Below are 144,179 nucleotides of genomic sequence, written 5' to 3'. Positions count from 1 at the left end.
CAAGCAGCAGCATCATCATCAGCAGAAGCACTCAGCAAATTTGATCCTCATCCTGACACCATACCTCTTGCCCTATCTGCATCACCTGCATCAGGAAGCACTGCATCAGTGGCAGGTACAGTGGTACCCATCAGTAGCAGTATAAGTGGAGGTGACACATTTGCCAACTATTGGAAGATGGCAGATATTGTGGGGGATATAACTAACAGATAGTTACATGCCTGCCTAGTTTATATGGAGAGCGTGCTCTGGTGACACATTGAGTGACAAACCTCCCAGCACTGGCTCCATCTTCTGACCTGGGACCCAGTGGTCAATGTTCCCAGGGTGATGATTAATCTCACACTGTCTACAAGCAGCCAGACTGCATCTGCAAATACCCAATCCTATCACCTTATCTGGTGGCCTTATCCATTTTGATTACATACCACCCCTCTTGGTTTAGCAATCTACCCCTATGCATTGTCTCCCTTCTCTTTTTCTGATGTCTCCTTTAATGCTGTGTTTCCCCCTCCCTCAATGTGTTACCTCACACCCTGTTAGTGTTGTCTGTCTTTCCCTGCTACCTAACCTACTCCTCTTCCTTTCCTCTTAATTCTCTTACTTCCTTCTCCAAGTGTCCCTTCCCTTAAAAATGGGTACCAGTCCCACAAAAAAGTTTTTTCCTACTACCCCACCTCATCCTGCTCATTCTTTACTTACGCATCTTCTGTTCTACTCTCTGCTTTCTTTCAGTCTGTCTGTGTGTAAGATTCTCCTGATATGTGTTTCCCTGACACTTCTAACTTGAATCCTGCAATGGCTTACCTAATTAACACTGTGTTTAAGGACTATTACTGAATCAAGTCCGCAGCTTAATTCCCTTGAACACTGACTTTTGATTACCACTTCCAGTCTGTTGTTGTGTAACATCCACCAATATGTTTCCCTGACCTCCTTCAGTATAACTCTAGCAATAACTCTAGCAATAGTTCACCTAGCTAATGCTGTGTTTAAAAGATTATTACTGAAGGGATTCCTGGGTTCATTTTGCTTCATACCTACCTTTTGATTATTGATTCCTGTCTGTTGTTTTGTAACATTTCCTGTCTGTTGTTGTTTAACATTTCCTCTCCATTGTTGTATAACATTCTCCTGACATCTGTTTTACTGACCCTTTAGGTAGAGTTCCTGCAATAACTCCCATAGCAAATACTGTGTATATGAGAATATGCGTGAGCATGGTAATAGGCTCAAATCCCCTTAGGGCATATCTTGACTTACATTATAATACAGACACAATGATAAAGTAGAAATGTGATGTTACCAGGTGTGGCATAGGTCAGTACATTATGTTTCTTTATTGCACCCTTTCTGTTTTAGTTGAGTTTTACAATGCCTAATTTCAGGTGTTTCAGATGGATATCCATGGGTATATGTCATACCCTCTTTTCCACTGAGGCCTGCATCATTGCTATATTCACTAGCTCTCTTTGCAATCTCCTGTGGTTCTCTGTTATTATTGTCATGCTATCACCTCTGCACTCAGCCTTTAAAATCATAGCCTTATTTTGGTCGGTAAAACATTTCCTGCATATTTTTTACCTTGAGTAACAACAATACAACTCATCAGTATTACCATCTGTGCATTACATTTCATTATGGCTACACTAGATGCTCATGCACGGGCAGTGTTTACAACTACCAGTATATTACTCTGGCCATGGATTGGTCTAACATGACCTTGACACAGGGCCATACCGCAGGAATGGCAAGAAGCTTCTGGTCATGCAAACTGGCCTGACTGCATGTATTTGTAATCAGCCTTGGGGAAAACAGAGTTGACTTGGCCATGATCACAGACACAGTGTTTCTGAATCCCCTGTCATGTTCTTGTTTTGGCTTCTGCTAGTGTGGCTTGGACCCATCCTGCTATTTTTTACTCATAAACTTAAAGTCATTTCATCAATTCAATCCCATCCTTTTCTTTCTCTCTCTCTCTCTCTCTCTCTGTCTGTCTTGGACTTCAGTTGTATTGTGTTAATTTTCTTGGAGACTGGTAAACATAAATTAGTTAAATTTATAATTTATTTCAGCTCGGTATCATCATTAAACCAACTTAACATTATGCATTCTTTTCTCAGGTGCCATCCTCTGTTTAAAACATTTGCAACCATACAATGAAACTCTTCCTTAAACTGACAACTTTGGGTAGGACCATAAATATGCTCCCAGTCTTCATTCTGATTTTCTCCACATCCCCATTATGCTAAGCTAACACTGGAAAACAGTGTAGTTGCTCCCATTGGTGCTAGGCAAATATCCATCTGATCTTTTTTTTCTGATACAATTTTTCTGTTGTCCAGCAATTGCTTACAGGCCTTACTTTTACATTTCTTCTTATTAGCATTGTTTATTTTGCTTCTATCAACAGTTTTGTTAGCTTTGGAATTTCTACCACCTTCATATCTAATTCTGATCTATGCTGTTTCATTACAGAAGTTAAAGACAGATTTAACAGATAGTCTAATTCACAAAATACTAGTTGATCTTTTTCACCAGAATAATGCAATTCATTAAACTGACCCATATCTGTATCTGGTCCTGGTAGATAGGTTCTTCATTTTTCTTATGCCACATCCTGAAGATCGAGTTACCTCATTATTCTTGTCCTACTGGATACATTTCTGTCCTCCAAAAATTACATCTCCACATCCCAATATTTTTGTCTAATTCTTTGTGTTTATTATTCTAGGTATGTTCTGTTCTCTTAATGCCAGTGCTAGATGCCGTATAGTAAGTTTTCCATTTGCTTCACTAATACCTACCTATCTGAACATCATCTGTTTCTACCTAATACATGTATGCATAGCTTAATTTGTAAAGATCATTCTGGATTTATTTTAAAAAGCAAGCTCAAGACATTAAAACAGTTATGACTATTTAGGATCACACATACTATAAACATTTACTGAAAATTAGTTTAGCGACTGAAAAGCATGCAGTTCACTTATCTGGTCATTTATTTTTAAACTGCTAGAAACATCCAGTTCCCACTTGGAATGTATTATGGCATATTAAAACAAGTATATTTTAATATAAGAATGTATGTGAAAGCCAGCTTATATCTTCTTTTTTGCAGAACAAAAGGCGGGTCTATATTAGATCAGCGAATGCTTAAAAAAGCGAACGCTGATTGATCGAACTTATGTAAGTGAAAGCTTACAATCTTGAAATGTCAGAACAGCGATTTTTTTCCTAGGGAAAAAAATCTCTGATCCAAAACACATACACACAACACAAGCACACCAAACAAACAGCAATCCACACACATACACCTAAAATCTGACACCTAACCCTACACTAAACTATCCACACACCACTAACTATCCACTTACCTTAACCCAAACCCTGACCCTAAGGTCCATCACTATCGCACACTCACCTCACCTGCTCCCTAACCCTAACTCACCTAACCTGCCCTAACCCTCACATCCACACAATTGCACACATACCTAACCCATGCCCTAACCCTAACTCACCTAACCCGCCCTAAAACTCACATCCACACACTTACACACTTACCTGAACCTGACCCGTAACTTTCCACCACAGCACCAAAAATACTGAAGCAACAGAAACAGACAACCGAATTTGCTTACATAAGTTTGATCAATTAGCGTTCACTTTTTTAAGCGTTCGCTGATCTAATATAGACCCCAAAAGATAAGAGGTACAGAACAAGGCTGTTTTATTTATTTATTTATGTTATTCTTTGTTTTAGACAAAAAGACTATTGCAAATTCAGTTAGAAACAAATAAAATAATAAGAAAATATTTAAATACTAATTTTGAAAAATAACTATTTGCTGATGATATTATATTCCGTATAACAAATATCAATGAATCTATTAATATCATTAATTCTTTCACACTCATTTTGGAAGCTTAAGCAAATTAAAATTTAGTAGCACTAAGCCAAAATCATGCTAAATAAGAAATCATCAATGAAGTAGTTTGAAGTAATTCAAGTATAATTTCAATTGTAAGGAATTAAACCACTTTGTTTTTATTTCTCCTTATTTACGTTGTATTGTAAATTAAATTATGATTGTGTTTTAATAACTTTAAAGAAATTATTCTTAACTTGTCATTTATTTTCACTTTTCAAAACAAATTATACTGATATTGTTTTACATGATCTGATCTGTTACATATAATAGTAAGTACTTCTTTACTGCTGAATAAGAATTATATTAATCAATTAAACTATTATTACATTTCATATAATTGCCCACTAAGAGTGAAATTGCATTGAAAATCACATTAGAAGCTGAGGTATTTATTTAACAGAAGTGATGAAGTTCACATTGCTGAATGAAAGTGCTAAACTGAAGGTTATTAAACTTTATTTTTATGTATCTCTTGGATTTTGTGGCTTGTTTTTAGTTTGGTGAATACATTTGTATCAAGACTCAGGGTGAAATGGGTATTCTGATGTATTTTTATTTTTTATTTGGTTCTTCTAAGGAGGAGGCTATTTTTTCTGGGAATTATTCTCATTATGGCTTATGTAATTCAAAATCATCACAATGGCTCTGTTAAAATTTTGGATTGCATCCATAAATAAGCACAATTAAAACAGATCTAAGCAAAGAAGATTTAATTAAGCAAATGAACAGATATAAAATAATACATTTATAAGAATAAATACAAGTCACAATAAATGAGTGTCCAGGCCTAAATTGACTAATTCCATGATTACCACACATTTCTCCAATACGTAGAACAGATTTTGGAATTTTTTTTCCAACAATTTTTTTATTTTCAAATATAATTCAATAAATTCCATAATATTTATAAATATCACCTAAATTAACTATTTACACTATTTACATTAGCCTGACACTATAACAAATCTAATAAGTACAATTATTGTATAAGTATGTCCAATCCGTTATCAGAGTATCTAATCAGTCATTGTATGGTGTCAATCAGAGATAAAACTTTTCCCCAAGGGTTATTGATAAATGGCTTTGGATACAATCTTAGTTCTTTAATTTTAGTTTCCAGTAATGCTGTGGTCTTCAGTAGGCTGTAGAAGTCTTCCAAGGTTGGCATTGCATTTGTATTCCATCTTCTTGTGATACACTTCTTTGAGCAAATAGTATTGTGACGTGGGACATTCTTGTTTAGTGCCTTTTGCTATATGTATAGATTCAGAGGTAAAAGGACCTAACTTGACATATGCTAAATTATTTGTATATATATTATTTAGGAGATGACTAAAGGATGCCGGAAATTCAAATAACTTTACATAGTCTTAATTTAGGGAATCAAAGGCTTTCTCTATATCTAAGCCAATTATGAGTGTTTCTTTGTTTTCTTTGTTAACATAATCTATAAGAAAAATTATCCTTTTAATATTGCTGTGTGTGTCTATGATATATAAATCCAGTCTGATCATTATTTATTGTTTTGGATAGTGGTATTTTCATTCTGTTAGTTAAGACTATCATACATATAAATATAAAGATAAAAATATAAAGATAAAAAAGACCACTGTGAAGAACTTCTCAAAAGCCGACTTCACACTTCTAAAGACTGGTGTGGTCTCTTTCAAGGCCCCCGAACTAGCGGATACCATTACTCAAACCGCTGAATCACTTACAAATGCCTTCTACCAGCACCTCCAGGACTGCATGGATCAGGCAATCCCAAACAAAACAAAGACACTTTGTACCAAAGGCAAGCGTCCAGTCTGGTGGACCCCAGCCATAAACAAGCTCTACAACAAAAGGAAGAAGCTACTACAAGATAGAGCAAAATCCATAAAAGGGAAGACACCCTTGATCATTATAAGTAAAAAACTGAGATCTCTCATAAAAGTATCCAAGGCAAATTTTGAGAGAAAAATCAGTAAGGACTCAAAAGACAATCATAAGGCCTTTTTTAGCTATGTTAGAAACCTGGGTGGAAACTCCCAGATATGCTCAGAATTAGTTCAAAATGATGTAAAAATCACTGAACCTACAGACATTGCCAACATACTGGCTGACAGGTTCAGTGCAAATTTCTCCCCCCCTCCCCCCCAAAAGGAGACATATCTATACCAGAGGATTGTAGTCCCCCAAACATCTCAAATGCTCAGGTGAGATCTGCTCTCTCCAAGGCGAAAAACACAGCATCCATGGGACCAGATGGTGTCCCCAGTTGTGTGCTCCACGAACTCAATGAGGAATTAAACTCGCAGTTAGGGCAGCTGTTTAATCTTAGCCTCACCTCAGGATACGTACCCAAGGAGTGGCGTACGGCAACGGTGGTCCCACTTCACAAAGGAGGTGCTTCCACCGACCCCGGAAACTACCGTCCCATCAGCTTGACAAGCCTGGTCTGCAAAGCTATGGAGAGGATCATAATGGAACTCATAAATAAAGACATAGGGGACTTGCAGACTTTGGATCCAACCCAGTTTGGCTTTGTCAAGGGCAGATCATGCCTTTTAAACTTAGTTGACTTTTTCAAAACAGTCACCAAGGCCATTGATGAGGTCAAGGCAGTCCACACAGCCTACCTTGACCTGGCAAAGGCTTTCGACACAATACCCCACTCGGGTATCATTGAAAAACTCACCAGCTTAAATGTAAACCCATACGTCACAAGATGGGTTGCAAACTGGCTAAGTGACAGAACCCACAGGGTCAGAGTTGCTGGTGCCATGTCAGACTCCAAGCCTGTCACAAGTGGTGTCCCACAGGGCTCAGTCCTGGGCCCACTTTTGTTCGGCATCTACTTTTCAGAAGTACAAGCAAACACAGGAGGATTATGATTGACAAAGTTTGCAGATGACTGCAAACTTGGCACCATAGTTGAAAACCCATCTGACACAGACATCCTTCAGAAGGGTCTCATAGAAACGGATAACTGGTGCCAGAGCCATGGCCTAAAGTTAAACGCCAAAAAATGCATAGTCATACCCTTCGGGAAAAACAAGGTTACCCCTAGTTACCATATAGGTGGCAATCCACTAAGCACAGAAGAGGTAATCAGGGATCTGGGGACCCAGGTTGACAGTAACCTTTCGTTTGACACTCATGTTGCCAAAATAGTTAGGAAGACCTTCTACATTGCCCACCTGATCATGAAGGGATTCACATCTAGATCAAGGGAGGTCATCGTTCCCCTGTACTCATCACTCATCAGACCAATGATTGAGTACAATGCCCCATTCGGAATGTATCTGACCCAACACCTGCAGCAATTGGAAAGGCCCCAAAAGTTCCTCACCAAAAGGATAAAGGGTCTCAAAAATATGTCTTATGCTGCTCGACTGAAGGAACTCCAGCTCTACTCAGTCGCTTACCGTCTACTCAGAGGTGACCTGTGCCTGACATACAAGGCCATGTCCAACCCGGAATTAATGAACATGCTTCACCTCAAAAAATCTAAATCCATCAGAGATACAAGGGCAAGAGACTTAAACCTCAACACAGCTATTAATAGGACGTGCTGGAGGGACAGATTCATCACCCAGAGATTCCCTGTGCTGTGGAACAAAATCCCGGTACATGTGAGGCAGAGCACCTCGCTGGCCTTGTTCAAGAGAAATCTTGACCAATGGATGGGAGATCACAGGTATACCCCAGGGATAACCTCAGTGTCACTGCTTGACAGAGGCACAGCAAAATAATGGGCATAGTATCCTTCAAACTAAAGGGGTGGCGAAAGCCACAAAACTCTGGGCTAAAGGGGTGGCGAAAGCCACAAAACTCTGGGATAGGCTTATAAATGCCCTAGGGCAGATAGCCTAGTATGAACCTATGAACCTATGAACCTATATCTTATAATCATTATTTAATAATGATAAAGGTTTATATGAAGTACAGAGGTTTGGGGATTTGTTTTTCTTTAGAATTGGTGTGATTAAGGAATATCTCCAAGAGGGTGGAATTAAAGCTTGTGACTGAATTTCTAATAGAGTTTTATGGAAGAGGGATAGTATCTTTGAAGGAAAATGTTTATATATTTCCATAATTATGCCATCTATACCTGGAGCTTTATTATTTTTACCCTCTTTTTTTGTATCTGTAATATCTTTTGTAGGATATGGGTGCTTAGAGATTTAGTTTTAAATTTTCTGGTATTTTTTATATTGGAGCATTTTTCATCTAGGTTTAATTGATCAGTATGTATATTTTCTTTTTGGAAATGTTCCATATACTGATTTCTCTAGGCATCAAGAATGTCACCTATATCCAAGACATTTTCCCCTTTCTTTTCATGAAAGATACTTTTAATGTATTAGCTTTTGATTGTGTTTTGATTCTTGTAGATACATTATGTAGATATTTGGGAGAACTGGCCAAGGTATTAAATTTTAGTTTTTCTAGAGCTAAACTAGTTTTATGTGTTATAATTTCATTGTATTTATTGTTTAATACTTCTACTTTCTTTTTCATCTCCAAATTGTCTTGATTTTTTCAGCTTTTGCTGACAAACATTTGGATTGTAGATCTAATAATTCAGAATCCCATTCTCTGATTTTTTTATACCATGTTAGGGTTTTGCTATAGATATATATATATATATATATATATATATATATATATATATATATATATATATATATATGTATAAGCTTTTAATTAGTCCCATATCATTATTTTATTTATCTCTGTGGTATAGTTAATATCTAAGAAGAACTCTAATTCAGATAATAGCCAGGGTTTGAACTCTTTAATTTTAGTTATATATGCTGGAATTCTGGAGTTAAGGATTAATGGTTTGTACCCATTTTGAAGTTTTAGTATCAGTGAATTGTGGTCTGAAAAGGGGCAGGGAGTGATTGAGAAATTAATGATTTTAGAGTGTAAGTCACAAGCAGTAAATATTTTATCTATTCTACTTTGGGTACCAAATCTGTGATCTTGATGGGAAAACAACAAATATTTATCTTCTTTAAATGTGAAAGTATCTTCAAGATGAAATGATTCTACCCACTTGTTTAAAGCTTTTGATACAGTAGATGTACGCAGTGGTCTTTTATATGAAGTTTCAAAAGTATCAACTATACAAATAAAATTTTCTCCTAATATTAAGTTGCCTTTATAGTTATTGGAAATGAAATCCAAGTGCTTTTTAACATTTCCTGATCCAATACCTGGGAACCAATATAGATTGGCTAGGGTCCATAATCTGTTATTATATTTAAGAATTACAAATGCCATAATGCCTTCTTTGTCTTCATACTTATAAATGATTTCTGGGTTAATCACATTTGTTTCCATAAAGTTTTTACCCCTTTTGACTTTGTTTTATAAGTGGACTGCACTGATATTATATATTCCTTGGGATTCCATTTGTAGTTGTCATTTGTTTTGAAATTAGTTTCTTGAATGAAGACAATTTGTGCTTTGTTCAATTTTAAATATTTCAGTAGATTTGATCTTTTGCTAGAATTGTTTAAGCCATTGGTATTTAAAAACAATAAAGTTAAATCCATCTTAGGTTATTTGAACTATGTATTATTTGTTTTAATGTGACTAGTAAACATTTTCCTCTGATAACTATAAAGTATATGTTTGAACTTTTAAAGGAAATTATCAGTATTATAATTTGAAGGTTTACCAATAAAGTAATGTTTTGGTCAGGCATATTAAAAATGTTTTTGTAAAATAACAAATTTAAATTAATAAATGCTAATAAAATTAAGATCCGCACTAGCCATGGAATGAAAATCATTCCTAATCTGATGGATGAACCTAAGTCCATCAGATTATCACTCATACCTTGACAAATCAGAACATCTGAGCTCCATCAGTTGAATTATCATATGGAGAATATTTATAATAAGAATAAGCAACATTTATGTTATTTTGAATAGATATAGTACTATTCTAGATTAGACAGAATTCTAATACAATATAATGTCTACTTGTTATATAAGCAATTAATATTTACATGAAAGATAAATAACAAGGAATTCAAACAAAGTAAAGAAGGATGTATCATATATAAAACCTCAGTAAAGGATTATAGCGCACAATTATTTAACATAGTCACCCTTATTGATGAAGTCTTTCAAAACGTATTACTTAATCTAAATAGATGATAATAATATTTATACCTAATGTTTATAATACAATGTATTTTACTAGATATGTCAGAAGTTAAATTTCATTGTCAGCATTTAAGTAATCACTTTGTATAATTGGGAAAGGGTAAACTGAGTGATTGTTGTCAATTTAATACTACTTGTTCAGAATGTGTTTGTTACATGCTGTGACATTCCTAGTTCAGGCTTCTATTGTTTACCTTGAACAACTTTGTCAGTTTGATGCCATTTATTTATTTTATTTATTTTTATTTACATTTGTTGACCGGGAGTGTCCGACTGGACATAGGTCCATTTTCAGTGGAGGTCCGGGGAGAAAAGCTCCACAGTTAAAATAAACAGACAGTAGTTACATTGGATTACATAGCGATTAACAATTTGATTAACATAGCAATTAATTACAAACATATTTACAGATGAAGAACATAGTTCATCAGTAGACAACTAGAATCTTTATCTGTGAAGTACATAACAGACATTAACAAATGTTACAATAAGAAGTTCCTGCTGTATAATAAGTACTAGGGTTATGAGCATCTGAGCTTGCTATATTCAAGGTTGTTAGTGGGGTGGAAAGAAAGGTAGTGGTTGGATACGGTGGGTGATATTAGAGTGGGAGTTGCAAGGGCATAGCCAGCATGTTTTTGGTGTGCTTTTAGTAAAGTTTTGAAGTGGGTGCATGATGGTACTGAGATAATTGTGGGTGGGAGGGAGTCCCATAATTTGGCTATGGCGCAAGAGAATAGTGCTTCACCAGCAGAGTTATTGACTTTAGTGATCTGCAAGTGATTTTTGTTGCTGGATCTTAGTGGTCTGGTGGTGTTATAGGGTTGGAGTAGATTCTGGAGGGATGGGACATTTAGTGGATGGTTTATTAGTTTGTAGGCGAGAGAGAGTTGATACCATTGAAGGAGGTGAGGGAGTTCAAGCCAACCCAGTTCAGCAAGTGAGATTGTTGGTGGTCAGACAGGTAACTCTGAAACCAGTTGGTGACTGATTGAGAGAAGGATAGGTTATTGAGGACAGAGATGAGTTGTTTGTGTGGGACCATGTCAAATGCTTTAGATAGGTCTAGGAAAGTAGTAGAGGAGAGATAGCCATTGTTTTTATGCTGAAGAATAGTGTTAGTAAAGGAGAGTAAGGCAGTGGTGGTGCTATGGTTTGGTCGGAAACCATGCTGAGTACTGGAAAGGATTGTTAGTAAGGAGGTAGTCTGAGACCTGAGAGTATATGCATCTCTCTAGTATTTTGGAGAGTGGAGAGATAATAGCTATGGGGCGATAATTGGTTAGTTCTGTGGAGGGGCCGCCTTTGTGGAGGGGAATTACATGTGATACTTTCCACAGTGTGGGAACGTAACTTTCTGACATAGATCGGTTAATCAAGATGGATACTGGGTAGGCCAGAGCATCAGCTGTGAATTGTAGGTATTCACTTGGGAGGTTGTCTGCTGCTAATTTGGTGGGCTTAAGTTTAGTTAAGAGTTTTTTTTATGTTGGAGGTAGGTACAGGAGAAAAAGAGAAGGCAGTGAGGAGATTACTAGTTGAAGGTATGGGGTGGAGGGTAGGGGGGTTGTGTTGTTTAGCTAGTGATAGTATGGTTTGTGTGAAGTGTGTGTTGAATGAGGTAGCAATATTTTCAGAGGAGTGAGGGATGTTAGGAGGAGGGGTACTGACTTTACCTAGGTGGAGGATGTAGTTTATGGAGGACCAGAATTGTTTGGAGCTGTGATGGGAGGAGTCTAGGGCAGACTAGTAGTATTGGAATTTGTCCTGTTTTATTAGCTTTTTGAGTCTATTGCGTAGTTCTAGGAATTTCTGTCAAGCTGAGGGGGTCTTGGTTTTGCGCCAGTGCTCCCAGGCTTTATCTCTGTTTTTCATTTCTGACTTAGTGCTTTTCTGTAGCCATGGGGAGGATTGTGTAAATATATATATATATATATATATATATATATATATGTCATATATAAAACATTAGTTACCTATGTAACAGTTTAATTATCATGTATGGTCAGGATGGGTTACAAAAACTACAATTCAAGTTAAATCAATTACATGACTTGTTATACATATTTACTTATAAAAGAAAATCATCAGGCTTCCCCTTGATGTTCAACACAGTGTATGCCAATTATGACAAGTTAAAACAACAGTGGTATTATACTCAAGCCCATGTTATTAAACTGAGTGGTTATTCTCAATTTAATACTATTTGTTCAGAATATGATTGTTACATTATGTGACATTTCTAGTTCAGGCTTCCACTATCTCTCTTGAATAACCCCGTCAATTTGATGTCGTACAAAATACTAGTTGTCTTGGTAATCGCTTAAGTATTACACATGGGCAAGATGGGCTACAAAAACTACAATTCAAGTTAAAACAATTACGTGACTTGTTATACATATTTAATTATATGAGAAAATCATCATGCTTCCCATTGATGTTCAGTGTAGTGTATGTCACCTATGACAAACCAAGACAGCAGTGTTACTATACAAAAAAAAAGTTACTGAGTCCAGATTTTAATATCTAAATTCAGCAGACTGGTTCATCTATGTGACGATTATATAACTTGTGTCCAGATTACTAAAATCAAACACTACGTTGTTTATCATGCATGTGTTTTTTTTTCTTTTTCTTCCCTGCTGTAGCTTAGTTATTTGACACAAGCTGTTAAGCATTATCGTTGCTGTGTTCCCATTACCATAGCAACCTGGGAGAGTCTGTGCACCAGCAGTGTGTTTGTGAACCACTCACCAGAGGCTCGCAATGCACCCGAAGCAAAGCCTCACCTCACCAGCAACCCCAAGCCCAAACTCCCTCCCTCCCAGTCTGGCAACAGCCAGGAAAGGAACAGGAAGCAAACAGGTCAGCAAAAACAGCTAATAAGCAACTACATTACCCGCCACACACACATTCACCTATACAGGAAAACCACCATGCTTCCCCCCGACATTCAGTACAATGTATGCCATTCATGACAAGCCAAAATGGCAATGTTATTAAACTCAAGCCCATGTCATTAAACTGAATGTCTATTGTGAATTTAATACTAGTTGCTCAGAATATGATTATTACAATCTGTCACATTTCAAGTTCTGGCTTCTACTGTCTCTCTAACCCGGTCAGTTTGATGCCATGTACAAAAACACTGGTTATCTTGTTAACCGTACTACCCATGGTCAAGATGGGCTACAAAAACTGCAATTCAAGTTAATACAAATAAATAACTTCTTATAATGTAGTGACCACAAGCTGTTAAACTTTATTGTCGCGCTGTTACTGTTACCATAACAACCTGGGAGCATCTGATAGTGTTAATGAGTCTGTGAACTATTTACCAAAGGCAAGTGATGCACCTGAAGCAAAGCTTCACTTCACTAGCAACCACAAGCCTGAATTCCCTCCCTCCCAACCCGGCAACAGCTGGGAAAGAGCTGAAAGTGAATGAGTCAGCAAAAACAACGAACAACAAAAAGAAAAAAACAAGGAAACGATAACCATAATGACATCTACACCAACCACCAGACACGGCTGCATCCATGCACACCACATCAGGATCGACCAAGCAGCACACAAAGCCAAGGTACCCACCACAAATGCCATCAACCATATCCATACAGAATAATAATGACATTTGTACTAGCCGCCAAACACAGCTGTATCCACTCACAACATTTCAGGATTGATTAAACCACACTCATAACCATAATACCCACCATAATTAACACTAACCATAGTTAATCAGAATAATGATGACATTTGTAGTAAGAGCTGCTATTATTAACCAGGATGTACATGCCATTTCTAAATCATGCTTTAATTGAAGAAGGCATTAGTCTCCATAACAGCATTTTTTTTAAAAAACACTCTACTGTTACTGGTATTATATGTTGCTTTGTTTGGCTAATATATAATATAAATAGTAACCCTTCTTGACCTACCTTTGTATTTGAAGAATTATTGGAATTTTGAACATTCTGAATAAATCATTGCTGTTTTTCAGTTGTTTAAAAAACCTTCCTTTTTAAAATAAAAACAGATAAGTGATGTACCATATCAGTTGATACTTTGAGATTTCTGGTAGATGGCAAATGTGATTGATGCAGTGGCTGCCGTACCATCGACCACTGGCTCAGGGTCCTTAAAGGAGACCACAGTACTGCAGTATTGTGTAGTCTGCCTCTGAGCAAGCAATGTGTATGGTAACTGGCAACACTCACAGCAACGGATGCCAAAAGCAGAAGCCAATGTCCAAATAACATAGATCAACTTCTGCATGACAATATGTGTTATCATACATGTATTGACATGTGTCTGCCAATTACAATTGGAAATGGCCTAAGACTGGCCTAAAGTTCCCATGATGTACACAGTCTGGGGTGTTGTTCCGATAATAAAGTGGCAATACCTCCCAATCGTGACCTCTGGGTATGGTATGAAAGTGGTTGTTAACCTGCAACATTGGATGTATAGCATTGGTTTCTGGTGTCGGAAGACATGGTTCCTGTAGCACAACACAGTATGGGTAGTCAAGCACACATACGATTGCTGAACACACAGCATCAGTGAAACCCACTGCTCACAAGGACACAGTCCGACAAGCTCTACACTTTACATATGCACAGTGGTGTCCATTGTAGGACCCAAGAATTGTGGAAAGAATCGAATTATGTCTTATTTCAATGCGTACCTGAAATCATTGTCGTCACAGGTACACATATGCACCGCATAGCGTGTTTAATGTTGCTGATAGCTGTCCATGTAATGCAGCACAGATGCACAGAAATACCCAGGGTACGGGTCCATAGAACTGCGTCCACATCACAGTCCGCACATGATGGATGTGTAATGGGTACTGTCAATTGTTGCAGTCAAGGGATTCTGGGTATGTAGACTGTGCTCGGTGTTGTTCGCAGCAATCCTTCTCCCGCCCGTGGGAGGGATGTGTCGTAGCACCTGCCTTACTCTCCGCTAATAATGCAAACCATACTCCGGAGAATGCTAAATGTAGGTGTGTGAATGTGTACAGCCCTATACTAGTGTCCAGTAGGCAATTGTCATGGATGGACAACCAGGATGGCACCCACAACTGCAAACCCGGGTAAATGACATAGCCGGTAAGGCATAACACATAGGGACTACAGTTGACATTCCACATACAAAGCGGACCCTCGTGCCAACACCGGTACACAGCACTCAATCTGCCAGCAACAGACTGAGGAGCACCGCTACCGTACAGCGGAACAGATGTGCGACCTGTGGAACACATGGCACACACACAAGCGTCAAGTAGGATATGTAAACTATGGCATTCCCACCTATGAAGACAACATGGTTAAATGAATGCATAGGTAATCAACATGTTCTGGTGGTGTTATATTGGAAATACAGTGATGGATATGTCCCATTGGGATGTCTGCGGTTTATATGAAGCAGTTGCTAACCAGCATCTTTGGATGTATGTCATTTGTCCACAGTACTAAATCACCTGGTTATGTAGCACCATGTGGAATGGGTAGTCAAACAGACATCCGCGATTGCTGAACACACAGTATCAGTGAAACCCACTGCTCACAAGGACACAGTCCGACAAGCTCTACACTTTACATATGCACAGTGGTGTCCATTGTAGGACCCAAAATTTGTCTAAAGACAGGAATGCGCCTTCTTTCAACTTAAGTGAACTCATTGTCGTCACATATGCACCGCAAGCGTCTTTATTGTTGCTGATTGCTGTCCATGTATTGCAGCTCTGATGCTCAGAAATACCCAGGGTCCATAGCGTCCACATCACAGTCCGCACATGACGGATGTGTAATGGGTACTGTCAATTGTTGCAGTCAAGGGATTCTGGGTATGTAGACTCTGAGCTGGGTGTTGTTTCGCAGGCAATCCTTTCTCCGCCCGTGGGAGGGATGTGCGCGTAGCACCTGCCTTACTCTCCGCTAATAATGCAAACCATACTCCGGAGAATGCTAAATGTAGGTGTGGAATGTGTACAGCCCTATACTAGTGTCCAGTAGGCAATTGTCATGGATGGACACCCGTGTACCAGGATGGCACCCACAACTGCAAACCGGTAAATGACATAGCCGTGTAAGGCATAACACAGGAAATACACATAGGGACTACAGTTGACATTCCACATACAAAGCGGACCCACGTGCCAACACCGCGTCACAGCACTCAGTCTGCCAGCAACAGACTGAGGAGCACCACTACCGTGCAGCGGAACAGATGCGACCTGTGGAACACATACTAATGGCACACACACAGCGTCAAGTAGGATATGTAAACTATGGCATTCCCACCTAGACAACATGGTTAAATGAATACATAGGTAATCAACATGTTCGGTGGTGTTATATTGGAAATACAGTGGCGGATATGTCCCATTGGGAGTCTGCGGTTTATATGGAGCATTTGCTAACCAGCATCTTTGGATGTATGTCATTAAGTCCTCAGTACTAAGTCACCTGGTTATGTAGCACCATGTGGAATGCGTAGTCCAACTGACATCAGGGATGCCTGCTCACACAGTAGCAGTGAAACCCACTGCTCACAAGGACACAGTCCGACATGCTCTACACTTTACATATGCACAGTGGTGTCCATTGTAGGACGCAAAAATTTGTCTAAAGAATGCGAATAATTTCTTATTTAATGTGCTGAACTCATTGTCGTCACAGGTACACATATGCACCATAAGCGTGTTTAATGTGGCTGATAGCTGTCGAGGTAATGCAGCACAGATGCACAGAGAAACCCAGGGTACGGGTCCATAGAACTGCATCATCACACATGACGGATGTGTAATGGGTACTGTCAATTGTTGCAGTCAAGGGATTCTGGGTATGTAGACTGGCTCGGTGTTGTTTCGCAGGCAATCCTTCTCCGCCCTGTGGGAGGGATGTGTCGCGTAGCACCTTACTCTCCGCTAATAATGCAAACCATACTCCGGAGAATGCTAAATGTAGGTGTGGAATGTGTACAGCCCTATACTAGTGTCCAGTAGGCAATTGTCATGGATGGACACCGTATGGCCAGGATGGCACCCACAACTGCAAACCGGGTAAATGACATAGCGCGGTAAGGCATAACACAGGAAATACACATAGGGACTACAGTTGACATTCCACATACAAAGCGGACTGTCGTGCCAACACCGGCACACAGCACTCAGTCTGCCAGCAACAGACTGAGGAGCACCGCTACCGTGCAAGCGGAACAGATGCGGAACACATACTAATGGCACACACACAACGTCCGTAGGATATGTAAACTATGGCATTCCCACCTAGAGACAACATGGTTAAATGAATGCATAGCAGCAACATGTTCCGGTGGTGTTATATTGGAAATATAAGTGGATATGTCCCATTGGGGTGACTGAGGTTTATATGAAGCAGTTGGTAACCAGCATCTTTGGATGTATGTCATTTGTTCACAGTACTAAATCAGCTCGTTATGTAGCACCATGTGGAATGGGTAGTCAAACAGACATCGCGATTGGGAACATACACCAGCAGTGAAAAGCACTGGGCAGGTGGACACAGTCCAGCAACATCTAACTTGACATATGCACATCGGTGTCCATTGTAGGACCCAAAATTCTGTTCAGAGAATGCCTGCTAGCTTCCTGCATTACTCATGTGACCTAATTGTTGTCACCACGTCACAGGTACATAGGCATAGCGTGTTCAATGTTGATGATAGCTGTCCATGAACTGCAGCACACATGCACAGAAATACCCAGTATTCAGCTGACATCACACTCAGCACACATGAAGGTGTAATGGGTACTGTCCACTGTTGCAGTCAAGGGAGTCTGGGTATGTAGAATCTGGCCTCGGTTGCAGGCAATCCTTTGTCCCCCGTGGGAGGGGCGTGTTCATCATCGCCTCTCCACCATACTCGGGGAATGCAGAATGCAGGTGTGAAATGTGTACAGCCCTATACCAGTGTATAGTAGGCAATTCACATGGATGGACAAGCGTATGACTAAGATGGCACCCATAACTGCAAACCTGGTGGAATTACACTGCCGTAGTAGGCATTACACAAGTCATACACAGGGACTACAGTTGACATTCCCCATACAACAAACACAGACAACCAGCCGATGAAGTCCAAAGCAAAGACGAGGTACTGTAGGGACCGTCAGTGACCAACCAGAGCACACCAAGAATTAAAGGCAGTCACCATAGTCTATTGGAGCCCGCTTCGTCTGCTTCATAAGCAGACTTATTCAGACTACATACAATGCAGTCCAACCTACTACATTTACAAGCATTAATTGGTCACATTAGATGTGCTGGGTACTAATTACATGCCTTAAAGGCAGACAAGCGAACAAACCTTACTTGGGTTACATCCCACACAGTGAGGACATCAGACATTGCTTGTGTCTTCATCGGAAAATAGAAATATATGTACATATATGAAACATGAACCAACATAAAATGTTTTCCAAATGTCTGACTACATATATATTCCTACAGTTGTGCCAATATATTAACAGAAGCAGACACCTAGTAATATAAATGAACCATATATACACATAAACCGTATGATTATGACTACCTGTAGCAGTAAAGATTCACAATGTGCTAATGTAAATTCATTTAGAAGGTTACCAAATAAATCAATTCAGACATCCATGTAAATACTAACACAAGGCCAGCGAGGGCTTGCCCTCACATGTACTGGGATGTGTTCCACAGCATAGTGAGTGTCTGGGTGATGAATCCGTCCCAACAACACGTTGATTAATGACAGTGTCAAGGTGTCGTCAGCTGCCCTTGTGGTTCTGAGGATCTAACTTATTTACGTGAAGCATAGTCATCAGATCTGGGTTCGACTTAGCCGTGTAGGCGGGTCACCTCTGGGCAAGTGGTATGCAACTGTATACAGCTGGAATTCTTTCAGTCGGTCAGTATAACATATACCTGAGACCCTGCATCCGTTTGTAAAGAACTGTTGGTGCCTTTCCAGCTGCTGCAGGTGTTGGGTCAGATACATTCTGAGCGGGGCATTGTACCCAATCATAGGTCTATTGGTGATGTAGTACAAGGGGACAATGACCTCCTCTGATCTAGTTCTGAATCCCTTCATCATGATGTGGGCAATGTGGAAGGTCTACCCTATGTTAGCAACATGTGTGTCTACGAGCGGTTAACAACACGTGTCCCCAGATCACTGGTAACCCCTCCGTGCTCAGTGGATTTACCTATATGGTAGCTCGGGCTAACCTTGTTCTTCGAAGGGTATGCCTATGCATTTCCCGGCAGTTTGCTGTAGGACATGACTCTGGTACCACTTATCCACATCTGTGAGGCACTCCTGAAGGCTATCTGTGCGACATGTGTGTCTGAGTTTGGATCCCAGTCATCTGCAAACATTGTCACCCCCCCCTGTGTATGCGTCATTGGAAGCGTAGATGCTGGAAATAGTGGACCCAGGACTGAGCCCATGGGACACCACCTGTGACTGGCTGTGAGTATGACATGGCGCCAGCAACTATCGCCAGGTGTGTTGTGTGACTTAGCACGTTGGCACCCCCTATGGCGCTGTATGGATTTACATTCAAGATCGGGTTTATCAAGTATACCCGAGGGGTATTCGAAGGCCTCTGCGGGTTGAGGTAGGCTGTATGGACTGCTTTACCCTATGGCCTTGGTGACTGATTCTACAAAGTGAAACACGTGTAAAGGGCATGATCTGACTATATAAACTGGGTTGTATCCAAAGTATGGGTCCCCTATGTCTATCTATTCCATTATGATCCAACTCCATGGCATTGCAGATAAGGCCTGTCAAACTAATGGTATGGTAATTATCAGGGTCAGTGGAGGCACCATCTATGTGGAGTGTGACTACAGTGCTGCTACTACTCAGTGCGTATCCTGAGGTGAGGCTAGGATTGTCCAAGTGTGGGTTAAATTCCCCATAGAGTTCCTGGAGTACAGCTGGGACACCATGTGGACCCATGGATGCTGTGTTGACTGCCTTGGGGCTGGATGTGGGTAATGCTGGACATAACGGCAGGCATGCGTTCAGTCCGATGCCCAAGGGACCACACATAGCGCCTTAGGCATAGGCCAAGTAGGTAGCCGTCTAGGGTGTTGCTCTACTGCACCTTTCCAGACTCTATTTGGTGTAGGTAGACCAGGAGTGGCGGGTGATGTATCGGTGGCAACTTCTGCCTAGGTCACCACTTACCTAAGGCCACTCTTCCCGTGGGTAATACAGCAGTACCCACACCCAGGTCATCGCTAGGGTCATTGCTAGTATGGCACATCATCTATGTAAGGAAACCATATATCCCCAGACATAATGGCACAGCATAATGTTCCGCCAAAGGCAGACATCGTCACCAGCGGTCGGTGCTGTAGATGTCCGTTAACAATGCCGACAATGTGTGCTTTGTGAAACAAACTCCACAGAGACATTCAATAGACAACGACGGACAACCCGATGTCTCGTGTCTGAGCTGTTCAACCTGTTCGCCATGTTAAATGTGTTCAGCATGCAGAACCGGGCCAAACAAACACGGACATGTCTGTGAAAGTCGTCACGTGTTAAACCCTTGTAATATTGCGACACCCATACATACGGAGGGTTAGTAATGGAAATTGGTTAGTTCGATCAGACCGTGTGCAATTAGTATACGAGATCTACAACGGGCAATGCGAGTTACTAATTGGGGGCGTGACATGGTACCATGGACACGGACAGCGTCCCATGTGACATCTAACATTACAGGGTCAGAGTCCCGTACAGTGGGCGGAAGACCAAACCAGCACAGCAACACCCTGACAATGAAGGCCTGTATTATGGGATATAAGCAGCTGTCATCTGAACAGCCCTGCGGTGGCGACATATGCATCCTGGGCCATGAAGGGGAATTAGAATGTTCAACATGCAGTACGCGCTTCCCAGCAGGAGAATGGATGCCTGTGGCGTCGTGTGTGCGTGATATGTAAATGTACATAGGTACCAGGGTATGCATATTAATGACACAACAGCTAATGCACTGGTCACAGTAGTCAAGCGTGACTGCAGTCACGGGAATTGACTATAGAACATATAGATGTGCGTGTCGTAAAGCGTCCATGCTGCAAAGACTGTTACATATATAAAGCTGTAAGTGCTTTCTGCACCGTCCGTCAACGGATCAGACATATGTTACCGGAATAGTCACAAGTAGCATAAAACCGTAACCACACACTGTAAACATATATAAATGGACTACGGATATGCATGCGCGTGCGTAACCCCACAATCCGGACATGCGAGTGTATGTGCGTGTGATCCAGTGGAACCAGGGAAGGTTACGGATGTCTCCTCCACGCGTTTACATTCATAATTGTCAAATATATGCTTAAATATTATTGATTCCATGCTTTGTTATCGTAATGCTACTATTATACATGCTGATCAACTACATTCTAAGGTGCACTCTCAGCAATTATCAACTATGTGTCCGGATACTGATTGTATTTAACAGTATTGTATATATATTAACACATTGTTGCCGTATTGTTTCCATGAAGTAAGGCATGCAATACTGATATCGATATGTCGCGTTATAATCAAGACTTGGAGCAGTGTCCACCTAACTATGAGCAGGTTTATTGATTATGGCGCTTTAAACCGACTCTGAGGGAAGTGTATAAGGGGCGGCTATGTGCATATCACGGTGCCCCATGTTAGTAGGTGAGAGAGCTCAGTATCCTTTCACTGTGGAGTCTATCGATTTGACAGTGTCTGTTTTGCCGATATATGTTCCATAATATGGTTATGAAGATGGGCAGGGCCTGGTTTGCTGTATTTCGCATACTGCACGTGGATATAGATAGGCCATGTCAAGCGATGGGTAGTCAAGCAGACATCCACTGGGGAACATACAGCGGCAGTCAATACCACTGGCCAGATGGGGACAGTCAAACCGTTCTACACTTTACAAATGCGCCATTGTAGGACTCCAAAAATTACTGCTCCGTTATCCATGGGATCAGCCAATCAGAGTACTAACCGTGACTACGGCACAGCTAGACATATGCACCACCAGCGTGTTTAAGGTTGATGATACCTGCCCCATGCAGGACATAAGAACAGAGGTCCCCAGACTCCCGTGCCCATACATGTCGTCCATATCCCAGTTCCGCACATGAAGGATGTGTCATGCATACCGTGGGGGGTTGCAGCCATGGTATCCTGGGTATGCAAAATGGGGCTCGGTGTTGTTTGGCAGATAATCCGTTGTCCCGCCCCGTGGGAGGGCTGCGGGTACAGGACGTGCCTTAGTCCCCAGTAAGGATGCAAAGCATCCATAGGGTAATGCTAAAGGCATGTGTGAAATGTGTTCAGCCCTACATCAGTGTCCAGTAGGCATTTCCCAAGGATGGACAAACGTACGGACAAGATGGCACCCATAATAGCAAACCTGGTGGAATCACACAGCCGTAGTAGGGCATGACACAGGACATAAAGATGGAAACAGCAGTAGATACACCCCGTAGACATCCATCCTGCCATGCGAATCCCAGCGTACACAGCAGCGAAGGTGCTATCAAGTATGTGGGGATCACCCGCTTATACCTGCGACCTGTGGAACACATATTAATGGCACACCAACAACGTCAACTAGGAAGGTCATACTATCTAAAATATGGCGTTCACACACACGACATACTGTCATGAATAAATAGGTTCTACATGTACCGGCTGTGTTATACTGACAATACAGTGGCGGATAGTTCACAATGGTACCTGTGAGGATTATCTAAAGCAGTTGCCAACCTGCAGGACTACAGTAACACCCTATGGGTAAATTGTGGAAGGACACGGGTTACGTAGCACTACATAATATGGGTAGGCGGACAGACATCCGGGAATGGGAAACATACGGCGGCAGTCAAACCCACTGGCCGAATGGACACAGTCCAACATGTTCTAAACTTTACATATGCACATCGGTGTCCATTGCAGGACCCAAAATTACTCCTTAAGTGAGTGTAGGCAACATAGTGTGAACCGGAAGAGGTGACAGCCGTGACTACGGCACAGGTAGATATATGCACCACAAGCGTCTTCAAGGGTGATGACAGCCGTCCATGAAATGCAGGACATATGAATAGGACTCCCCAGGCTGCTGCATCCATACACGTACGTTCACATCCCATTTCCGCACACATGAAGGGTGTGCAAGGGTACTGTCGAGGGTTGCAGACATGGGATCGTGGGTATGCAAATAGTGTCGGTGTGGATTGGCAGATGATTCATCGTCCGCCCGTGTGCGGACGTGGCCATGGCATATCGTTACTCCGCCAATACTAATACCGATCATCCACGGAAATGGAGAATGCAGCTGTGAAATGTTGACAGCCCGATACTAGTGTCCAGTAGGCAGTTCCATGGATGGACAAGCGTCGCCAAGATGGCACCCATAGCTGCAAACCTGGGGAATCCACAGCTGTTGCAAGGCATAACCCAGGGAATACAGATCACAGTACACACACTCCCCATTCAAAGAAAGACCGCTGGGCAGATACCGCACACAACCTCATGTGCCAGCACATCTATGGGGATCTGCTTCCATACAGTGGAACAGATGGGTCACCTGTGTAAAGATACCAATGGCACAATCTCCACGTCTGCTGGGAATGACATAGGATGGTCAAACTATGGCGTTGACACCAAAGAAAGACATCCTTGCCTGAATTAATAGGATTGATGTCAATACACCATGGCAAACACCCAATGAACAGGGAAGACTTGCTGGCACCCTATGGCCACAAACCATGTCACACATAGGTAGATGGAACAGTCAACATAAACCAACAGGTGCATATGGTATCCAAAGGTACTTCATAGACATGTATGCTATCACCCGTTGGCCCGTGAGACTTACATAACATGGAAGTATCCAGGCTTTAAATGTCCACTTTACTCCATTAGTCACTTCTATGCGAGCAATGGAGATGTAGCCACAGCATAGGAAAGCAGAGACGATTGCTAACGAAACACACACATGTCAACATCACAGAAAGCATACTATGAAATACACGTATCGACATATGGATATTGTACTATGAAACACAAACAAACCGGCAACCTGCAGCAAGAATAGTCAACCAGAATTCTTCATTAATAAATACAAGTTCGTAACATTTGAACAGTTCATTAAAACATGTGTAAACGTTAAGAGCTGTTTCCACAAGTGTGTGCAGGAAATATGCTATAGTTCCAGAATCGTTCACAATCAACAATGTGAGTCTTAACATGATTTTAAATATCACACTGTTGATTGTGAACACTTTAACAATTTGCTTATTCAGTTGTATTGTCGAAAAGCAACGGAAACACACACACACAATAACGGAAGGGACGGGAGATGAACTCTTACGCCTATTTCATACGCGAAACCTGTAGTACAGTATTGAAATCATTATTTACCATAACAACGCGCTACCGAAAGTTAATCTGACGTGAGCGCTGTCAGAGGCATACATACATGGTTGCTGACGCCCACCAAGACAAATAGTTGGCAATAGCCAAGGCATGTGTTGCGGAGTCGCTCAAAAGCATAATCAGTCGCAGAGGCAGCTTGGAAACACACACACACACAGAGACACACACACACGCCTAGGGAAGGGACGGGGACTAACCTACGAATTATCTACATGATACACACTACTGTGGTTGAAGCATTTACAGAACGCGCCATTTGAAAGTTTGAAGTAAACAGAGCGCTGTCACAGGCATACTTAGTAGGTTGAAGTTGACGTCACTCAAGCAAGACAATAGTTGGCAATAGCCTAAGGCATGTATGTAAGCGTGTAGAGCCGCCTAAAAGTGAGCAATCAGTCGCAGAGGCAGCTGGAAACACACACACACACAGAGACACACAATATTAATGAAGTGGACGGGGGACGAACTCTGTACGATCATCTACATATGAACACACTACTGTGGTGAGTGCATTTACAGAACGCTGGGCCACCGAAGCTTCATACAACAGAGCGCTGTCACAGGCATACTTGTAGGCCGCTGACGTCACCAAGAAGACAATAGTTGGCAATAGCCAAGGTACATGTGCTGCGGAGCCGTCAAAAGCATAACTTCAGTCGCAGAGGCAGCTGGAACACACACACACACACAGACATGCCACACACAATGTGAAGGGACGGGGATGAACCTACGACTATCTACATGAACACACTACTGTGCTGAAGCATTTACAGAACGCTGCTACCGAGTTTACAGCCATAAACAGAGCGCTGTCACACAGCATACTTGTAGGCTGCTGACGCCACCAAGAAGATAATAGTTGGCAATAGTTAAGGCATGTGTTGGGCGGAGCGCCTAAAAGCATAATCAGTCGCAGAGGCAGCTGGAAACACACACACACACAGAGACACACACACACGGAAGGGACGGGGGGGACGAACCCACGACTATCTACGCGATGAACACACACTACTGTATAGAAGTATTTACAGAACGCTGCCACCAATGAAGTTTGCTAAACAGAGCGCCTGTCACAGGCATACTTGTAGGCTGCTGACGCCAGTCAAGAAGACAATAGTTGGTGCAATAGCCAAGGCATGTGTTATGGAGCTGCCAGTCTAAAAGCATAATCAGTCGCAGAGGCAGCCGCTTGGAAACACACACACACACAGAGACACACACACATTAACGGAAGGGACGGGAAGGACCTAACAATCATTTACTCATCTACACATACATGAACACACCATCAGTATGAAGCATTTATGGGTAACTGGCCACCTTCAGTTTGCTAAACAGAGCCTGTCACAGGCATACTTGTAGGCTGGCTGATTTTTCCACCCCGCAGAAGAGAAGAGTTGGCAACAGCGAAGCTGCATGTGTTATGGAGCTGCCTAAAGCATAATCAGTCGCAGAGGCAGCTGGAAACACACACACACAGAGACACACACACACACACACACACACACACACACACGGAAGGGACGGGGGACGAACCTGTACACGCCTCATATCTACTACTTTTGAACACCACTACAGTATGAAGCATTTACAGAACGCTACGCCACCGAAGCTTTACTGAGCAGAGCGCTGTCAGGGAGACATACCCCCACGTGAGTGGGTAGTATCACGCAGCAGAGGCACGCGCTCGGGACCGGGCGTTCGGACAGAGTGCAAGCGCAGTCACGCAGTCTGTTACCATCCCATGCGGTCGCCGCCAGACACCAACACACGTTAGTGCTGCAGTCGAGAATAACAAGTAACTCACTGATCAGTACATCACTGCATACTGGGCATGCTCAGACACTTAGGACTCGCACAGGGCAGACATGCATACACATGTTAAGCGACGGGTATGTATGGCGAATGTGGGACCGTCAGGTGTGTCCAGCCACGGTCAACAGAAATCCCTGGCCATGCCACAGACGCGGTCAAGCAGGATACACAGGCATGCACCGGGTATAACTGCACGTGTCACGGTGTGCACTGGTAATTGGAAGCTGTGTGTCTATCTACACAGCTGCCTACTGGGCTTGCTCAGACACTCTAGAGTCGCACAGACTCAGACATGCATACACATGGTGCGACGGGCATGGGTGGCGGAATGCGTGACCATCCTGTGTGTCCGGCCACACAACAGCAAATTCGTCATGCCACAGACGTTGTTGTTGCTGCGGGAATATCTAGGTGCAATTAACCATGTGTAGGGACTGGCCTCACAGTTTGTTGCATGCTACAGACAACCCCTCCCAAACACAGGATACCTTCACAGATGTCCTGAGGACACTGGTGAGTGGGCATGCTCACAACAGCACCGTGATTGCAGACATGAACCACCCATACATAGCCTGGGGAACATTACCCATGGCACACAACACAGTACACGCCAGCAGTCCGGCAGGTGTTCACACATCCCGGCCACTGTTAAACAGCCATGCACCATACATACTAGGGGATGTCTGACAGTTCTGCCCATCACGCATGCAGAGTGATATGCCCCACACAGGACGCATAGCCCCTCAATGGTGATGGCAAGACCGTATAGTGGGATCCACTGGTCATCCACCACCGTAACCAACACCAGCATGGGGACCAGTGATGACCTCCATTGCAAAACCACACACATCATACGACCGGTGTGGCACCAAGTCCTCCATGCCAATGTTGAACAGAGGCCAGATCAAACGCCAACGTAATGCCTTCCCGACCACCCACATGCATGTCTGCAACAGGCAAACATGATGACATCAGACCTTGTCCACCACAGGTAGGTATTACATGGTGTGGGTGAACGAAGCCACTGACTACCTGTACATCAACAGTTGAGCACACATGGCGGCAGGGCAATGACAGTACCAGGGAAACCATCACCATTCATAACGGCTGCCACCATACGGCCCCCACATACCATCATCCAGGTCCGGCCATGGGAGGTACTGCAGAGGGCACATGGAGACAACCACAGGGCCTTCCCTAACTGTGGTGGTAGTGACATGGTTGGGGTTATCACAGACTTGCCTGGAAATGGTCCAGAATGGTACAACAGTCACTGCACCCACATACATTGTCTGCATACCACAGGACATGTTCCATGCGCATACACATCCCCCCCCAACAACAGGGAAACATATCCAATCCAATCCAGAGTGCCCTCCCCAAACATGTCATATGGCCTGGAGTGATCCCCATATCTGCTATGGCGCTTGACACCGCCAGCAGTCGGGCACCAGATGGTGTCCCTGGCTGTGTGCTACCCATCCTTTGAGGTGTCCCCTCGGCCCACACATGCCACTGTGTCATGTTAGCCTTACTATGCGGGCTATGTCCCCAATGGATGCCATATGGCATCTGTGTCCCACTCATGCCAGGGTAGTGCTCCTATGACTGGTCAACAGCCACACTCTATACGCTTGACAAGGTTAGTCTGCAAAGCTGTGTGAGTAAGTCCATAGCAGGTGGTCATGCAAGTTACAGAGATAGTGGTGTACAGGTCAACACCGAACATACCCACAACTACATAGTCATAGGGCTGGATCCCGCCTCCCTGAACCTGCTCGTTCAGTCTGGAGTGGTCACCAAGGCCATTGATGGGGATACACGTGGGTTTGCACACAGTACCATGACCTGTGGGAGCCGCCCAGAGCACACTCACACATGGGACCCATGGTGGAAAGGCTCTCGTGCCAGCATACATGTGGGGACATAGTGTCACCTGATGCTTCTCAGACAGGCTGAGGTCACACCACACAGTGGTTGGTGCCTCACAGGTGCCGTGTCAGCACTCATATCTGGATCCCAGTGGGAGGCCCACAGGGCTTCACTCCTGTGCCCCCCCGCCATATGGCATCCGACCTTCCAATGTGCATGCAATCATAGTGGGGTATTTGTAGCAGACAAGGTATGCAGATGACTACCCACCGGCCAACATACCCAATAACACCCCATGTTACACCTAACATCCACCTTTAGGGCGCCATAGACATGGATGACTGGTGCCAGAGCCATGGCCTGGGTTACTAAATGCCAGAGAAGGTGCAGCCCTTACTCCAGTGAAGGACATGTTCGGTCTTAATGTCACATGTGGGTGAAGCACCATTAAAGTGATGGTTGTGACATGTTCTAGGAAATGGCTACCACACCTGTCGGCAACCCCTGTCAACACAATAATAAATGGCAATGTGGTGTGAAGACATTCCATTGTGGCCTCCTGGTCTGATGGAATGGCAACCATCAGGGGTGTTCATTGTACTCTGTACAAGGCCTCACACACCACTGCAATGACTCAAGGCATACAATGGCAATATGTGGCCTGTAGCCAAATCTGACGCCCCTGCAGCACTCTCGGAAGGACCGCAAACGCTCCAGCACAAGACGTGGGATGACGGTGCAGGGACATGTGTCACAAGCTGCATGGCCAAGGGGACACCGGGTTGTGCCAGATCTTCACAGCACAGCTAGTTTGTGGTGATCTGTGCCTGACATACACGGGCCATGTCACCTGACCTGGGTGACATGGGCAATATCTCCACCTCCCAGGCCCCATGCAAACACGCGCACAGAAGTTTACTGTCAGACACCCCCAACCTCAAAGATGAGGAATGTGCTGGGGAACAGGGTAACGGCCAGACACCCCTACAACACGGGGAGTGAGTGCCAGTCGCGTGAAGCGAAAAGCGCCTCTGACTGCCTTTCGGTCCAGGACTGCTAATGACGTGGTGGAGCGTGAATGGACGCATAGTTGGCGCGCCAGTCAACCTCTGTGTGTCACTGCTAGACCAGGACTGGGGACTGATGGATATGGCATCCCCATCCTGAGGGGTGTTAGATGCCACACACAGTCATGCGTTAGGTCCACACATGTTGTAGGGCATTACATCATCCTGTTACGTTCATGTGCGCCTTTATGTACCTATGTAGGGTCCCACACCGATGTGGGTAATCTGTGCTATGCTTGATTTTGGCAGACATACGTTTCAGGGTACCTACCCACGACCACACGCGGGGAACCAATTACAGTGCTCCCAGTAAAGTCCACTTTCAGCACACCATCAGTATCACGTGGTTAACTGCACCGCCAGTTATGCTGCTACACATGTAACCACCACACATACTGTGTGGCCACACATATCGGGGTCAATGAATGCTGCAATCCTGTCCTGCATGGTATGTCTGCTGGGCTGATGTCCGTGGCACAAATTCCCACATCACATACACACCTGTCACCAGCCATACAGTTGGCTACACCTCACAACATACACAGCACCAGCATTATGCGGTGGACACAGGTGGTCACATACACCTCTCACTATCTGCATGTCCAATTCTGTGCATCATAGCTATTAGCTTAACTGGCAATTGATGGTGTGGCCTCACAGTTACGCGGCAGAGACTTAATCATATGCACAGGGTAGATATAAAAGCTACAGGCATGGGCTGTACCAATGGATGACATCATGTGTGTGTGTAAGGGCCAGTGCATAATGAGTGGGCATGACTATGTAGATTGCATGTGGGTGTGGTGGAGCCCTACAGTTGTGTCTGCTGTGTGTGGTGTGTGTGTACACAGTTCAGTCATCTGTGATGCTCTACACGGGTGGTATGCGCTTTGGCAGCCCCTGACTGTACAGTGCAGGAAAAGTTACGGCTCACACGGTGTCTGCCGCGCGGCGGCGACCACGCTGCCGCCTGGGGTCGCACGGGCACGTACCGGTGGAGGTACAGACTGTCCACTTCTCCATGTCACTTCATGTCCGCTGGAACGCGGGTTTGCTCATGACGGGTCCGCCCAGGGCCACGTCCACGCGGCCTGCTCTGTCCTGCGTGATGGATGGTGAGCGGCAGCTGCAGTGCCACTGCTACCATCACTGTCTGTGTGGCATGGGAGGTGGCACGTGACACGCTGACCTGCAGGCAGGTGGTGTTGCTGGCACACGCCACGCAGCTCCCGCATGCCTCACCCCTACCTGGTGCGTTCCTGCAACGGATCATGACGCCGCAAGCGATGGCCAAGCCTCGGCCGTCGAGGAGACCAGCCATGTCGCCCAATCTCCCCATCCAGAACATCGGCAAGATGCTGTTGTGCATTCGCCAATGCCTGGGATGCTGTCATTTAGGGCACGGATTGGGCGTGGACCTCTGCAGCCTCTGCCCTTCCTGGAACTTCTGCTGTTCGGGCTCGCAATGCCTGCGCCCGCCATTACAGCCCTGGAACATGCCTGGTTATACTAGCTGCTGCACCCTTGCACGTGGCAGGTGTATGTCTCAGCGGTGCTCCCTCACGGGCAGCAGCACTCGCCACATGCCTGCACATGGGCACTGCACCAGTCCTGGCACTGGCAACATCGTGTGTACCCACACCTTCTGCAGCCACCACACATTCCTGCTCGGGACAATAGACGCTGACTGGACCGTCATCTATGGGCAACGTGTGTTGGGGTATGTGTCGGCATCTGAACCGTAAAGGGATGGCGCGGGATGTATGTGTGATGTTCTCCAGTGGCACAGACTCTGCTCAGACGACTCCTGCTTTGTGCCTCATGCACATGCTCATCACCACTAGTATCTGTGGGGACACTAGCATCAGATTGACCGCAGGAGGGAAACGACCCATCACAGCAATTCCTGTCAATCAAAGACATACCATCAAGGTTACACACAGACACACACACACACACACACACACACACACACACACACACACACACACACACACACACACACACACACACACACACACACACACACACACACAGCATGCATGTGATAATGCAGGGTGGGTATGCAGCATTCACACAACACAGACCAGTGAATGCAGACCAGACATTCATAGTGGCAGTATGTACACTTGCCCTGGTGGGGAGCAGTACAACAGGCAGGTGTCATTTAGTAGGCACGCAGTACACACATTCATGGTAGGTTTGCATGCATCAGCCGTGATACACCGCGGTGGCCACAAGGGCAAGTTGAGAGTACACATGGCTGCCGTACACTTATGTAATGTACACCGCAAAACAGGAAGGTGTATCATGTGGACATGTGAAGATGAAACTTGTCCACCGCATGCACCACGACTTCACAATGGCTGTCGCAAGTGCAGTGCAGTGTTATGTGTACAGTGTACAGATACAATGTATGTGTAACAGTGGGAAAGTACCAGCAGGCACGCTTTGCTGTGAGCTGTGCATAGCTGTAAATGGGTGTGTGGGAAAGCGGGCTCTGTGCCACTGCACAGTAGCAGGACACAGCTATGTGTCTGAAAGCGATGGCTGCGTGACCTGGACCCCATTACATTGCCATGTCTGTAAGTCAGTTCAGCCAAGCTCAGCAGCACATATATGGTGGGACATTGAGGCACCTGTAGTAGCTGTGGAGAGGAATTTCATGTCACTGGTGTACTACATCAGATGTCCAGGGGTCCACTTAAGCATTGATGAACCCACTATGTGTGTACAGTGGTGCAAATGGTGAGTACCCACTGTGGATGTGCTGTGGCAACATGCCTGTAGGTATCAACCATGGCCTTGTCTGTCTGACCTGCCATTGACAATTGTGTGTGGTGTAGACATCGCGTGCCACGCCCCTGTAGGCCCATGTGACATACACCCATACTAGTGCGTGACGTGGTTTACATTCTCTACGGATATGCTGACAGTGATGCATGTCTCTGCTTATGTTGTGCATAGGTCATATCATGGTGTGTCAATGCTGCAGCCAGACATCCACGCAGCATGAGAGACATGGCATGCAACATGTCACCAACGCAGTGCACCCGGATGGTGGGCATGGGTCACATTGGTAACATTCTGTGCCTGGCCAGATCACAGCTCACTCTGTGGTACTGTGTCCATAGCTTCGCACTGGCATACCAATGCATACTACACATGCAGCCATTGTGTAACACTCTGGCACACCATTGTATGCATAGCTGAACGCACATCGCAACACACCAATCACAAAAATGTGTGGTGTCATACCACCTCACGGTAACGGGGTGTATCTACTGTACATGGGTGGTGTGTATGTCGGTGGTGTAGCTGTATACCGTGGACGGGGCACACACAGGTGAGCATGTCATGCCTAGACACATGGGGAAATATCAATACAGCAGAACATGCGCTTGACTAGGGCAACAGACTTACTCCTGCAACAAACCCTTGTCCTCATGACACGCCCAGGACGCATCTGTAAAGGCATTACACAAAGGTATACACATTGAAGCCATTACTATCTCCACGGTCAGCACTGTGCAGCATGACACATCATGCATGTAGTGTGGTCAGCATGTGCTATGCACATGTCTGCTAACACAACATAGCATACAATGGTTTTGCATCAGGCCATATACCTGGCAGCATGTATTGCTATCATGTGTTGTACCACATGACACCCACACCCACCGCCGCCTATCATACAAACATGCAACACTGGACTCTACCATGCGGCTCCAGGCTCTCATAAGTTTTCAGAGACACCCACCTCCACCGATGGATCACCCAAGTGGTTCTGCCATGTGGTTGTTCCGTGGGTGTCCCCAGACTGGCCAGGGAGCTCCTCCGTAGCTGTGGGAGTGGGGGCTGTGTTGGTGTGCCCAACCACCTGTCCCACGTTGTTGCCTGGCGATTGCAGCGGCACGCCAGTCTTGCATGCCGGATCAGGTCTGTGCAGTGCCCGCGGATTTGCTACAGTAGCTGCGGTTGTCTCCGCCCATGCTGTTGACCCTCCTGCACATCTCCTCCCGCATCTCCTGCCGCTCTTGTGCCTGCTGTGGCACACATGGCTAAACAGGGCGTTAAGTAGTTACTCTGGAGGCGGTATGATGACCTCTCCCTCCTGTCGGCTAAATGGTGGAAGCCGGAACGCGGGCATTATCTGGAAGACATAATGATGGGCGTGGCAGGTCACAATCACACTGCTGTGCCAAAGTTGGCATACTGTTGGAAAATACATTGCTATGACATGTGCACGACATCTGCACAGTGATCTGTGAAGCGGCATCGTGGCGGTGACACAGCCGATGTTGTGGCTTCAATAAATTATTTGGAGCACTGGGTGTCACATCATATCTGTGTGCCACCCCATCACACTGTGCACGTTAATTCATGTAGATGTTAGCCTGCCATGGACATGCACCTGGCTGCACCCCATGTCCATATCAAGTTGGCATATGTCCCCGCTGTGGACGCCTGCCGTGCTACTGTTCACCTGGGTATCAGCTGTGTATATGTCAGCACATCATCGCCTGTAAAGTCCATTGTGAACGCCAGCAGCGGGCACTGTACACATACACATACGGACACCTGCACATGCATGTGTTGTGCCATGTACTTCCAATAACAGCACTGTGCACGGGTGCTGGGACAACTTGCCCCAGCTCACCTGCAGGTGTTACGTGATGTGATAGACATGGAGCGTCGTGTAACAAATCATGACACATTAGCAGGTGAAAGGCCATGCATAGCATGTAAGCACACACACATTACTGTGCAGAGCATCGTTGCCAGCACCTGTAACATGACAGGTGCATCACCACCACATTACTACTGTGTATGGTTGATAGTGAGAGTGCCTTTTGTCCATTGCACCATGTGGACTGTGATAGCCTTTGCGCAGCCTTTGCTGGTCATCTCTGCATGATATGGCAGGGTATGCCACATACATTGGCAATGGGTGTGACCCACCCAGGGGCTGACGGGTATTGCGCGTGGGTGGCTGTCCATTGCTTTTGTCATAGCTGTGTGAATATGGACATTCAACATGTTTATCACCATGGTGTGGACACTGATCCTCCAGCGAGGTATGCTGTACGCCGCTTGTTGGAGGGGTGTGTGGTGCATGCAGGTATCACACATTAACCATGCATAGCACCGGTAGCCCTGGCAGGTGCTATGCTGGGATGTTGATCGGTCATTGGTGCTGGCGTTGTATGTGTATTAATACATAACGCTATCCCATGCAATACGAGGCTGCCTGAACTGGGATGTGGGTAACACATATGTGTACATACATTGCCCGCTGCCACCCACATGTCTGTTGCTGCACTACACAATCGCCTATCCTCCCTGTGGTGAATGTGGTGTTGGCCTCAGCAGAGGTATCCATGTATGGGGACATGGCTGGGTGCTACATAGCAGGCCCAATTGATGGTATCGGCCGATCTGACCATACACATACAAGGATGCACCCCTCACACATACAACCCATTCATATTGTTGTTCACAATGGTGACATGGCTATATTTGCTATGCCGGAGCCATTCAATAGACATACATACACAGAGGCATGCACGCCCATTCTGTGTCATTGCCTCGACTATTGGTGTGGTTTAAGCACCCAACGTGTTTGACTGGCAGGTAGGTATGCAGACCTGACCGTGCACATGTCTGCTGGTAGGCCTGTTCCCACGGTAGGGGTATCTGTGATGTGCTGTGCAAGATCTCATATCTGCAATACATTTGGTTGTTGGGTCCATCGGTCCACAGGCCAGTGGTGGGACATACAGGGATGTTGCTTTGAACATATGTACATGCTGACCAGCCAGCTGTGACGCTTAGCCTCTCAGATGCTCATGTGTCGTGGACGTGAACACTGCACACACATGTGGTTGTGGGCTGCCGTCCATACCCATCTCCACCTGTGGGTTGCATATCATCCCACACACACCCTTGTACTGTATGTTCAGGCTATGCAGCTATGTGGGGCTTGTGTACAAGTACAATACGATACTATGTGCCTTGCATTCCATCACAGACATATTGTCACACACAGGTAATAACCGCAGCCATACACATCGCGAGATTGTTGCTTCACGTGCATGTCACATGTGTGGTACATGGCCATCCTAACACACATCTCCTCAAGTGGACACATGGTAATCTGTATGGGCGTAATGTCCAGTAGTGACATACCACAGCTACCCCTACATGATCTGCAAGTTATGCAGGACATGTCTGTGTAATATCTACTGTGACATATACACAAGCAATGCCCTACCCACCTAGCATCAATACATGGTACTTACCTCTGTGGAGTATGTGTGTGCCATGCATCCATGCTATGGGCCATATAGATGACAATTGTACATCTATATGTGCTAAAATATACCTCAGTGGGGTTACATGAGCATTATGTTCCATGTCAATGCATTGTGTTTGTGTCTGTTGCTGCAGTCATTGTTGTGTGCATGGCTTGGTATGGCTGACATAGTGTACTGTAATCTGATTCCAGGTACTTCTATTGGGCTACCAGCATTGTACATTTCTACAGCACATATCCAGCCATCATGTAGCTGCCAGCTTAGATGACAGTGGGAGGTGTTCCGCACATGTGCACATATGTCATGACGGTACAAGGGTGACTGGACACACATTGTCAGGACTGGGTTCTGACTGCTGTGGATGTGTGTACCGGTGTTGACAACCATGACTCCGCACCAGATGGTGTCTTCTGGATGTGTGACATTCACAAATAAACACTCCACATTCACATAGCAGCACACATCGTCCACGACATACTGACATTCCTGCCTGAACACTGTGTGCACGGTGTATGTTTGTATGACCATCTGCATATAGTCACTGGTGGCCACTCAGCATGGCTGCCGCTCACAAACAGCAGTGTGTATCCTGTGCAAACATGGGTTACACTTGTCCCTCCTCACCTCTGCCAGCTGGCCCTGTACTTGGTGACAGTGCTGTTCCATTCATCATGTAACTGTGTACATCATGCACCAGTATGTTGCAGACATGTGAATGGTCTGTGCTAGTCAACATATGCACACATGACACATCACCTGGTACACCGTGTCTGCCTTGCCACCTGCTATTGTGACCACCCTGTGATGACATTGTGTACGCCCCACATTATGGACGTGGATATGTGATGGCTCAATGGTGGCAATTAACCGCCCAGGTGTGGTAAGTCTAGCTAGGTGTCCAGTAGCCAGTGGTCTGGTATGCAGGGATAAAGTCTGTTACATTGGCCTACTCTGTCACTGAGACTGTTGACTATGGTCATACTGTTGTTATGCAGGCATGTGCTGTTTGTCCAGTCCCTGATAAAGGTCGTGTGTTCAACCACACTCACCGTGGCACACATGACGCGTTGGGACATCTGGCTAAGGTGTAGCCCACATGTACATCTTCACATGCTATGCGCCGCCTGTGCAGCGTGTCATTATGTCTGTCTCTGGCAGGGCTGTCACAGGTAGGCACAGCATGCAGTGATGTGTGACAATGCTTACACCCTCCACTGTGCTGTACAGTAGCACTGCACACACAGTACAGCACACACAAAGTCATTTATCTACAGTGCCTGGGACCTGCCTCCATGCCCCACACGCGCACAATCTGCCAGTCCACAGATTGTACACAGATCATACCTCCCAGGCAATATACCTGATCTGAACACACACGGTGTGGGTGGTTCCCCACACCACAATCGTGATTTACACACATACTGTATTTATGACACATTGTAATCCTAGGGTAGTAGTCCATGTTCAGATACCCATGGTGGCCATCACGAGCTACATTGTGACACGTGACAGTGAAAGACACTGTACACCAGGACAGGTTACATGCCAGTTCGAGCCAGGCGGCGTACATTGCACCTAGGACAGTTGCTACTGCTATGTATCAGGCCAGCAACACGCTTTCTTCCCTAGTATGTGGACCCCACGCACTCCACACATGCTTGGCCACAGTGCAGCATGCATAGCTGGGTGACACATTACACACACATACCATACCTACACTACCCCTCAGCATGCACCAAACCTCCATAGTGTCTGTATGCTAGGCCTACACACCTCTCTGTTTGCTGAACATCCATGCTTTTACCATCCCTGCTAGCCACACCTAATTGTAACACACAACCATAGCAGCATGCGTATGGCACACACTCACAGCCGGTGGCTACTGACATCCACTGACAGAGGTAGTTGAGGGCATGGCACCCCGTCCGGGATGGACAGTCTATGTGCCTATGCCAACAGTGATCACAGTGCACTTCTTGCTACATTTACACACTGGTAGGGACCATGCTATTCCCACACTGAGACATGGTGGTGCTGGCATTTTCACAGACGCCTACAGTGGTATTCCTGTTCCATGCACACATGCTGCATGGGCACATGTGCAGGCTGTTGCACGGGTAGTTTTGTTCACCCGTGTGTTGTGTGTCACTTGACAGTCATGGTGTGTCCTGCTGGTGCATGACATACTCTACAGCTAGCTACCTACACATGACTGCCAGACATTGCAGTGTGGGCCCTCACGCAGTGTGGTGGTATGTCTCTGCTGTTTGACTACATCCACATTCAATGCAGCATACCACGTCATGCAGGCATTGACACAGATGTTGCTGGCATCCTGCCTGCCAATGGGGTACCTACCAACAATATACACTCTCACTCACTACAGGGTTCCAATCCTTGGCTGGACATTGTATTAACCCTGTGGACACATACATAGTACTGGCATGCACATGTTATGTCTGGGAACACAGTCCCATTGTCACCTCCAACCGTGAGTTGTTGTATCCCGCCAACCTGGCTGTTACATGTCTCTGCAGCAGCACACGCCAGTGACTGCTAGCCCATTCATGTACGTTGCACCCTGACCACCACACTACCACATCTTATCACACTACACATGGATGGTACTGCATTGCACGATGGGCTGCATCTCACACCCATGACTGGGCCATTCAGTATGGCACTGGGCCACATCTTGACATACATGCTTCACACACTCATTGACTACCTGCATGCCTTTCCTGGCACCCTTGTTGGGCTTCTGTGCGCCACAGCACACCACATCCCATGCTGGCCACCTGTCATATTATTGCATGGGTGGTTGGGGTGGTACAGAGGGTATCACATCAGACATGATCCGCTTTTTGCCCTTCAGCACCATTCCACTTTATGCTATTGAGAGTGTACACATCCAGCATCACATCGCACTTATGTATCAGCATGTTACCATGTGCCTTCTTGTACAGTTCACACAGTGGTGCAGGCATATCATGCTAACTACAACATTTCAGGGACGGTGGCATTGCACAGCCTCAGACATGTGGCCCCTCATGCTCAGTATTTGCATACGTACACTACCTGCTGTCACACAGTACTGTACATGCCTACATATACCACTTCTACATACCTGGCAGCATTCTAGCTCATCCTATTCATGTTGCTGACACCCATACAGGTGTCAGTGGCAGATATATCATGTAGATATCATTGCATCAGTTACATCACACATAGTGCATACACATCACCTTTGCATACTGACAGTCATGTGGTGTGTATCACATGGATACTGTCCCTATACAGGCATATCACGATGTACATGGTTAATGTACACACACTTGGCCACATGGTGCTGTGGGTTGCCATATTACACCATGGCATGGGTACACATGTGCAGGACTACACATTTCTGGACCGTATGTCTAGCTGATACCTTGGGTGCCCTTGTACCAGTGCCATACACACATGTATACGCAGGTCGCAGTTACAATAACACATGTGTGGTGTACCTTACACAATGGATACAACGTTACATGTCTCAGTATAGTCATGCTGTGCTCTCTACCCGCTCAGACAGTTTACATATGCAAATGACAGTCATGTAACACATCTGTGCTCACCTGCATGCCACTAACACAGGGGTGTAATGTACTCTGCCAGCGGGCCATGTTCTCCACAGTACTGATGCATGTAGTACTCCTACATGGCTTGCAGTGGGCAGGGGAGGAGCAGTCCTGCATGTGTGCACACATGCCACATTGCTCAGCCCGGGTCTGTGGGTGACTTCCACAGTCTGGTCCCGCACCATGCTGTGGGACATAGGTCCTGTGGACATCCCACAGGCACACTGTGTCACTAGTCATGTGATAGCTGCCTTGCTGGTAGGGTGATTACAGACCCATGGTACCACCACAGCGGACGTACTCGTATAGACATGACAGCTGACATCCAGTTCTGCCGCTCAGTGGACACTACCATGGGGGGGGGTGTCAGTACTGTGTACATTGCACATGTGTTTACACACGGCCCTGCTGGACATCATTGTGGCACACATTGCACCTGCTATGGAACGCTTTGGACATGGTCACTTGCTGTTACCTCCATTTCGCGTACCTATTCTGCTACTACATTGTCCCATATGTGCAGGCCATACATATCTTGTGTATGTGTATAACATTAGCCTATCGCTCCATCATGCATGCTATGCCTGTGATACTGTCTATGATTTGTGAACATATCCATCATGCCAGCTTTGCATTACACATAATTGACATAGTCGCCCCTACTGCGTGATAGGTGCACGCCGTGCGACATTCCGTATGACATCGACGGTATATGCCCATGCACATGTGTGCTGTGACACTATACATAAATGTCCTATCCCCTGCTGTGGCACTTCATTGTTGGATATCCACTGCCAGCATCGGGCGTGGGTGGTGGCATTGTTCTGTGTTTGCAACCCTATGGCAGACCTGGGGTAGGGTTACCACCTGTGCCACTTTTGCAAGGGACAGTCCCTCCTTGGGCAGTTGTGTCCTGACAAATGTATCACAAATGGCAAATGTCCTGAGATTGTGGGACATCACTATATCCCATTCTTATGTAAGTGTTGCATAACATACTTATTTATGTATGTACATTCCTAACTGTTACAAGACACAATAATAAGCCACTGAACTGATACAAGACTACACTTTGCTTTATGCAAAAGAGTAAAGTACTAACCTTTGTACTGACCATGGGTATGTGTCCACCTGTAACAACTGAAGTGTGTCCCGACGCTTTCCCACTTTGGCCTTTTGAAAGGGTGGCGTCGGACCTGGGGTTATCCCGGTGTTTACATGTTGTCCCACTGCTGTGCACACGCTTGTCCACAGTCGCTGGTATGCTGCGCGCTTTAGCATTACATATCCAACCTTCGCCTCTCTCTGCCTGATGGACAGGTATCTTTACCTACACACACCGCTCACATACTGTACAGATTCACATACGACGTGGCGTTATACACCAGTACATGTCGTGGGTTCGATATACCTTTCCGGCCTTTTTGTTCTGAGTTCGCCTCTATTCCCTTGTTTCTCTTGTTTCTCTTTCTATTTGTATTAGTTCGGTATGAACATACGGGTTTGAATATCCAGGAGTCTTCCTTATATTCGCCGTCCTAGCCTGAGGCATGTGGGTAAATCAGGCCAATAGCTGTTCCTAGGTGTGTACTTATGCGATATCAGCGGTGATCCCCTTCCTTTCGTTCGCTACGCGCCGGCACTAGGCCATGGTTCTTTCCTCGTGTGGCCGCTGGTTATTTGCAATACCTTCGTGAGGATGTTATGTATTGTATCATGTTTGTGTGACTGCATCCGCTATGTGTGGTGTCGGGTACATTTCGCTGTGGTGTTAGCCGTGGATTGTGTGTGTTGGTATGGTATTGTGTTCTATATGTGGGTCCCCGTGTCCTGGCGGCGCCTGTCGATGGCGTTGTGCATTCAGATGTGTTACATGGCTGTTATTTTCCTGTACATAGCGAATGCATGGATGCATCAGCCGCTGCTAGTGTTTCCCAGGAGCTTGTTGTGGTATGCCGCTGTCATTCACTGCCTGTATGTGTTTGCCACGCTTTTAGCTGTTATCCCTTTGATATGTGCAATGGGGTATATCTGCGGATGTGGGTGACGGTACGGGTGTGAGTCTTGCATTTATACATACCAGATATGCTTGTGTGTGTGCTCCATCCCTGCTTGGGAGCCGCGGTTACCTGTCTGTTGTTCCGGAATGTTTGTTTTGTTGATGTCGCCTGCTGTCGGTATCGCCTGCATGTGTGCTTCCTGCACGATTCCTCCTTCACATCGGTTATATATCTGCGGATGTTCGTCCGCGCCTACTATCCATTGGCATTTTGTCGCTGATAGTTACAGTGATTGTGGTCCCATATTTGGGGCGGACTGTATGCTACCGGTAGCCTCCTATTCGTGTGCCGCTTGCTTACGCCACGGTCGTGGAACACACCGCGGTATTTACCGACCGTAGTGTTCACGATCGGTGCCGGATAGCACATTCGTATTTTCGCCGACATGCCTGATGCTGTGTAACGCTGTCGATGGACCGTGTGGAGTCTACGTTATGGCCGCCATACCTACGGTCATGGTTTGTACATGCGCCCTTTGCATCTCCTGTTTGCTATGGCCCTGTGGTACACTTTGGGACATTTGGCGCTTTGCATCATTTTACGCCGCCACGTGCATAGCCACTGAGGAGATGTCAGTACTACTTTGTGGGTACTACTGTACATACGCCTATGGTTCCTGTACTGTATGCCTACGCCTGTGATTACACTACGCCTGTGACATGTCATCTACATACACAGTTTACACTGGCACACACATTACACACACACAGCGGAACACACGACAACCTCACCTCACACATACACATATTGCCGCCATGGCTGTCAACCTTCTATTTCCAGAGTGGGGAACACACACAGTAGTAATGTGAAACAAATGGGCATAATGTGGAACACATAGTAATGGCATAGTGACAACTTCAGCTAAGTAGGTCATAGGTTGATTATGATATGCTGATTTACTTACAGTGAAGAACCTTTACTGACTTACTATGAGTACATTCTATTTACCAGGATGTCATTTATATACATTCCTAACAATGGATGTTTGAGAGACATTTTCAATGTGGAACTTGGAGGAACTGCGAGGAACATGAACTGTTTTACACCCCAAATGAGGTACGCTCCTCATAATGTCGCACACTTCACTGGTATGCTTTCCGCTCGCAGACTGACGGTTGAACACAATACCTCGTTATCGCACGCCGGTGGCGGCGTGTATCTCCGCACTCATATCCTATGGATATGACACTTATATGTAGGGTTGCCACCTTTCAAATGGCCAAAGTGGGACATTTTTAGTAGAAACGCCAGATTTTGCATGCCAACACATACCCACGGCCAGTACAAAGGACAGCGATTCACTTTTTTGACGGAATACAAAGCTGTAGCATTACAGTTGCTTATTCTGTTTATTATCATATTTAGATGTTTCTTCTACAAAATAACTGTTTTCTGCAACTAATAAAGTAATTATGGGAAATGGTTTTGTCCTACAATCTCAGGACATTTGCCATTTTGTCAATGTTTTTGCAGGACACAACTGCCCAAAGGTGGACTGTCCCTCACAACGTGGGACAGGTGGTGACCTTACACATATCCCGTTACTGTACCGTGGACTGGTGACCATCCCGACACGCGGATATGTATTGATGCAGGTTAACATTTCCATGGCTGGCGTTACCTGCCCTGCCCACCCTCCAGGATGATCGGGTTGTCGGTCACTATGTTTAATATGTGGTGATTTCGCCTTACTTATCTGTGAACTTGCATCCCTGGGTTCCATATTACCCTGTTGTACTTTCTATCTGTGTATGCGCATATATTTCTACATGTGTACTGATATGTATTTCCGTATCTGTGTATGCACATGCGCATATGTGTGGTCGATTTGCGGCGATAGTGGCAGCATATGGCTACGCCGTGTGCTGTTGAACCGGCGTGCGTTGAGGTGTTATGCTCCATGCTCTGCTGGCTATTGGGTGTGCAGTGTTTGGCCGGTGCCTTTGTTGAGTCACACATACGTCCGCATACGGTACACATTACGGGCGGACATGTTTGTGTGGCGCCCATTTTACTGTGTGTGCAGGTCAGGAGGTGTCAGTCCATGGGCCTACACTGTCAAAGTATGTGCTATGCGTTCCCTCTTGCCAGGGCGTAGGCATATTGGGCACGCCTCTGTCTACCTACGGGGGCTGGCTCAGTGTGTCCGGGGGGCCGCACGGCCGGTGCCTGTGCGTGCCGTGGCAGTGCTGGCGGGCTTGGTGGCGCTCCGCATTATGTCCCTGCAGCAGCTGTTTCTGCAGAATCATATTGTGTAGCATACAACATACTATGAATATGTGGGCACTTGTGCCTGGAGAGTACTGCAAGGCTCCACTGGATGTATCCAAGCACCGGAACCGTGATTTCAACATCCCGAACACACGCTCTATGATTATTCTCGTTTGTGCGTGTGCCTCATTATGGCGTCCTTGCATGTGTGTGTGCATTTCTGATGGGTGTCATCAACCACGGCTCCAGTGCGTAGCCAGCATCCCCCACAAGGTGACCTTGTGTGATGTCCCCACTGGCGAATACCTGATACAGCTGTGAGGCATGCCAGATATGGGAGTCGTGGTAGCTTCCAGGGCTGCCAGCAGACACATCCATGATAATGCCCCGCGCATTGCACACCCACCTGGCAATTGATGGAGGGGTATACCTTGTGGTTTATGTAGCGCCTACCCTGCTCCCCAGGTGGTGACTTGATTCCTATGTGCGTACAGTCTATCGCACCCAGGACCTCCGCGTATTGCGCCAGACGGTCGAAGCGGCGATATTGCTAGCCAACTCTTCCTGACATGTGGCGGACTTTATGTGCTCATGGGCATGTCCCAACATGGCATCCAGGAACTGGGGTAGGACCCTGGATGCTGATGCCTGTGAGAAGCCCATTATGTCCCCGGTGGGCCTTTGAAGGGTACCTGTAGCCAGTAGTCGCAAGCTCACACATACCTTTGTGTCCACTGGGATGGGCTCCCCTCTGTTGTCTCTTCTTCTCAGGCCCCCGCGCCACTGCTCCACTATTTCCCGTAACGTGTGCCTGTCCACCCTGTAGCGCCTACTATCTCCAGGTCTCGCAGCCCCTGGTAGGTCACCCTTGGTCTGAACACTCTCCTTCTCCTGTGAGGCGTACGGTAGTTGTCGGGACCACCCTGCGCAACTCCGCCTGTCTCTGCCACATACCTATGCATCACGCCACGGCGGCACCCAGCCTATACATGTTAAAGGTTCCCCGCCTGTTTACACCCTATGGTGCGCGTTTGGGAAATCACGCTGTGTGTTGTGCATTCACATTTATTACTGTTGTGCTGTATACCCGGTGAGGTCATTGGGTGTCTGTGCGGCCGTATCCATGGATTATTTCCGTGGTTTTACGCTTGCAGCTGCAACGGTACTGCCTGTAGTGTTACATTACAGTTGCCTGCATTGCCTTCGCCTGGCATCTTACATTACTGCATCCTGCAGGCACATGGCATATGATGCATTTTATCTGCAGCCGCAGTTATGCTACCTCTGTACTTGGCTGTGCTATTTCGGTTCTTTGCTCTTTGCATTTCTACTACATCCCTACTATCTTTGCTCTCATGTCCCTCCCCCTTCCCCTTCTGCAGGAGTCTGCATGCAGACTTATCAGTTGCCGGCCTTCCCCCTTCCTACATTGATTGCTGTTAATTGCTCGTTACGGATCCATTTACACTGCTTCCGATTTCCTCGTATTCTCCGCATTACCTTCCTATATCCCTGGTTGTTGCCGGTGAGGCCGTCACATGACTGGTTTAGGGAACGTAGTCATCCTCGTGCACATGCATTTGTACGCCGCATTCTGTACTCTCAGCGCATCTATTTCCTAACACGCCAGTCCTGATGCTGTGATGTGCATTGTACAGCCCAGATTTGCTGTCCTCCAATATCCTTCCTCCTACAGTGGCACACCCTCTGTGGTTGACATGTATCTCGTAGATCACTCCTCGGTGTAGTACCGCTTACCGCTTGCTCCATCCTTACGCTGGCCGTTTTGCGATTCACTATTATCTGCCTCATTTCCATGGAATTGACTTCTAATACCTGGTTACGGCGTCCGACACCGCCACCACTCCTTGACAACCATTGCGCTGGGGTTGCAGCTTTACATACATACTATGGTGTGTGGTGGCTGTGCAGCTGATTTGTGTTCTACTGCTCTTCGGACATTGTCATATTATTTCATTGCTTTACAACTTCTGTGCACATATCCCGGGGTCTGCTGTTCTTTCTACGACGCGCCATTTATGTCATTTTTACATTTTGTGCATATTTTCTTTGGACATTCTCGGTGCCTTTCCACATTGGCATATTGCACCTATATGATACCTGACTTTGACAGCCTTCCGTTACTCCTCCGGTATGTTTGGGTAAATGTAAACCGCTTTTTGGTTTACATTGCCGCGTCTCTTACGCTTACGCCTACTTCGTGGATCGCTATTTGCCCTCATTTGCATGGTGCAATACCGACACAGTGTGTTTTGCATACCTACGCCGGGGCGGGACGGTCCGGCGCACGCCGGTAGTGCACGTGGAATTCATTCATACCTGAATCGCTAAGCAGCCATATTTGGCGTTATAACGCCGATGCTATGCTGGCGCCTGGCGCAAGGTTCATGAATCCCGGGGAATGTCTTCACCTTCAGTGTTTTCAGGCAGACCAAAGATCCTTATGTTGTTTCTCCTTTCCCTGTTTTCTGTCATCTATTTTGTTAAGCAGCCAAGTATTCTGTTTAAGCAGAATTTTTTTAGGGATTCTTCCACTTTGAGTCTCCCTTCAATGTCATTTAGAGAAGTTTCTATAGTTGTTATTTTTGTCTGGTGTTGCTGTAATAGTTCCTTAAGAGAGTCAGTCTGTTTTTGATAATTTAATTTGAGGTTTTCTAAGTCATTTGTAAAGCAATTCATCTTCAAAGGTAGTTCCTGTAAGGTAGTTGTTATCAGTTGCAGTTCTTTTTTCAAAGCAGTATCTGGGTGAGAATTCCTTGAGTTGTTCATTTTCAGTGATTCAATATATCTCCAAGTTACTTGACAGGAAAATTGTTGTATATCTCTACCAAAATTGATATTTATGTACTTTAGTAGTTTATCTATAGATTTCTGATGTTTTAAAACTTGAAAATAATAAAGTTTTCCTATATTATTATATTAGTTTATGGAGCTCTGAAAATTCACTGCTCTCATTTGGGTATCTGGGCTCCTCCCCAGATTTTGGAATTTAATAGTAATTTTGCCAGATGAATAGAAAAAGTTCTTGGTAAGTATTTCAGACAGTTTTGCACATTTTAGTACCTTGGGCCTGAGGTTCTGTGAATGCACCCAGTCTATTTCATGTACAAATAAAACTCATTCTGTGTTGTTGTTTTTCATATTTGCTGGCTGGTTGGATAATGAATCTTCAGAAGAGGTAGCGGTTTGCTCTCACTCCTAACAGGAGATTGATAACATCTGATTTAATAGCTAAACCTGTAGCTGTGTCATCTTTACAGTGAAACAGGAGTAATCTTTCTAAGGGCACACTAGTCGTGCAATGTCATTGGCATTACTTACTATGGTAGTTGTGGTATTACACCATGCTCTATCTTATAATTCCACAAATACACTCTGAAGGACATATTCAGTATAATACAAAGTAGACCAAGAGATCTTTCAGTGCCAATAGTGATTTTTTTTTCTTGTTATCCTTTATGTAACCATTGTAAGGTATACTGAATGGAATAAATGGGGTCTTATATCCTTACCAAAGACACACTGGGCATGTGTCTCTGCAGCATAGTGTGGAAGACACACCCCACCTTGTTTTTTTTGTGACAAAACGACTCGTATCTTTAACATGCTATGGCAAAAATATGGTCTTCCTCAATATAGCTTTTACATTTTTTGTTACTTCTTTAAGTAGCCCCCTCCTAGGAAAAGAATGACTGTGATCTAAATGTACTAATCGCAACACATCAGCTGTAGGATTTGTTTACTTTTCCTTGAATTTTCTGCAAGGGTGTTAAATAATTTTTTATGTAATCTGTAAATTAAAAATAAACGATGAGTTTATTTTTGTTTCTAAAACTTAAATATACACATGGTACAAATATATACATTTATGATGCAGGATTTTGCTGCTGCATTTTATTTCTTCCGCTCTGCCAGTCTGCTTCAAGATGAAAATGATTATTTCTTTAAATCATTCTGAGATTATTAAATAGTTTTGCTTTCAAGTTACTTGTTAAAAGTTCTACTCCCTCTCAAGTTAAAGAAGCAACTGGGACAAACTTAAAAATGCAAAAAATTATTGCCCATCATATTCCCCTTCTTTTTCTCTCAAACTCTGTAACTTGCTTTTGTCATTTCTTGTCTTTTTGTGGTTCCACATCAATTCATCTTTCCTTACTTTTTTCTTCATCATTATTTTTTCATTCTTTTGTGCAGTTTTCATTTGTTGTCACACACTCCTAGTACTTTAAAATAAAAGTGGTACATTAATAACCAGACAAATACTAAGTGTGTAACTGTGCAGCTATAAAATAATGTAACAAAAAAACCCACCAGGGAATAAAAACACCAGTGTCAGCCATTCCAATTCCAAAGGAGAAATCAAGTTAGGTTGTGGAACATGCATAAATCCATGAAGCAATGAAGATAGTTAAGAAAAGATGAAAAAAATGTTTAAAGGTCCAATTGTTAAGCTTCTTTGCCCTTTTTCAGTTAATGGACTTCATCAGAACCAGATTGCCCTCATCCAATTCATTTAAAAGCAGCTGCTGTTGTGAATTAAGTCAGTCAATAACTAATTGAGAAAATATTCTTAAAATAACATTATTCAGAAAACATTGTAAAGAATCTTTCTTATGAAAACAACCTCAGCTCAAACTTAAAACCATGTAGAACATTTAAACCCATTTATACATTCTTTGAATATTTGTTGTTCTGATTGTATATTAAAAACAGTATTACTTGTCATCAAAACTATATTAAAAGTATTTAGACCCAATCTATTCAATGGAAAATATCTATTCATTTAATTGGAACTAAACCAATATAAAAGCATTAAAAAGAAAAACATAATATGTTCATAAAAAAGTTATTGCTATTATAACATGTCTGCCTTAATTTTCAATACTGGGGAGAATGAGATCTGTTCATTGAGACCAGGAAAGTTAGAAGCATCTAGTCTTAGTTGCCAGATCATCCCTCTGTACTCCAAAAATGTTTCCCAAGACCCTCCTCTTTCATTATCTGGTGCAATTTCCAGTATAGCAAATATATATATATGTGTGTATATATATATATATATATATATATATATGTGTGTGTGTGTGTGTGTGTGTGTGTGTGTGTGTATATACATACATATATATATATATATATATATTTATATATTTTTTTAATCACTGCACTCTTTTGTGTTTATATAGGGGAGTGTTTAAGTTTTCTTTTATTATATCATATTTATGTTCATAAATACATTTAGGCAATTGCCTCTCTGTTTTGCCTACATAAAAAAATCATTGCATGTGGAACATACAACAATAAATATAACTTCATTAGTTGCACAGTTGAATTTTACTAGATTTATTACTATATTGTTGATGCACATCTTTTCATCTTGTACAATAAAACTACATGGATTACAAGCTCCACAGGTTTGTCTGCCTTTGAAAGTTGTTAGTTTCTGTATGTGTTGTTTCCTCTGCTAATGTTTTCAATTTTTTTTCCATCTTAAATGTAAATAAGGGTGATTCTCCTATCACTTCCAACCAGTTAATGTCAATTTGGAATATGTTTCAGTTGTTTTTTATGATATATTTCACCTCATTGGCTATGTTACCATATTTAACTATTGAAGAATTAGTGTAACCTTCTACACTTTTAACCTTATTAACAGGGTCAGATCTGTTTACCAGGTCACCCCCCAAAACCCAAAAGTGGGCAAAACTTTGTATCCCACCAGTTGTGTACCTCCCTTGCTATCTTACTGAGAAAATCTTGAGGGTATCCTGTCTCCAGAAACATGGGTAATCTTATCCATTTCCATTTTGAATGAACAAATGTTAGAGCATATTCTTGTAGCTCTTATTATTTGCCCTTTAAATGCATTCTTTTCATGTGCAAGGGGTGACAGCTATTGTATGTAGGTAAGTGTTACAAAAAAGTATCCTTTCTGAAAACAGTCAATTCAAAACAGCTCTGAACAGTGTTTTAAGTAGAGAAATATCTAAATAACTTTGTGTATAGTGAAGTGATGAGTGAATGTTAGGAATTCTGCAGTATTGCTAATATGATAGAGAAATCCACTTGCTTTCTTGATGTCCACAGAATGAATATAGCATCTAAATATTTAAAATATGCTTTCCACAATACTTTACATTTGGATTTTATTATGAATTACTAACTTAGCATATATGAGACCACAAACATCTCCCATAGTATATCTTTTCTCTTTCATGAAGTATTCAACTTTGAAAAAACAAAGTCTGTTAGAAATATTATGGTTTCATTTTCCAGCTGAGTTCTAGTAAAGCTAAAACAAATATATCAAGACATGTCCTGTGTGATTTTAAGTTTGAGCTGAGTTTGTTTTCATAAGAAAGCTTGTTGTCAATATTTTCTGAAGATTGTTACTTTAAAAATGTTTTTTCAATTAATTATTTACAGATTTAATGGACAACAGCAGCACTATTTAAATGAATTGGATGATGGGAACATGGTTCTGATGAAGTCTATTAACTGAACAAGGACAAACGTGCTTAACCACTGGACTTTTAAACATTTTTTTCTTAACTTTTCTTAACTATCTTCATTGCTTTGTGGATTTAGACATGTTCCACAACCTACCAGGGTTTGTTTTCATTTTCACCCCTGAAACTGATGTTGTACAGAAGCGACTGGACTGGTTAAATATACATTTTAACTCCTTTGGATAAACTTTTTATAAGTGAAAAGAGGTACATAATTTTTTCAGCAGATGTTGAGACCTCTTATATTGTCATTCTCATCAATTCATGTATTATGTTTCCCCGTAACTGAATCTTCTTCTGGTCTTGCTCTTTTACCTGCTGTTCAGTGTTATCTAGTAAGAAATATCGCAAAAGAAATTAGACAACACCTCTCCATAAACAGCAATCAAGATACTGAGTTTGGCAGAAATTTACTCTCTGTACCAAATATACATTGTTCTACATTCCTCCGTCTGTATTTCCACACTGACATTTGTTAACATGATATGGATGCAAACAACAAACTTCAGTGCCTTTGCCAATATCATGATTTGTGTAAAATAGTGTGTGGACAGCATGATAATCCTGTTAGTTTCTGTTAATTTATATATTATGTTACCTTGAAGTATGAATATTTTATAGGTACACAGGCATTTGTACTTTTCTGTGGAATAACATTTTTAAGGCAAAAAAGAACTTTGCAGGTGAAGGTTAAGAAAATAAGAACTAAGCCCTCAAGCAGAGCTTTAATGGTTATTTTAAGACTTATATATTGCCAGTTTATAACACTAATGAATACATGCAACAGATATAAATAAATTGAAATAAAGTATATAACAATTCAATTAGTTTTATTTCAGTCTGTCACATTCACATCATTTCTTCATGGATTTTTCAGAACCATCCACTGTTATAGATTATGAATTAACAATATGAAGATTAGTATAATGTTCGGTACTTGCGTATTATCGTAACCAGATTTTCACAGTTGCAAAATGCGCATATGTCTACAGATCTGAGTGCATGAAAATTTTTAAAATGTTATTCTAATTCCTTACAACTGGCTAGAAATTATACTTTATTTTTAGGGACAGGAACAATTTGGGAAAGCCTATCCCTGTCTTGCGTGCATTGCTTCTCTTGCATCAGGAGCCATCATCTCTAAGAACTCTTCCATAGCTATATGCTTCTTACTTTATATAGTAACATACAACTACTTTGTTTGTATTAGCTAAAACATTTCAGATGTTTATAACAGAAGTTGTAAAGATGGTCTTAGGTTAGTCTGACTAATTTCCCATTTCTAAAGCTACAAGCTAAATGAATCTATTAACAGAGTCCTTTCATTGGGAAGATGTTCAGCAGTTTTTCTTAAATATAAATATATTTCTATTTGAGGACGGAGATACAGAAAGAAAATCACAAAGAAAGACAGACAGGCAGACAGAGAGCAGTAGGGGGTTTTACAGCTAAAGATGAAACCAAGGGGGAATTCAGTAAAGACTACATGGATTAATTGTTCATGTAGGCATAGTGGCACAGAGCTTACACAGAAGTAGGTAGCAGTCCCATCCAGTAAACAGAGCTGAGGGGTGCACATGAGCATGCCAACACAGAAGTGGCCATGGCATGCAAATCACCTCATAATCAGGTGAATTGCATGCAAATGAGGGTGTAGAGTGATCTAGGAAGCAGATAGGCAGACGTGCAGTACCCATGGTGGTGTCCAACATGTACACTGCAAAATTCCATGTACATGAAATTAAAAAGTGAACAAGGGCTGTAAAAGCCCAGTTAGAAGGTCTAAAATAGCAAAGCAGACACACATATGTACAAACTATGCCATGTGTGTCCAAAATGTGATGGAAAACAATTTAAACTATTTTTTTAATACCAATATTATGTTTCCTTGGCATGCAGTAGTGTGCAAACATGCCATTATGCAAAAAAAAAAAATTAAAAGTGTAAAAATGAATAAAATAAAATATGTGACAATAATGTCAGTATTATATGGGCCTTGCATGGAGTATGTACAATGGTAGATGTCTGTGGTTGCTAAGGAGGCAGGTCCTGGAACAGTGTAGTATCCAGGTTGTGTGCATGGCTCTGTATGCAAATGAGCTGGGGCTACTGAGTAGCAAAAGTGGGTATCTGTATCCACAGATCAAACCTGTGTAGCCCCAGAATTTTGTTTCTATCCACAGAAGAGGTAGCTAATAACAAAAGGGGGTATGTCTCTATTCTTTTAAGCAAACTGGAGTTCACTGGCACCTGTTTGAGTGCCACGCCACTGAGCTAAGTGAGGGGGGGGGGGGTTTCCAGTGCTGCTTAGCTTTGCTTAGCTTCGGGGCATATGTTTAAGCTGGTCTGAGTGTGTTTTCATGCTGCACCACTGTGCTGAGCATGCCTGTTCATGAGGGTGTGTCTACTGACTGCTGAGCATTGTGCTGTGCCACAGTGCTTAGCAAGGAAAGCTGTCAAAAAAAGAAAGAAATTGGCAGAGAAAGCCAATCGTATATAAATTACTGATGACCCCTAAACTAAACTGGGTCATTCCATCCCTTCAGTGATGTACTTGGCAGGTGAAATGCATCACAGTTAGCCAATCACACAGGCTGTATCTGCAGCAGAGCACTATAAAGTATGCATACACCCTACAATCTGATTTTCCCCCATACTCTGCACCACTGGAATACAGACTTGGGAATTTTAACTGAGAGAATGCTAGGGGCTGCTGCAGCTCTGCTACATCTGTAGGTATGTGCTAGATGCTGAGGTATGTGCTAAATGCTGAGGTCAGTGCTGATGCTGCTGCTGACAATAGGCCTAGGCTGAGAAGAGCAAGAATATTCAGGCTCAGGGTAACCTTCCAGTTGCTACATGAGGTGGAGATTGTGGAGCACTACAGGGTGGACAGGGCATACTACAAGAACTCACCAAGCTCTGCTGCTCTCAACTCAGACTCAGAGCCAATAGAGGAGAACTCATCCCAGTGGAAACAAAGGTATGTGTAGCCCTTAGGATACTAGCTACAAGTAATTTTTAAAGACCAACTGGGGAAATGATGGGGGACTCACAGGTATCAGTATCCAGGGTACAACACCAGTTCCTGGATGCCATGCACACACATGCCAGTGAGCACATTGATTTACCCCACCTGAGGAGACAGCCAGCAGTATGCATCTCTTCTACCTTGTAGTTCACTACCCTGAGGTACTGGGTGCCATAGACTTCACTCATGTCCACATCAAACCCTGCCCAGTGAGGAAGGTAGAGTCTACGTCAAGCACAAGGGGTTTCATTCCATCAACTGCCAGGTCATGTGCAGTGCTCAGGGGATTATCACAAATGTGTGTGCTGGCAGCCCTGGCAGTTATCATGACTCCCATATCTGTCACACATCACAGCTGTACCAGATGTTTGCCAAGAGGGACATCCCGTATGGCCATCAACTGGAGTATGCTGTCTATACACTGGAACCGTGGAGGATGACACCCATCAGAAATGCACACACACCTACTGAAGAATGCCATAATGAGGCACATGCACAAACTAGGAACATCATAGTGCATGTGTTTGGGCTGTTCAAGTTACAGTTCTGCTGCCTCTATATATCTGGTAGAGCCTTGCAGCACTCTCCAGCCACATGTGCACAGATGTTCACAGTATGTGCCATGCTACACAATATGATACTGCAGAAATAGCTGCAGCAGAATCATTAGTGGAAAGGGACACCAGTGCCTAGGTCTCTACAAACACCCCCGCAGGGGGACTTGGAGGAGGAACCCTCTGACGCTGTCCCTGTAGGCAGATGTAGGCATGACCAGTATGCCCTGGCCTTGGCCAAGAGGTAATGCATAGCACATGCACTGACAACCTAGTGCTCTAGGGACTGACACCTCACTCTGACTCACATACATATATTAAAAGTGATGCCAGACAAACCACACAACCTGTACCTAACCATGTATTAGCTGTTCATCAGACAGACTCAACCCTGAAACACAGGTCTCTCAACCACTACATTTGCAAGGTAGGTCACTCTCCTATACAATAAATGTACAGGGTACTAGACTATGCTCGCATATGTCAGGACCTGCTGGATATATGCAAGGGAATAGATTGGGCTACTGGGCAACCTGCAGAGATCTAACAGCCACTTGGGAGAACAAGTACTCTGTCCAATACTGAGTGCGCCATAATATTCGTTAGGCCACATGGCTGGAAATCCCACTGCATTTTGCAAGGGAAATGCCAAACAGTGGGGTCATAGGACAGATGCACAGCTGCCAATGCTAGAGCCCCCTGCCCCCAACACACCTGTGTCCCCGTACAACTGCAGTAACAGAGTATATTTTCAAGGATATATCAGCAGACCACACATTTCCAGGGCTGTGACGTACAAATGGCAGAGGTCAGTGTATGTCTGTATGCTGTTGATAGTGTGGGGAATTAAACCTCTCTATCTGCTGGCTGGTTTGGCTCACTGGGCTAAGGACATTAGAATGGGTGATGGTGTTGATGGTTCAAAGCTGGCAGCATCTACAACTTTTGCATGTGAGTTACTCGTATGGTAGGAGTCCCACAGACTGTCATAATGCTGCAATCTGTTACTGCAAGATAGCTGGAAAAAGCCAGAGGAAATGGGGGGGGGGGCAGAGGGCCAAACCTACAGATAGACATTATACATGGTCTGAGTAACCTAGAAGGTGGCTAGTATAACAGCAGGTTGGAACAGCTTAGATTAGCTGCAAGATTTAAAGGCCAGCACTTAAATGTCTCAGTAGTTATATTTCAGTGCCTGCATTTTACAGTAAAGTACCAGGAAAAACACAACTGTATGAGGAACAGAGCAGACATATGGGGCAATAGGTCGGACATTCTGCAAAAACATGTACAGGGAGAGGTGTGCAAACAGTCACATTGTATGTGGTGTTATAGCATGTACCCCAGTCATATCAAACCTCTTACAGCAACAAATTTGGCCAGAGCCAAGAATATAAATGGGACAAAGGCCCCAAAATAGAGACAAGTGTTAAATATTGCACTTACAAATATAAAGAATTTATAAAATCACAGGTCTTGCATTATCATGAGTCTCCTGAAATGTCTGCAATCTGAATCTCAAATGTTTGTCATTATTTCCTAACATCACTCTTTAATGATTTGCCACTAATGTGCCAGAAAACCACAATGTTATTTAACATGGGCCAAAGATATGAAGCAGATATTTGGACATTCTGTGTAAATCTGTACAGTTGATAGGTATGAGTCACATATTACATTCAGAAAACAGCCGGGAAATACCTTGAACAAAATAATAGGGAGGTGCTGGAGTGTGGAAACAGGTGCAGCAGCCAATGGTCTACAGCACACAAAATCCTGCACTGGAGTACAGGTAGGTATTGCCTGGAGTCACCTTTAAGTACTGACAGTCACACAGGGCATGCTCCTACACTTAGCTAACTTGAGCCCATGTCTCTTGCCTCTTCTACACAAAGAAATGCTATGTGAAAATATGTCTGTGCATACAGACAGCTATGTATGTCTCCCCCTAACCCCCTCATACATGATTACCCTAGCTAGCAGTATGTCGGTATGTGGCACATATGTATATATATATATATATATATATATATATATATATATATATGTGAGTGTGTGTGTGTGTGTGTGTGTGTGTGTGTGTGTGTGTTAAGATATGTGTGTGTGTGTATATATATATATATATATATATATATATATATATATATATATATATTATAGCTAAATAATGCGTGGACAGATATCGACTCTCCACACATATCTACATAACACGTTTGCATAATGTACACACACAGCAAGAGTTACAATGACATCTCTGTTTTATACACACACACACACACACACACACACACACATATATATATATATATATATATATATATATATATATATATATATATATATACATACTAAATGTGTGTGTGGGGATGTACGACTTTCCCCACTTACATGCAGAATGCTGGGGTTATCTGCACCTATGCAACACAACAGCTGCATGTGACACTGATGTTTGAGGGTGTGCATGTAGACAGTCAAGCCCAGTGCTAGCTCTACACGTGTATATGTTGGACAACTGTGGACCATACATGGCAGAGTGGACAGATCACCATCTCTAGCCACAAACATGGGAACTTCCTCTGTCAGGAGTGGCACTGGCAACACCATGCCCAAGGTCAGATATGGTGGCAGTACCTGAGGGTGACTACTGTCTGCTGGGCCCATGTCCCCCATGGGACCACCCAGGACAAAGTGCCTATGACCTGCCATGTCATGGTGTGGACAGCACATTTTCTTCTGTGTGCTGGAGGTGCTGCCACTTCATGGATGTGAGTGTGTATGGCCACGTCAACTACAAGCAGATGGTGTTGCCGGCCTATGTCTATGTGTCCAGTGCCCAACCCCAACCACATGTTGCAGCACAGACAATGTACACTCAAAGACAGACATTGTCTGAATCCACCATCTGTCCACTACATCAGTGAACCTTTCCATGGCCTCACCAATGTGGTGGAGGCAGTTATGGATGTCAGGCTGTGCCACATCCACAACCCTAAGCATCCAACTGGTGCTGCATTCAGCTCATGCCTGTGCCTCCATGACAGCCCAAAACATGTGGTGAGAGACCTGCGATGTGACACCTGCAACAGGAAGTGGATGGGCAGCAGTCCTCCTTCAAGCACCCCTGTCAATCTGCCTTTGTGGGACCTTGCCAGCTGTCTGTCTATGGCCAGTGTCCACACTCACTGATGCCATAGTTCTCACACTGTCCTGTATTATGTCACCACCCTCTGACTGTCCAATATCTGTGGCCTCTGGTGACTGGGTATATGTGGGCATGCTGACTGTGTGCAGGACAATATGGGCAGAAGAGGGATGTCAATGTCTGGAACAGATTCAGCCACTGTAAACCTCACCTGTGCCTCACTATGGCCACCATCATCATCAGAGTCCAATGAGACACTGACACCAGTTGTGAGGGAGACAGACTCCAAACCCATGATCATCTGTGAGAAGCAAGACAAAGCAGTATGTTACCACCTGCACTATTATGTATGGTAATCCACAGACTCATACAGATGGGGAACCACAACTGCATTATGTGCCCCACATCTTCTCATCTCTGATCCCATGCACAACACACACACACCTACAACAACATACACATATGACACAGGCCCTGTATAACATGCACATCAGCTACATCCAGGTAATGTTGCCAGTTCAATGCATCTGTGAGGCATGCAATATGGCAGTGTATGAGACAAAATTACACATAAAACCCAGTACACCTATCTTGACAATGATATGCCAGGTGCAGTACACTGCCTCTGGTATGTACCTTCTCCCTATTGTGTCTGAATGGGCATCTTGCAGTAATTGCCTTATGTATAGCAGGCTGCATTGTTGCTCATAAACATAAGTGTAAGCATGTTCATGTTTGTACAAATACACATCTGTCATTCCCTAGGCTATGCACTGTAGTTAACTGCTCTGAAATGGAACATACAATTATTCTACTCTAGTTAAGCAGAACACTTGTGGAAAAGGTAATATGACAGCCCTTAACATTGACAGGGTATATCTGATCAGGAAAACAACAGTAGGACACCTACCAGGTACAGGACCACAAACACTGGCCACACCTGACATACCTGTGAGAAGGTGAGGGAGAGGTATTGTCAGCAACATCAAATATTGCAGTGTTACAAGGTAATATGTATTTATAACCACATGTACAGTAGCCAATGTGATACTGGATATATTGCTGACATTCTAAGTATGTGTACACAACTGTGGCAAAAAGGCAACTCCCCCATGCAGATAAACATGACACCCGTGCACTGGTCTGCAGAGCCTGCCACAATGACTGCAAATGTATCATACTGGTGAACACAGCCAGCTTACCTGGATGCTCCCCTGATGTGGACACTCTGGCACCCACCTTCAGGATGTATGGCATGATGGTTGTTGGGAGCTGTGGGTTGTTTGACAAAGGGAAATACTGACAGCTGAGCTAGCTGGAATTTTCCAAATAACTCTTTGTCATTTGTGGATATTAATATGATTTATATAGAACTGCAACAGAAGGAGATACTGCCAGCCCAACTATCTGGAATTTTGTATGTGGTTATGTGTCATCTGTGAATGCCAACATGCTTCATGTGTGATGCTTGTGCTACATCTGTGTTAGAACTGTATGTTATGTATTGAGGTAAAATGTAACCACAGAATGCCCTGCTAGCTTAGAACATAAATGTGTATAAACTATTGTACGTATATATTTTTAATAGTGGAAACTAGAACATAGATGAATAACTTGCAAAACTTCAAGAAAATTGTTGAAATTATTTTTTTTTTATAATTGCTGGGCCATAAACAAGAGATGTTATCTTTCAGTTTCATTCAACAGGTGACAGGATGTCTGTATTAGGGGACTCTCTGTGTTGCCTTGGAAGAGAGATAATTACTAGGCTTGAGATGCATAAGTGTTTTATTGTTTTATGATTTTCAGGATCTGCAAAGATCTGAGAGATATGTATTTTCCCAGGGTGATGCTAAAATTCTCTTAGCTTCTGATAATGGGGCTTTAGCTTGGGAACTAAATTCAGGTGACAAAAAGTGATGTCATCCAAGCTAACTCAGCATTAATATGTGATATTAATTTAAGAACTATCTGAGAGAGAAAGAGAGAGCATTTTGTATCTGTCTTTTGACCTGACAATAATATCAGCTAGAAGATTCATTCACCACACTTGCCTTGCTGTAAGTAAGTTTTTAGGGCATAATAATTCTTTTAGATTCAGATGGGAATATACTAAAGTATAGCTTAGATGATTTCTTTATTTATTTGAGACTGTCCTGCAATATTGTTTTAAATATTACCTGGGATTTTGAACTCTGATGTAACTGGTTACTTACTGAGTATTGTCTTGTTCTTTTATTATTTATTATTAAATATATTTAAACCTTTCCATCGTGGGTGGTCTGTTAAGAGATATCTAAGCTCTTAAAGTACTTGCATATCTATTTGGTGATAATGTACAGGCCACTCCTAATAGACTGGCTTGGTCAAACTACCATTTGGATTAATAGTAACATTACACAGTAAGACTGGACAACATTTGTTAAGGGCCTTAAAGTAGCTGTTAAAGAATGGCTGGTGGCAGTCAGAACTACCTTATAATCTGGCCAGAAGGGGGCACAGCTAATACACCTGTGCCAGCCTTTCACAGGAGTGTGTGTGTGTGTGTGTGTGTGTGTGTGTGTGTGTGTGTGTGTGTGTGTGTGTGTGTGTGTGTACAAATCAAATCTGAAAGAGTATGTGTCAGCTACTTGGGCAGGGACACTAAGCACTGGTTGGACAGAGAGGTTACTGAAGATTTTGGTTTGGGCACTCAGCTGAGAGCTCAACCCTATAGCTATGCCAGTGGAGAGTCTTATTGGGGATCTGGAGAAAGAGTGATAAACCAGCCCCAGACTGACTGTGATCTCTGTGTGCTCTTAAGGGAAATTGTACTTTACTGTGTGTGTACTTGTCATCCTCCCAGTGTATACATCCCGCACTATTTCCAATGATGAGGACTAAGGCTCCTTGATTACTGGACCAGTACAGGGGAATCACATATTAATTGGCTGGCAGTGGTGGGATAGCCACATCACATATTAATTATCTTGTAGTGGTGTGGATATTGAATTCCTGTAGCCTGTGATCAGTGGTCACTGAAGGTTTTTGTACTCTCAATCAGTGACACAGTGAACATTCAGAAATTCATATCACAATTGTTTTATTTTTTGTTAGCTTAGATGGTCAGGGAGAGAAGATAAACATGTCAGCAGAAGAGTATGGCAAGCTGACAAGGAGCCATTTGGCTGAGATGTGACAGGCTAAAGGACTGGTGATTGCCAATCTGACTAAGGTAGAAATGATTGTAGACTTGGGCTCAGCTGCATCACAGACCAGCAATCAGGAGGACAATCAGGCTAGCCTTGGAGAAGTACAACTCTCAGAAAATGGACATTTCAACCTTTCCATAGAGGACTTAAAAATCCATCTGGAGTTAAAGAGACTTGAACTGCCAAACAGTTGGAAATAGAATCAGCAGAGAGACTGTGGCAGGCAAAACAAGTGGAATTAGAAGGAGCAGAGAGACTGAGTCATCTGGAAGCTGAAGAGAAAGAGAGGTGGAAGCAACATGAAAAGGAGATGCTGACTCTTTGCCAGGATCATTCAGGTAATGGAGAAGGGAGTTACCAAACCCCAGAAGCAACAAAGGCCATAACATTTCTTCCACAATTTACAGAGGGGGCTAATTTTGATAGTTTCATTTATATGTTTGAAAGGGTATGGAAACAGTATAATATTGACCAAGGGGGCTGGGTACGGTTCCTGACCCCCTTACTCCATGGTAAAGCTGTAACTGTTATTTTTAAATTGTCTGATACAGATTGCTTAAATTATAATAGAGTTAAAAATTGTTTGTTAGAATGTTTTAAATTAACACCTAAAGCTTATAGAAAAAAGTTTTGTGAATGTAGATGCAAGGCAGATGAAAGTGTGTGTGTGAATATATTGCTGAACTAAGCACTTATGTTCATAGGTGGGTGAGTGGATGTCAGATCATCACTTTTTTGAAGGACTGGCATACTTTTGGTGAGGGAACAAACCCTTAGTACTTTGCCTGAAGGCATGAGAATCTGGTTAGTGGATAGCTGATGCAATGCTGCAGATGAGTTGGGGAAGAAGGGAGACCTATACCTAGCAAGCAGGTAATCACTGCATAGGAAAGGGATACCCAGTGCTGCTCATGAGTCTAAGGAAACCCATGGTGGGCAGTCCAGACTGCCCCAACAGAGTCTGCCAGTAGCAGGGGAAGCCACTAGTCCAGGTACATGTCCAGGACCCAGTTAAATGTTTTAAATGCAAACAGTGGGTCCATGCAGCATATAGATGTCCATGGAGGCAAGGTGGGGAACAAAAGGTGGGAGAGCCAGTAAGTAGAAATGACAAAATGACAGCAGTAAGTTGTCTTGAGACAACAAGGGTACCAAACTTCCACAAGAGGTCATATCTTATCTTAGTAAATGGGTAACAGGCCACTGCTAAGAGAGACACAGCCTCTGGCCAAACCATTGTGAAGCCTGCAATGGTTAAAGAAGAGCACTACTTGCTTGGCCAGTCTACTCCAGCCAGAGCTTTAGGATGGACCCCATTCTAAATACCTTTGGCTAGGGTTCACCTTGACTGGGAGGGTGGAACAAGAAGTCAGCAGGTGTGTTTGAGGATATCCCTGCAGATGTCCTGATGGTGAATGATTCTGATAATGCAGCACCTTGTGTGTATGCAGTTACATGCACTCAGGCTTGGAGACAAGCATGTCGGTCTGGTACCTTGGGGAGACCCAGACAGACTGCACACTTGCAGCCAGAACTGCTGAGGTGGTTACTTCAGGGAGGGAGCTACCCTGTAACAGTGAGACTGAATGTGAGCCACAGCTGCTTGTGGGTACTGATGTTCCCTTGGGCAGAGTGACTACAAGGGCAGAGGTGAGTAGTAGTACTCAGGCTGACAGTGAGGCACTGCTGTCACAGAATTCCAGACTTCCTGTGGAAGGGGAGCTGGAAAGGGTTACAAAGAAAGAGATGAGATAGGTTTAGCTCTCAGACCCTACATTACAAGGCCTGAGAGAAGTAGCTAGTGAGGCACCTGATTTTTAAAGGAAGAGGGAATCTATATACTGGGAAATAGGGTTACTGTTTAGAGAGTGGACCCCTGAGGGAGGGCTAGAGGGTGAGAGAACACAGCAGTTGGTAGTGCCCAGAGTATACCATCTAGCACTTCTAGCCATAGCCCATGATATTCCCTTTGCAGGTCATATGGGCATAAAACATACAAAGTGATGTATTATGCAGAATATTTACTGGCCTGGGATTTCTAGAGATGTAACAGGGTACTGCAGGACCTGTAAGCAATGCCAAAAGGTAGGCAAGGCAGGAGACAAGGTGAAAGCCCTTTGATGCCTTTGCCTGTAATTGAGGAGCCATTTTAGAGGGTAGCTATGGATATTGTGGGGCCTTTGAGTACCCCAAGTTCCACAAAGAAGAAGGATATTCTAGTGGTAGTAGATTATGCTACCAGATACCCTGAGGCAGTGACACTAACCTCAATTGAGGCAGAAAAGGTGGCAAATGCTTTGTTAGAGATTTTCAGCAGGTAGGTTTCCCAAAAGAAATACTGACTAACAGAGGTGTCAATTTCATGTCAGACCTGCTGGCTTATCTTTGGAAATACATTGGGGTGAAACACCTAAAGACCCCCCTCACCATCCCCAGACTAATGGTCTCATTGAGAGATTAAGCTCTACACTCAAGATTATGTTACGGTCATTTACAGACCAGTTCAAGAGGGAGTGGGACAAATATTTGCCCCATCTATTGTTCGCTTGAAGAGAGGTGTCCCAGGTTTGTCACCCATTAAGTTGCTGTATGGGCATAGGGTGAGGAGACATTTAGATTTTATTTGTGATGAGTGGGAGGATGAGTGTGAATCCCACGAGGAGTCTGTTGTGGCATATGTAGTAACTCTCAGGATAAGAACCAGGGAGCTCATAGTCTTGGCCCAGAAGAACCTGGCAGAAGCCCAACAGCAGAAAAAGGTCTCGTATGACAGGAATGCTCGAGCTAGAGATTATGCTGTGTAGCAGCAGGTAATGTTTCTCATTCCTGTCAGACACAACAATTTATTTATTTATTTATTTATTTAAATTTGTTGACCGGGAGTGTCCGACTGGACGTGGGTCCATTTTCAGCGGAGGCCCAGGGAGAAAAGCTCCACAGTAAAATAAACAGACAGTAGTTACATTGGATTATATAGCAATTAACAATTTAACATAGAAATTACTTACAACATATTTACAGATGAAGAACATAGTACATCAGTAGACAACTAGAATCTTTATCTGTGAAGTACATAACAGGCATTAACAAATGTAACAATGAGAAGTTCCTGCTGTATAATAAGTACTAGGCTTATGAGCATCTGAGCTTGCTATCATCTAGGTAGTTAGTGGAGGTGAAAGAAAGGTAGTAGTTGGATGGGGTGGATGATATTAGAGTGGGAGTTGCAAGGGCATAGCCAGCATGTTTTTAGGTGCGCTTTTAATAAAGTTTTGAAGTTGGTGCATGATGGTACGGAGGTAATTGTGGGTGGGAGTGAGTTCCATAATTTGCCTATGGCGAAGAGAATAGTGCTTCACCAGCAGAGTTATTGGCTTTAGTGATCTGCAAGTGATTTTTGTTGCTGGATCTTAGTGGTCTGGTGGTGCGATAGGGTTGGAGTAGATTCTGGAGGGATGGGACATTTAGTGGATGGTTTACTAGTGTGTGGGAAGTGAGAGTTGATACCACTGAAGGAGGTGAGGGAGTTCAAGCCAGCCCAGTTCAGCAAGTGAGAGACAGTGGTGACTACGGTAGGATGCCCTGTGGCTTAATTTGGCGATTTTGTTGTAGCAGGTCTCTAGCTTGTTTAGATCACATTGCCTTAGGTTGGTATATACTGGAGAGGCATAAAGTGGGGTGGAAATAAGGTGGGAATTTGCTATTGAAATCTTTGCTGCTTTGGTGAGAAATTGTTTATTTCTGTATAATGCTCCTAGTATATTGTGTACTTTTTTTATGGTCATGGATATGTGAATGTCAAATTTTAGTTTATTGTCTATTTCCACTCCTAGCAATTTGGTGTGTTCAGTTGGGTATATAGTGGTGTTGTCTTTTGCTGTGATGTTAAAGTGAGAGTTGTTTTGAGTATGTTTGGTGGGTTGGAAGATGAGTAGTTTAGTTTTGTTTGGGTTGAGTATTAATTGGGCATCGGATATGGTTTCAACAGAGGAAAAGGCTTCCTGTGTGACTTTTTGCAGTTTGGGTAGGGACTGGGCTGAGCAGATGATGGTTGAGTCATCTGCGTATTGGATGAGTGTGCCATGTTTGGTGGCAGAGGCTAGATTATTGGTGTAAACAGAGAAAAGTAGGGGTCCAAGGATGGATCCTTGGGGAACCCCTATGGAGACAGGTAGTTGGGGAGATATGTCATTCTGCCATACAACGGATTGTTGGCGGTCAGACAGGTAACTCTGAAACCAGTTGGTGACCGATTGTGAGAAGGATAGGTTATTGAGGACAGAGATAAGTTGTTTGTGTGGGACCATGTCAAATGCTTTAGATAGGTCTAGGAAAGTAGCAGAGGAGAGATAGCCATTGTTTTTATGCTGAAGGATAGTGTTAGTAAAGGAGAGTAAGGCAGTGGTGGTGCTATGGTTTGGTCAGAAACCATGCTGAGTACTGGAAAGGAGGTTGTTAGTAAGGAGGTAGTGTGAGACCTGAGAGTGTATGCATCTCTCTAGTATTTTGGAGAGTGGAGAGAGAATAGCTATGGGGTGGTAATTGGTTAGTTCTGCAGACCCTTTGTGGAGGGGAATTATATGTGAGACTTTCCACAATGTGGGAACGTAACTTTCTGACAGAGATTGGTTAATCAAAATGGATACTGGGTAGGCCAGAGCATCAGCTGCGATTTGTAGGTATTCACTTGGGAGGTTGTCTGCTGCTAATTTGGTGGGTTTAAGTTTAGTTAAGAGTTTTTTTATGTTGGAGGTAGGTACAGGAGAAAAAGAGAAGGCAGTGGGGAGATTACTAGTTGAAGGTGTGGGTTGGAGGGGAGGGGGTTGTGTTGTTTAGCTAGTGATAGTATGGTTTGGGTGAAGTGTGTGTTGAATGAGGTAGCAATATTTTCTGAGGAGTGAGGGATGTTAGGAGGAGGGGTACTGACTTTACCTGGGTGGAGGATGGAGTTCATGGAGGACCAGAATTGTTTGGGGCTGTGTTGTGAGGAGTCTAGGGCAGACTGGTAGTATTGGAATTTGTCCCATTTTATTAGCTTTTTGACTCTATTGCGTAGTTCTAGGAATGTTTGTCTAGCTGCAGGGGTTTTGGTTTTGCGCCAGTGCTCCCAGGCTTTATCCCTGTTTTTCATTTCTGACCTAGTGGTTTTCTGTAGCCATGGGGAGGGTTGTGCTTTGGTTCTGGAAAATCTTATGGAGGCATGGTAATTAAGAATGTTCAGGAAGGTAGTATTAAAAAATTCAACTGCGTCATCCAGAATGAGGTACTTTAGAGCATAAGCTGCAGACAGCTTGGGAGTGACCCTTTGAATTGGTAAGGAAGGTCAGTGATGTTAACTACATGGTAGAACTGATAGGTAGGAGGCAGGGGCACAAATTGTACTATGTTAACATGATGAAACCTTACCATGATAGGGAGGGCCTGGTGCTGTTTGCAGTACAAGGTAGGAGGAGTGTAAGGGGGATCTATGGCTACAGGGAGCCAGCCAGCCAAATCCCAACTTGCTATGGTGAAGCCTACACTTGCAGGCATTTGATGGGACAGTACAGCACTGTACTGTGGTCAGCAATGCCAAGGCAGGTGGAATCAAGACAGGGAATGGGGTAAGGTATTTCCAGATAGGCTCACCCTCTCAAGCAGTGTTTCTCAAGGATCACATGAAAAAATAGCTTCAGTTTTTTTTTTTGGGGGGGGGGGTTGTGACAAAGGGACATATTGCCAGCCCAGCTAACTAGAATTTTGTAAATAACTCTGTGTCATTTATGAATATTAATATGATTTGTACAGAAGTGTGACAGAAGAAGATACTGCCAGGCCAGCTATCTGGAATTTTGTAAGTGGTTATGTGTCATTTGCGAATGCCAACATGCTTTATGTACAATGCTTGTGCTGCAGCTGTGTTAGAGCTGTATGTTATGTATGGAAGTAAAATGTAACCACAGAATTCCCTGCTGGCGTAGAACAGAAATGTATATAAGCTATTGTAATTGTGTGAATGTATATATTTTTAACAGTGGAAACTAGAACATAGAGGGTTAACTTGCAAAATTGTTGAAATTAATTTTTTTTTATAATTGCTGGGCTGTAAATAAGAGATGTTATCTTTCAGTTTCAGTCAACAGGAGACAGGATGTCTAAACTAGGAGACTCCTTGTGTTGCCTTGAAAGAGAGATACTTACTAGGCTTGAGATGCAGACGTGTTTTATTGTTTCATGACTTTCAGGATCTACAAAGATCTGAGAGATATGTATTTTTCACAGGGAGATGATAATTCTTTTAGCTTCTGACAATGAGGCTATAGCTTGGGGACTAAAGTCAGGTGACAAAAAGTGATGCCATCCAAGCTAACCCAGCAGTAATATTTGATATTAATTTAAGAACTCTCTGAGAGAGAGAGAGAGAGAGAGAGAGAGAGAGAGAGCATTTTGAATCTGTCTTTTGACCTGACAACATCAGCTAGAAGATTAATCACCACACTTGCCTTGCTGTACGTTTTTAGGGCATAGTAATCCTTTTAGCTTCAGATGAGAATATAGTAATGTATATCTTACATTTTTTTATTCATTTGACACTGTCCTGCAATGTTGCTTTAAATATTTCCTGTGATTTTGAATTCTGATGTAACCAATTACTTACTAGGTATTGTCTTGCTCTTTTGTTATTTATTATTAAATATATTTAAACCTATCAATTGTGGCTGGTCTGTTTAGAGATTTTTAAGCTCTAAGAGTACTTGCATATCTATTTGGTGACACTGTACAGGCCACTCCTAACAGCCTGATTTGGTCAAACTACCATTTGGATTAATAGTAACTTTACACAGTAAGATTGGACATCCTTTGTTAAGGGCCTTAAAGTAGCTGATAGAGTGGCTGGTGCCAGTTGGAACTGCCTTATAGTCTCGGCAAATGGGGGAATAGCTAGAAAACTTGTGTCAGCCTTTCCCAGGAGAGTGTGTGTGTGTGTGTGTGTGTGTGTGTGTGTGTGTGTGTGTGTGTGTGTGTGTGTGTGTGTGTGTGTGTGTGCGTGTGTGTGTGTGTGTGTGTGTGTGTGTATGTGTGTGTGTGTGTGTTTGTATGTAAATCAAATCTCAAAGTGTGTGTGTGTGTCAGCAACTTAGACGGGGACTCAAAGCACTGGCTAGACAGAGAGGGTACTGGAGATCTTGGTTTGGCCACTCAGCTGAGATTTTAACCCTATAGCTGTGCCAGTGGGGAGTCTTATTGGGGATCTGGATAAAGAGGGAGAAACCAGTCCCAGACTGACTGTGATCTCTGTGTGCTTTTAAGGGAAATTGCACTTTACTGTGTGCGTACTTGTCATTCTCCCAGTGTGTACATCCCCCACTGTTGCCAGTGTTGAGGACTGAGGCTTTTTGATTACTGAGCCAGTGCAGGGGCATCACAGGTTGATCCAAGATTTGCCAGAAATTCCTCTATGACTGACAGTGGTTGTTTTGTTGCAGGTCCGCCACCGGTGGTAGCATGATCCCTGGCATCAGCAACTGCCCTCTGATGTGCAGTATTGAACCTCTGCAAACTGCTTACAAAACCATTGTCTGTCTGAGTAAAGCAACATGCAAACCTGTTCCCCATATGCAGGTGATTGCCTTTTGCAGGTAATGTTCATTAACAGGTGATTGCCTGTACGCCAGGCGATGACTCAGACTTGCTAACTGCATCCAATACAGCTGGGTTGAACTTTCATCAGCCAATGGCATGGCACCACAGTGCCAAATTTAAGGGCCTGATGTAGGCTTTGGCACCTTTCATAGTCTTTGAGATGGACACTAGTGAGGTGTGGAGACTACAGCATCATATGTGGTAGGTACACATACTGCCCACTGCTGAGATATATGAGGTATATCCACAGTTTTGCATGATATGTTTGGCCATTATTCCATGACATTGTGATTATCTGGCAGTTCAGTGTTAAACATTGTGGGTTGAAGATAGTAAGTTGAGAGAGACATGTAAGTGACAGACATCATACCCATCAGAATATGCATGCTAATGCAGTTGTTGCTCTTCTTTTGGCTCACTATCTTTGCAGGGACAAACTGTAGAACATGTCCCTATCGCTGAACCTTCCCCCCTTTATGTGTGCTTTTGTCTGGATCCCTTGTTCTTGGGTGTTGTGAGGAATGGTAGGTCTGTAGCAAATAGCTTAACATGCACCCATGTATGTTCCAGGCTGCAGCTGCTGCGACCTTGGACACATGGTGGTATGTATGTACACTTTGCAGGACAGCAAGCTGCATGTGTAACTGTGGAAGCAGTGTCAGCCCTGTGATTACAGCAAAGCCAGGATGAGGGTACCATTTCCAGTCCAATGTAGACATGTGTTGAAGGTACATCTGTTATGTACCAATGCCAGTAATAGAGTAGTAGGTGACATATAGTTAGACTATACAAATATGTGCAGTGTGTCCCTGCCTGCAGGTCTTTGAGTTGCATACATGGTATGGTTAATTCAGTAGCAGCAACCTGTGTGTGTTAAAATTGCATGACACAGTCATTATTTGTTGTGTTCACAAGAATGTAATTGAAGTGCACCACACTGGATTCAAACCCAGGACTTTGGGTGGCAAAATGTACTGCATGCCAAAGTGAGTAACAGACTGAGCTACTGAGTCAGGGCTGAAACAGGTGGATTTTCAAGACAAATGTGCATACATACAATTTGTGATACGTTGTCTGCATCCATCAGTCTATGCATGGATTACAAAGGCAGTTATTCTCCAGCAGGTAACCAATTGTACACATGTACTTTAACATTGCTGCCTTATTATATTTAAATATTATATTTAAAGATGTTTCTGATAAAAGGGAATATTTACTTTCTATCCCAGGCCTCACGTATATCCATTATTATTTATGTTGCTGCGTACTGCTGTACTTTTGCATCACAGTCCCAGGTACACTCCTATTTTCCCACTAGATGTACTTGCAGTCTATCAGTGGCAATCAGTATATTTTGCTGTAAACACCTGTATTAATAAAGGTCTGAGTGACCTAGTGGGCTAATGCACTATGCTTTAGTTGACAGGGGCCTAGGTTCGAGATATGGTAGGGTGGTTGTTTTGCTGATGTGCCTAACACTGTGAAAAAAAACACAAGATCATTAAGGCGCTTTACAGCACATTTAAGCTGGTTTGAGTGAGTTTGTACAGTGAGCTGCTTAGCTCCACACAAACCCGTGCTAAAAATGTAAGAAGAAAAGAAAAAGGGGGTGATAGGACAGTGGTGAAATGGGGCAAGCAGGGGGAAAAACAATGTGAAAGGTAGGTAGGGATGTGCAGGAAGGATGTAGGGCAGTACCATAGCTTTACATTTCTTGTTCAACAACAGCTATACATTTTGACAGATTTTGAGGATGAATTTGGGTACTCAAACCCCAGAGGGAAGGGTGTGGACAACATATATGTGTTGTCAGGCCAGTTGGACCAAATTTGTTGTGTCCAGTGGACACATGTGCAGAATGGAGAGCTATATATGAGGTGATTTTTTTTTTAAGGAGAGAGAATGGATTGTTGGGGAATGGATATAGGTACATGTGGGGAGATAAGTTGGGTAGGAGTAGATGCAATTGCAGACAGCAAGACAGACAAGACAGCATACAGGGTGAGTGTGTAATACATGAGGGGGTAAACACCTTGGATCGAGAGGGTATTGTGGAATCTGAGGTGCATGTGCTTCCAGATGGCAGCAGTATGACTGAGGTTCACACCCAATGGCAGCCCACACTGCTCCTTCACTACTCCGAAGGTGACTGTGCGGAGGCTGGGCACCAGGGCCAGCAGGTTCCACCAGGTTGTCGAATCTACCCTCGCACCAGTGCAGGCATCATTCAGAACTCCTATGAAGAATCCTGAGCACCATGGCCGGTAGTTGATTCTGAGTGACCACCACCCATCTGCTACTGCTCTCAGGGGAGACGGGCCCCATCCCCTGAGGTGGTTTCACCAGAAGGTGGTGCAGGGCCAGCAGAGGGGCACCACCAGTGTGGGTCCTAGATGTGCTGGTACCAGATGCTACAGCCGGCTGAGGTAGGGTAGGCGGATCAGTAGGAACTGGCCTATCCTGTCAGGCTGTGTTGATGGAGGTATAGCAATATGTATAGGTTAGTTATGAACAACAAAATTTGTTAGTAGTAACAGCATGTCAGAACATTGGAAATAACCCATTCACATTGCAATGCATATTATATGGAACACAACAATAAATAACATAACAGTCAGTACATTAACAGCATACCAGTAACAGTTATGGCATAAGGCCAACAACATAGGTATGTAACAAGATATGTTAATATGCAACCATTATAATGCATAACAGTAATAGAACACATGCCCCAAAATAAAGTGTAATGTAACAACATATGTTAATAGTTAACCATAACCAATGGATAACAATAATAAATAAATGAGGCTAAGGGGTGGGGAGAGAGAGAAATAAACAGTTCTTTAATACCATTATAGTCTATTTCATAAAAACAGTACTGTTATCTACTCTACAAGTCTGTCCTTTCTTTATGTTTACAAGTGGACTATAGCTGCTGTAGCACGTACATACCTCTCAAGCTATCTGCATGGGACAGTATGGGCCAAGCCATAATAACTGCGGGTAGTAAACCACACAGAGCACTTGCACATGAGGTGGACCTATATAACTACCAAGATTTACTGTGGGCTAATGTAGTGATACATTCCTGGTTGGATACTCATGTCGATGTTAAATGTATGACAGAGGAATTATGCACTACTAATTACATTCCATGACAGTGTGACACTTGAGAGACATGTATGTGTACAGTACATAAACTATACTACTATCATGCCTTGCTTGGCAGGCATTGGGATAGAACTCAATAGCAGTGACTGCAGAGGACATCTGTATCAAATGTATTATTTGACTACAGCAACCTTTAACAGACAATCCAGGTATACAGCTATACCAATGATTGCACATTTTATTTATTTTATTTTATTTTATTAGCATTTTTATTTCCTTTACCTTAAGCTGTATATTTACATACCTGGTAATGAATTTAACAGCATGTGATATCTAAGCACACAATTATTTACCCACACTATGGCCTAACACACCCATTTCCTGTATTTCCTGTGGAGAGAAAATCTGCTATCATTTCATGAGTGCTACTGTAATATATAGTGCTATAGAGCACTGGATTTAAACCCTGGTCTGTATGTGGCTAAATGTACTTCGAACAGACCATTTATCAAACTGAACTACTGTGTAACTGCTGCTAATTGACTGATTTCTGCCCTGAGCTCACCTGGAAACAGTATATGACTTGGTATTAGTAGTACAGTTTAATAGAGGACTTAACACAGGCATGAAGTTCATGCATGACAGAGATGCTAGGTAACCTATACATTACTACTTAGAATGTAGGTGTACACAATATATTGTTGGTGGTTTGAGATATCTGTAGTGTACAGACCATATTAGATTATTGGGTTGACTAGCTCCCCCATATACATTTGCAGACAGTATATTCACAGTCTGCAGCTATTATGCTGTTATATTTTGCTTTCTGCACCATACCTCAGAGTGTGAATGTATATAGCTGAAATGCAATGGTTAAAACAAGACAATCCAGATATACACAACATACCTTGGGTGTTATTTTTATTAATTCATAGTGGTTTTGCAGTATAGGTGTCATAATTAATTTCTTGTAAGACAGCTCTGCATCTACACTTACTGCACAGCACTCTGTATTAGATATACCTTGGGGCATACACTGGTATTGTTTAGTGTTTTTATTGCAGAACAGTTGTCATAATCAATTTAATGCAGAACAGCTTTAATTCCATGCATGTTGCACTACACAACTTTATTTGACTTACCTACATACAGTTAATGGTACACTTTCACATTTTTATTGCACAGCAGTTGTTGTAATGCATCTGTTGCAGTACAGCTGCAATCCCACAGTTATTGCAGTAGAAACTTTATTTCATTTAATTTAGCAATGTTAATAGTTTACTCTTCCCTGCTTATTGCATTTCAGTTAGCAGTAGTCACTTATTGAAGTACAAATCTACATCCATATTCATTGCACTAGTATTTTTACTGTATATACCTACTGGCAAGTAATGCTTTACTCTTTCTTGCTTATCTGACTATAGATTGTAAAATGCAACTATACTCACCACACTCACGGTGCAACCTGGCCAAGTGCACGGCATGTGCCTCAATGTTGCAAGCCATCTCCTCTGCAGCTATGGAGAGAGAAGAACACCATTATACATACCAGTTTAGCAGACATTCTAGTTTAGATATTGGTGAAACACAGGTAATGGTACTTATATACGTGTGGGACATTCCCAGCCTGGAATTCTTGGACCCAAGTGTACAAGACACTCCCCTTCTGTCTTTCAGGTTGTCATGGTGGTGATGACACTGCTTACCTGTGTGATGGACACCAGTTACACTGGTGAGATCCTTTGCCAGTTGGCAGCAGGCCTCCATCTTGCACTCTGAGCCCTGGTAACCTCCCTGCATCAGCCGGCCTCCATGTTTTTTTACAAGGAGTCACCTATGACCCTGGACTCCTGAATGCCCCAACACTGTGCCCAAAAGTGCAAACCCTCTCCAATGCCAGCCATAATGTATGCCTAAGAAAAAGCACTCCAATGAATTAAGCTGTATTCCTGCCTGTTGAGCTTAATATAGCCTGTTTTTTTTTTCCTTTACATGCTATTGGGCAATTTTTAAAAATGTGTTACTTTGCTTGGCACATTGCAAACCAGCACAGTTGAGCTGAGCATTACTTAAACTGCCAACTCTTAGCAGTGCTTAGCGGTGCTTAGCAGTGCACAATCCTGGTAAGCACAACCAAGCAATGCCAAGCACCAGCAAGCAGTGCCTAAACAGAGGTTGTTTAAGCAGTGCTTAGTGGGTCTTAGCAGGTCATAGAAGAGCGTAGCTGAACGCAGCAGATCAGAACTGAAAAATAATCACAATCATTTACCTTTAGAAAATAAATGCTTACTTCCCCTTCCCCTTTGGGAAAAAAACATGTACCAGGGAATTACCACATAGGTGGCAGTACACTAAATACCAAAAGTGTGATAAGATACTAAGGGACACAGGTGGACAGTGGTCTCACTTTCGATAACCACATTGCCACAACAGTCAGGAAATCCTTCTATGTGGCACACCTCATCACTAAGGGCTTTTCATCCAGAAAAATGGAGGTCATTGTCCCACTGTACTCATCCTTCATTAGACCCATTATAGAATACAATGCCCCATTTGGTATGTACCTCTCAAGACATCTGCAACAACTGGAAAGGCCACAGAAATAACTCACTAAAAGAATCACAGGCCTAAAGCAGATGCCCTATGCTGACTGCCTTAAAAAACTCCAGCTATACTCTGTCACATATCATCTACTCAGAGGGGATCTCTGCTTAACATACAAGGCCATGTCAAACCCAGAGCTGTTGGACATGCTACACTTAAAAAAAATTCCAATCCCTCAGAGCCATATGCTCCAGGGATCTAAACCATGTCATCACAATAAACAAAACATGCTGGAGGGATAGGTTCCTGACCCAGAGACTCCCCAGACTCTGGAATAGACTGCCCATACATGTCAAGCAGAGCACTTCTTTGACCCTCTTCAAAAGGAACCTTGATGATTGGATGGGAGAAAGGAAATTCACCCCGGGGATCAAGTCATTTTCCCTGCCAGCCAGGATTCCAGGGAAGTAAATAGTGTGGGAAGAAATATCCAGGGAATTGTTGTGGCTAGGCTTGTATAGACCCTAGGGCCAATAGCCTAGTACCAACCTATGAACTTATGAATATTCGGGGAAAAAGATACATATCAGAAGCCTAACACTTGAAGAAATGATAGCAAATACCTCCACAGCAACTGTGTACTTATCTGACATTCCCAGTTTAGCTGGTATAAATAATAGTCAAATTCTTATAAAAATAATCAATCTGAATGTGATATATTTAGCCTATTTAAATCTATCAGGTAGATTCCTGACCAAAAAGGCAACTATGAAGCTCACGCCGGCTAAAACCCCCAGATATCCCAGCATACAGTCGAACATAATTACTAAGCCTTCATTGCACTGCACTGTGAACTTCTCTGGTATGTTATGATCTTCTCAGGTATGTTTTATTGTAGACTATGAATGGTCAAAGTATGTGTTCAAGGAAATTGAGTATGTGAAGATCTGTATGCATTGTAATGAACTTTGTGCTGGGAACTCTGAGTAAACTGTGAATAGTGAAAAAGTACTGAAAAACAGGATCCTGCTTGAAAGCAGGAAATGTGCCTTATATGGAAGTGTATCTGATTTTCTTTCTCTGCCTAGAGATGTAGTAATGTGAACTGCTTTAAGCCTATAGGTAAACCACTGATTGGTTAATTGTCGTTTGTACTAATTTAATTGGTCTAGTTTATATTTTTGTACTGTCACCAGTATTACCAGCATATACGTTTATGCATTCCTTTGTTCGGGGAGTCTCTCTGGTACTTTCCATGAGGCTCCCACATGTGTGTAATAAATACCACTGAAAGAGAGGAAGAAGTGCCTTGTCTTCATGTAAGGTAAAATGTTAAATGCAACAACTGGTGCCATTTACTCGGATCTGAATTGACAACAGCTTCGGCAGTTGGAGATTGAACAAAATACTGCTAGTAAAAGGGCCCATGACATAATTTTCTGCTCTGGTAGTATTTCTTTCACTTCCTGTACTTGCCTGCTTTAAAAATTTGGTATTGATAATTTTATAGAAATGTAATAATTCCTCTCATTCAGTTATTTTGAGGTAAGTGGCATGCATTTTTTTTCTGCTATTGATTGTGCAGTATGAGAGTGGGTTAAAATGAAAAACTGGTGACATAAGAGTGAAAGGAGATACGAGAGAGGGGAAACCGATGTTTACAAAATGTCACAGCTACATCTATAAAATACAGAATAGCTTATTGTGTGAAAATGGGAGCGAGTGTGGGAACCATAAAAGAGCCAGAAAGAGGTACACCAGCTGGTTATATGTATTTTCATGTATCCCGGGACTCTTGTATGTTTATAAGTCAGTGGGTCACCCTCACTGAGGGTGATGGTAAACTCGCCTTTCCAGAAAATGGAAGTTTTAATAAAAATATTTTGCTTAATCTCCAAGGAAAATTAAAGAGAAAAGGGAAAAGAATACCAGGGTTGTGCTGGGCCGCATTTAATCATTGGATGACAGAGGCGAAAGAAAGAGAAAAGGATTTGGTTATTAGTAGTCTAAAAGATAATCAGCAGAAATTAAAAGAGCAATTGAGGGAATTACAAGAAACTGCTAGTAATTTCAATATAGTAAATGGTAAATGCTTGATGCACCCACCCTTTAAAGGGCTTTATCCTGTGAAGGAATCAGCTAAATTGCAGATAACTGAATTGTCAGAAGATGATAATGCCTGGCTCCCCCCACCATCGACTGCACCACTGATTGCACCCCCGCAGTATCAGCCCCCCCCTCGCTCAACAAGGAGTGGAAACACAGCAGCCAGATTCCATCACTAAAGATTCCACCCCTAGAGAAAGAGAACAAGCTATGGACAGTCACTCTAGTGAATCTGATCCAGACACAAGCGATAGAAAAAGGGGACCAAAAACTTGTAGTAAGACTCATAAAGAAGCAAAAGCTGCAATGTATTTTAAAGTTAAACCCTATTATAAAGGTAAAGGAAAGTGACATTTACACCAACAAAGGCATTTTGGCCAGTTCCCTGCTATAATTGACAGTGGGGATGGGTATTTTGGGCCAGATTGATTTAATCCATATTCAGGATCGGAGTCGTCAGACGATGACAGTTTGTTACCTTTGAGGGAGGTACCTAGCCCAGCCCATGCTAGAAGTGCACAGGAACCACCGACCTTTGTAGTAACTAGGACATGGTCGGCGGTTGATTTTCAAGCCATTTCCAAATTGTTACCGCCTATTCGTACTAACCCAGCTAAGTTCCAGCGTGTGCTGGCGGTACATATTTGTTTACAAAATCCTACAATAGAAGAAGTCAGGTCAGTTCTTCAGTACGCCATACCGGCTGATCTACTGAAATGGATTTGGGACCATGCTAATGTCCCTACTCCGATTCCAAAAGATGATGGACATGGAGATAATGGGTTCAAAGCGGTCAGACAGCATATAGTAGATGCTATTACAGTAATAGTTCCACCCACACCCAACTGGTCCAAAATCAAGGCAGTTCTTCAAAAAGAAGACAAACCTGTGGACAAGTTTTTAAATCATCTCACTGAAGCCTTTGAGGCTTAGTCTGGTTACCCAGAACCCACCGAAGGGCCGGCACAGAGCGGATTGTCGGCTGCTTTCATAGATGGGTTATCCCAGATGTATGGGATAAGCTAAAGAAAATGTGTTTAAACTGGCTTAGTCTTGGATTGCATGAATTAGTTATACAAGTGCAATACCTCTCCGACCACTTAGCACAGGAAAAAAAGTATTTACAGGAAAAATTGGTTAAAACGCAGATTCAGATGTGTACTGCCTTCGGGCAGCATGGACAGGAAGGATGAGGACAGGGAAGCGAAAGAGGTAGACGCCAAGGTGCTGGAAACCAAAATAGACAAAACTGGCAGGAAAATCAGTCAGCCCCACCCCAAAGCTATAATAATCAGATGGAGTGTTTCAACTGTGGCCAAGTAGGACATTGGAGAAATGAATGTCCGTATCTGGCTGAGCAACATGCCCCACCCACTGATACGTCACCTCAGTGGAATTCTAACTGGACTCCATCCAATCAGCAGCCATCACAATGAAGGTTCTCTGAACAAAGACAACAGCAGTTGTGCCCTTTCATCCCTGTGGATCAAGATGGACCACATATTATGTTACTTGTCGAAAATAAACCGTACCCCTTTTTGATTGACACTGGAGCATCCAAATCTATGTTAGCTGGTGAAGCAGCAATAAATGTCCCCCTCTCCAATAACATAACTAGTGGGGAAGGTGTCTCTGCCATTCCTATTGAATATTCTGAAACCATCCAAGCCCCAGTAACTTTAGGACCTTTACAAGACCATCATGCATTTTTAGTAGGACCCTCAGCACCTTTAAATTTATTGGGAAGAGATTTGCTCTGTAAGATGGGAGCAACCATCTTCTGCACTGCTGAAGGAGTATATTTGCAAGTACCTTCAGATAAACAAGATAGTATTTTGGCTACTTTAGATGAAAACGTCACTCTGCAAACACTGTGCATGCAGTCTGACCTCAATAAGAATAAGCATCTAAATTCATTACCCTCTTATCTATGGACCACTCATGATAATGGTGTTGGGTTTTTAATTTCAGCCACTCCTGTAAAAATAACCTTAAAACCCGGAGCAAAGATACCTCGAGTACCACAGTACCGTCATTTCTGCCTTGGTACAACAAGGAATTATATTACCTACAACAAGTCCATGTAATACTCCAATTCTAGTGGTAAAGAAACCTGGTAAGCACATGATATGATATACGATCTGAAGAAGGCATCTGCCGAAAGTGCTTATCATTTGGACAATTCATCAGCTTTTTACACTCCAGTGAAGTATATGTTTTTGTCAGCTTTGCTTACAAAGCATCTATTAACTGTGCTTTACCAACTTGAAGCCTGAAGTTGTGGATGCTAATTATGGCTAATTATTTCAGCATTTCAGTGAAGCTTGCATTTTGTCAGCTTCACTTTTTACGTTTTCAATAAATTGAGTTTTAACAGCCTGAAGTTTGAAGCTGTGGATGACAACTGCTTGGATACTTAACTTTTTTAGTTCATCACATTCTAGTGAAGTTTACATCCTGTCAGCTTCACTTTTTAAGCAATTAATAAATTGTGTCTTAACAGTCTGAAGCCTGAAGCTGTGGACGACACCTAAAGTCTTATATAGAGGACTAACTTCTAGTTTTAAGGTTTTTAGCCAAACAAGGTTTTAAGGTAAATAAATCTAAACTGCAGTTTTGTCAAGAAAAAGTACACTACTTGGGACACATCCTTTCTATGGATTCACGTCAAATACTTCCAAGTAGAATTACCTCCATTCAGACTGCCCCCCACCCTGTAACTCAGAGACAACTCAGGGGATTCCTCGGCCTAGCAGGTTATTGTAGACAGTGGGTGCCCAAGTTTTCCGAAATTTTGGCCCCTCTGTTACAGCTTCTAAAAAAGGTGGTCACAGATCCTCTGCCTTGGTCCCCTGAACATGAAAACACCTTTCAGGCTATTAAAACGGCGTCGATAAACCTACCTGCCCTAGGACTCCCATATTATTCTAAACCTTTTGTTTTCTTCTGTTGTGAAAGAAATAAAACTGCCCTGGGCGCACATGGGAGGCTATCGACCCATAGCATATTACAGCACTCACTTAGACCCTGTTGCTTCTGGCTATCCACGCTGTTTATGAGCAGTGGCAGCTGCTGCTGTTTTGATTGATGTGGCAACACTATTGACATTAGGACATGACACTATACTAGCAGTACCTCATGCGGTGCAAGCATTACTTTTAAAAACAAAAACACAATATCTTTCTAATGCTTGCCTCACTAAATATGAGTTAAATTTATTAAGTAATCCCGCTGTTCAAATTACATGTTGCCCACCACTAAACCCTGCTTCATTGATTCCAACTAGTGACAAGGAAGAACCACGACTGTGTGCTTGTAGTTAACACTGTTCTTTCTCCTAGATTAGATTTGCAAGATGTTCCTTTGCTTAATCCCGATTTAGTTCTTTTTGTAGATGAGTCCTGTTTATGAAATAATCTTGGTGAACTCCAGGCTGCATGGTCAGTCTGCTCACCATCTGAGGTTTTAAAAACTGGACAATTACCACCTGGCACTTCCGCACAAGCCACAGAATTAGTGGCACTATTGCATGCATGTAAAATGGCCAAAGACAGATCTGTTACTACTTACACTGATTCACATTATGCCCATGGTGTTGTTCATGATTTTGGTACCCTATGGAAGGAAAGGGGGGTTTTGTCATCCTCTGGGACACCAATTAAAAATTACCTGTATATTGATCACCTCTTACAGGATTTATTATTACCTTCCAAAATTGCTGTTGTCAAGTGTGCAGCTCATCAGTCTAACCACTCCCTAGTAGCTAAGGGAAATAATTTGGCTGACTGGGCTGCCAAGCAGGCTGCTCTTTCACATACTGTTCAGGGACAATTTCTGCAGCCTATCTTACACATGGTTACTTTTGACACTACTGTTTTGAAAGCTTTACAAAGTGAAGCATCAGAATCAGAAAGAAAATCATGGCTGGCCCACAGTTGTTTCCAACACTCTGATTCAATTTGGCAGCATCCTGATGGCAGATTAATTTGCCCTGTATCCATGTTAAATTCTCTCATAAAAGCATACCATTTGCCAGCTCATGTAGGGGTACAAGCATTAATCAAACAAATCCAGAATGATCGGTTTGCCCCAGGACTTTCTGCTTCTGTGCAACATTTTTTGAGCATGTGCTCCATTTGTTTACAGCATAACATTTCAAAGGGCACTCTGGCTCCCGCTCAACCTTTGCCAAAACTAATGGGACCTTTTGTGCTTTACAGTGGGACTTTATTGAGCTCCCACCTTGTGCTCAGTTTAAATATGTTTTGACTATTGTTTATATTTTTTCGGGGTGGTTGGAAGCCTACTCATGTGCTAAAAATGATGCTATTTCAGTTGCAAAAAAAATTGTTTTATGAATTGATACCTCGTTTTGGTGTTCCTTGTCAAATATACTCAGATCGTGGAACGCATTTTACTACTAAGTTAGTTGAATCATTGTGTACAATGCTAGACATTACTATGAAATTTCATTGTCCATATAAATCACAGACATCAGGTATTATTGAACGCATGAATCAAACATTAAAAACTAGACTTGCTAAAGTTACTTCAGAAACAGGCTTAACTTGGGTGCAAGCCTTACCACTAGCCTTACTTTCTATGCGGTCACAACCACATCCTACTAAGGATCTTTCCCCACATGAAATTCTCATGGATTGCCCTTTGCGTATGCCCATGACACCACCACCACCACCTTTTTCTGAATATGATACATTTGATAGTGATATTCTTTTGTACTGCAAATCTCGTCTCTTTCCTACAGTTTCACCACCGACAAGTAGCAGCTGCTCAACACCTTCCAGATCCCTTCCTGTCATCTGCCCTACAACCAGGGGAATGGGTTTATGTTAAGTCCTTCTCTAGAAAAACAGCACTCCCACCGTGCTGGAAAGGACCCTTCCTGGTTCTTCTGACAACATCATCTGCTGTGTGACTGCAAGGATCTCCAACTTGGATCCACATTTCACATGTCAAAAAAGTTGTGCCTTCTGAAGATCAACAGCCTTTACCTTTTTCAACTCCAGATTCTCCTCCCATTGCTACTCGTACTTGCAGTAGAACTGTTCCAGTACCTGACGATGCCTAACATTTACCCTTTTGGAAAACTCCAAACTCCTGACACTATGCAGACTCAGCCACCATTTCCACAAAAATATTGGACAGTCATTTTGGTGGTCATTCTTGTTGTACTGTTATTTTTGATGTGGCCATTTTTATTTCCTGCTCCATGGATGCATCACACCAAGCGAGCTATTTGGCACCCACCTTTCAACATCTATCAAGCCATCAAATATGTTTATGCTTCTACATTCAACATCTCTAATTGTTGGATCTGCACTGCCATTCCCTCCGTACATGGAGGATTGTCATTGGCTGCGGCTCCACTAAGTATCACTGATACATGGACTAGCTTACTCAACAACACTGCTATCATTATATTTAGTAAATCTATTGCATTACAACTTTCTCTCCCTCGCAATGGCACTCTGTGTTTCCGACGGAATTACGCAAGTCAACATCATTGGACTTGAAAAATGCGACAAAGTATCTGCAACATGACAATCAAATACCAGTGCAATTATACAGAAAGAAAACGCATAGCCTCGGGCTGTCAAGTTTCATTTGATACCATTCAGCCAACATTGAGAAATGCTTCATTACTTGGTTCTCATAATATCGTATTTCTTGCCATATTCCATGGCATAACTACGGGCAGTGATCATTTTTCAAATGTTACCACCCTGGTGCAGGACTATTTTATATGTGGAAGAAAGGCCTAAAAATGGCTACTGGAAAACTAGTCTTGTAGCTGTTTCTTAGGTTATTTAGTCCCAGCCATCCGACATACATCTGCCTTACCTCAAGGAAAAATTCGGAACATTCGAGGGATTAAAAAGCCCGCCAATCCGTTAGGCCAAATTGACACGTCATGGATTTATCAACATCACTTAGCTCATGCTGGCACCAAAGGACTATTTCATATGGACTTGGGTGATGATGTCATATCGTGGGCTGGTTTAATTCCAGCATACGGAGCAGTAAAATCAATCTGGGAACTGAGAAAACTGTCTAAATTGCTTGAAGAATTAAGCAATGCCACATTTTCTGCTTTAGAACTAGTGACTGATGAACTGACTGCTATAAGAGCTGTAGTCATCCAAAATCGTATGGCTCTCAATTTCACCCTAGCGGTGAAAGGCAGAACTTGCGCTTTAATCCAGGAGGAGTGCTGTACATTTATTCCTGACAATCAGCATGAAATTGAAAGTCATCTTGAGTCTCTGAACTCTCTAAGGCCAAGGAGGCTGATAACTCAACATGGGCATGGTTAACCAACTTGTTCTCAGGTTGAAGAGGTGGACTTTTGAAGTTAATTTTATTAATCGCAGTATTAGCTCTTATTGCTTTTCTTGTTGTGTTTTTAATCACAGCATTGATTTTAAAATTAATGTATTTTAAGACTACTAAAAAGGTGCTAAAGTTTTATATGCCTGCAGTTATGAATATGGATGATGAAATAAAAATGTGTGACAATGTTGAAGGAACTAGCCACATGGTTATGTTAGAGTTAGGGCAAATGTATGATAGACTAAATGATGATGCTTACACAGCATCAAATGGGGGATTGTAGAATATGAATGGCCAAAGTATGTGTTCAAGGAAATTGAGTATGTGAAGATCTGTATGCATTGTAATGAACTTTGTACTGCGATCTCTGAGTAAACTGTGAATAGTGGAAAAGTACTGATAAACAGGATCCTGCTTGAAAGCAGGAAATGTGCCTTATATGGAAGTGTATCCAATTTTCTTTCTCTGCCTAGAGATGTAATAATGTGAACTGCTTTAAGCCTACGGGTAAACCACTGATTGGTTAATTGTCTTTTGTACTAATTTAATTGGTCTAGTTTATATTTTTGTACTGTCAGCAGTATCATCAGCATATAAGCTTATGCTTTCCTTTGTTCAGGGAGTCTCCCTGGTACTTTCCATGAGGCCCCCACACATGTGTAATAAATACCACTGAAAGAGAGGAAGAAGTGTCTTGTCTTCATTTAAGGTAAAATGTTAAATGCAACATCATTAAGTTCTGAAAAGGGAGCTGAAGTACACAGCCATATAGCACATATACTAACTTGTAACAGTGAACAACAAAAGATAATGTAAAAAGGGATTTTGGGCTGAACACATACCATTAGCATATGCCCTGGCTTTGTGGTTCTGGAGGCAAGTACAACTATAATATTTTTTGCTAAAACACAAGAGATACAAAATGAAAATAATATACCAAAAGCAGTTTGGTGGAAAACACAGCTCATGTTTTGTTGGCTAGCCAATAAACAATAGGGCACAAAGGAAGCAGCACATTATAGTCACAGAAAGTATATAGTTAACTTCATGATTGTTGGGTTTACAACTGGTGCATCATGGTGAATTAGAAAAAGACACAAAGCTCCAACCACAATCACAGAAAAGACTGCAGTAACAATAACCATGATGATACCCAAGTCTTCTTCATATGAAAGAAACTCTATGTGCCTTGGAAAGCAGGCATCTCTCTTTGCATTAGACCAGTAATTATGTGGACATGCAATGCATTCACTGCTACCTAAAGAAAATAAATTTATATAATTATCAAATGACAAAATTATGTTTATGATAAATTACCAGATTAGAAAATGTGAAAAATATTCCAAATAACACTTGCTAGTCATGCTCAGTACTACTTTTTCCTTTACTGAAGCATGTCATTTTTAGAATATATAATTTCCCAATATGAAAAAAAAACAGTATAATAATAAAACTAACAATGACAATACCATATAAAAAGATATGTCAATGAATTATGAAGGGAAGAAAATGCATATGTATACTAGACAGTAAAAAAGGAAAAAAGACAAAAAAGAATAAAGAATAGTAATGCAGTGGTAGATTGGTAGAAAGCAACATAAAGTGACAATCATGTATAATGGTTTAATATGCTCAGATTTCCAAAAAAGAAAGAAAAAAAAAGAGAAAAGAAGGCATATAATACAGGAAATGGGATGGGGGCTTTTGAATCCAGTAGTGAGAGCCTCTGGACAATAAAGGTTAATACTGCACAGTTTAGAGATTAAATATGTATTAAAAGAACTCACAAACACTAAAACTGGACAAAATGTGCACTGACTGGATTTATTTTAAATTTTAAATAAACTGGTAGAACATTAAATACATTTAAATCAACTTTTAATCACACCATTAAAGATAAGTATATACCTGAATATTAGAGTAAATTAAGTACAGTTTTACCTTCAGTGCTCTATGAGTAAGGAGCAAAAAGGAAACTTCAGGCATGTCATCATATTTTCATTTTGTGGGAAAATAATGATATTACTTATGTCTGGGTAAACTATTGAATATCTAAAGACCAGAAAGACATGAGACATGGAATCTAAATTAGTACAGATTTCCAGTAGGAAGGTCATGTCAGAAGAATCTGGTTCAAACTTATCCATAGGTTAACTATAAATGTAAACCAGAGAATGGCTCTAAAATTGATTGTATTGGAAGTAAATTCCATTCAATTGTCCTACGACATCAGTTATCCCTAAAAAAAGAACATCTATGGAAAAACTGTGTGCTAATAAACATAGCTTCCAAATTCAAATTGAATGAGAAAATGCTTGGAAAACTAAAATCATTATTTCTCATTCTAATACTAGTAGGGGAACTCATCCTTAGGTACTGGAATTTGAGATACTTTGCCCCTTTTACCACTTGAAAAGACATTTTTTGTTGAACTGGACAAGTTATATTTTAGCCATTTTTTCAATCTAAATAGTATATATATATATATATATATATATATATATATATATATATATATATATAGGTATATGTACACACACATGCACAAACACACATGCGCACACATACACACACACACACACACACACACACACACACACACACACACACACACACACACACACATGTACACAAATTACAGCTATTACTTCATTTATGTAGATACTTACCCCCATTTCTTATACAAAGAGAGGCCAGAGAGAGACATAGAGAGAGAAAGAAGAGACTCCGACACTGGCATCTTTTATGGGGAGAGGAAGAAACTTGTAAAGATACAGGTCCTGTTAAAAACAGAAAATATGTTTGCCTTCTGGGGAACTATCTTAAATACAAGAGTCAGGAACATTATAGAGATGTGAAAGATCCTTGAGATAGAAGTAGTAAACTACATAGAAAACATTCATGTCAATGAAATGGTTTGAAAGACAATAAATAAAGAACTTTATTTTCATTTGGCTTGAATCACCAATAGACTTTATATGAATTGAACTCAAGCAATAACTGATAAAAAGAGTGATGGAAATGTTGTGGCAACAGTCTGTGTTCAATGATTTGTTGAGAAAAAATATTGTATTGTCTTTTCTGAGATAGTAAGTCAAACAACTGTAGAGTGTGTACACTGGGGTGTACCAAGGAAAGGTGTAAGACTTTTTTTAAGTTAGAAGCAAGGCAGGCAGTTATCAAATGTATGGGCTGGAATATGCGTCTGCCTACATCAAAAATAACATCAAAGGAATGTGTTAAGTGCTATTTAAGCTAATGGTATGGTATTTCTGAAGCATCTTAGATGTACTAATGAAGTTGGTCTAGTCGTGTGGGATTTCTCATACACTTCAAAGGTATTGTGACACTGAAATAAACCTAGTAGTATTTCTACATTGTGTCTGTGAAGTACTACTGGGGAAGTCAGTAGCCTGTAAAAGAACTGTGTATTGGAAAGAAGGATAAATAATTGAGAACTTCTACAGTAATGGAAGAGAAATTGAGCTATTGGTTGTTGAGTGCTATGCTAATAATGCTATCATTTTACAGACAGAGGTCTTTACAGACTGTTGAAGCAAATTCAGAGTCAGAGTACGGTACCTTACAACACTGAAACAGTATACTAATCCATAATATTACTGCCGCTATGATCTAAGGAAATAACATCCTTACTAACAAATTGAATGCATATTTTTCATCATGAGTACCTTGCACTATTCCACAGATTCTCCAGACTCAGCCAACCCCTGTAATTACTATGGAACAAATCCTGTTAGGCCTCTCAAAAGCTAAAACACTGCATCCATAAGCCTAGATAACATATCAGGCTGTCTGATTATCACTGTCAAATATAGCTTATGTGAATCTCAGCTATACTGTCTTTATTTAAGCCTCTCCACACTTTACATTACTGAAGCCAGGAAAACAGCCATTGTAATACCCAACAACATACCCTGGCAACTATAGACAGTTACTCCCAACTTGCATATGTAAAGATATGGTACATATGGTACATATTTTCCCATACTTCATTTATCTTGGCATTGAAAATATGTTAACCCTGGATCCTCATCAATTAATCTTTGTCAAAGGAAGATTCTGCCTTTTTAGCCTCATAAAACAGTGGGTGGTGCTACACAGATCATACCTGGACCTTGTCAAGGCCTTTGACAGGAAGATTTAATAAACCCTAAATGGTCATTTTCTACTGTGTGCGGTAGCAATGAATTTTAAATTCAGAAAGTGCCATGCAGCTACTTGCACCCTTACACAGACAAGGTAAACATAGTGGCATGCAAATTACAGCATAAGCAGCTGAACTGCATGGTAATCAACCAATCCTATATGGTGGAGCTATTCAACAAGCTATAAATCAATTGTGTAAACTCCATGCTGTTTTTTTCTGTGAATTCCAAAACTTTTGGAATACAGCCACAGAAAGGAGACTACAAGACATAATACTAGGAGCTGCTGCTGCTTTGATTAATTTGTTTGTGCTACAGGCTGAAGCCAATGCTGCTGCTGCTGCTGCTGACAATAGGCCTGGGCCAAGAAGGAGAAGAGTTTTCAGGCCCCATTTAATTTTTCACAACCTACATAACTTGGAAATTGTAGAGCACTACATGGTGGATAGGGACACACTACAGAAACTCTTTCACCTCTGCCATCTTCAACTCAGAGTCAGAGCCAACCGAGGAGAACCCATCCCCATGGAGACAAAAGTATGTGTAGCACTTAGACAGTGACCACATATGTTTTCTTCATAGGTCTGAGGAGAGGCTCAGAAATAATCAAAAGATCTACCAAGTAGCACAGTACCCTGAAGTACTGGGTGCCATAGATTGCACACATATAGAGATTAACGCACCACCCGGGGAACAGGGTAGGCTCTACATAAACAGGAAAGGCTACTACTCTATCAACTGGCAAATTGTGTGCAATGCCAAGGAAATCATCTTGAACATGTGTGCTGGCAACCCTAGTAGTTACCATGACTCACATATCTGGCACACCTCCCAGCTGTACCAGATATTTGTTAGGGGGGATATCCTACATGGTCATTTACTGGGGGATGCAGGTTAGGAACTGGAACTGTGGCTGATGACACCCATCAGATTGCATACACACCCACAGAAGAAAATAATGAGGCACATGCTCAAACCAGAAATATCATAGAGCATGTGTTTGGACTGCTGAAGTCATGATTCCAGTGCTTAGATACATCCAGGGGAGTCCTGCAGGACAATCCACTAATATGTACAGAATTATTTACAGAAACAACTTCAGTAGGATCAGCAAGGAGAAGGGGCATGCATCCCATCATGGTCACTACAGCTAGAGGTGGATGAGGAGTCAGAGGGGGAGACACAAGCCGCTGTGGCTGTAGACAGATGTAGGCATGCTCAGTATGCCGTTGCATTGGCTAAGAGACTATGCCTAGCACACTCATTCACAATCTAGGGGCCTAAAATCTTCCTCCTGCTCGCATACACATAGTAACATTGATGCCAGGCAACTCATGCAACATGTACCTCCCCATGTATTGCCTGTATACTGCTTGCATCGGACAGAATCAGCCCTAAACTAAAACTGTGGCAACCACTGCATTTACAAGGTAAGTCCTGAACCCAGAGTGTATTCTTTAATAATATGAATATGTGGCATATCCTTGTATTTCATTACTTGGTCCAGTAAGCAAGTAAAAGGTGGAAGATTTGTACAGAAAGTACCTTAACATGTGACAGCAGAGACCTATTTGACTTATATATGTCCATTGCTGAGTAGTAGGTCTCAGGCATCAAAGATTCACACGGTCATACCTTTCAAAAGTACTGATGATCACTGCATGCTCTCAGTTTAGCACCATATATTTCTACTGGAAAATCAGAAGTTAGAAAGTAAGGATACTCATTTTAGTTTCTGACTTCACAACCCTCACAAGATTATTCACTATAAAATTGGGAAATCTGATGGTATCAACTGTCTAACTTTCCAAGGCCAGTATATGTCAAAGGTACAATTAGTTCAAAACCACAAATGCAGATAAATTAAGCACTAAGTTAGCTATTCACCCCATACTGCTCAACCTCTTAGAGCAAGAAATCTGGACAAAGTCTGACATAATGGGGAGACAAAGGCCCAAAATAGGGACACATTTTAAATATTGCTCTTATATACTTAGAAAGCTACTAGAATGACAGGATTTGCATTAGTATGCATTTTCTGAAGGGCATGAAGTCTGAAACTCAAATGCCTGTCATTATTTAGTGACTTTAATCCTTATACCATTACAGTAATTTGTCAAAAAAGCACAAATTTTATGAGGAACAGACATTCGGCAAAATTCTGTACAGTTGAGAGGTATGATGCACCCTGAACATCAGACACAAGCTTATGTATCTCTGAATCCAAAAGATAGAAAACAGGGATATGACACAGTTATTATCACTTGCACAGGGTGTTGTATAGGGGAGGGGCAGGAAGCCTAGGCTGGCACAAAAGGTCAATGAGTGTGTTTGAGTAAGAAAGAGAAGCAGGCAGACAGTTGGCTACACTAACCAATGGCCAGTGAAATAAAATGAGTAACTATTTTGTGTTTATCTGCAGGGGTCCTTCAGGTGACATTGGTGTGTGAGTGTTAGGATGAACACAGCAAAGCTCTGTGCTGGCTCTATGTCTTGGCATGTTGGACAGGTGTGACCTGTACATGGTATAGGTGGCAGTTCATCATTGTCATCCCTGACCATGAGAATTGTCTCTGCCAAGAGTTGCACTGGCACATCCATGCCCATGGTCAGATGCAGTGCTGCTGCCTGAATGTGATTGATGTTTGCTGGAAGAGTTCTCTTCATGGGGGCACCCAGGACCACAAATCCATGGCCTGCCATGTCTGGGTGTGGACAGCACACTCACTGATGGAGGAGTGGAAGTACTGCCATTACTGAAGTGTGATTGGGGACAGTCATGTTGGCTAACAGCAGGCAATGTGGTTGACCTATGCTGTTCCCCTCCCAGCAGACATTCCATCACAGACAATGCTCATTCCAGAACAGGCACGCCTTGTTACATCACAGACATCCCTCATTCCAATGTGTCATTCATCCAATCAACTGAATCAACAACACAGTCAAGGCAGTCACTTATGTCAGATTGTGTCTCATTTACAACCCTGAGCATTTGTCTGGAGCACCTATGGGACCACGTCTGTGTCTCCATAATAGCCTTAAACATATATTGAGTGGCATGGGAAGAGACATTTGCACCAGGTGGAGGAGGGATAACAGACTCCCTGTGAGTACCCCTAATCAACCCTCCTGCGTGCCACCTCGAACACACTTTGGATACAACCAGACTCAACATGCACTGAAAGCACAGTAGCCACACTTCCCTGATCAATGGCCTCACCCTCCACCTGTCCAATATCTATGGCCTCACTTGAATGGGTAGGCATAAACCTACTGGCTGTGTCCGATGGATATGCATGGGATGGCTGTACATCAACCTCAGTCTTAGACTCAACCCCTGCACCTCCTGACTTAACCACTGCACCTCCTGACTTTGCCTATGTTTGCCCACCAGGATTATCAGAGTCTGCTGATACACTGCCATCAGGTGGCAGAGGGCCCACACTGCCACTGTTACGATCACCTGTAATAAAAAGCAACACACACATGAATACATTAATACCTTCACTACTATACTGCAATATATGCTAACAAAATAACAGTGGTGCCACAATTGCAGACAGTACAGCAACACACAACAGGTCTGACATCGACAGCACACACTAAAATATTTATTTAAATTGCTCAGCAGTACTGACATAAAAATGTTTGGCTTACCATCTGCAGAAGACATTTCTGGAAGAAGTTAAGCAGGAGTTCAGAGCAACATAATCACAATTAAAAGTAACACAGGGAGTAACACTTTTACTCCTTTATATGTCCATTATGTATACTTTCAACAAGAACCTGGCTGTCAACTCAAACCTAAGCTATTAACTGTAACAATCTTTAATCCCTCCAAAAAAAATACATGTGCCATAAAAGTAAAGTATTGATTTAAATTGTTTACTATGCAACAGTATTCAGCTGTTGAGATACCAAAGCCTACCTGGAAGCTTCTCATGGGACATGTTTGCTGTCTCTGACACTGTTTCTCCCACATCCAGGACATGCTGTACTTCTTTCTCCTGTGAGCTGTCTGGATCCCTGATATTAGCCAGGAATTCTTCATTGTGTGTTAGTGTTGGATCCCTAGCAGGCCCTCCCCATTAACCATCTGGTCATGGCCCACTGTAAGTGCTCTCATCCATGCAGATGTGATCATGTCAGTGGACCTGCGATGCACCTGTTCATATGTCCTGCCATAGCCATCCATGATATTCAGATCAGCAACGGTATGTTGTCAAATTTGCATACAACATGCCATATCACCCCATCTCCTTACCAGCAGAAAAGTACCATGTTGCCTAAAGGCATCCACAATGACTTGGTTCTCAACATCGGTGAAGGGGGTCTCCGAGGATTTACACTACTGGATGTCATAATCCTAGGTGTCCTAAAAGACAACAGAAGGATAATAGGCATACGTATCACATAAGTGCTGAATAATTGATTCCAGATAAAACAGAAAAGGTAGCCAGTCAGTATTTCCCCCTGTAGAAACATACAACAGTCTACAGATGTGAAATATGAACAGCAGGCAGGATACAAAACAAGGAGAGTAACAATAGCAACAAAACCTTGTTTTTGCCATAACAGTAACTCACCTTTGCTCCCTGCCCACAAAAGGACAGTCTATCCTTGTTTGTGCCATTACAGTAACTCACCTTTGCTCCCCCCCAAAAGAACAGGAAAATCACACATTTTGCTAACAAACCATCTTTGAAATGCTAAAAGTGCTATCAAAGGAACTGTCCCTGAAACATATGTACATATTTATCACATAGCACTCCATTTTCATGCATTGGCAATCATGTGTACCTTTGAAATGGCTTGACAAACATGCCAATGCCATCTATATACTTCTAACTAATGTATTCAGATAAAAGTGTAAAAGCTTATGCTTCATATGTTTCTTAAATACATTCTAGCATATGCAGTATTTGCCTGCCCAAAGGGAAGCATACCTTCTGAAGTTCAGTACTCCTCCTTACAGATCTATCCTGAAGAAATAGCATTATGTGCAATCTTCCCATAAACAAGTCTTCTCACCATCAGTTTGCCTAGCTACACAGCTGCTTTTTTATATGGTGTAGATTCAAGGCTGTTATCACGGTGAAGATTCAAATGAGGTTGTTAGTATTACTTGCGTATCTAAAACTTTTAGTTCTTTAATACATTAGAACCAACAAATAAATCCTTTCTGTTCCCAGGAATTAATAAATTCTCTAAATTTTTTTATGTGGAAAGTTCTTTGTGACCATAAACAGTGTTAAAAGATCAAACCAGATTTTTAAGTCTATATTTGCGTTAACTATTTTCCTAAAAGAGTCGATGTAATAATTAATTATACAAGTTTTAGTAGGTTTAGTTATGTGATATTGCAGACTGATACATAATATGTACCATGGCAAATTATTTGAAATTTTTTTTTTGTAAAGCAAATTCACTCATTGATATTACAGTTAGTAATTGTTTCCAATTTGCAGAATAATTTGGACTTATCCATTCTGAGACTGTTTTAGATATTGATGCTTTTATATATGTTTCTATGTCAGGAAAGTTTAATCCTCCCTGTTTCCATGGTCTGATATGATGTATTAAAGCTATTCTGTTTATAGGTTCATATGTTCATAGGTTGGTACTAAGCTATCAGCCCTAGGGCCTATAAAAGCCTAGCCATAACAATTCCCTGGATATTTCTTCCAACAATATTTACTTCCCTGGACCCCTGTCTAGCAGGGCGACTGACACGTTTCTTTTGGGAAACCATAAAAATTTTATTAGGCATGAATTTATTTCTTTAAGTGTATTCTTTTCTGGTAACAATTGTATTACCAATGCTATATATAGGATCTTGGGCAGTAAAACCAGTTTTCTTAACTGTAGTCTATCGTTAAATGTTAATATTATTTTGTTCCTATCTTCCACAGAGATTTTAATTGTATTGATGATATTGTTATTTTTTGAGACTAATTCCTTATTATCCTTGCATAGCTCAATTCTTAGATATTTTAAGGTAGATTCTTGTTTCCCTATGATGTGATCTCCCTTAGTTTGCAGTTCTTTCTTTTTATTTAACAATAAAAATTTAGATTTTGATTTGTTGAAATTAAGGCCTGAAGTCATGTAGAATTTGTCAATTAATATATCTAATTTTTCTAATGTCTCTTTTGCATTAGATAATGTTAGTAATATGTCATCAGTGAATAGCATTACTTTAGAATTGTATTGTTTATAAGCATCTATTCCTTTGCTTTTTATATTGTTACAAATCAAATCTGCCAATATTTCAATAGCCAGAGCAAATAGGATCCTTGTTTAGTAACAACATACAAAATTCCACAATAGGACTGGCTAACTTTACAGAGTATTATATCATACTTGCAAGATTTAAGTAGCATAATTAACAATTCTTCATTCAAAGAAATATCTAAATTTATGAAATACATATATGCAATCATATACAATGACTTTGACATGGGAAATAGTATTTCAAAGTTTTACAAAATATTGATAAACTATAAAACAACACCCAAAACCTCGTATTTGAAATATATAACAAAAGGGCACTCAGTACAGTTAACTGAACATATTAAAACAAATATATTATTAGCGATAAAATATACATCCTTTACACAATACTGGAAAATTTTTAATTGGAAATGCCTGCACAGAGCATTCTTAACCCCAGACAGAATCAGTAAAATTAATTCTTCCATAAAAGGAAGATGTTGGAGATGTGAACAAGTAGTCAATGCAGATTGGAACCACATTTTCTTTGATTGTGTTGAAATTAAGCCATTTTGGAATGGTATTAATAACTTTTTACAAGCCTTATTTAATGAATCATTTTATTTAACTAAAACTCTTGTATTATTAAATGTGAACGAAGGTTCTCATTTGAATAGGTCAAACATGTATCTAGTATGAGTATACTTGCAATCTCAAAGAAGTGTATAACAAGAAGATGGAATGCAAATATAATACCAACCTTGGAAGCCTTCTACAGCCTACTGAAGACCACAGCATTATTGTAAACTAAAATCAAAGAACTAAGAATTTATCCAAAGCTATTTATCAACAACCCTTTTGGAAAAGTTTTATATTTGATTGACACCATACAATGACTGATTAGACACTGTGATAATGGATTGGACATACTTATACAGTAACTGTATACATTAGATTTGTTATAGTGTCAGGCTAATGTAAATAATGTAAATAGTTATTTTGATGCTATGTATGATACTATGCAATTAATTCAATTATATTTGAAAAATGAAAACAATTTGAAAAATAAGATTCAAATGAGGTGTGAACTCATTAGAAGTGCTGAATCCCAAAAAATGGATGTGTGTAGGAGATATAAACATAATGCAGGCACTCCCTCAGTGTTTGTTTTTACTAGATTGCAACTGTGAATGATTAGTGGTTGGGAGAAGGAAAACACAACAGCACTGCAGGCTGCCTTACTTCTGCTGGTTATGTCAGGTTAGACCTACAAAGTGATAGATGTAAGACTGGAAATTTAAGTAAGTAACGCACAAGTCACAGGTTGTGTTTCTTAACATACAAGTCTGCCTTTCATTTGTTGGCAACTGAATATGATACTGTTACCAGTTAATATCCTCAAACATTTTAAAACCAATCATATAGAATGGATTAGATACTGCATGTCTCATATTACTGTTCAGATAAATGAAGAATGGCCAACAAACACAGAAATGTAAGGCAGAGCTGTATATTTGCAAGCAATAATCATGACAGGTTGCGTGATCCTTAAGTGCACTCCATCCAAAACTAATACATATACAAATAATAAACCCCAAAACGGCTTCGGTTGCCCGAAATGAACTGAAACAAAATACTGACACAGCAACCAAGGGAAAAAGAAGTAGCCACAAAGTCAGATGAACATTTAACGCTTTCTTCCACTTTATTTTCACATGGACTTCTTCAGAAAAACCAGGACCCCTCCCTACATCCTGGTTTTATACTTATAATACAGGAAATGATGTTGTTCTATGGTAACAATGATGTTAAACATTGTATTCTAAAGTGAAGAAACATATGAATACATTTCATAAAATTTGTCAAAATTTGCTTGTCATAAAACATTTCATATTTAAAAAACATGTATAATGATTACAATATAACCATTATCAATAAAACATAATCCTAAAAAATCCTTTTCCACTCGTATGTTCAAACATTATTTTATATATTGAAACATATATTGTATTATGATTGTAGTTGCATTAAGATCGCTACTTAAACATTTTGAACAATGCATTACAATATTATTAGTTGTTTATTTGAATCGCAAATTCTCCAATTAATATTGTTTGAATCAGTGTTTATAGATAAGTGTAATGAATGTTTGTTTAATAACTCTATACTTCCTCGCCAAGGAATAAATTGATATACATTGATGTTCATTGATGTACATTCTCCCATATGTGAACACCCGGATCTCTCATGGGAAGTGAGTGCACTCGTGTGGACCTGTGCACTAATGTTTATAAACTCTAGCCCTCCCGTGTGGCTCGTGATCCCACTATAATGATGTTAGTGTCACGAAAACCAGTGCGCACCCGTGTGCCCTCACACCTCCACGCACACATGCGACATGCACACTGTTGGGAACCAAAGCCCTGCAAATGGACTCTCCAACCCCACATTCACTGTCACCCACCCGCTGACCCACAAACTCTTGTGCATGCGTCCACGTACTCACCCAAACACAGATGCGCAGGTGAGAGGGCCAGCCCACGCACCAGGACCATCTCACAAGCTCACACTGATACACTCTGTCAGGTGTGTGTGTGTTTGTTCTCACACACTCTCGGGAGGCCCTAGTATATAAGATGTAGATACTCTTTATACAACACTAAGAATGACCAATAGGTGCATGGAGTATTGTTGCTATGGAACAAACTAGGGCTGATATCTCAAACCTCCATAACAGTTTAATAAATGTCTCTATGTGAGCATGTGAAAAAATTCACCTATTAGAATTTACTGAAACAACTTTGATGTAATTATCTGTCTATTAAGAAGCATTTGATGTTAATCACTTCATTAAGACCAGGGGGTCCATCAGCCCCTAAACACAGCTGCCAAAGTGATTCCTTTTGCTCTAATTTGTTGTTCAAGTCACCCTGTAACAAGCTTTTTTCTACCTGGTCTATGACAAAAAACTCAAATTTCTTAAAATCCACACACTCCTGTGAATGTCTTGCCAACGAATTGGGCTTTGGTTCCCAACAGTGTGCATGTCGCATGTGTGCGTGGAGGTGTGAGGGCACACGGGTGCGCACTGGTTTTCGTGACACTAACATCATTATAGTGGGAGCACGAGCCACACGGGAGGGCTAGAGTTTATAAACATTAGTGCACAGGTCCACACGAGTGCACTCACTTCCCATGAGAGATCCGGGTGTTCACATATGGGAGAATGTACATCAATGAACATCAATGTATATCAATTTATTCCTTGGCGAGGAAGTATAGAGTTATTAAATAAACATTCATTACACTTATCTATAAACACTGATTCAAACAATATTAATTGGAGAATTTGCGATTCAAATAAACAACTAATAATATTGTAATGCATTGTTCAAAATGTTTAAGTAGCGATCTTAATGCAACTACAATCATAATACAATATATGTTTCAATATATAAAATAATGTTTGAACATACGAGTGGAAAAGGATTTTTTAGGATTATGTTTTATTGATAATGGTTATATTGTAATCATTATACATGTTTTTTAAATATGAAATGTTTTATGACAAGCAAATTTTGACAAATTTTATGAAATGTATTCATATGTTTCTTCACTTTAGTATACAATGTTTAACATCATTGTTACCATAGACCAACATCATTTCCTGTATATTAAGTATAAAACCAGGATGTAGGGAGGGGTCCTGGTTTTTCTGAAGAAGTCCATGTGAAAATAAAGTGGAAGAAAGCGCTAAATGTTCATCTGACTTTGTGGCTACTTCTTTTTCCCTTGGTTGCTGTGTCAGTATTTTGTTTCAGTACATATACAAATAATACTTGCATGGTTTGATATCACTGTAGATGCTGTTAAAGTTGGTTGTGTACATATTGATTTAAGTTCCATGCTGCAAAGCTGTTTGTGTAGTAAAGAGGAATAAGGCACTCATACTGTGTTCAGAAGGGGCATTGGACTGAGAGTTCAAAACCAGATATACGTAGAAATATCTCATGTGTGTTAACATTTTCTAGTGTGTATGTCATAGATTGCTTTTCCTCATTTCAACTACCGCTCTCTTTTCCTACTTTTTTCTTTTCTTTTCTTTTCTTTTTTTTTTTTATTGGTCAGAGTTTGCACAATGTGCCACTTACGGCAAACAAGGAAGACACAGAAAAATTAATTTCAGGTTTAGCTATGCTTATCTGGTTTGCAGGAAGTGTGGCAATGTACAAAATGGACAACTGGCCCACACAGGAAGCAGACAGGACCCAGAAGGCCAAAAATAGAAACTGGATGCATTCACTTAATACTATCGGGCATTGCCAAATCTGCTAAGTGATTTTGCACTGCAGTTAACAGGGAGACCTTAGGAATGGTCAGTACAAAAGCAAATTTCACACTCCTCAAAACCGAGGTGGAATCCTTCAAAGCCCCTGGGCCTGTGGAAAATACGGCCCAGACCACAGAATCCTTTATAAACGCATTCTATGAACACCTTCAGGAATGCATGTATCATGCAATCCCAAATAAAACCAAGACCCAATCCACCAAAGGCAGACGTCTTGTCTGGTGGACCCCAGCCATAAACAAACTGTACAATAGAAGGAGGAAGCTACTACATGATAAAGCAAAATCCCAAAAAGGGAAGGCATCTCTGATCAGTATTAGCAAAAAACTACGGGCACTCATAAAATCGTCTAAGGCCAGCTTCGAGAGAAAAATTGCACAGGACACTAAGGATAATCACAAGGCTTTCTTTAGTTATGTTAGGAACCTGGGTGGGAATTCCCAGATATACTCAGAATTAGTTCAAAATGATAAAAAATACACCGAACCCACAGACATTGCCAACATCCTAGCTGACAGGTTCAGCACAAACTCCCCACCAAAAGGGCAAATATCTATCCCAGCAGAGTGCTGTGCCCCTCACATCTCAGATGCTCAGGTAAGAGCCGCCCTCTCCAAAGCAAAAAACACAGCATCAATGGGACCAGATGGTGTCCCAGGCTGCGTCCTACATGAACTCTAAGAAGAGCTAAACCCAAACATAAAACTACTGTTCAATCTCAGCCTTACTACAGGATATGTACCCAAAGAGTAGCGTACAGCAACAGTGGTCCCTCTCCACAAAGGTGGTGCCTCAATGGATCTTGGAAACTATCGCCTCATAAGCCTGACTAGCTTGGTCTGCAAAGCTATGGAAAGGATCATCTTGGACCTCATAAATAAAGATATTGGGGACCTACAGACACTGGATCCTACCCAGTTCAGCTTTATTAAGGGCAGATCCTGCCTCTTAAACCTGATCAATTTCTTTGAAACAGTCACCAAGGCCATTGACAAGGGGAAGGTGGCCCACACAGCCTACCTGGATCTTGCAAAAGCCTTCGATACAATACCCCACTCGGGCATTATAGATAAGCTCACCAGCTTAAATATAAACCCCTATGTCACTAGATGGGTTGCAAACTGGCTCAAGGACAGAACCCACATTGTTAGAATTGTTGGAGCCATGTCAGACTCCAAACCAGTTACAAGTGGCATCCCACAAGGCTCAGTCTTGGGACCTCTCTTGTTCGGTGTATATTTCTCGGAGGTACAGGATAACACGGAAGGACTGTGGCTGACCAAGTTCGCAGATGACTGCAAACTGGGTGCCATAATCGACTCTCCAGGCGGCACAAGCATCCTCCAAAAGGGCCTCATAGAAATAGACAACTGGTGCCAGAGCCATGGCCTCAAGCTAAACGCCAAAAAGTGTATAGTCATCCCCTTTGGCAAAAACAAAGTGACCACAAATTACCACATAGGTGGTAATTCATTAAGTACAGAAGAAGTAATTAGGGACCTGTGGACCCAAGTTGATAGCAATCTCTCATTTGACAACGACGTGGCCAAAGTGGTTAGAAAAACATTTTATATAGCCCACCTAATCATGAAGGGATTCACATCTAGATCAGGGGAGGTCATCGTGCCTCTTTACTCATCCCTCATCAGGCCCATAATTGAGTACAATGCCCCTTTTGGGATGTACCTTACCAGACACCTGCAGCAACTGGAAAGACCCCAAAAGTACCTCAACAAGAGGATCAAAGGGCTCAAACAGATGCCATATGCTGCCCGGTTAAAGAAACTCCAGCTCTACTCAGTGGTATATCGCCTGCTCAGAGGCGATCTGTGCCTGATGTATAAAGCCATGTCCAACCCGGAATTAATGGATATGCTGCACCTCAGAACATCCAAATCCCATCAAGCTACGTGCTCGAGAGACTTGAACCTCAGCACTGAAATAAATAGGACATGCTGGAGGGACAGATTCGTAACCCAGAGGCTCCCTTCACTCTGGAATAAAATCCCAGTTCAGGTTAGGCAGAGTCCCTCATTGACTCTCTTCAAGAGGAATCTTGATGAATGGATGGGAGATTGTAGGTTTACCCCGGGTATCACTTCTGTGTCACTGTTAGACAGAGGCACAGTATACTACCCTCGAAAAAGGACATAGCAAAATTAATTTAAAATGGGTGGCGAAAGCCAAGCACACTCTGGCTAGGCTTATAAATGCCCTAGGGCAGATAGCCTAGTATGAACCTATGAAACTATGAACCTATGAACAAAGGAAACATAACATAACTAGTCCAGTGGTAGTGGGTAATAGTGTGCAGCTGGAGTACAGATGGTTCTGAGTTTTAGTACAGGGTGTGCACCCTTTGTTTTACTGTTGTGACATTGCAGTTTATAGCAATGAACTGCAATATAGACAACTGCTTTCCCAATCTTCTTGTGGCAATGGGTGAAAGTGTCAGACTGTCATACACGAGGTGCTGTGTTCGAGTACAGTATATTCCATGCAGTTTTACTGTTGTTCCACTTAACATAATGGAGCTGATATGAATTATATGTATGAGGGCTGAAAAACTTGTATTGTGTCAGTTATTTATGTATATATTTATGTATTATCGCATTTATTTATTTTTATTTTTTTATTTATTTTACATTTGTTGACTGGGTTGGTCTGACTGAGCCAAAGGCTCATTTTCAGCAGAGACCCAGGGAGAAAAGCTCGTTATTTTTGATATAATATTACATAAAAACATTTGTTACAGAATTATTTGAAATTAACATCCAGAGTATAAAGAAAGATGTATTATTGTGTATTATTATCAGATGTATGACTGTGGGTGCACTGGCATAGCCTTCACATTTGTTTAACATACATACACAGCTGGCTGTACATCCAATAACCTTGAAATTGCAACTGCAATTATGTAATTTTTTACTGCTTGGCATTGTTGCTCTCCGCTTACCATTGTGCAAACATCATTGCTCGGAGGTCTGCAATGCTGAGCAATATATTTGCACAGTAGTAAGTGGAGAGCAACAGTTTTAAACAGTGTGCACACTCCCAGTAAACAGGATGACAGGAATTAGCAGGAAATCGTCACTCTCCATTGCTCTTGATTTGCGCTAGACATGGCAAGAGTTTGTTTAGAAGGTGTCAGGTTTAGGGCACAGAGATGGGGTGTCCAGGAGTCCAAGATTTTTATTGGACTCCTAGTTAAGAAGCACAGTGACAGGCTTCTGCAGCTGGACTATTCTGGCTCCCAGTATAAGTCAGAAGCTTGGGATAGTTTAGTCTGGGATATAACCAAAGACACTGGTAGTTTGTGCACCAGTGACCAATTTAGGCATCATTACAATGACCTACAGAGGAGGAGGATGGATACACTTGACCACTGGATCACAGAATTTAAGACTATGGACATCCCACACCTGTGTACGTATCAGCTACAGAGAGTACTTATAAGACTTAAAAGCTGAATATAGCAATATTGGTATTCATAATAGTATTCTGTTCTGTTTTTTTTTCCACAGCTGCCAGAGACTGGGAGGTCAGTGTCTAAACACATGGGGCTAGATTGGTGAGGATGAGGAAAGCATGTGGTATGTATGCAGCAGAAGAGTTGTGTTATTGTGGCATTAGAAGTTAAAGATATATATTTTTTGGTATTTTATAGAGTTGTATCAAATTGATCATGCATATCTCAAATATAAGAGGAAGTATGCATGCATTATCCTGTAGCACAACCCAAGACTACAATATTAGACTTTAGTAAGAGATTGTGGGTTCAAATCCCACACTTCTCAACTATACAATACTGTTAATTTTTCAACTATATTTAAATTAAATTAAAACCTCTATACCAGTGGTACAAATACCCTGCTGTAAACTGTAATCTGTATAATTGGAACATGTATATGTGCAATACATGCACATGCCAAGGAGTACTTGCTGCAATCTGCAGTACAGTGTGCATCTGTGAGGAGCTGGTACTCTTAAAAGTGGTGTTAGGAGATGGTAATCTTAAAAGTAAAAGTTAAGATAATAGACAAATAATTGTATTAATGCACTGTATGTCACATATGAAGGTACTAATCTTCTCTTTTTTTCTCTCAACCCAATCATTATCTCTCTTTTTTATTTTACTTGTATTTTATTTTATTATTTATTTTTTAAATTTTATTACATGTTGTCAAAATGTATCCATGTCATCCATGTGTACCACATCACTAAATGCTCCACAGCATAGTGAAGTAGGCCTGCCCCCACAGGATCCACCTGCTTCCCCACCACCGTCCAACTTGGAAGCACCGCCTCTGTTGTCCCAGACCTAACAAACTCTTACTGCAAGAAATCTGGACAAAGCCTGACAAAATGGGGCGACAAAGGTCTAAAAACAGGGACAGCTTTTAAATATTGCTCTTAGAAACTTAGAAAGCTGCTAGAATAACAGGGTTTATGTTAATATACATCTTCTGAAGGATATGAAGGATATGAAGTCTGAAACTCAAATGAATGTAATTATTTAGTGACTTCAGTCCTCAGATCATTCTGGTGATTTGTCAGAAAACCACAAGTTTTATGAGGGAAAAAACAAAAACATGACACAAAAATCTGGCATTCTGCAAAAATCTGGCAGTTGATGGCTATGTGCTGCCCCTGCATTACCTGCCCCCTCAGGTGGTCCTGCTCTAGAGGTTGGTCCAGTGTTTCCATCTGGGAGCAAAGGCAGAGATGGTGATTTTATCATCTACACTGAGTTACCAGGGATGGGCAGTAGAGGTGTGTGGACTGTTGGTGCATGCTTATGCCAGCTGGAGAGGTTGCTCTCCCTCATTTTACGTAATACCAGGAGGAGGAGGAGAAGGATACATCAAGCACTTGTAGTGGAGTGAGGTGACAGTGATGACAGTCCAGTGGATGAGGACTCCATTCTCACTGTCACTCAGCTTGACAACCATGGTTTCAGAATGTCCCCACCCTCACCCCAATCACGGTGTCCCCCAAGCTTTTCTGTCCATAACCATCCCTGTTTCTTGTCTTGTCTTGTTTGTCTGAAATTGCTCCCTCACCTACCCAACTTGCCTGACCCAGACATTCCTATATCCCTTCCCCAGCATTCCCCTCTCTTTCTCTCTCTCTCTCTCTCAAAAAAAAAAAAAAATGGGCACCTGTCCCACAAAAAAAACAAACAAAAAAAAAAACAAAAACTAATTGTCCCATTCATAGCTCTCCATTTTGCTTGTGTCTTCTTGACGCACTTAATTTGGTCCAATTTGGATAGCTATGGTTCATTCCTATCTCCTTCCTGCACAAATCTGCCCTTCTTTCCCTTTGTTCTTCTCCCATTTGCTCCACATTTAAGCACTGTCCTGTCTACCCATTTTACCTTTTTAAGCCATTTTTATGTAAAGGTGCACACCACAACCAATGTGCAGCAACGTGGAATGGCAGCAAAGTATTTACATGCATTTAAACGTATTAGATATGGCAACAATGTATTTAAATGTATTAGATACACCTGCATTCAAACCCAGTACCATCGGGCCCCAACAAGAAATGTATCAATACATTAACACATGCCACCAGAGAGTCAGTTAACTATCAGGTGTATTTCATAGATTCAGTACTAGCTGTCAGACTTTAGCAATGCAGCTCACATTTGTGCACTGTTTACTTACACACAAACATATGTATTGTGCATGCTTATGAACTTTGGTAACATTGCACAAGCCCACTGCTCGCCAACCTATGGAAATGTATGTATTATGCTGTACTACTTCTGTTTACTGTCCATTCCCTCTATATGACATGAAATTACATATGTAAACATTACAACCTGAGGGCCCTATCTAACAATATGCCACATATTTACAATGCATCCATCTGTTGCCACCTTCCAAAGTAATGCAACCCTGGTGTGTCAGTACTTTTTTCACACATATATCAACCACAGTACAAAATGTAATATCAAATGTGCCTATAGACCACACTATACTTATATACTCCAAAACACCTATGTTTTATTTCTTTCAATGCTTTGTTACATTGCCTTGCTCAAAGGTTATTATTCTGTCTTCTATATTAATGTGTTTAAGTAGTTTTGAAAATTATATTGTACTTGTTAACTTTGTTGACCTAGCTTTGTAATAATTGTATGTGGAGCTTTTCTCCCTGGGCCTCCATTGAAAACGGGCTCATTTTCAGCCAATGGACTTTCCCAGTTAACAAACCGAAAATAAATAAATAATAAATAAATAAATGTTGTGTGCTATGCAATGCACATCAATCTGGTAACATGCAAAAGTGCAACTATTGACCCATATGGATAAAAACACTTATTTGCAAGGCTAGAGGAAGGAATCAGCACGGACCATATCCACAGGGACATAGGTGACTTTCAACACTTGACCCTATCCATTTTATTTTTGTCATGGGTGGATCTTGCTTATTGAACCTTGTGGAATTTTGGGATACTGACCCCACAGACATGTATGAAGGATAACAGCACATACCACCTATGTTGACTTATGCAAGGCCTTTGCCACTATCCCCCCATTCATGTGCCATAGTAAAGCTCTCCCATGTGGAAATTAAGCCATGCAGTAGTACAGGGATAGGCAACAAGCTCACTGATATAACACACATGCTGAAATTTGGGGACTGCACCTCCACCAGTAGCCAATTACCATTAGAATACCACAATGATCTCTACTGGGCCCTCAACTGTTTGCAAACTACTTGCCTGAAGTACAGACAGTGTTAGATGGCCTGTGGTTTATCAAGTCTGCAGATGACTGGTAGCTGGATGCATTAATTAGAGTCCCCAAATGATGGTAACATATTATGGAATGGGCTGCCGCACACAAATGATTGGTGCCAAACACATGGAGTGAATCTTAAAGTATGCAATGACTCATTGTCCCCTTTGTCAGTAAAGTACCCCTGCTAATTATGATATACATAGCACCCCTCTAAGCTCAAGTACAGTGTTGTGAGACTTGGGAACACATGTTGATAACGATCTACACTTTCATCACTATTTGCCCATAGTGTTGACACACACATTCTACATTGTGTACATAATACATTTGGGCATCTCATCCAAGACCAGGTTAGTCATATCTCTGCTATAATCTACCCTTATTGGACCACTAATTGAGTACAATGCTCCCTTCTGTCTGTACCTCACCAGACACTGGCAGCAATTAGATCAAATAAAGGGCTGTGCCTGGGAGACTCCAGGGCCTCCAAACATGACATACATGTAAAGACTGAAAGATCTGTCAGTGTACTCTTTACCATGCAGGCTGATGAGATGTGACCTATGCTTGCCCTACAGACCACTATCAGACCCTGCCTACTGGAAATGCTGCATGTCTGCAAATCAAATGGGACAATAACAATTTGGCACAGGGTTCTCAACCTAGCCTATGACATAAACAGAACATGCTGGGCAGTCAGATATATCTCCCAATGACACATACACCTCTGTAATAGGCTCCCACTGTGTGTGAATCAGTGCTCCTCAATGATCCTGTAGAAAAGTTCAACCTTGATTATTGGTTTGGTGATTGTAAAGTCACCTCTGGGGTGGCACCCATGTCCCTCATGGACAGAGTCATTTGGTGCTGCTTACAAAATCACTCTGCTAACAATGACCATCCAACTATACTCAATAAGGGTACTTGTGTTTTTACAAAGCTAGGCTTCTAAACACCATAGGGCCATTAGGTGAGTAGCCTCCTATGTACATATGAAGCTATGAGCTTATGTAAGTCCCCCAACACTTTGTCTCCCACATGGCCTGCTGATGTAATCTACTATAAGTTCACCTGCAGTCTTGTAAAAGTCAGAGTTGTGCCATGGTACTTGTATTTCTTACTGTGTTCTGTAGTCTGTTTACTTTGATAGGTAGGGGTTCTCTTTTCACTGCAGTCAACTCTGTCTGTGAGTGTGTGTGTGTGTGTGTGTGTGTGTGTGTGTGTGTGTGTGTGTGTGTGTGTGTGTGTGTGTGTGTGTGTGTGTGTGTGTGTGTGTGTGTGTGTGTGTGTGTGTGTGTGTGTGTGTGTGTGTGCATGCATGTCTGTGTCTAGTTGGAAGAGCAGATGTGTGTATCACACAGTTGCCACTCCAGTTCCATGGAAGGACAATATTTTGATGCTTGCACATGCCTACCCATCCATTTCATGCAGGCCTCTCAACATCTTCTCTCCAACATGCATTTCCGATGTCATCCACTATAAGTTGGCCTGCAGCCATGTAAAAGTTAGACTTCTGCCATGGTGCTTGTGTAAAGTAAGCCGTGGCACTTGTATTACTTACTGTGTTCTGTAGTCTGTTTACTTTGATAGGAAGGGGTTCCCTTTTTACTGCAGTCAACTGTGTGTGCGTGTGTGTGTGTGTGTGTGTGTGTGTGTGTGTGTGTGTGTGTGTGTGTGTGTGTGTGTGTGTGTGTGTGTGTGTGTGCATGTAAGCAAAACAGCAGACATGTGCATCCTGCAGTTACTGCTCCAATCCCATGAATTGACACTATTTTGATACTTGCACATGCCTACAGATCAATTTCCTATAGGCCTCCCAATTTCATCGGTCTAAAAACATGCACTGCTGATATCATAAACTATAAGTTGACCTGCAGCCAAGTAAAAGTTAGATTTGTGCCATGGTGCTTGTGTAAAGTGCTGTGTTCTGTAGCCTGTATACTTAGGTAGGGGTTCTATTCTCACTGCAGTCAACAGTGCGTATGTGAGCTATTGCTTGATACTACAGAGAGCATTTTACAACAGCATGTGGGACTCTGTTATATTCTCCTCAACAGACACTGCTGATGTCAACATGCAGTAGTACATGGATAGTCAACCGGCTCACTGACATATCTATATATCATAATGACTATATCAGATTTTTGTATATGCAGTACTCCCACCAGACCAGGGTTAGAGACTGGCTTGGACACCAGGCAGAAGTCACCTCATCCTATACAATAAATGTTACAGTGACATGGCTTTTAACCTATCCACATACATCATGACATGGTTTGTAGGTCCTGGGTTATCTTGCTGAGAAAGCCCTGTGGTCTTTCCAGCTGCTGCACGTGTCTGGTGAAGTACATGAGAAAGAGAGCATTATACTCTATTAATGTTGTGATGAGGTTTGACTACAGTGCTGTCATACAATCCTAAGATCTCAATATGATGGCGTGATTTATGATGTGCACAACACAGGCTTTCAATACCATTGTGGACACTTGGTGGTCAAAGTTCACTGGGTTCTGCATAGCAGGACTGTTTTCAATGCTGTGATTAACATGGAATTCCACTTTTCAGATGGACAACATTACAAACACACATTTCTGCATTTATTTGTAGATCATGTGCCTTTGTCACCATTAAGTTGTGCATGTTAGCTCCTCCTGTACAATATTATCACCATTGGTGGACTCAATGATTGCACACAATGTGCAAGAAGCAGCAAACTTGTTGAGTCAAAGGCCATATACTTTAGCCTGAACTGTTGAGAAATAGACATCAAACAGTAAATGGGCAAGCACAGATCCATGGGGTTTGCCAATGGTGACAGCTCTACTAGTACAGGTTGATTCATCAACTTTAACATGATGTGTTCTGTCACTGAGCCAATTGGTTACCCATCAACTGATGTAAGGGTTAATCCCCAGACTGGAGGTTTTCTCTATGGTATCTGCATAAGAGCTTGCATCAAAACTCTATCCCAGATCAAGATAGGCAGTATGCACTGTCTTTCCTTCATCCAGGCCTATTATGTGGAATCAATGGGCTGTGACAACATCACAGATCACCTATGGTGTGACTCAGCACATACACCTTCTTGATATGGTTGAATACGCATCTCAGCATACTCTTCACATAGCCTATGTTCCCATACAGGAGTGTACATCAACATGCATCCACCTGAGCAGGGGGGATAGCACCTGATGCATGCATGCATCCTGACTCATATTGATTGTGAGGTAGGCCAACATGCCATCGCCATCCTCTTCTACATGTACACTAGTAATACTCCAAGTGTGTGTGCAACACACCTGTGTTTTTTGTTAATGCTTCAACAAGTCCATTACATCTGGCAGTTACCCTCAAAGAGGTCACTGAGGGCATGCATGATGACAACAGTATCATCTTATGGAACTTGACCAAGTCAAGGCATTTGACAAAAAGCCACACTGAGATATTCAATCAACACTGCCATATGTGGTCATAAACAGCTATGTCACCAACTGGGTAGACCAGTGTATGACATACGTGGCATCTCACTATGTTGAAATGTGTGACATGATCTATATGTCAGGTTCGGTGATCAGGTTCATTCATCAGGGATGTCTGCTAGGTCCTTTCCTGCCCATTAGTTAAGTGATGGACATCACAGTCAACATACGCATAGTGTGTCAAAACAGCTGCCAGAAGGACTACAGATTGTAGGCAATCAGTGACTCCAGCTGTAACATTAATATAATGCAGGCAGTATCAATACATACCAATAACTGCTGCCACAGCCATGAGAAAGCCTGCATCGACAAGAAACATGGAGGGATTTGTTGAATCAGGAAACAAGCACACCACCCAAGTATAATGTGGAATCACACCCTATAATCAGAGCAATAGGCATGTGACCCAGTCTTGGGGTAGATGGTAATTGGTACATCTGCCAGAATGTGGTCACAATGCTGACTATTCCCTTAAATGTAACACAAGAACTGGGTATGTGAAGGACATGCACATCAGAGACCATAATACCTTCATGTTTCCCAGCCTTTATCACACCAATAACTGTTTATAATGCACCCTTCTTCATGTACCTTCCTACACATCTTCCAGTGATGTATAACTGAACTGTACCACCTTTGTCATAGTGCACTGCCACACAGCTTATTGGCCATACCTAGGTATTCTTTTTGGGGAATATACATGAATGCCTGAAGTTGCAGAACACCAATCAAGTTGTTACACCAGATGCATGTATGCTATCTGTTCTGCTTATGCACACACTACATACATAGGTTTTTGATAACATTAATGGTATGTACATCATTAGTGACCATGTAGGTCATGTTTTATATATATATATATATATATATGTATATATATATATATATATATATATATATATATATATATATATATATATATGTATATGGCTACTAGTCTTTATTGACTATACTGTCTCATGAAGGTATAGCAGAGTTTCTCCTAACACCTCCTGATATTACAGTACCAGGACAGTATGTGTGGTTATGCTCATGGAGTGTGGATGTATCATAACAGTTGTACAAGTGTGCGTGTGTGTGCAGGTTCATTTGTCATCACTCCACATCACATATGTTATGTCACAGGCATGGGATTAGTGGTGGTATTATTCTGATATTGTTCATGACTGTGGTTGGTTCTTGTAATGTTTTCCATGATCCTTTACTTACGGCCACCTTGCTAGAGACCTCTGCTAAGAGTACAGTCATATTCAGGCATGTCAGTTTACCTAGCTTCAGAATAAACACCCTACCCCATTTGCATGTCAGATCACTGATAGATGTCCTCTGCATTTTCATGTAAGGATGTTTATCTCACACAGACATCTTCCCTGTTGTTATGTCAGCTTGTGTGACAGTCAGAGACAACCCATTTTGATTGTAGAGTCTGTACTGTACTATATAAATATGTGATTGGTGTTGCTGCTGCAACCATCTTCCATTGACATGCCTTCCTCTGCTATACACGAGGAAGTTTCACCTGCCCTCTTTTCCTGTGTTCATTCCTGCAGTTCATCTGTGTGTCCCTATTCAATACACGCACTTCTCCTGAGTAATCATTTTTCTTCTCAGTCCATGTCCTGTTATAGATCATTAACACAGCTTCAGTACAGAATGCCAGGAATGGGATATCACAATACTCCGCACTGTAGAAACACTGTCCTGTGCTGTCTTTAGACCATATACTTCACATTCATACCCATCAAGTGTTCAGATATTTCCAGGATGTCTAAATGTTTTCCTTATCACATTTCTGGCTTTCTGCCATATCACTGGGATGATCTCTGGACTGATGTAACTCACTATTATATACATTTGAATGCATACCTTTCAACTGTCCTGATTTGTGCAGAATATCCAGTTTTTGTCACATATTTTTGATCTTTTCCTCATAACATTTTTGTTTTCTGGCAAATCATTGGTATGCCATTGTGGAGTGAAGTCTGAAACTGGTGATTGACATTTGAGTTTCAAACTTCATGTTCTTCAGAAATTTCATGCTAATGTACAACCTATTTATTCTGTAAAAAAGAAGGACAAGCCCAGTTATGAAGTATAGGAGTAAACACACTAAGGCAAATGTCCAGAAAAAACATAAACTCCTAATACTGCTAAAACCACACTGAAGGACCAAAAACTACTGTAAAATCCAGTATAAATCCAATGCTCTTTATTGTAGTTAAGTGCTTTCGCAACCAGCCCTGGTTGCTTCCTCAGACCAAAGATTACAAAAAAACATCAGCCCAAACTTTAAAAGCCTTGAATCCTGTGTCACATGACTATGACCAATTAATTAGTTAAATGAGTTAAAAGAACAAGTACATTCAAAATGCAAATACACTCAAAAAGCACAAAATTTCATTCAAGGCAAATATAAAAAAAACAGCATATAATATGATGTAAAAGAAACATACAAAGAACATACATAAAATGCTATATATATAAAAATATATAAAAATAAAAATAAATAACCTGCTATACTATCTAACATACTAATACTACGCTCTCTGTAAATCACTAATAAAACAGCTTTCTTCCTAATATCCAAAAATACTGTATGTATAAATAAAGAAAAAACATCTAACGTATACTATATTATATTATATTATATGTTGTCTAACCATAGTCTAACTATAAAAATGCTGGTATAACCGTATCTATAAATCACAAAATTAAATAGCTTTCTTCCTAATCTTCCTACCTTTCAACACGGGTTTCAGAGATACATAATCATTCACCTCAGGTAGCTTATGGGCCGCTAACATAAAAATCCATCTCAGCTCCCTTTGTTCAGTTCCATTGTTTAAATCTCCCATCTTAATGGTTTCAGTGATAGTGTCATTAATAGAAAAGCAAAAATAGTGATTCTCCCCTTGTTGTAACATGTGTTTAGGCGGGTTCAGGCGCCTAGGCAGCGATATATTTCCCTGTGGTACATTTGACTGGGGACACATGGCTGAAGTGACATTCAGCTGCAGAGAAATATGGCTGTTGCAAATTCCCTGTGGGCAAAGAGAAGCATACGCTGCCATGCTCACAACTTCAGCAGCCAAATGCACAGGGGGAAAACAATGACAATGGTCCCCATGGGAATATGAGACAGCAGGGTAATATGGCAGGCATCAGCAGCAGGCTGGCCAGAGAGCATGTCAGTGGCAGTACAAATGCAGTGCACAATGGGCAGTGCCTTTATAATTGGAGTGTGTGGACCACTGCAACCTTCACAGTGTCTAGAGAACATTAACTAAAACACATACTGGAACATAAATGTGACTACAGTACCCTGCAGGATTTTCTCCATGCTGTAGCACACTTTTACATATTGTAGGTACATAAGTATGTACTGTACACTGAGCACAACACATATTACTTCTTCTGCCACCATTCATTTGGTTATTAAAGCTGTGACCATCGCAGGGTGTGCTTCTCTTCGCTCAAAGGGAATTTGCAAACAGCCATATTTCTCTGCAGCTGAATGTCACTTCAGTCATGTGTCCCCAGTCAAATGTACAACAGGGAACTGTCTTGCTGCCTAGGCGCCTGAACACTGTTTAGGCAGTGCACTATGTTCCCTTTGTCTCCTAAAACAGTAAAGGTGGTCACAAATTCTCTCCCTTAACCATCTGCTGGTCTTACCAACATAAAACGCACTGCAGCAGGCACAGTGGGCTAAATATATCACATTCCTACTCTCACAGTCACCTGAGGTCTTAAACTTGAAGGATTTTCCACTCGATGGATGGATAAACATGTTGTTAGTTTCTATATACTGACAAACCAAGCATGTATTACATCTCCTAGTCCCATATTTCTTAATGGATCTATGTTCTAATCCATCTGTATAGCAGAGCATCTGCTTCAATGTTTTTCAATTTTTATAAATAAAACAAGGTTTCTCTCTTACTACTACACTTACCCTATCATCAGTCCCCAATATATGCCAGTTACGATATATTATATCCTTACGCAAACAACTATCAACTGAGCGTGTAATACTAGACTTCACTAATTGTTCTCTGGACAAAGATGAAGCCGATGTAGTGAACTACTGGACAAAGATGAAGCCAATATACTGAACTACTGGACAAAGACGAAGCTGATGTACTGAACTACTGCACAAAGATGAAGCCGATGTACTGAAGTACTGGACAAAGATGAAGCCAATGTACTGAACTACTGGACAAAGACGAAGCTGATGTACTGAACTACTGCACAAAGATGAAGCCGATGTACTGAAGTACTGGACAAAGATGAAGCCGACGTACTGAACAAGGGTTTGGGCTTCATTCCTGCAGCACAGGTGGATGTAGGAACGCCAACTCTACAGCGTATCTCCCTAAAGGCCTGCAACCAAAAGGATACTTGTTATCCCTGTCTAACCTCTCCCTCGACGGGCTGAACTATATAACTAAGTGGTCGGGATCACTACAGCTTCTATGGGTGACCAGAACAGCTGAATCTCTGCTGTTGCACCAAACACTATTAAGCCCTGCAACCAAAAGGACACATGTTATCCCTGCCTAACCTAGGACACTTGTTATCCCTGCCTAACCTCTCCCTCGATGGGCTGAACTACATAACTAAGCAGTTGGGCTCACTACAGCTTCTGTGGGTGACCAGAACAGCTGAATCTCTGCTGTTGCACCAAACACTATTAAACTCTTCCTCAATGGGCTGAACTACATAACTAAGTGGTTGAGCTCACTACAGCTTCTGTGAGTGACCAGAACAGCTAAATCTCCGCTGTTGCACCAAACACTATTAAGCCCTGTGACAAAAAGGACACTTGTTATCCTTGACTAACCTCTCTCTCGACAGGCTGATTTACATAACTAAGTGGTTGGGCTCACTACAGCTTCTGTGGGTGACCACAACAGCCGAATCTCCGCTGTTGCACCAAACACTATTATGTCCTGCAACCGAAAGGACACTTGTTATCCCTGCCTAACTTCTCCCTCGATGGGCTGAACTACATAACTAAGCAGTCGGCCTCACTACAGCTTCTGTGGATGACCAGAACAGATGAATCTCCACTGTTGCACCAAACACTATTAAGCCCTGCAACCAAAAGGACACTTGTTATCCCTGCCTAACCTCTCTCTTGACGGGCTGAACTACATAACTAAGCAGTCGGGCTCACTACAGCTTCTGTGGGTGACCACAACAGCTGAATCTCCGCTGTTGCACCAAACACTATTATGTCCTGCAACCGAAAGGACACTTGTTATCCCTGCCTAACTTCTCCCTCGATGGGCTGAACTACATAACTAAGCAGTCGGGCTCACTACAGCTTCTGTGGGTGACCAGAATAGCTGAATCTCCACTGTTGCACCAAACACAATTAAGCCCTGCAACCAAAATGACACTGGTTATCCCTGCCTAACTTCTACCTCGATGGGCTGAAATACATAACTAAGCGGTCAGCTCACTACAGCTTCTGTGGGTGACCAGAACAGCAGACTCTCTGCTGTTGCACCAAACACTATTAAGCCGTGCAACCAAAAGGACACTTGTTATCCATGCCTAATCTCTCCCTCGACGGGCTGAACTACATAACTAAGCAGTTGGGCTCACCACACCTTCTGTGGTTGACCAGTACAGCTGAATCTCTGCTGTTGCACCAAATACTATTAAGCCCTGTAACCAAAAGGACACTTGTTATCGCTGCCTAACCTCTCTCTCAATGGGCTGAACTACATAACTAAGCAGTTGGGCTCACTACAGCTACTGTAGGTGACCAGAACAGTTTAATATCCGCTGTTGCACCAAACACTATTAAGCCTTGCAACCAAAAAGGCACTTGTTGTCCCTGCCTAACCTCTCCCTCGATTGGCTGAACTACATAACTAAGCAGTCGGGTTCACTACACCTTCTGTGGGTGACCAGAATAGCTGAATCTCTGCTGTTGCGCCAAACACTATTAAGCCCTGCAACCAAAAGGACACTTGTTATCCCTGCCTAACCTCTCCCTCGATGGGCTGAACTACATAACTATGCGGTCAGGCTCACTACAGCTTCTGTGGTGACCAGAACAGCTGAATCTCAGCTGTTGCACCAAACACTATTAAGCCCTGCAACCAAAAGGACACTTGTTATCCCTGCCTAACCTCTCCCTCGATGGGCTGAACTACATAACTATGCGGTCAGGCTCACTACAGCTTCTGTGAGTGACCAGAACAGCTGAATCTCTGCTGTTGCACCAAACACTATTAAGCCCTGCAACCAAAAGGACACTTGTTATCCCTGCCTAACCTCTCCCTCGATGGGCTGAACTACATAACTAAGCAGTCAGGCTCACTACAGCTTCGGTGGGTGACCAGAACAGCTGAATCTCCACTGTTGTACCAAACACTATGTATATCCGGGTCTCTATTAATAATAATATAGTGTTCAATGTTTAAATACTTATTTCACTTTAAGAGACTTTGCTGCAGAGGGGCCTCCATATACCTCACTCTCTCTTGTTAGGTCCATCTTTTTCCTTCCCAACCACTGTGCTTCCCTCAGTCTTTTTTTACTTATCTAGTTCTCCTGTTAGGTACTGTAATTCTATCTAGCTGCCTCTCCTGAAACTGTCTTTAGCCCGGTACCTGTACTGCTCCCCCCTCTTGACCCATACTTCCAATATCTCCCCCTCCTCTCTTATTGCTGCATATTCCTTCAGCAATACATTCTCACATATTCTGTGCAAAGAAGGACTTTAGCTCAGATAGACTATACACTTTAAAATGCATGTGAAACTTTAATTTTTTTCTCACCTTCATTGCTGCTTTAACTTTTTGGAGATTGTTTTCTTAGCTGCTTTTTGTCTGTTGCTTGGCTCTTTTCAAGCCCAGGCACTGCAGAGCTCACTCACCCATTTTTTCTGCATTTTCACCTCTCCCTTTTCCTTCCCTCTCCCCATTAACCAATTGCAGACAGGCCGAGATTACTAAATCTCCACCCCCCCAGTAGCGTCATCTTTGAATCCATCTCCCTCATGCTTCTGCTTAGGAATGCCAACCCTGCAGAGTGTCTCCCTTTAAGTGATTATCTCTTCATTTTGAAGCAGAATTGCACCTTTTCTGCTGTTGTCTGATTAATACTCTTGATTAAACTTATCAGTCGCACTGCTATTTAATGCCTATGGTGTATGTTGTTTGTTGTATGCCTTTTGAGTTATCAGTTGCACTGCTATTCATACCAATGATGTAAGGTTTGTAAATACACAGCCTTGAATATCTGTAGAGCTTGGCTCACTAAGTTATAATTAAGATATCTAGCCTGGTTTTTCATTTATACTGTGATATTTGTAACACAGCATACCTAGCCATGTTAACGAGATTATTAGAGCTGTCGTTATAGTGTGATGCCTTAAAAGTACAGGTTATTTATATAAAATGGATACAGGCTTAAAGCGCTGGTCATTGATACATCGGTTACAGGCACTAACTGAAATTAACTACCCTCGCATGGCTGCATTGCTGTGTATTACAGATAAAATAAGGAACATAGTTAATACTTTGTATCGATCGGACTCTTCCTATATTACAGGGTTTTACTGTAGATTTCCTAATACCTAATAGATATCTGCTACAATGTATGTTATTGCAAAATATTATGTTTAACCTGATGGAATAAAGTTATTCCTTTGTGGGAAGGGATTAGACCTGGTTACTACAACAGCGTACATCGTACTACAAATGCTAACTGACCTTAAGGCAATTGCTGTGTATTACAGATACAATAAGGAATACAGTTAAGGCTCAGGCTCTGCCCAGCTCCATTCACCCTCCGCTTCGTTCAGTTCTCACTTCACTCCCCTACCCTATCCCCATTCCCACCCACCCCATCCACATTACATTTATCTCTAGCTAGAACCCCACCCACTCTCACCTTCATCCAATCATCACCTCCAACACAATTACACCACAACCGTCACCCTATCAACCACATCCACATAACTTCTCAATCATCATGGCCCCTCCGTTCCGCACGTATCTTCACTTATTTAGTATTATTGCTTGTATACTCCACATCCTCACACTACTCCTACTAATACAAACCACATCCTTACATGCAACCATATACCCCCCCACCAACCAGTAGCAGCACACAAACATGTCCCATACAATTTAACAAACTTAGTTACTCAGACATATCCCCATCTCTAGTAGCAAATAATATCATTACCTCAGACAGAATAAAACTACTACAGCCTGCCTCCAAATTTAATAATTGTCTAGTACTACATTAGATGGCCTCCCCAGATAAAAAGCAATCACACAGCATACTACATCAACTCCACACATTAATACAATCTGGAGATATACACCCAAATCCAGGTCCTATCATTATTTATCCATCCCCTAACAACCAAGCTGACCAAATGTTACCCCACACCCATTCATCTACCACTAGGCTAGCTAATCCAACATCTCAACACACACTTCATCTAATTAATATAAACATTCGCAGCATTTGCAATAAAACTACTGAGTTCCATGCCTGGCTAGCTGCCCATACCCCAAATATTATTGCAGTAACAGAAACATGGCTGAAACCACACATTGCTGACACCAAAGCTGTCCCTCCAGGATATAACATAATCCACTCAGACAGACTTCATAAAAAGGGAGGTGGTGTAGCATTAATCTATCAAAACTCACTACAAATAACTATACAAAATCTGTCCCCTCTTTTGGTAACATAGAGCTACTACTCACATCCTTTCACATAAATAGGAACAAACAAATATGCATAGCAGTTATTTACATTCCCCAGGACACAATATCCACATGCTTGAAAACACATTATCTTGGCTAAATCAGAATATACTGCACAAGACTATAATACTAGGATACCAATATTAATTGGCTAAAATTAGACTCCCCCTCTCCAGTAAACAGCATAAACCTTCACAGTTTTACCCAACTCATCACTACCCCCACTCATGGTCTAAAAACAAACTCTGACTCAACCCTAGACTGGATACTCATAACACATCCCCAAAATTACTCCAGCTCAGGAACCCTACCAAACACATTAAGTGACAACCTTCCAGCATTTACCCATAGAACTCACCCTCATGCAATCAAAAGGCACTCCTACAAAACCTCCAGGAACCTTGCCCACTTTAACCAGGATAACTTTATAAATATTTTAAACTCCCAAAACTGGAACCCACTAAAACACTCCCCTTGCATGAAGCCATTGACTATTTTAACAAACTCTTTTTAAATACTTTAAATAGCCTAGCTCCTATGCGTACCAAATGAACCAAAACTAACCACACCCCCTGGTTAATGAGACAAACCAAACAAACTATGTCTCTTAGAAACAAAGCTTGGAAAACTTGGCTGAGAGACAGAACACAACAAAATGAACTCCACTACAAACAACTTCTAAACAAATAAAAAAATCTAGTAATACAAGATAGAAAAGCTTATTTCTCTGACAAACTGTTGACCTCATATAACAATCCCAAACATTTTTGAAAATCTGTCTCTTCTCTATTTAACTCAGGCACCATCCAAAATCCATCCCCTCCACCAGAAAAATCCCACAGGAAATCTCCTAAGCCTTTAATACCCACTTCATCTCTACCATCCAAAAGCTACTCAAAGACTGCCCATCCAGCTCAAACATACACATCCCAACCCCAGCAGAACACACCCCCACTATATAAGCAGACAACTTCTTCACTATTCAACCTGTACCCATCTCTCTGATTCTGAAATTCCTAAAACAACTTAAACCTTGCTCTCTCTCTGCAGATAACCTTCCCCAGAATATCTGCAAATAGCATCTAGCGCAATAGCATTTCCAGTTACCATTCTCATAAATCGCTCTCTCACTGAATCTTATGTTCCTCTCCTATGGAAAATATCCATCATTACCCCATTACACAAGGGGGAAAACTCCCATGATATTTCCAACTACCGCCCTATCTCTATACACTCTCCTCTATCTAAAATCTTGGAAAAATGTGTTCGCTCACAACTAAGAATCAAAGTACTGCCCAATAGCTACAGGACCCAGATACCACAAACTTGATAGAAACAACTTGAGGTAATCAGGAACTTTTATTTCACTTAGGAAAATAATGAATAAAACAAGCACTTTCGCTCGGTCAATACCGAGCTTCTTCAGAATATAAAATCTGAAATTTGTATTCTGAAGAAGCTCGGTATTGACCGAGCGAAAGCACTTGTTTTATTCATTATTTTCTAAGTGAAATAAAAGTTCCTGATTACCTCAAGTTGTTTCTATCAAGTTCGTGATATCTGGGTCCTGTAGCTATTGGGCAGTACTTTCACTCACAACTACTTAAACACCTCTCAAACAATGCTCTTCTATCCCCTACACAACATGGTTTCCAGCCAGGCCATAGCACCATTACTGCACTATTATCTTTCACAGAATCTATCAACAAAGCCTTGGAAAGTACCACAGGGATCCATTTTAGGACCACTACTGTTCAATGTCTTCATCAACAACCTGCATAAAGCCCCCCTAATCTAGAATATCATCCAATACGCCGATGATTCAACACTTATACTTTCTCAGACCTTCTCACACTTGCATAACAGGCATTTACCTCTGTCTAATCATGCTTTATTAATGCACAATTGATGCTAAACTCCAAAAAAAATAAACTTTTACTTTTCTCAACAAAACCACCCAACATTGACTTTAAAATCCTGGCTAAGGATGGCACAGAAACTGAGCTAGTGAAAACAGCCAAATTGTTAGGTATAACAATAGATGATAAACTGACATATGAGCAACACATCCTAACCGTAATCAAGAAAACCCATTTCAAACTAGGTAAACTATACTGCCACAAACTCTACCTGGATAAATATACCAAAGTAAAACTAGCTGATACCCTACTCATCTCCTCCATTTTATATGATAGTGCCATTCTCACTAACCTGCACACAAACCTTAGTAATAAATTACAATAATTTTATAACAAAATAGCCAAATTCGCCTCCAGAAAACCTTACAGCTCTCATCACTGCCATGCCATCACTGAACTAAGATGGCTAGAGTTTTCCCACCTTCTACAATACACACAACTAACCTTAGCCCAGAAACTAATTTCTAAACCAAATGACTGCCCTGCCCTTAACTCAGTCCTACAAGCATACACTCCCACTAGAACACTAAGATCCTCCTGAAAACTGATGCTCACAGTAACCTAAGCCAACAAAAGAGCAGGACAATGCCTGTTCTCCTATACCATAGCTAAGCTATGGAATAACCTTCCATCTGAAATAACCCAAACTGATCACCCAAAAACTATTAAAGCATCCCTTAAAACACATTATCTAGACAATCCGTTCTGCACCTGCCTTAAAAACAAAAACAAACCTCCTTAAACCTACTTCACCAAATACTACATTGACAAAATTTTAGCAAAAACCCAGTATTCACATTTACCAGCATACTCTTACTATATAGGAGACTGGAATCTCACCAAAGAGTGAAATGATGTAACACTACTATTCAATCGTAAACTTCTTGTTCTATTGTTTCACCTGTCATATCTTCAATGTTGTGTATATATTCTGTTTTTTTCCCTGTCATATCAGTAACATTGTCTCTTTGTGTTTAATTATTGTTTCATTTGTATTTTGCTTGTGGAGCTTTTCTCCCCGGGCCTCCACTGAAAATGGGTCTCTGACCCAGTGGACTTTCCTGGTCAACAAATGTTAATAAATAAATATTTACCTGATACATTGACTGAACTGAGACTTTTTGTTCGCAACACAGCATTAAAAGTGATATATGGTGCAAGTAATACAAATAATATTGAAGAGAACTTATTCAAGAAGCCTAGTGTTTTTATGCCTGTTCTTCCTTCTAGTTTAGAGATTTTTGTGAAAACTTGTGAAAATGAGTTATATGAAATGTTTTGCTCTAATTGGAGGTAAAGGAAATTTTACAACACGACGTTTAGTGAAAACAAGCTCTAAATAGACTCAAGAATAATAGAGAAATAATTATAAAGCCTGCTGATAAGGGACATTCTGTAGTAGTAATGAATAGACTGTTTTATTTAGAATGGGTTGGGAGGGTGGCCTAATGGTTAAGGTGTTTGCCTTGCAAACACAAGGTGCAGGGTTTGAGTCTCACAATGGATAATTGGCTAGGCTTAAAATGGCTCACAAGGGCAGTTAGCTTAGTACTAACCTATGAACTCTATGAGCTATAAATAATTTACTGTTAGATGTGAATGTGTATAGGATGATTGATGTAGCAGAGGTTAATATGCTGGTAGACAGTTTTAACCGTCAAGTTAGAAATAGTTTTTTGGAAAATTATATAACAGAAGATTTGCTTAAATATTTTAATGTTGAATGTCCCATTGTCCCTAGTTTTGGTGGACTTCCAAAAATTCACAAATGCATCCTGAACCCGACTTTTAGACCGATTGTTTCAGGGGCAGGATGGATTACTGAGCCAGTATCAGTATATCTGGAAAAACAACTGAGACCATTAATAACACAATATAACTTGATACTACAGGACTCAGAACATTTTTTGAGAGATTTGTATGCCTTTTTAAACAAGTATAGGCTTACAGGGGAAGAGTTTTTAGTTACTGTGGATGTCGTATCCCTTTTTACCAGCATACCTAATCAGAAAGGAATATGCTATATAAGAGATTTCTTACTACAGGAAGACTCACTTAGTGTAGAGAAGGTTGATTTGATCAGTTTTTTTAGAGCTTGTCTTAGAATTTAATGTTTTTACATTTGATGGGAAATATTTCCTACAAACGTCAGGCGTAACTATGAGGACTCCTACAGCCAATAGCTAAGCCAGTTTGGTGATGTTGCAATGGTAGTGAACCTTTATGATGAATGACAATGCTTTCAAAGGTGACATTTTATTTTTTCATCGTTTTGTAGATGACCTGTTCCTTTTTTGGGGGGGTAGTGAGGAAAGATTATGTGAATTTGTGGAACATTTAAATAAAAGTACTGATTTTTTAAGTTTTACCATGAATAGATCTCATACCTACATTGAGGTTTTAGATATAAAAATAAAGTTGGATGGAACTACTGGCAAGGTGCACACTAAATTGTATCGGAAGGATTGCTACCGTAATAGTTATGTTCACCACACTAGTATGCACCCTCCCCATATTTTTAGGAACGTCATCAATAATCAAGCTATACGCATGTCAACATTACATGCAAGAGATCAGGACTTTGAAAATAGTTTGATGAGCCTGAGGGATGAGTTCCTAGTCAGGGTTTACCATGAAAGAGAGGTAAATGAGGCATGCACTGAAGCCAGAACTAAAAGGAACACCACAGGGAAACTGTATTTTTCTAGGCCCAATATAGGCAGAGTGGAAATGACCCCTAAGAGAATGAAGAGAAAGAACAGTTACTGAGGTTTAGTATTACACACTCAGTTGATACTCGTTTGATTAAGGATATAATATATATAGTAATTGGTATATATTGGGGACTGATGATAGGGTAAGTGCAATAGTAGGAGAGAAACCTTGTTTTTAAAAAAAAATGAAAAACATTGAAGCAAATGCTCTGCTATACAGATGGAGTAGAACATAGATCCATTATGAACTATGAGACAAGAAGATTTAATACATGCTCAGTTTGTCAGTGTATAGAAACTAACACCACGTTTGTCCAGCCATCGAGTGGGAAATCCTTCAGGTGAGTGTGAGAGTAGGATTGTGATATATTTAGCCCACTGTGCCTGCTGCAGTGCGTTTTATGTTGGTAAGACCAACAGACGGTTAAAGGAGAGAATTTGTGACCACCTTTACTGTTTTAGGAGGCAACAGGAACATAATGCACTGGCTAAACACGTTACAATAAGGGGAGAATCACTATTTTTGCTTTTCTATTATTGACACTGTCACTGAAACCATTAAGATGGGAGATTCAAACAATAGAACTGAACAAAGGGAATTGAGATGGATTTTTATGTTAGCAGCCCATAAGCTATCTGGGCTGAATGATTATGTATCTCTGAAATCTGTGTTGAAAGGTAGGAAGATTAGGAAGAAAGCTATTTAATTTTTTGATTTATAGATAGGGTTATACCAGCATTTTTATATTTAGACTATGTTAAGACAACATAATATAATATAATATAATATAATATAATATAATATAATATAATATAATATAATATAGCATACGTTAGATGCTTTTTCTTTATTTATACATACAGTATTTTTGAATATTAGGAAGAAAGCTGTTTTATTACTGATTTGCAGATAGGGCAGTATTAGTATGTTAGATATTGCATCATGTTATTTATTTTTATTTTTATATATTTTTATATATATAAAATTTTTATGTATGTTCTTTGTATGTTTCTTTTACATCATATTATATGCTGTTTTTTTATATATTGCCTTGAATTAAATTTTGTGCTTTTTAAGTGTATTTGCATTTTGAATGTACTTGTTCTTTTAACGCATTTAACTAATTAATTGGTCATGGTCATGTGACACAGGATTCAAGGCTTTTAAAAGTTTGGGATGATGATTTTTTGTAATCTTTGGTCTGAGGAAGCAACCAGGGCTGGTTGCAAAAGTGCTTACCTATAATAAAGATCATTAGATTTATACTGGATTTTACAGTGGTTTTTGTTCCTTCAGTGTGCTTTTAGCAATATCAGGAGTTTATGTTTTTTCTGGACATTAACCTATTTATTCTATCAACTTTCTAAGTTTAGAAGTGGAATATTAAAAATCAAATCTGTCTCTAGTTTAGCCCTTTGTCCCCCATTATGTATGCCTTTGTCCCTCCCATATCTTGCTCAAAGAGGATGAAAGGTATGTTTGAGTTTCATTCAGCCACATGTCTATGTGACATCTATGGCAAATATGTCCCTATTTCTGGTTAAGTGTCACCACATAAGGTTGGCCTTTGTGGAGATATGTTGCAGTAATAGATTCACAGCTATCTGTGAAGCCCTGGTGGTCACTGTGGCATTCTGCACAAATCTGCAGACCATAGATAGGTGCTCTAATTTAAACAGAATTGTATCCACATTTGCCTACTCAGTTTCCTGGCTGGCAACACTGTTGCCAGCCACATAACCTAACTTAGGTGTACCACGCATCATTAACATGCATTGGGCACTGCCTTTTGCCTTGCACCATCGTTCAAGCATGTAAACTCCATGTAGGCTCTGCACAAAGCCTACACAGAGTTTATTGAATGCTGGGGTTTATTGTTGTTCTTATTAGTTGGTTGAATGAGGAATTTTCAGAAGATCAAAACACTAAAAAGATGGGAGAAAAAACCTTAATAAATCGACACTAAACCAAACAAAAACTGAGGGTGAACTAAGAAAAATGCAGAAGCAGCAAGTCAAAAACAGAGTTAAATGAAAATAAAAGTTTTTAACATGGGATATTATTAAAAAGTTTTATTTTTATTTAGCTCTGATTTTGACTTGCTGCTTCTGCATTGATCTTAGAGTGATATAGATTTTTGTTTGGTTTAATCTCCAGAAGATGCAAATGTTCTTTTGGCTCTCCTAACACTAGATTGACACCTTCAGATTTAAGAGTTTTACCTGTTGTTATGTAATCTTTACACTGAAACTGAAGTGATCCTGCCAAGGGCACATTAGTCATACAGAGTCAATGGTAGATCTTCCAGGGTATTCAAGGGACTGCACCTTGTCTAACTTATAATTCCACAAATTCTCTATTTAAAACACAGCAAGTAAGATATACATATGTGTGTGCGTATATATATATATATATATATATATATATATATATATATATATATATCTAAAATGATGATATTTTTCTATCAGAAAACCTTCAGTCTACAGAAAAAGGCATCACCTTTCTAATGGAGAAGGTAGAAAAAAGAGGCAAGAGGCAGGTGAAAAGGACGAAATCAAAATTAAATGTGGAAGGATTGAAGAACATTATTGTAAGAAAAAGGAAGAGAAAGACAGATGTTGACTACATGACTCAAGCTGTGGATTTACAGCACCACCTGGATGAGAATTGAATACACAATGAAACAGTAGGATTAATATGATTAATAGTGATGAAGATCTAGCTTTCATAACAGTTAATAGAGCAGATATTACTGTATTAGAAGCTTAAGATTCTTCAGAGCTGGCCAGCAAAGATATTATTGTAATTGGAGATTCAATTATTAGAGGAACTGATAGTATATTTGCAGAGATGATAATGAACATCGAATAGCGTTATGCTTGCCAGGAGCAAAAATAGCCTTAGAATGCCTTAATGTAAGGAAGTGTGGATCTGTTTTTATTCAGGTTGGTACAAATTATGTCACCTGCATGGATTCTCTGACTGTTAGTAGGGAACTGACAGCCATTTTAGATAGTATAACTTGTACTGGTGTTAGGATATATTTTTCACAAATCACCTATAGAAAGGATCATCAGGTCACTGTGAATGAAATGTATAGAGCATCCAAGCCTTGTTTTGGGCACACGTGTTCAGATAGGATGGTGTGTATTTGTCTAGATTTGGGAAGATAATTTTTGCAGCAGATATTTTGCAATATTTGACAAAAACTAGCCAGGATTTTTGCCATGTCGAAAATTTAACAGCCCATAGATAGCAATATTGGATGCCTTTCTGATGGTTGTTAATGATAGGAGCATTAATAATAAAGTTTTTTATTGGAAAATTTGCTATGTTCCCACAAGATTGATGTTGCTATTGTTTGTGAAACTTGGTTAAAGAACAATGACTGGAAACCAGTTCTGTCAGGGTATAAATGTTTTACTGTAACAGACATTCTAATTAAAAAATCAGGTGGAGGTGTTATGACAGGGATTCTAGATAGTTATGAGACTTGTGATTATTACATGTTCAGTGATAACACCAACACTTTAGACTGTGTAACTGTGACAATAAAGCCAACCCTGGAAAATATAACAAGTGGAGTATACAGACCACCAAAGTCAAGTGCAGATGACATAGAGAAATTCATACATTTCTTACATGAAACACAGAAGTGAAGAATAATATTAGCTGGGGACTTAAATTTACCAGAAACAGACTGGAATAATATTGATTCTACAACGTTAGTAAGGAAATTATTCACAGCGTATATTAAGAAACGACAGTTGTTTCAGATTGTAAAAAAAACTATCAGGGGACGTAACATACTAGACATTTTGTTTGTGTTCCCAAAGAAATTACTGTAACTTCCAGTCAAGTTTTACCACCACTGATGTGCAATGATCATGGGGTTATTTGTTGCTAGATAATTCTGCCAAACAGAAAATCAAAACAATACACAAAAGGTTAATTACAGATTATATGGAAGCAAAACACTCACTATTAAAACTAACTGTAGTGAGATGTTCAATGGAAAACTGCAGATGGAATGTGGAAAGTTTTGAAAGAGAAATTGTTTGAGTTCAAAAAAAAAAATGTTTAACATCAGGATCTAGGCATACAACATCAAGGGGATATATTTCCATAAGAACAACATAACTGATTGAGGTGAGAGACAAAAAATATAAAAAATGGAAGAGAGGTCGAACTTCTACTTTGAAAACTGAAATAAACAAGCTGGATAAACAGATCAAGCATAGTGTGAGGCAAGATCAAGAACAATTTGAAGAAAATGTATATAAAGATATTAAACATAATAGGAAACCTTTTTATAGATACATACGAAGTGGAAGGAGTAAAGACACACAAATTGATAAACTGAGTGTGGCTTCTAAAATTTATTCTCAGACACAACAGATTATAAATATATTTACAAAATCTTATGCAAAACAGTTTGGCTCCACAAAAGGCATGGTAAGTTGTCCTAGTGACATCCAGGTAACCCCAGATACTAAAATCAAATTAGATTATATTAAAAAGAACTGCGCAAACTGGATCTGAACAAAGCACAGGGAGGAGACAGAATTAGTAACAATGACCTGAGAACACTTCAACAAGAACTTACAGTACCATTATATCTATTATTCACTAGGTCATATAAATATGGGGAGATTCCTCAAGACTGGAGACATGTGCTTATTAAACCTGTTTATAAGGGAAAGGGAAGTAGGACAAACCCATAGTCATATAGACCCTTAAGTCTACTTTCATATTGTGGAAAAATAATGGATAAGGTAATATTGGATAAGTTATAGTCAGAACTAGCTAGGCTGGGACTTGAAACCATATATCAGCATGCATATGTTGAAAACAGATCTATTGCCACCTGTAACATGATGTTCTATAGTAATATAATAACAGCTATGAATAAAAATTGTGCTGTGATGTAATTTATATAGATTTAACTTCAGCATTTGACAGGGTCATACACATAACACTGATCAATAAATTAGTAAAACTAGGTATTGATGTACTCTTTATAAGATGGATAGCTGCATGGCTTACAAATAGGACGTGGGAAGTATCATACAGCAACTTGACTGGCAAATTTCTTGGTTACAGTCAGGGTGTCCCACAGGACTCTGTCCTTGGCCCTTACTAGTTTAGTTTGTATCTTTCAGACCTAACTTTTTCATCTGAGGTGTTCTACATTCTATATACAGACAACCTGAAATTGGGTAAACTGATTACATGTGTTACTGATAAGGCATGTCTGCAAAATAACTTGACTACATTGACCATTTAGGCACAGGAGAATAATATGCTGATAAATAAATCAAAAACAAAGCATATTAGATTTGGTAGCCCTAAATTGAAAGGTTAATATTTAATACAGCACACAGTGATTGAAACTGTAGACTTATTTAAGGGCCTGGGTATATGGGTAGATCCAGCTATGAGTTTCTCTAATCGTATCAACCAATTGGTTAATGATAGTTATAGAACTATAGGTTGTATAAAAAGATTTTTTTAAGTCTATGAAATCAGAAATGATGAAGTCATTATTTGTTAGTTACATTAGACCCAAACTTGAGCATGGAATAACAATATAGAAACCTTATAAGAAAACAAGCATGAGCAAACTGGAAAGAGTACAACATAAATATACCCAGGGTATCCATGGATGTGAAAATGTAAGTTCTAAAATATCTAAACTTGTACAGTGACTCTTATAGATATCTAAAAGGAGATCTTACATCAGGTATATAGGGCATTTGGTGACATCTACCTCTGGGAATGTTTGGGTTATCAAAAAGTATTAGAGAATCATCAGACAACCTATGTAGAATATTATATAGGAATGAGAAGTGTACTAAATGGTTCTCTGACAGAGTATCCAATGCATGGAACAGACTACCAAATTATATTAAAGCAAGTACTAGATTAGATATTTTTAAGAGCAGCCTGGGCATTTATTATGGGAACAAGTGTTGCATATTGGCAAGCTAGAAGGGCATTAATGCCTGTGCTTGAAATATTTGTATGTATGCATGTATGTATGTATATATATATATATATATATATATTTATATATATATAGCTATATAGATACAGATAGATAGATAGCTAGATGCCATACCTCTCAATATGTTATAGCAAGAAATCTGGGGCAAAGTAATAAACAATGGGGGGACCAAGGCCCAAAAATAGGTACATTTTTAACTATTGCTCTTACACACTTATAAACTGGATAGAATAACAAGTTTTGCATTAGTGTGACTTTTCTAAGGATATGAAGTCTGAAAGTCAAATGACTGCCATTATTTTCTGACTTCAACCCTCAATGATTTACCAGTGATTTGCCAGAAAACCACAATTTTATGAGAAATGGACCAAACATATGGGCCAAAAATCTGGACATTCTTCGAAAATCTGTACAATTGAGAGGTATGCTAGATACCTCACCAGAAAAAGCAGGTAGGGTACTGATGTGTGCATAAATGAAGTATTTTGTGTAGCACAAATAAAGCCACCATTACTATCTCTGCAAAACATGCATAGTCTAACATTCTGCATTTCTGCACTGAAGTCTTTTAGCATGGTTATAGATTTAAACAAAATAGTTAATTGTCATTGGCAATATGATGACTTGCTAATTTCATTTGTGCTTAATTCCAGGAAAAAAATGTGAGGACTACATACCAATCTGGTTATTTTCTATTAAAGTATTTATTTGTGTCATTTTTGCATATGTCGACATTTTGCTTTTTCAGTGTCAAGAAACTTTTTTTTTAAAAGTGAAAAAAAGACCTTTGTGGGTGAGGGCTAAGAAATTAAGTACTAAAATGGCAAGTGGAACTTTATTGGCTGTTTTTGACTAGTGCACTGCCAGTTTGTAACACATTATAAATTTAATGAGTAAATGCAGCTGACATTCAAAATGTGAAATAAATTCTTTTAGCTTAATTTCACATTGTTTTACATTCACATCAGTACTTTATGAAAGTGACAGAACCATCCAATGTTAAACAACATGAATTCATAATGTGAAGGATAGTGCACATTTTATAACAGGATGGAAAAATGCTGAGCTATGTAAATTATTTCTGGAGATCAAAATAAGATATAAAGTAATATTTGTTTTAATATTGAGGTGCATGGTAACCTTTCACTGTTTTATAAATGAACCTCATTAAGGCTGGTCTGTGCAAAGAAAATGTAGTTAACATTTAAAGGGGTACTACTTTCTCTAGTTACAGCATCAGTAAGATTTCTTTCAACCATTTCTAAGATCTCTTTCATAGCTATATAGTTTTATCATATACGGTAATGTGCCACCTTTTTCTTTATATTAATTCAAGCATTTCAGATGTCTGTTGCTGCAGTAAATAAAACAGTCATGCGTTATTGTGGTTGATATCACATTTCTTGAGTTATAGAATAAATAACCCTCCTAACAACTTCATTCCTTTGGGTATATCTTCACAAGAGTTTTCCTTAAACAGAAATACATATGTTGTCAGGGGTAGGGGTATCATAGAGAGAGAGAGACATAGAAAATGATGGTGAAAGAGAGAGAGAGAAAGAGAAGCAGAAAACAATGTGTATGTCTGCAGCTAGGGATGAAACCAAGACTAAACATGTTCGGCATTAAGTCATCCTCACAAAAACTTTGTTTTCTGAAAGTTGGATTCATATGTACTATTTCCTGTTAGGTGTCTCCTTTCTTTTGAATTAGTTCTTAGTAGAATAATATAACATTTGGGAAAAAAGATACATATCAGAAGTCCAGCACTTGAAGAAATGATGGCAAATACCTCCACAGCAACCATGTACTTACCTGATGTACTCAGGTAAGCTGGTATAAATGACAGCCAAACACTTATAAAAATAATCATGCTGAATGTGATATATTTAGCTTCATTAAATCTGTCTGGTAGATTTCTGGCCAAGAAGGCAACTATGAAACTCACACTGGCTAAAAAACCTAGATATCCCAGCATGCAGTAGAACATAATTACAGAGCCTTCATTGCACTGCAGTATGATCTTCTCTTGTGTGTTTTTGTTAAATTCCGGAAAGGGAGCTGAAGTGCACAGCCATATAGCACATATAATAACTTGTAACAACGAACAACAAAAGATAATGTAAAAAGGTGTTTTGGGCCGAACACACACCATTAGTACACTTCCTGGCTTGGTGGCGTTGAAGGCAAGTACAACTATAATAGTTTTTGCTAATACAGAGGAGATACAAAAAGAAAATAATATACCAAAGGTAGCTTGACGGAAGACACAACTCTTGTTCGTTGGATACCCAATAAATAACAGGGCACAAAGGAAGCAAAACATAAGAGTCACCAGGAGAATGTAGCTAACTTCACGGTTGTTGGCTTTGACAACTGGTGTATTATGGTGAATTAGAAAAAGGCACAAGGCTGCAACCACAGTTACAGAAAGGACTGCAGTAACAGTAACCATGATGATACCCAAGTCTTCTTCATATGAAAGAAACTCTATGTGCCTTGGAAAGCAGGCATCTCTCTTTGCATTAGACCAGTAATCCTGTGGACATGCAATGCATTCACTGCTACCTGAAGAAAAGAAACATATATAAGTATTAAATTACAAAATAGGTTTACTGTGTATCATTGTGTCAGAAAATGTGAACAAAACTTCCAAATAACACTTGCTAGCCACAGTCACTACTAATTTTCCCTTACTCTCAGTATGCGCTTTTATAAGATAAAATTTGCCAGTGATGAAATAATCAGTATAGTAGTAAAGTTAACAAAAGCAAACACACAGAAAAAGAAAATTTCAAGGCGTAAAAGTCAGTAGCAAAAAAAGGACAAAAGGATGGATAAAAAATATTATTGTAGTGGAATGTTGCGAGAATGAGGCATAAAGCAAAACGCATAGATAATTAATTGTTTCATTTGTTTATATTTCCAAAAGAGAAAAAAAAGGGGGGGTGCAGAAGAATGTACATGAGAGAGAAAAGTGTGTGTGAGAGGAAAAGGAAGTAAACATTTGAATCCAGTTAATGAAAGCATCTGGACAGAAAAGGATAATGCTAGACTATTCACGGGTATACTAAAAATGTGTGTTGGGGGTGACTAGATTTATCCTAAAATGTTAACTAAACTCATAAAACATTCAGTACATTTAAAATTGCTTTTTGAAAAAAAAATAACTGTAGATCAGAATATGCCTGAATGCTGGAATTCCTCAGATTTAGTTTCACCTCTCCTGCAGCAGGAGGAAAATATGGACAGGAGACATCATACTTGCCATCTTTTCATTGAATTTGAAAATAATGGCATTACTTATGAAAGAATAAACAATGAAATATTTAAAGACCAGTGAGATATCAGACATGAGATCTAAGACATTATATAGATTTTCACTAGAAAAGTAATGTCAGATAAATCTAGTTCATACTTTTCCGGAGATTTATAGGGAATGTAGACCAGATAATGGCTATAAAACTGACCTATAAAGACTATAAGCAATAATTAAAATTGTCTTTGAAGTAAATTCCATTGAACACTCCTGTACCATCAATGATCTAGCAAGAAAGAACAACTCCGGAACAACTGGGAGCAAATTACCATAGCTTCCAAGTTCAAATTCTATGTGGAAAAAGGTTTGAAAAATAAAATCTTTATTTTAGTTCAAGATGTAGCAGGGCTAGAGAGGCTGCATCTTTATGTACTAGAGTGTGAGTTACTTTGCCCTTTCTAGCCCTTAAATAAAACATTTTTTTCTGAAATGAGTCACTCATATTTCTTGTCAAAATGGGAGGTAGTCACCTGCATTATAAAGCAGAAACTATAGATCCTACCTATTCTTAACAGATATAGATACATGCATATACATACACACATGCATACATACACTGTATTTACTATGTAGATGCTGTCTATATAGTAACATACTTAGATATACACACAAAGACACTATATATATATATATATATATATATATATATATATATATATATATATATATATATACAGAGAGAGAGAGAGCTAAATAGTTAAGATAGACAGATATATAGATAGTGGTATATACATGGTGACTGCTATAGAAAATGTAGTACTGCACATTTTTGGCAGTTTAGAAGAATGAGCCTATGTAGTACTGCACTTTTTTGGCAGTTTAGAAGAATGAACCTCATCTACCCTGCATGGTGGAGGCCAAACACCAAATTCATATGAAAGGATAGCTAGAAAGTGAGAGATAGATAGAGAGAGAGAAAGAAAAGTGACACAGACATTGGCTTCTGTTCTGGAGAGAGAAGGAAACTTGGAGACAGAGAGACACACAAGCCAAGCCTGTTAAGAGAGAAAAAATGTTTTTCCTCTTGGGAAGGACTTGAAAGTCAACAGTCAGGACCTTTGAGATATAATAAAAGGTCTTTGAGATAAAAGCAATAAGCATTGGAGTAGCCACAAGTATTCTGGAAATGATATGATAGATAATCCATTCACAGTCCGGCACTGAAGGAGAAACCACGAAAATCAACAATGTGAGGAAATGACTTTATTCCAGTATCAAAAACATAAACACGCATTGACATAAATGCTTAATGGTCTCACCTTGTTTTCGTTCCCGAATAGAACTTCCTCAGACATGCAACACCCCACTCCATTCAAACTAGAATTTATAAATACCCCCCAACTCAATTACCCAATCAAATCCATTCATTCCTTCTCCACAACTTGATTTAAAAAAAACAAATGTACCATAAAATCAATAAGCAAAAATTAGACTTGGAAATTCCACAAACCATGAAAATGTACAATCCGTATGGGTCTACCTACTTTACCTTTCAATACATGCTTTGAAAAAAATCTAAGTTAAAAACATATATAATAAGTAAATAAAAACAAAAATATCAAATTTTATATATATATATATATATATATATATATATATATATATATATATATACACACACACACACACACACACACACACACACACACACACACACACACACACACACACACACACAAATATAGAGGGCTCAGGTCTACTAATACTGCTAATACTATGGGAATATAACCAACTAAGGCATTATACTACCCTCTAGTGTTCATATCAAAGCACGAAAGAATCAAATCCCAAGGAAAATATAGATAATTTAAAATATATAAAATGTGCCAAAATATAAACAAAATATATGTATAAACTATAGTGAATTATGGATCATACCGTAACTATTATAATCTAGCCCCCCTGAGTTTTAAGACCAGAGCAAGGGAGATGTATTCATTAAGTCCTGGGAACTTACATGCCTCCAGAATCAATTGCCAAAATACTTCCCGGTACTCAATTTTAGTCTCCCATTGCCCACCCCTAATCTCATATGGCACTTCCTCTAATACAAAAAATACATAGGTGGCACCATCACATTTGGTAGTATACAATGCATTCCTGGCGTCTTTTCTATGAATATCATACAGGTGCTCATAAATTCTTTTCTTAAGGGTCCTTTCCGTCTTCCCCACATAGAAAGTGGAACAAATTTTACACTCCGTTAAATAAATAACGCCCTTACTCTCACAATCAGAAAAACATTTTCCATATATAAATCTATCCCTACTCATGATGTAAATATTCTCTGCGTTCCTAACGTGGGGGCATTGAGCATACCTGCCTCATTTATAGGTCCCTTTTCTCCTATTCACCTCCCTCTGGACTGATTTCTGCTGTTCTAGGATATTTTTCACATTCTTGTCCTTCATCTAAGTAAAATTGAGGGTATGTTTAAAAATCTTCTAAAGGTCAGAGAAATCTGAAGACATCTTCCCATTTCTGGAAATAATACTCTTAATAACAGCAGTTTCACAATTAAAATTCATAACAAAAGACCCTGCAAAATCATCCCCTTTGTTACATGTCAGTTTCTTCTGTCCAATGAGCTTATAATTACTAACCACTCTCCCCAATATTGGGCAAAATCTATCGTTCCTCCCCTCTCTTACTTCCATCAAGACCTCATCTATTATTGTACTGGGATATTTTCTGTCCAAAATCATACCCTTTAAAGTATCACATTCATATAAAAAGTCCACATCATCTGAAATCATTCTTGAGATCCTAACAAACTGCCCCTTTTCTATGCTTCTTTTTTGTCTATAGGGGTGAGCACTGGTAAAATAGAGGTAGGAGTTTAAAAAGGTGCTATTTCTATACACAGTGAATTTAAATTATTTCTTAATCAAATCTTTATGTATAGTTATATCCAAATAATCCACCTTTTCCCTAGTAATATTATGAGTAAATTTTAAAAACTCCTTCGTGTTACCTATATATTCAAGGAATTCTTTAAGTTTATTCTCACTGTCGGTCCAAAAGATACATAAATTGTCCAAGTATCACTTGTAAAGACACCAACAATTTTTGTATGGAGAATTAAGAATGAATTTCTTTTCCCACAGTTTTAAAACAATATTAGTGTAGCTGAGGGTAGAGCATGCCCCCATAGCTACACCCTTAATTTGTTTAACAAATTCCCCCTGAAAGTGAATACAATTATTGTTGAGTATCATGTCCATCAATTCCATGATCACTCTCAATTCCTTATGTGTAAATTTATTGGCCTCCACTAAGGCCTCTTCAAGCCACTCTATACCTCTATCATATGGAATGACAGAAAACAAATCAATAATGTCTATAGTTACAAAAATAATATCTTTACTAAAAATTGATTGATGGATTTTAAAAAATCCCACAAATCCTTAAAAATGCCCTCATGTTAACTCCATAAAACTTTTAATTTTGTATCAACATATTTAGCTAGTGAATACGTTTTTGAACCATTGGCAGCCACCATGGGTCTGAGAGGAGGGTTATCTAAATTCTTAAGCACCTTCAGCACCCCAAAGATGGATGGTGTCACTATTTTTTCTATCCATAAATAGTTAAATAAATATTTATCTATTATTTCATCATATAGAAGTTCCCTAAGGCCCACATTAATTTTAGAGTATGCTCTATTGATCTTGTTGATGGGCAATCTTTGCTATTTATCTTTATCTCCTAAAACCTCTTCCATTTTGCCAAGATACACCATAGTATCCATAATAACCATCCCACCCCCCTTATCAGGTTTCATAACCCTAATATTTTTGTTCTTACTTAACTCTATCAAGAGTTGTCTCTCAGAGTATGAGATGTTGGGATGTACCCTTGATACACTCAAAGCTTCCTTTAGGTTTCTTTCCACCACTGCCTCAAAGTTTCTCAACTGGGGTGTAAAAGGGGATTAAAGGTACTTTTCTTTCTGAAATTACTATCCTCCAATGTGTCTATTTCAACACCTGCAAATAATAACTCAAGATTCTTTTTTCTCACAAATAGTTTTAAGTCAATAAGTAATTTACTTTCTATTGGGCACAAACTTCAATCCTTTCATAAATAATTATAATAAAAATATTACTATAATTAAAAATCCTAAAATTCTGAAAGGAAAAAAAAACTCTCTTGTGCAATAGTTTCCTTAGCAGTGACTGCATGGAGTTCATGTGGTGCTGTACCTACCATCGACCCCTCCATTGTAATTGTATTTGACCTGTAGTCGGCCCTTTATCCTTTCTGACCTTCTCAAGTCAAGGAATTCTAAAGGGTCCTTCAAGTTTAAATTAAAATTACCACCCTCATTCATTATTACCATATCTTTTCCCCTCAGGTGTATATCCTTCAGCATATTTATTCTTAAGTCTTTCTCCCCTTCTATTAGGCTCGTCTGTATTGTAAATGCTTCTATTCTGTCTATTACATTTATCCTCCATGTGCCTGGGTTTAGGGTAACATCTTCCATCTTTGCATTCATCAGTATCCCTCCCTAATTTTATACCTTTCCATTGGGAAATAAAACACATTTCTCATCAATTTTTCTTTTATTATTAAAACATTTCTCCTTTTCTTCCTCTAATGTAAAAGCTAATCATTAATTATTCTTTTATTGACCTCATCAGTCCTTTTGAACAACCATTCCATTTCTGCTTCATTTTGTCTGATAATAACTTTCATAACTGAAAGATCACACATATCAAAAATATTAATCAGTTCCTTATAAGACTCCAAGCCCTCTTTAACATTATTTGGGGACTTGTATACCCTTAGAACATTCGGTACAATTTTTAACTCAAGACATTGCTTCAAGTACCTATTATCTAAATCCAAAGTTTTGTATTTAAGCATACTTTCATACAATATATTCAAGTTTGAATCATAGGCATAATCAGTGTCAACTGGGTACACTTCACAATGCAGAATTTCCGAAAAATCAAATTTCATATGGCTGAGACCATATGATCGAAGTTTCGTAATCTCAGCATTGTGAAATGAGATCCGTATAAAGCGCAAAATGGGAGACTTCCCTTTTTCTCGGTGTAGTGCAACCTCAGAATTGGCATATTTAAGTAGCGGGGGTATGGGGGTGCAGGGGGGCTTGGCCCCCTGCAATAATGGTGAGAAAGGGTATTATGTCCAGAAATTGGAAGATGTTTTCAGATTTCTCTGACCTTGTGAAAATTTTTAAACAACCTCTACTTGTGTAAATATTTTGTAATTGTTAAAGTATTTTTTTCTTCTTACTGTGTTTTAGATTTGTGCTTCAGGTTGGGGACATATTCATTTGGTAGTTGCAATAACTGTGGTTTTGAAGTGATTGATGTTGTACTGTGTATGTAATAACTTTATGGTATAAATTTAATTGCAAGGGTCATAACATTTTCAGGTTGGCACTGAACATATTATATAACCTGCATACTACTTGCAGAGAAATTCTGTACTTGGTGGATTTTCTACCATACCGCTATGTAAGTAAACATGTAGCGTTGTGTCACTTACAATAAAAAATATGTATATATGTTCATGTGTCCAGCTAGACCCCATGAAATATTAAGGTGTGTATCTGCTGTAGCCAGGTACTGGATGGAAGGGGAGGGCAAGGCTAGGTAAACGTAGCTCTTGTACACCTCAGCATACATTGCTACCATTTCTGCTTCTCAGGAATGTTCCAGGTGCTCATCATAAATGTAAATCTTGTCACTACTGCCATGAAATAAAATATGTTAATTTGGTTGTGGATTCCCAGAGTTTATGTAATAGAGTTAAGTTGGCATTTTTAACCACAGACAGTAAGAGCGAGTGTGTGCATTTCATGATTCCCTAAGTTAGAGGTTTTGGTACTGGAACTGCCTAGGATGTAAGGATTCAAACATATGAAAAGTGTTTTGAAAATGCAAGGTTTTATATAGAGGTGAATCTTCTTTTGAATATCACAGGAGATTCTAAGCTTTCTGGAAGACAATGCTTCTTCTGCCTTTTTTTTTACCAACATTTACTCTCCAGCTATTGACACTGGTTTATGTAGATCGGTGTGGCATTCTACAGCAGCACGCTTTCTATATGTTTGAGCATTTCAAGGTATTTTGTTCACTCTGTGCTTTCTAACTCAACATTTCAGAAAGTTGTCTGTGTCCTTAGGTGTTGTGTAAAGTTCCACAACTCCTCTGAGTGCTCAGTAGCACCTGTACCACTGTTAACACCTACTAGCTATGGAATGTTACCCTTCTACCTGTTGAAACATACAGTTCAAGCTCATGAAAAATGTATTTAGAAAGTATAACACATTGAGATAAAATCTCAACTAGGAGCTTATCTTTGTCCTTCCTAATCCTAATGACAGTATTTGCACTAGTTATTAGTTTCTCCTTCCATCTATTCTCCTTCAAGTTCTGCTCATTGAGGTTTGTGTTTTGCTCAAAATCAATCTCATTTTTTCATAATTGTCACTGATTTGCTCCCAGGTCTTGTATATATGGATATTATAGATGTAAATCAACTTTACAACATTGTTTCATTTCACAAATGTTTCTCAGGCCTTTCCAAATCAGATGTCACATCACAGTTCTTTCCAAATATTAGTGTTTGCACGTTTCTTTGCCTTTGTGTATTTGTTTCTGGAAGGTATGGATGTAGATAATTTAAGTGAAGCCAAATAATTTTGACATTTTATTACACTCATATAAGCTCTTAATTAGTTTGCTTTGGTGCTCAGTTCTTCTTTATCTTGACATGTATTTACTAACCTTGTCACAATCATGCATGACATGCATATTGGTTCTTTCCAAATGTTAATGTTTGCACCATTACTCGGTCATTTGTGCCTCAGTATATGGAGAATATGGATTCGACAAGTGAAGGAAATTTTCAACATTTTATGTGCAGCTTAGTTGGTACTGCCATGGTTTGGTCTTTAGTTCTTCCTTACCTTCACATCTTAATGCACAGGAAAGCTGTTCTCTGTCGAGTACACCAAATAAACGTAATTATTTCCTTAAAACATTGCAGTTCTGCCATATTATAATACCCTACTAACACTGTTCTGCTAAATGTGTTGTATACTATGTCAATTCACATTCCAAAATGAAGGGATCATTTTCATCATTGCCTGTCGCCAACAACAGAATGCACAAATGGCTGAAACGATATTTAGACAATGGAATTTGACTGGCTTGAGAAATACAATGACCCAAAAGCATTCTGCAGGTACTGAATTTCTAGTAATCTGCAGAGGAAGAAATTATGTAACAAAACATCAACTAACTGACCGATGCAATACTGTTATCTTGCAAGCTAAAACAAGTCACATGATGCCATTGTTAACCAGGAATCCAAACTCTGAAGGATCAGAACTCAAGATTATTGCAACTGAAGCCTCTGAGGTGCTCCATACAGTAACACATAGCATCTCATATAATAATTTAGACAGTGCACTAAAACTGGCCAGCCAGTTGTATGATGAGGACACTGCAAAGAAACTATCTTGTGGAAGGAAAAAAAGGCTGAGATCATCACTGAAAATGTTCTGGGACTGCACTCTGGAATACCTCCTGTATGATGTGCAGAAACCAAGGGCTTCATTTCCCATAGCATTAGATGCTTCCAACAAAGGAAATATAAAATGATTTCCATTTGTTGTATGCTACTTTTCAAAGAAAGGAAGATGGAGAGGCTAATGGTTTTTTTGGGCATCTCTGAAGACCATGATAAATCTGCTCGGGCCATATCACACCAGATTTCTACTATTATGGAAAAGCACTCCTTGGTATGGACCAGTATGTCAGTATATGGTACTTACAATGCCAGTGTCAACTATGGCAAGAAATCTGGGGTGCCCATCAATCCAGAAAGCTGACAGTGATGCCCACATCATTTGTAATGTAGTCAAAAAAGCTGTGGCACAACTTCCATGTTAAGTGGTAGCCTTTGTTATGAAAATGTTCCATTATTTCTGAGGTTCTGCCATGAGAATGAGACATTTGAAAGGCTTTTTTGAGTTCTGTACATGGAATCTCAAAATCCTCTGAGGCATGAGCCAGTGAGATGGCTGTCGCTCTTTCCAGCCATTGATAGAGTAGTCACAAATGTCTCAGTGCTGCAGTTATGTGTTCTCTCCAAGGGAGGATGCACCAGCAGATATGGCAGTACTTCTCAGACAATCAACTTGGAGAGAGTACACTGCCTTCACTGCCCTATTGCTACTTGCCCTTTCTCAACACTGTTCTTGTTGACTTCACTGAGCATGTCTGTATACCGGAAAAAAAGCAGCACTTACTATTATGGAAACATTTACAGTGATGGAGCGCCTAAAGAAAAAAATGCAGAGCAGAGATGAGGATGCTTTCTCTAGAGAAAAACTTAGAGCATTTATGAAGTCATCAGAAAGCATTTCTTGCAACAAGTTGAAAAGCAACTACATCATTCTCCAGAGTAACGAATTAAGTACTAGCAACAGTGGCTTGGTTTTAATGATAAAAACTATTTATTTAAGCTGTCAGCTTTACCTTTAGCTAAACCTTTTGCATTCGCTGATTTACTCATTGTGACCACTGCCCTTTGTCTGCAAGGCACAGATGAAAACAATCTTTCTTTCCAAGATTATTTGACAATCAAGCCCCTTCTGTAAGAACTGTGCACCACTGACATATTACCAGGAGAAAAGTGGCAAAAGATTTTCAGAGATGGGACTCAAATGCCTGCATTGTATCTAATAGTTTCTGGGGTATCATCAGTAATAACTTCAAAAATGTTTACAAACAGTTTTTTATTTCCATAAAAAATAAATGGGCAGACACAAGAATGCATTGCAGTGTGGACTTTTTAATAGCTGAGATTATGGTGACCATAAATTATAGTATGAAGTGTAGAAAATGTATTCAATCATTATATCAAACAGGGCACTTTTTGATGATATACAGTCAGATGGAAAGTATACTTTCAAACTGAAGAAATATGTTTTTGTTGTTTTGTTGGTGTGCCTCTTTCTAATCAAATAACATTGTAAATGAATGCATGCTGTGTTGTGAAATGTGTTCACAACATGAAATGTTGTGTAGTGTGTTCAGAATATGAAATGTTTAATTTTTTTAGTTGAATACAGTGTGCAATATGCATTTTTTTTACCTTTTTGCTTATGTTAAGAATATTTCCTTACCTGTGTCAGGAGCTAAAAAAGATTAACAATTTCCTATTTGACCTTAAAGACAAATATTAGAACATTCAAATTGAGAATGAATCAAGTAAATAAATAAACAAATCACTAAAAGTACAAAGCTGAAAGGTCAGAAACAGTCAGGAATTTCTCATAGGGTTGTACTAATAATAATAAAGTAACTCAGTCCATAGAATAAAAAGAATCCTAAAAACAAATGAAAAGCACTTGGGACTGATCAGTAATGAGCTCAAAAAGACACAGCATTGCAGATGAGAGGTATCAGTAACGTAAGTGCACTTAGCAATGTGTCCCAGAATTGAATAACAATGCAAAAAGAATAAAACCTAAATGTGCTACGGAAAGAAGGGAGAATATTAAATAACCAAAGAGATGGCCAGTTTGTTGGTATGCTGATACAAGGAAAGGAAATTTGTAGACAAAGTAACTGAGGCAGTGACTGAGACACAGCTTGTAGAACAAAACAAGGGTTTCAAAAACAGCCTTTGCAAGTCAGCCAAACATGCAACTACTAAGTGGAAAGCAGAAGAACTGAAACCCTAGACTGATATGAATACTTAGAAATAGAGTGAATAAAAGAGAGAAAAATGAAAAATGCTTTAAGAACACTTACACTGTATACAGAGGCATGTGAAGAAATACAAAATGCATTAAATTAAAGAATCAGTCTGATCTGACTGTTAACAGAAAAGAAACAGATCTCCAGCAGGAGAAAACACAGGAGGAAGCTTTATAACATCATAGAGAAACTGAAGCTCAGAAAGAGAAACTAGACACTATACATGAATGTATTAAGCCTCAGTTTGCCTAGTACCAAGGAGAAGGCAACTGCACCAGAGGTCCAGAGGAAACAAGCCTAGCAGGAGAGGTCAAGCCACAGATAACTGTAAGAAGCACTAGGAAATCATGTTATTATGACTGTTCCAAAGCTGCACTAATACAAGTGAAGCAAGGTGCCAAAGAACCTGTGGGCCAATTGAGATGGCATCTGATTGGCCAGCAATGCTTATCTCCAGAAGTTTGAACTGGGGAGCGGCAATGTGGTATAGTGGCCTTTAGCAACTGCTGTGAGGTATGTTAGGGCAGTCTGAAAGGATGACCTATATCTGTCCTCAGTGGAGGGAGCCACACTCTCTTCTTATAAATTGGAGGGACAGAGAGTGAGTGGCAGAGAAAGAGACAGAAACACTGGCCTGTTTTGTGAAGAGAGGAAGAAACTTGAATCACTGAGACACTATGATTGTAAATAGCGTTTTTAATTAATTAATTAATTTATTTATTTTCTTTAATAATTTTGAATTCACCTTCTGACTGTGCAAATAAAGCCCATTTAAATCTGAAACAGAGTTGTAAGGGTAAATATACTGCATTTTATGTATATATATATATATATATATATATATATATATATATATATATATATATATAGCAAAGAATTACAAATCTAGTTCCTTAAACTTAAGAGTCCAAGATTTTTATGTTATGCATCATATCACATATCATACATATCAAAATCCCATTTCCAGTTATATGTTTTTTTCTATGTTTTTATGTTAGAGTAGTATTTCCCATTAAATGCATTGGCTTTGTTAGTTGCCTTAGATTTGACTGAATAGTACTTTAGGAAGTCTGTGTACTATTCAATGAATGGAGTGTCTTGTATGGATTATTTTCTACCATACATATAAGGTAGTTACACAATGGGATTCAATAAACTCCAGGTAGACTTTATACAAAGCCTACACAGAGTTTACGTATTTGCGCAGTGATTATATATTCATGCCAGACACCACATTTAAATGTAAACAAGCATGGTTACATAGATGGAAACAATGTTGTCAGCCAGGAAACTTTGTAAAGCAAGACAAATAGGCCATTTGTATTACAACACAGCTCAAGCTGACATTTTAACTGTGCATTTTCTGATATCTGTGCTGTGAGTTACTCTGTGGCATTAGCTAATAGTGAAGAGGTGTATAGACTCTATGCATTGCATAGACAGGTGTTCAGAACCAGCAGTGTATACTGCATGTGAGTGTGTAAAAACAGCTGGTAACAGATAGTACTGGCTTACTTTGCAAATGTGACTGTGTGCAATTCCAGTTAGGGATTACATTTACACAGGGAGAGAGAGGGATTTGATACCTGAAATGTTGTATTCCCTTTTGACATTTCCAGCACACTGCTGAAGTTATCCCTTTAACTATGTGCATTTTGACACCTGTAAAGTGATTTCTTGCGTAGCTTTATCAGTTAGTGCACAGTTCTAGAGACTCTTGACTTAAATAGGCAGATATTCAAATCCAATAGTGTGCAACCACTGTGTTCAAAATCAAGTGGTAACAGCAGGGATGGTTTGCTCAACAGATGGTAATGTGTACAATAGTACTTAGTGATAATGCTTTCACAGGTGGAGGGTTTTGGTCACCCAGGTGATATAATCCCTACTAAGGGAGTCCATACACATTCAAACACAATACTGAGTTCTTCTGTCGCATCAATAGCTATTGCACAGGTCTACAGACTATTGAGTTACATGGTCATGTGTTCATATCTGGCATTGTGCACCTTGTATAAATGAATAAAACCAAAAAAGAAGCGAGAGAGTGAGAGAGAGAAGTCATTGGTGACATGCTGGAATGGCTTACTCAACAAATTTGATGTGTGATATTTTATGTTTTTTTGATAGGTGGATGATTTTAATCCCCTAAGTACTGTACTTTCTTGTAAGCATGTCCAGTTTAAGGATATATGCTTTCCATCTTCCAGTGCATGACATTTAGCACAAAACAGCATTACTAATCAATGGTGGGGACTAGTATTTGCCATTTTGAGTGCTGTGGCAAAAACTGCTGAGAATTTGCCTTTGGATGCATGGGTCTGTTGCCTGTCTCGCAATGGATTTTAGAGAAAATGTGTGAAGGAGAACAGTGTTACAGGCCTGTCTACAATTTTTTTTTATTTCAACTCTCACAGATTCTACAGTCCACTGCAACCCTGATGTGATGTTTCAGCTGTCAGTGAGATACACTGAGTGTTGTGATCCAACAATTATTGTTGTCTGTTGTACAATGCTCAGCTCACTAGTCATTTTTCAATAATTAGCTAATACACGTTATATGACTATGATTTAAGGAAACAGGCTTTCCAGTCCCATCTGATTTACATTGAATCAGTGTATGAAGCAAACCACTACTGACTTAATGCACAGATGTGTTACAATTCATTCTCCTTAGATATAACCCTTCCATATGTCTTCTTGTGCTCACTTTTAACCCACAACCATATTTAATTTACATTCATATTTTCTGAAGAACTTTCTCCATATGAGTGTTTTTGGCACAAGTATAATCACAGAATATGTTTAATGACATGCCTCACAACTCCCATGTACCTATAGGTTACCTGTCATGATTCAACTGTTTTTCCAATGTACATCATGTAATAAGTTATATCCTGTTCCATCTGACATCTGTGTTTCTGTGGCATATTCTTGAGGACTGCAGTCACTAATGACTGATCCTTTCTGTGTCTCACTACCTAATCTTCACAACATGCATGCTACTGCCACAACTGCTATTATATCCTCTTTCACAACTTGTAGAAGTATGTACACCTTTCCCTAGGTGTATGCATTTGTCCAGTATTCCTGCATTGGGAGTTTGAAGGATGTGCTTCTGTGGAGCCCAAAAAACAATATTGCATGCCCATATTTTCATCCAACACTTCTTTCCTCTTGCAAATTTAGTAGCAGTTTGTTAATGAGAATGGCAATGCCGGCGATGTTCAACATGTGCATGAATTCACTCCAAACAAGGTACAACAAGAGTTGCCCTTCATTGTCTACTTGTTGCTAGGCTGTCCCTTCTTCACATAGTCTTAATTTACCCATCTGATGTGAGGAAGTCCACATGCACTTGTTTCTGAATCTCTGCATTATTGCTGTTTACATCATGCTCAAGCATAGGTTGGGTATGTCCTTTCCATGATGTGTCTGGAGCCTCCACTTTGGGCTCAGGGTGAGGTTGCTCATCCTCTTGTGTGCCTTGGCTTCTTGAATCTTTGACTAACAATGCTGCTTATCGCGCTAATGTACATGATCATATTGGCTTCAGCATGACAAGTACACACAGTTATTGAATTCTTGGGCATATATTTTATCTGTTTTGCGATTCAGAGCTAATCCCATCACCTCTAATAGTTTTATTTCCTTCATTATCAGAAAGTCCCCCTGTCTGCCTCACATCTGTGAGCTGACCATAACAATAACCTTAATCCTACCCATTCCTAACCCCAACCCTAGACCTTTCTGTAGCAAAACCTTTCACTATTCAGACACATTTGGTCTGACTGTAGTGCCAGGGGATGTGTGTTAGGGCTAGAAAATAAGAATGTGCACTTTTTGTTCTTCTTTTTTATTTGTTAATATTATTTATTTATGTTTTGGTATGTGTGTTTTTCAAAATTCCAGTATCCTTGAATTGGGACACAATGCTTTTGCATTTCAGTGATTATATATAGATCCATGACCTATACATATATAGATATATCTGTGTGTTTGTGTGTGTGTGTGTGTGTGTGTGTGTGTGTGTGTGTGTGTGTGTGTGTGTGTGTGTGTGTGTGTGTGTGTGTGTGTGTGTGTGTATGTAAATAGTAACACAAACAGTCAGACATACTCGCATGTATTATGCGTATATTACATACGTTTATTTCTGTGGAGATTAGATTTAAAAAAAAGGTAAATCATCATCATCATCATCAAGAGCAACCTTTATCCCATGTTTTTCTATATCGTGTTAACTGTCGCCAACTCTCTCGATTCAGTGCCACACTTTTTGCCTTCTTCAAGACTCAAGCCTAACTGTCATAGATCTTCTTTCACACAATCCATCCACCTTTTTGCTGGATGATGTCATTTCCTCTTACCTTCTTCCTGTCTGCCCCAAATCTTCCTCACCAGATTGTCTTCTGCTTTTCTGCACATGCGCCCAAACTACTGCAATCTGTTCTCTTTGATCTTTTCTGCAATTGGAGCTACTTTGGCTTCTGCTGTTATGTCCTCATTTCTTCATCTGTCCCACATTGTGCATCCTACCACCTTTCTCAGGCACTTCATTTCCATCACCTCTAGCTTCTTCAACTGTTTTGCCTTTTACTGCCCAAGTTTCTGTACCATACAGTAGTACTGCTTGCACTAATGTCTTGTACACCTTACTTTTCAGCTTCTTTGGCATTCTTCCATAATAGACTACACCTGATACTCTACGCTAGTTGGCTGCAGCCCCTCGGATTCTAGCTTTGACGTCTTCATTCAGACTATGTTTCTCCTCAACCACCCCTCCCAGATACTTGAAGCTGTTTACCTGTTACACTATCTTCCCTTCTATCTCTATTCTTAGCTTTTCTGATTTCCCCAAATTACTGCCATTACCACTGTCTTATTTGTGCTCAGTTTCATCCCATGTGCCTTCAAATTTGCATTCCATTCTCCTATCCTTTGCTGAAGTTCTAGCTCAATGTCTGCCTGTACTGCAACATCATCTGCATACAGCATCTTTGTTGATCTGTCCCCTCCAACTTGTTTGCTAACATAGTCTACCACCAG

This window comes from Protopterus annectens, chromosome 1.part0 (assembly GCF_019279795.1).
Source record: "Protopterus annectens isolate FY-2018-M chromosome 1.part0, PAN1.0, whole genome shotgun sequence".
In the NCBI taxonomy this organism is placed as follows: Eukaryota; Metazoa; Chordata; order Ceratodontiformes; family Protopteridae; genus Protopterus; species Protopterus annectens.
This window is presented reverse-complemented; position numbering follows the sequence as displayed.